The 132038-nt window shown below is 38.7% G+C and overlaps 13 protein-coding genes across 15 annotated transcripts; 4 read left to right on the forward strand and 9 right to left on the reverse strand.

Moving 5' to 3' along the window:
• Positions 1 to 823: 823 nt before the first annotated feature.
• Positions 824 to 2578, reverse strand: LOC137730265 (uncharacterized). Its single transcript, XM_068469323.2, has 2 exons — positions 2191 to 2578; positions 824 to 1444 (listed from the first exon to the last, which is right to left on the reverse strand). The coding sequence occupies exons 1-2, from the start codon at positions 2311 to 2313 to the stop codon at positions 1160 to 1162; spliced, it is 408 nt and encodes a 135-aa protein (XP_068325424.1). The 5' UTR covers positions 2314 to 2578; the 3' UTR covers positions 824 to 1159.
• A 6237-nt stretch (positions 2579 to 8815) lies between these two features.
• On the reverse strand, positions 8816 to 10200 carry LOC137727558 (EPIDERMAL PATTERNING FACTOR-like protein 9). The gene is made up of 3 exons (XM_068466402.2): positions 9905 to 10200; positions 9331 to 9413; positions 8816 to 9213 (listed from the first exon to the last, which is right to left on the reverse strand). The coding sequence occupies exons 1-3, from the start codon at positions 10164 to 10166 to the stop codon at positions 9037 to 9039; spliced, it is 522 nt and encodes a 173-aa protein (XP_068322503.2). The 5' UTR covers positions 10167 to 10200; the 3' UTR covers positions 8816 to 9036.
• A 2118-nt stretch (positions 10201 to 12318) lies between these two features.
• Positions 12319 to 15404, forward strand: LOC137730318 (asparagine--tRNA ligase, cytoplasmic 2). Its single transcript, XM_068469386.2, has 8 exons — positions 12319 to 12838; positions 13042 to 13281; positions 13499 to 14089; positions 14162 to 14347; positions 14449 to 14513; positions 14601 to 14730; positions 14856 to 14914; positions 15034 to 15404. Exons 1-8 carry the CDS (start codon positions 12419 to 12421, stop codon positions 15215 to 15217), a joined length of 1875 nt encoding a protein of 624 aa, XP_068325487.2. The 5' UTR covers positions 12319 to 12418; the 3' UTR covers positions 15218 to 15404.
• Positions 15405 to 15512: 108 nt separating this feature from the next.
• LOC137730151 (cysteine-rich repeat secretory protein 55) lies at positions 15513 to 16440 on the reverse strand. Its single transcript, XM_068469217.2, has one exon. It carries the CDS (start codon positions 16400 to 16402, stop codon positions 15602 to 15604), a length of 801 nt encoding a protein of 266 aa, XP_068325318.2. The 5' UTR covers positions 16403 to 16440; the 3' UTR covers positions 15513 to 15601.
• Positions 16441 to 36147: 19707 nt separating this feature from the next.
• On the forward strand, positions 36148 to 38775 carry LOC137728910 (ras-related protein RABA5c). Its single transcript, XM_068467710.2, has 2 exons — positions 36148 to 36600; positions 38257 to 38775. The coding sequence occupies exons 1-2, from the start codon at positions 36270 to 36272 to the stop codon at positions 38571 to 38573; spliced, it is 648 nt and encodes a 215-aa protein (XP_068323811.2). The 5' UTR covers positions 36148 to 36269; the 3' UTR covers positions 38574 to 38775.
• Positions 38776 to 43107: 4332 nt separating this feature from the next.
• On the reverse strand, positions 43108 to 48757 carry LOC137729484 (uncharacterized). 2 transcript variants are annotated; one of them, XM_088678576.1, is made up of 15 exons: positions 48403 to 48757; positions 48189 to 48298; positions 48032 to 48094; positions 47756 to 47930; positions 47557 to 47661; positions 47321 to 47454; positions 46636 to 47203; positions 46056 to 46121; positions 45819 to 45895; positions 45101 to 45382; positions 44664 to 45003; positions 44535 to 44577; positions 44367 to 44476; positions 43732 to 44268; positions 43108 to 43558 (listed from the first exon to the last, which is right to left on the reverse strand). In XM_088678576.1, exons 1-15 carry the CDS (start codon positions 48658 to 48660, stop codon positions 43376 to 43378), a joined length of 3051 nt encoding a protein of 1016 aa, XP_088534702.1. In that variant the 5' UTR covers positions 48661 to 48757; the 3' UTR covers positions 43108 to 43375. The 2 variants fall into 2 exon arrangements, with proteins under 2 accessions (XP_088534702.1, XP_088534704.1); XM_088678578.1 differs by lacking the exon at positions 48189 to 48298 and having other exon boundaries at positions 48403 to 48699.
• Positions 48758 to 55372: 6615 nt separating this feature from the next.
• LOC137728927 (cytochrome b561 and DOMON domain-containing protein At4g12980) lies at positions 55373 to 57768 on the reverse strand. Its single transcript, XM_068467734.2, has 3 exons — positions 56995 to 57768; positions 56321 to 56575; positions 55373 to 55916 (listed from the first exon to the last, which is right to left on the reverse strand). The coding sequence occupies exons 1-3, from the start codon at positions 57607 to 57609 to the stop codon at positions 55626 to 55628; spliced, it is 1161 nt and encodes a 386-aa protein (XP_068323835.2). The 5' UTR covers positions 57610 to 57768; the 3' UTR covers positions 55373 to 55625.
• Positions 57769 to 74047: 16279 nt separating this feature from the next.
• Positions 74048 to 75048, reverse strand: LOC137728928 (auxin-induced in root cultures protein 12-like). The gene has a single exon (XM_068467735.2). It carries the CDS (start codon positions 74959 to 74961, stop codon positions 74194 to 74196), a length of 768 nt encoding a protein of 255 aa, XP_068323836.2. The 5' UTR covers positions 74962 to 75048; the 3' UTR covers positions 74048 to 74193.
• A 3568-nt stretch (positions 75049 to 78616) lies between these two features.
• Positions 78617 to 84033, reverse strand: LOC137727470 (protein NRT1/ PTR FAMILY 4.2). Of its 2 annotated transcripts, none has more exons than XM_088678483.1 (6): positions 83656 to 84033; positions 81537 to 81666; positions 80925 to 81142; positions 80161 to 80565; positions 79855 to 79976; positions 78617 to 79596 (listed from the first exon to the last, which is right to left on the reverse strand). In XM_088678483.1, exons 2-6 carry the CDS (start codon positions 81655 to 81657, stop codon positions 78858 to 78860), a joined length of 1605 nt encoding a protein of 534 aa, XP_088534609.1. In that variant the 5' UTR covers positions 81658 to 81666; positions 83656 to 84033; the 3' UTR covers positions 78617 to 78857. The 2 variants fall into 2 exon arrangements, with proteins under 2 accessions (XP_088534609.1, XP_088534611.1); XM_088678485.1 differs by lacking the exon at positions 83656 to 84033 and adding an exon at positions 81875 to 82251.
• A 6375-nt stretch (positions 84034 to 90408) lies between these two features.
• On the reverse strand, positions 90409 to 93221 carry LOC137728336 (protein NRT1/ PTR FAMILY 4.2-like). The gene is made up of 6 exons (XM_088678745.1): positions 93148 to 93221; positions 92922 to 93060; positions 92161 to 92378; positions 91650 to 92057; positions 91419 to 91537; positions 90409 to 91332 (listed from the first exon to the last, which is right to left on the reverse strand). The coding sequence occupies exons 1-6, from the start codon at positions 93148 to 93150 to the stop codon at positions 90618 to 90620; spliced, it is 1602 nt and encodes a 533-aa protein (XP_088534871.1). The 5' UTR covers positions 93151 to 93221; the 3' UTR covers positions 90409 to 90617.
• Positions 93222 to 94262: 1041 nt separating this feature from the next.
• Positions 94263 to 96100, forward strand: LOC137730311 (large ribosomal subunit protein eL32z). Its single transcript, XM_088677072.1, has 4 exons — positions 94263 to 94396; positions 94543 to 94637; positions 95465 to 95646; positions 95744 to 96100. The coding sequence occupies exons 2-4, from the start codon at positions 94548 to 94550 to the stop codon at positions 95871 to 95873; spliced, it is 402 nt and encodes a 133-aa protein (XP_088533198.1). The 5' UTR covers positions 94263 to 94396; positions 94543 to 94547; the 3' UTR covers positions 95874 to 96100.
• Positions 96101 to 114217: 18117 nt separating this feature from the next.
• LOC137730203 (serine/threonine-protein kinase OXI1) lies at positions 114218 to 115938 on the reverse strand. The gene is made up of 2 exons (XM_068469274.2): positions 115469 to 115938; positions 114218 to 115373 (listed from the first exon to the last, which is right to left on the reverse strand). Exons 1-2 carry the CDS (start codon positions 115855 to 115857, stop codon positions 114455 to 114457), a joined length of 1308 nt encoding a protein of 435 aa, XP_068325375.2. The 5' UTR covers positions 115858 to 115938; the 3' UTR covers positions 114218 to 114454.
• A 1327-nt stretch (positions 115939 to 117265) lies between these two features.
• On the forward strand, positions 117266 to 125486 carry LOC148693688 (uncharacterized). Its single transcript, XM_088678092.1, has 4 exons — positions 117266 to 118278; positions 118483 to 120341; positions 123109 to 124051; positions 124109 to 125486. The coding sequence occupies exons 1-4, from the start codon at positions 117770 to 117772 to the stop codon at positions 125445 to 125447; spliced, it is 4650 nt and encodes a 1549-aa protein (XP_088534218.1). The 5' UTR covers positions 117266 to 117769; the 3' UTR covers positions 125448 to 125486.
• The last annotated feature ends 6552 nt before the right edge of the window (positions 125487 to 132038 follow it).

Consider the following 132038-nt stretch of genomic DNA (forward strand, 5'->3'; position numbering starts at 1 on the left):
TTTGACCATAACACCTTACAGAAAAGTGATTTCCGCACATTAACCATACACATTACTGTTTACCTTTCGTTTTAAATTGAATAAATCGGTGAGTCGAAGAGTGTTCACAAGGTAAAAAAGACGAATACAAAATATCATTTAATATCATAAAGTCTTGCTCATTTGAAAAGAAAGTAAAACCAATACTCAAAAACTGGATAAATAGGGCAGGCTAGCATATATTATGAAGAAAAAGAAAAGGAAATATACAAATTAGGCTAAATTGTAGCAAAGGTTCCTAATCCATTCCACGAGTTTAGTTTACGTCCTTTAACTCTACTAATAATTTATCTTGTCTTCGAATTATGTTATTTGTTGCACTAATAGTCTTTTTCGTTAACTCCGTCAACGTTTTTGTTAAATTGAGGGATAAAATAGGAATTACATCCAAAAAATAAGAAAACAAATTTTTTAAAGAGAAAAACTTGCCTCCTCAAGGATTGAGGAGATACTGTTCTTTAAAATACATCGTAACTTATTCACAGAAATTCCTGTTTATGATCGGAATTTCTTAAGAATTTAACTAAAAGATCTTAGTTTTAGTTGATTTTTTTTCAAAAATAATCTTTACATAGTAATTTATAATATAAATATTATGATTATAAAAACATAATTCTGTGAATAGGCTACGAAGTATTTTGAGTAAGAACTCCTCCTCAACCTTAAAGAGCCAAACTCTTTTTATTTTTTTATTTTATTTTATTGATGTATAAAAAGATCACTATACCCTAAATTGGACGAAAAAGAAGGCATATTTGAGGTAAGGACCATTTGCAAAATTAAGTTGAAAAAAGAGAAACTAAAATAAAAATTTAGAGACGAAAAATTAAACATGGAGTAAAATTCAAGGACTTGGCTACCTCGCAAACTGTCAGAGGGATTCCATTCAGCGAATCAGTAAAGCCAAAACAGTTAGAAAATCTCTGAGAATCATCAATGCACATAAAACAGCACCAGTTACTGGTCCTCTGACTGATGCAATGAAAAGTTGGAAACCATCCTAAAAAAGCTCTTATTCTAACAGCCCCAACCCCACACATTCCCCCCAAAACACACCAAACATAGTATTGACAGCTCAGTAAAAGTAAAACTTTTGGTTGGTGTTTGGAAACCAAGAAAATTATCCCAGCTGTGCAATTTCCTCATTGGTGGCGGTAGTTGTGGTGGTGGTTGTTTCGCTCTGCTTCTGTGAAACAGGATACTTAATGGCATTGAGTTCCACCTTGCGCAGGGCAGCTTTACCAAGATCAACACCACAAATGTCAGAAAGCCTGACCAGATACAGCAGCACATCAGAAAGCTCTTCTCCCAGGTGCTCCTTTTCCTCCTCCTTCCAATCTGGCAGTCCCTTTGGAACCTCCCCTTTCCATTGAAATATCTCAGATAGCTCCCCCACTTCTCCCACCTGTAATTTCATCAAAAAGGCCAGACCTTTGCATCAATTTGTGAACCAAAATTTAACGCCCTTCTGGCTGTTTTGAGGAAAAATCAAAAGCCAAATGCCCAAAAGCACTTGGGGGAAAAAGGAAACACAGAAAAGTGGGGTAATTGAAGATTTGATGTGACAAAAACAATAAAAAAAGAACCAACTCTTTCCAAATCGTAAATTGTAAAGCAAGTCAAATTTGACTCTGGTTAAACTATATACACTTTCACCACTCAACAAGTTCGAATCTCCCTTCTCCTCTCTCGTAGGTTAAAACAAAGAAAGTTACAAACTTCAAGAAAAACTCAATTTGGGTTTTGATACGAAGGTGAAAAGGAGTTGGAAACAAACAAAATAAGAACCTATTTGCAGTCAAGAAGCGCGTGGAAAATAGAAAAAAGCAGTCAGAAACCACAAAACCCCAATTTGTTTATAATTAAATATATGCAAAATCCAAACTACAGTGCGTCAGCTGTGTGTATATATTATTTGGTCAAATCTTACACAATCCCATGATGAAAGTGAAAGCAAAAATACGAAATAATGATAAAATCGCAAAGCAATCACATTTTTATTAATTGGGTTTCTCCCCATTTAATGGATCACACAAATTATTAAATAAAACACGTATCAAACAGTTAATGGGCATAAAAAAATGGCATGAGAGAATTATCAACCAAAAAAAAGGCAGAGAGAATATTTATGGGCTGGAAAGATGAACAAACCAGAGCTAGGAGAAGGTTTCTGGGGCTATGGAACTGATCCCAGTCTCTCTCTTTTGCAAAGTCGGCCATTTTCTTCTTGAGAAGATCAAGGGTGACATTTTCTCCTTCTGCAAAACCAGTCATCTTCTCTTTCTCTCTCTAAAAACAAAGGGAAATATTGAGAATAATTGCAATGAAATGGAGGAAATTTAAAGAGGGAGGAAGCAGGAAAGATATGACGGAGAGGCAGACAGCTAAGCTCTCTCTGCCCTGCAAGCAATTACTCCTGGTCAGGCGACTCAGGGTTTTTTAATATATATAGAGTTCATGATGACCAAATATTCAATCTTTTTTTCCCTTTTTGTTTAAAACAAAAAAAGAGACAAATAGATTTGGAAAATAAAGCGTTACTTTGGAAGGGAATCGATGACAATTTATGAGTATCTTTTTATATTTTAAGCATTTATTTGCAAAAATGATTTTACACTTTATTTAAAAAAAAATATTAATGAAAAGGATTTGAAAGTTTTGAATTTTAACGATAAGGATAAGATAAAATGTAAAATAAATAGTAGTAGGTTTGACTTTTTAGTGTAAAAATATAATTTTTCATAATCAACAGATCTATACTTCTTTTTACCGCATATTTTTCGTTAAAACTCTCTATTTTTTTAATTTTTAAACTCCTTTTTGTTTAACACCATCAGATTGAAAAATAAAATCGAATCAAGAGTTCAAATTAAACAAAGGTATTTATGAGACAAAATAGACAGTGCAAAAATCACTTTTTATTTTATTTTATTTTATTTATGATCATTAAATTAAATTAATTTAACGATAACAATAGAAATGATTACACAAAGATCTCCATGAGGTTAAAACATTTGTAGTTATTATTTTTCTTTTTTATTGGTTAATAACTTGGAAATAAATCATTTCACTTATTATTGGTTATTTACGTGTTATAACAAAAATATGTGATTGTTTAACTTTTATTGCACCTACACTAATCTATACTTAAAGAAATGGGATGATTTGAACCCTGAAAGCATTAGAAGCTTAAAAAAAAATGTCTTAACCATTAAGTAAATTCGGTACTTGCAAATAAGTGATTATAATTAAAATAAATAATAAGAGCAGGTATAATAGATGAAATATCTCACTTTTAGAATACAATTCATAATAAATAATAAGAGCAGCCATTAAATTATAATTTGGGGATTAGCTACTTAAATGTATTTAATATAACAATCAGATATAATTATGTCAACATATGTATTTAATATAATTTATGCCTGACCCCCGAAATGATGAATATATTAAATACACGTAAATATTGTAGTTAAATTCTATAATTTGAGAGGAGAATAACGCCATATAATAGTGCCTCACATAAATTGAAATGTTTCTCGAAATAGAAAAAAATGTTGTATAATGGACACTGGCTACTGTCAGTTATTTATAACGCCATATAATAGTGCCTCACATAAATTGAAATGTTTCTCGAAATAGAAAAACATGTTGTATAATGGACACTGGCTACTGTCAGTTATTTTTTGTACTGAGAATTGACACATGTTAGCTAGTTCGCATGATTTCTTGGTTGGATACGTGGTAAACCACTTGTGCTTTGTAGGGACCATGTGTTCTGCTCGTTCGATTTTTCATTAGCTAGTTTGTAAATTTATAATTTTGGGTCCTAAGAACTTGGCTCTCGTCCTTCTCACAGTGTCCAACTGTTATGACAGGAGACCTCTGAACTTGCCATGAAAGTTTTGAGTAACAATCTATAAGTACACCATAGTACCAGACACTTGTATATTCAAGGCCCGATTCTGAATTTTCTTTTGAAGGTGGAAATTTTGTACTCTAGGTTAACTAAAAGATGGTTATTGGTAGATATATATTGATAGAAGCAGTCTCTGCTTCCACACATTCTAATCCTTGAGAACTAAACCCTCTTCATATAGTTGAGGATACCATCGAGTGCTGGAAGTAGAAGACTACTTCTGAACCTCCATCAATGGCGACACATTTAGGTAGGTTTTCTTGCAGAATAATAACACTAATATCGAAGCACGCTTTGTTGGTCTGTATGATGTTGTAACCCTAATACCAGGTTGATATAATGTATATGAACTCTTACAACAGCATGACCTTATCCATGAAGATTCAACATTATATAACCTCGACTTCTTAAAGAAAAAGATTGGTAAATGATCTAGAGTTTAATTAACTTTTGATCTCAAATTTTGATAACACCAATCATTTTTAAATACTCAATCATTATGTTGCTTGAGAAGACAATGTGAAAAGTTAGTAATAAGTTGATGATTCAGCATTTGAAGAACTCTTAATTGAGTCTTTTCATGAGCAAACTTTGTTAATTTTGTCGACCTTTCATATTTGATATATACTCATTGCAAGGATAAAAAAAAAAATGCAAGTGAAGGAATACAACACGAATTTCTCTTGTACAAACACGTTAGACAAGAGACATGCCCAAAGGTTTGAATGCATTTTGCCAAGTGATGCATGTGTACATGAAGATTGAGCAAGCAATGATAGGTGCAATTGCGGTCAAAGCTGAAAAATAACAAGTTTTCTTAACCAATGAATTATTGTGTATATATGTGCCTGTGAAACTGTGTAATATGCTGATGTAACGTTGCAACTTATAAATATTACATACACATTTGTTCTTTGGTTGGATCTCTATGTAATGTTTGAGCTATTATTTGGTTGCAAAAGGAGTCAAAATCTGAAATTTACCATTACCTCTACTCCGTACAAAAATATTGTGTGTGAGAACTTTCATGACATGCCAGTATGATATTACGAACAAACAAAGACCTTTACCTAACTGCATCAATTATACAATGTTCTGTATATGACTGCAATGCACCGTACCCAGAAAACAGTAAAAAAAGGGAAAATAAAATTGAGGGACTTAATCACAAACCACTAAAACACTAATCATTGTGGTTGGTATGCATGTGGATAGTTTAGTTTATATGATGAGAGGCAGCAAAGTGCATATCTAATTTAGTGGCAACTGAATCTACAAATACGTATGCAGATCTTAATTAAAATATGTTTAGCCTCATCCTAAGAATATATAAACCCTAGCTAGAATATATTATATACGAGGGTGATATTCATATATGCACCTCACATATATATAATTTTATCTGTAAGAATATATATACATATACAACCTAGAATATATTACATGTTTGACATTCATATCTGCATGATAATGTTTTGCTTTAGAATATTATGCAGCAATTTTATAGTTTATTGCGTGTGGGGTGAGAGAGACCTGGGGGATAGGCAACGCATTAATAGCTTATATCTTACGTTATGTATTAGTTGAGGAAAAATGGGAGATAAAAAGAATAAAAATGTGCACCGACTAGTAACACGGCATATAGCCGTATGTTTTTATATTTATAACTGAGAGTCACGTGTTTGACTTAGATGAATAACATTTTGTCTTGAATTTAGTATCTAGTTATATAACTTCATTTGTGGCTTAAAACAGTCTTCCACTATTTTGAATACAAAATAGAGTCGCATTTCGAATGAGATTATATTATAATCTGATATGCTGCTTCCAATTACGATTATGCACTAAAAAAAGGTGGATAGTTGGTTTGCATGTAATCTGATCTCTTTCTATCTGTTTCTGGGGATCATAATAAAATTAAATTAATTAATCCACGCGTATTAGGCATGCTAAGCACCACTTAGAGGCAATGATCATCTTTTATTGGTAACAAAATGGAGTATGGTAATCTTTTCAGGTTGCTATACATTCATCACCTTAGAAATGAAATCACTATGATGTAGGCACGGACACATGATATAAAAATGACGTGGGCTGAACTTTTAAGCCAATTTTTCCAAACTGGAAATTTTTTGACAGTCTTATAAGTTTTTATGACATTTTCCAATTTACATTATGTGTTAAAGTACATCCTCGTCTCATAAAATAATCATATGAAAACATAAATAACCACAAAAATTCTATTAAAACACAGCAATGACAAGAAGTAGGAGGTGAAATGGTGAAGTACGGTGGTTATGGGACAACCTGATCGGGTGTGTAGAGTCTTGTCTTCAACGTTTGGTAGGTGAAAGAATTTTTAAATATACCATGCACACGCTTTTTATCATGCTTAGTATAAAAAGCTTGAAGTGTTTGAAATGCTTTTTGAAAGAAGTACTTGTTGTGTAGAAGTTCTTTTAGTGGAAGTGTTATGAGTGTAGAAGAGCTTTTATTGGAAGTGCTTTTGAACAAAACTACTTTTAAAGAAGCATTCCAAACAAGCAGAAATTTTTGTTTTCTTTTTTAATTTCCTTATTCAAGAGAACTAAGAAAGGATGAGTCGGATTCATCAATACCTTAAATATAAAAAAAAACTCTTAACCAACTAAGTCACAAATTCTTTATAATTCAGCTGGTGGTTATATACGCACAAGTTGTCATGTCGTGGTCCTAGTAGAAAGTTAATAGAAGATCCACCAAACAAATAAAGAAAGAAAGTGAATGGAGAAGAGGCCGGGGACCCAATACTTGTCTGATACTCATCCCAATTTATGTTCATAGTTTCGTGGTTTCATGGGCGGGAAGCTTCTCGGAAACCAGTGAGTGTCAAAGTGTCATATAACTTCCAAAAGCAACAGACCAATCTTACATTCATGTTAGATTTGAATACACACACACAGATAAAGGATTAATTTAGGATAAAAAAGAATATCATGGAGAGAGAAGGATAATTTACATGCTCATGAATGAAGACCAGAAGATACGTACCTCAAAAACCCTAGCTAATTATATGAACCCCTTTGACAAATTACTGCCATGAATTAAGATCATTTACATGCTCATGAATGAAGATCCGATGTAAATTCCTATTTAGGAATTCCGACCACCACTTTTGAGTACTCATTTAAAAGGAATATTTGTGTTCCTAAAGGAATATTGCCTCCAATATGAGAGTTATTATAGTAGAATCCCTCAATTTGAAGTTTTTATGATTTTATGTGATAATTTGATTAGGTGCACAATTTTTGCTTATGTGAACTTTTTTTAATTAATTAAAAGCATTAAAAACTTCAATCAAGATTGTAGGCCCTGTTTTTTAATCAAGGTTATGTCCCTATAAAGTTCCTATACGTGAGTACATACACTTTATATCTGGTGAGTCCCTAGACTTTAGGGATTCACTTTCCGATTTATTGGAGATTCATTTTGTCCCTATATTTATTTTATACCCTTTTATACAGTAATTGTCCCTATTTATAGACTCCACTAGAGATGCTCTAAGACTACTAACTAATATCGACTAGACTCTGGAGGGTCCTTGTGATCATGCAGCTAAGATTTTTTTTTTTTGTTTAACCTTTTCTTGTCCACTAATTGACATTTTTGTTTAACAAGATGGAAGGAATCGGTGCTCGAATTTTTTAAATGATTGTTAATGTTGATTGATAAGATTTCATTGTGTATTGACCAATGTTAAAAGGCTAAACATCATCGGGATATTTGCAAATTTGGGTTGTAATCTCCGGACTCCCCTTTCTTCCTCTGCCCTACTTCCTTTCTTTTCTTGTGGTTATAATGAACATTTGTACTGGATAAATCCAAAGTGAATTGATGACAAAAACAAATTAAGAAATGAGTGCAAAATGAGAAAACGAAAAATGTGAAACTACTACCCTACGAATAATTATCTTATCTTGGCCCAATCAACTGCATTGGGCTCCTCTTTATGTAAGAAGGGCCCAAGGTGCACATTTTCAAGCCTAAAGCCCAAAATGATGATTTTTCAACTGGGCTCAAAGTCGTGACGTGAAATTTCAACAAAGACTAAACCCTAAATCCTAAACCCTAGCATGTGTATCTGTTCTTTCATTTTGTACCACCTTAGGTCCATGAAGTTTGTTTGCTCATATTATAATACATGAATTAGTAATATCACGTAACCAAATGCTTTAAAATTTCCTCCGCCGTCCTTGTGCATGCGATATTTTCTCTGGAATTCACGCAAAAAAATGGAATTTCTTGGAAACATGCTAAAAAAGAAGAAACTACAGTATAAGAAAAGCTTTTACTGACTAGTGTTTCATGCTTGTTTGTACACACTGCAAAATGGGTCCTCATTTTCTGCCTTTATTGTTTTCAGTTTTTGTTATTTTGTGCAGGGGAAAAGGATTGTAACAGATTCCCCATGTGAACCTTTGTTTACTTATGACCAAATTTTAGGACCACCCCTCCACTTTCACTTTTTGTCTGCATTTTTCTGTTTTTTTTCAGAGAGTTGAGAGCCCTACTTGTTCTTAATTTGAATTTACCATGTGGCATCAACAAATGCGAAACACAAAACATGAACTATGGAATGGAAAGCAAAAATATGTATTCCTAGTCTCCTAGATACTTTTGGAATGTTGCTTGAGTACTTCTCGCGAGAATGTGAGCTTCCAACCCAAAATCAATTGGCAGTAGGTTGAGATGCCCAAGATTATGTAAATTATCATGTAAAGCTTTAATTTTCCGATGTGAGAGACACTCTCAACATTTCTGAGTTTTGAATATGGCAGATATTACAGAGAGATACACAGTGAAAAATATATGACTTGGTAAACCAAAAATTGATGCGCTGTCCTTTGTTCAAAACTCCAGAGCAGATTACAACAGCCAATTCAGGACAACCCCATTGAACTTAATTCTGCTACACCAGTAAAAATGGGACTATTTTTCCTCAAAAAGATTTGGAATTTTAGATTCTGATACATGGTTGAATCTTAAATTGAAACAAGGTCCCTACTCATCTCTCAAACTCCCAAATGTGAAGAAATATTTTACCCATGACAAACACATCTGTAGTGGTATGCACTGTTGATGGGGTCATTGCCCTCCACAGGGACTTGCTCAGCTCTGCACTTGTACTTGCACCCTCTGCATTCATTGTATGTGCATGTTGGTGCTGTGGATCCGATCATCAATCTCCTTACATAGTTCATCCTTTCCTTGCTTCTCTATATCCTCAAGAATTATGCAGAATTATTGTCAGAAAAATTATAGAAAAATATCAGAAAAATTGTGCTGATTTTATTTTGATTTAATTTTGTTATATGTTTGGCAATGTTTATCACCTGCTTAAGTTGTTCTCCTTGTGATGTAGAGAAATCGTTGACCCCTTGACTGTGTGGAAGTTCTGCTACTTGAGTTCTGGACCCTGCATCAACAATGAGACCACAAAATCAAAATGTTGAAACAAACTTGGCTAAATAATGCTATTAAAGCTGGGAAATTTGGTGGTGGGAGCACGGAGAAAAAGGAGAGTTTTAAGCAACTAACACCCGTTTAGACCAATTGGCTAGTTCAGTGTACTTGCCCCCTCAAACTAAGTTCAAATTCTCGTGTTTCCGTAGATTACAGTAGTTTAGACTATCATTTCTATATAAAAAAAAATCCAAATAAATTTGAAGATAAAATCAAGAAGCTGGAATTCAATATTGGGCAACAACCAATTTGGTGAACCTTAATTTGGAAACCAAATTGCAAAAACTTTGAAAAGGCAGATATATGTATGTACATGGATATATATGTGTGTGTGTGTATATATCATATATAATTTTTTTTATGAAAAAGGAGCATATAAATGGAAGCCAAGAATTTAGGAAACAAAAGGAGGAGGAGGAAAGGGCTTAATTATGAAGGGATAACCTTGTACAACATGAGCTGCAAAGACTAATATTATGAAGAATGGTAAGAGTAACATAGGTCTTGTGGATTTGGCCATCTTTTTTCTTTTCCCTTTGAAAGAGAGATGAAATATTTGTGACCAATGTATTGGAAGGATAAGAAATGAAGTAGAAGGAGAAGGAGAGGGAGAGGTGTGTCGCAATGAGCTGAGCTGCTCAGCCAGAGAAGAGATAGGGTGGCAAAAATCTGTGCAGTGACTCAGGAGAGGTGTGTCGCAATGCATTGACCGTAACGCCCACAGTTTATGATGTCACGGGATGACAACGCGGGACAGGACCGGGGTACCCCTCCATTCCCCACCTCGCGATTCGCTTTAAACCCCGACCGCGACCTCGACCCCAATAATTGCATCCATAACCATGTTTTTAATCCGGTGTTCCCCACCCTCGCCTCCGCATGGGAAACTACCTCCAAATCCGCACTCGTCAATTAGAGCATCTTCAAATGAGATGTCAAATTTTGAACATAAAATTTAAATTTGACAGCTTATGTGTCATTTTGACATCTTTTAAAGTTTTATTATCCGCCAAATATGTCAAATTAAATTATTATTTTATTATATTATAAAATAAATGATTAAATTAATAAAAACTTAATAAAAGGCATTTAATAATTATGAAATCCAGACCCTTCAACGTTTCTTTTTAACAAGAGGGAACCGTTCACTTAATTGAACAAAAGGGAAACGGGTCAACAACAACATTAATTGCAATGATGATTAAACCAATAAAAAGCATTAACAATTAATTTTGAAGCTGCTATCAAATTTGACAGCAACTCTCTTATTGCCAATCTATGTCATCGTCACATAGGATTTGACATTTCGGTTGGAGAATATTAGTGATCTTTTTTTACTGTTATATCTTATATAGACATTTTAACATCTTCTTTGGAAATACTCGTAGCATATCATGAAAATTTTATTTAATTAGTGGATATTTCACTCATATATACATATATAGGCTATCTCTATGCATCATAAATTAATCAACCACCTAGTAGGAGTATCAAGTATGTAAACAAGAAAAACTAATAAAATAGTTACAACATAATAAAAATTTCACACAATTGTAATAGCTTAACAACCACCAATCCGTTGAATTTTTAAAGTTTAATTTAGTAGCATAAAAATCTCCGATCGGACAAGGTTCGAGTCGTGTGATGGTAATGCCATCACTGCTCCATATCCGCCACAGAATTTGAAAACAATCCACAAACCCGCCCCATACCCGTTTGCACTCTTCCATAACCGCCCTATTAAGGTCGGGAAACCAAACCCGTGGTACTTTTTGTCGTCCCTATGTGAGACATGTTCCAGTTTTAGATTTGAAAGGGCAGGAGTGGGATTTTGAGTTGGCAAATCATTTGTCACCTGTAGAAGGGTGGCGACGAATCTATACTCCTACACAGCAATTCTGCAGCGTAGCCCCAGCTGTGTGGTTTACACACAAAAGATGTTTTCCCTACAATACCAGCATCAGGGTTTTCAGGTCTGATGCTTCTGGATTTTGCTTCTTAGCATAAACTTTTCTTCTCACAAATAAAAACGAATAATCTTTTAGAAGTGAGTATTCTGAAGTTTATTTTCGTAGATGAAGAATTTGGTACTAAATTATTATTAATTAATTGTGCAGTTTAACCCAACTTCAACATCAATCGTGTACCAAAAGCAACGTCATCTTAAATTTTTACCACCTGACAAATGAAAAATTTATTGACGTGAAAGAATTGTAAAACAGTATAATCAAAGAATACAAAGTAGATGGGTTTTTGCTAATAAAGCCCAACACTTTCGGGTTGATTTAACCAATTTTCTGTTAAAAAATAATCATGGGGAGGTAGAGATATATCTACATAACGTTTGAAGATGAGGCCTTGATTATTTCGGTTGTAAATGTTGTACCCTTGGAAAGCCTCAATAATAACAATAATCACTACTACATAATTATTTGGTCTAGCGAAATTCAATCTTCACTTAATTGAAGTAGATTTTAAGTTCAAATATCAAGACGACAATTCTTGATAAAAGCCATCAATAATGAAAATCATTTATTTTGATTGGATTAGGTTAAATCTTGCGAATATAGGAATCAGATAAACAATGTGGCTTTCAACATAGGTCTTCTTTTCCAACAAGTGACCAAAAATTTGGAAAAAAAAAGGAACGGTTTAAAGTCGGTTATACCAGGCTTGAAAATTCCCGCGAATGCCCAACTTTGAAGAATACCAAACCTTGCCTCCCACAACTCTCCAATCTCTCTGTCTTCTGAAAAAAAAAAAACTTGCCCAATTCAAATCCCAGAAACAATCCCTTTCCTTCATCCCAACATCTCCTAAAACTCAAAATCTCAGACTCTCTCCTCTCCCAAGCAAAGCATTTAAACCTCTTATATCAACCCACCAAACAATGTCCCAATCACATCTTCACCATTCTAATCTCATTTCATTCTTCAACTCTCGTTTCTCTATCTCGAAATGGAATCTGAACAAGCCGCCACAGCTGCTAGCACCACCCGATTGAGCCCTTTCAAGTACTCGAATCGGGTGCTCTTGAAAACCATCTTGGAGAGAAGGGATGGTGGTTTGGAGTTGATTGGTGAGAGGGTTGTGATTGGAGGATGGGTGAAGTCCTCCAAGGAGGTCAGGAAAGAGCGGGTGCCACATATAGCTGGGGATTATGTGTCGGGTGAACCCGAACCAAGGTCAGACGTCAGCTGCATCGAAATTCTTCAGTCTCGGATACCTTTTTTACGAACAATTGTCAACGTCTTGGGAGGAGGAAGTGGTGATCATTATCCACATACGGATAAGTTGGAAACATCGATTCATAAGTCCCCGCCGCCTTCCACTGTCTTCTTGAAAGTCGGCGATGGTTCTTGCGTTGCAAGCCTTCAGGTAAATACGAGCAATAATATTTGTACCATCTCAACTGATGATACTTTGTACCGTATCTCTAATAGAGGTGCGCGACACACACAATTTAGAGGTGGTATAAATAATTTTGCTACTTGGAGTAGTTATCCAACTTTTTTTATGAATTTTATTTGGCAATGGTGAAATTTATGTGGCACTATTTTATTATATTTGATGTTTCTCAGGTTGTTATTGAATCCTCCCTGGCTCCCCCATGCCAGCTCTTGCATACTGGAACTTGCATCATAGTGGAAGGCTTGCTGCAGAAGTCTTTGGTACTACAAGGCAAATACGTTATAGAGCTGAAAGTGGATAAAGTTCATCACATCGGAACAGTAGAATATAGCAAGTATCCATTATCGAAAAAACGCGTGCCTCTAGATAAACTAAGGGAGTTTTGCCACATTAGACCGCGGACAACTACGGTAATTTGCATCTCCCATTCTTATTTGGTTGTGTTTCTTCAATTTTTGGTATCTGTTGTCAAAGTAAGTGTTTGATATATATAATTCATTTAGATTTTTTGGTCATGACAAAGGGCGCATACAATTGATATACAGTGTTGGTTTATTTTCTAACAGCTTAAGTTTTCGACGTCTAGTGATTCCCTAATGCAATATGACATGTTCTAAATTATTTTAGGTGCAATCTGTCATGCGAATCCGCAATGCCCTGGAGTTTGCAGCTCACACATTTTGTCAAAACCATGGTTTTCTTTCGGTGCACGTACCCATTATAACAACTACAGACGGCAAAGGATCCAGTGAAAAATTCCATGTCACTAGCCATTTCGCAGCAGCAGGTGAAAAGGAGGAGCCTAAGAAAGCCGTTGTTGAAATAGACGGTGTTAGCATAGATGTTATCAAGGCTGCAGTAAAAGAGAAAAGTAATTTACTAGAGGAACTCAAGAGGACCGACAGCAATAAGGAAGCAGTAGCTGCTGCAACGCAGGACTTAAAGAAAGCAAATGAGTTAGCATCACAATTGGAAGCAGGAGAGAAATCAAAACCGAAAACTTCTCAGAAGGTTGACAATGTTAAATCTTCTGAGGGTTACTTCTCTAGCCCAACTTATCTAACCTCTTCTGGCCGGATGCATCTGGAGAGCTACGCTTGCGCCTTTGGAAATGTGTACTCATTCGGGCCACGATTTCAAGCAGGGAAAGGAGAGTCCCCTAAACATACTGCAGAAATGTGGATGATTGAAGTTGAATTGGCATTTTCAGAATTAGAGGTACAAGTTAATGTTTTTTGGCATGACTGAATTTGTGCTCATTTTTTTTAAATTTTCTTCTGGAGCTTGCAGGAAGCAATCGACTGTGCAGGTGACTTTTTCAAGTCCCTCTGCAAATGGGTAGTGGAAAATTGTTCGGAAGATATGAAATTCCTTTCTCAGCGAATCGACAAAACCAGAACTGAACGTCTTCAGTCAATGGTTTTGAGTACATTTGAAAGAGTTTCCTACACTGAAGCTTTAGATGCTTTAAAGAAGGTTTGATTGTATAATTAACATTCTCATTGAGTATAATTCTGACAACTATGTCTTTTTCCAGCAACATCATTTACGGAAGTTTATTGATTTTAACCTGCCAGGTTACAGAAAAGACAAAGGACACAAAGTTCGAGTGGGGTGCTGCACTAACTGAAGCGGATCTAAGGTATGCATACGAACATTGTGGTAAGTAATCTAAATTGGCCAATATCTCAATTGAGGTTCCTAACCTTTTCTTTTTCATGCATTACAGTTATTTGGCTGATGAGATCTACAAGAAGCCTGTAATTGTATACAATTATCCAAAAGAAACCAAGCCATTTTATGTCCGGCTTAACGATGATGGAAAAACAGTTGCAGCATTTGATATGGTTGTTCCAAAGGTAAGCTCATACTTGCACTTTAAGAAACCATGAGAAACCTTTTATCGAAGCTTCCCCATCCCTATAAAAATCCAAATTAATCAAATACTGGTTTCGATGCTGAAAAAGGCTTATTTTTTTCGCAGGCTGGGAGGTTAATTTCTGGTAGCCAAAATGAGGAGCGCATCAACATTCTAACTACAAGGTACTCATTTGCATTAATCGTCTTATATAATAGCCAAAAACTCAAAAGGTTGTTCTTGCCTTCTTTTGGACATGGAAATTAATAAATAAATCTCATATTTTGGTGTTTCTTGTTTGCAGGATTAAGGAATTGGGATTGGCAGCACAGCAGTACGAATGGTACTTGGATCTTCGCCGGCATGGAACCGTGAAGCACTCGGGATTCAATCTTGAGTTTGATCATATGGTTCTGTTTGCCACTGGCCTGAATGATGTAAGGGATGTCATCCCCTTTCCCAGAAGCCGTGGCAAAGCCAACTACTAGTTTACTTTGAGTACAAATTAGGACGTAAAGGACCCAAACGGTGAAAAATTGTATACATGCATTGATGAAAAACATATGATTTCATACATGTAAATGAATGAGGAGATTTGTAATTGGGATGCAACATGCAAGCCTTGTAAAAATTTGTGCGTTCTTTCTTTGAAATTTGAATGACTTGGCACCAAAATATGGAATTCCATTAGATTTAAAGGACAATTCAACGAAGAAAATTATGCACAAATAGATTATAGAATTGGTTATAAACTTTTAGTCATGAACATAAAAAAACAGATAATAAACTCTAAATAAAACACGGTTTAGTACCCCTTTATTGCGCAATAGTACATCTTCCTTTCGGAGTATTGTATACTAGAAGTACAAAATTTATGGATAAACTATAACCATTACATTATTTTCATCCACGGCCTGCAGGGTATTGTTTGAATCAAGAGGGAAGAAAAATGGATAGAGCTCATATCTAACATAGCAGCTACTATACAAAACTCTACATCCCTTTCTGTTGTTGCAAAAAGTTGGGAAATTTCCCACTGCAATGGACAAGCACTGAGCGCAGCCTAGCTGAGGCAAGTCCCTTGTGCACTGCACCAGGGCATATAGTGTCACAAATGGTGACAGCTTTGTCTCACCTTTCCCAAGCCCTTCACTCTTCGGCACAACAGCTTGTGCCCTAATCTTATCCGCCAGAGCTCCTAGTTCCTTGTTAAAGTTCTCGGGGTCGGTCACATTATTAACATTGTAGTAAAATATACCATAAGATGTATCAACTTCCCCAATGAAGCTGTTGTCACTGTACCTCAAGAAGCAATAATCATACCAAATTCGTGCGTCGGCTTGGTTCGGACAGCGCTGGCGAATTTGCTTTGCGGCATCTTGGATGCAAGTTGAGCAGTCTTTGGTGCCCACAACGTCACCTCTGCATTGAGCCAGGCCATAGACTTGGTCTTCGTTCATCCCATAGGAGGTAGCCAAAAAACCGGTTGAGGCAGTTTTTGGAACCAATTCAGCCAACAAGCTATCGATATTTTGTGATATTTGAGTGCCATTGCTTATTTTAGTGCTATCCTTGTTGCAAAAATCTCCCAAGGGATCTTGAGATTCTGCAATGCAAATGCACAAAACAAGCAAATAGAGAAGAATATGGTATGAAAAGCTCGTAATCTTCATATTTTGGCTCACCTAGAATGCATGGGATGAAGATAGATTTGTGAGGTGGTTGTTTATATAACAAGCAGCTTAGTGGAGATGGAAGTGGGTGTGGGGAAGCCATTGCAAATTAAGCAGACATTTTTGACTTTGATGGGACACTCCACTATATTACCAATGACTGGAAAATTAGAAGGATAAAAATGTTAGGTATTGGCTTATTTCTTCTAGAAGGAGAACAGATTTCTTGGCTCCTCTCTTTTGTTCAAAGTCAATCGACAGAGCTCAATACCTGCACATAAAGTGAGCTTAGAACCACATAATTATGGCATATTTTCTGACTGAAATGAATATTTAAATTATTTAAATTTTTAACTTTCCGTGTTTTTATTATAACATATATAATAGAAAAAAATATGTTGCTCTCACATTACAATTCGTAAACGAATACACATAAAATCAAAAAGTACTTAGGCCATCTCCAACCGACCTGGCTAAAGATTGGAGAACCGGCCAGTGGGCTGGCCAAGAGCAGCTAGCCTTATAGGCCAGCCCAAACACATGCTACCTGACGTCATGCTGACGTCAAATTACTGTTTGACATTTTTACCTTTTTTTTTAAGATGACATTTAAAAAAAAAAAATTCTAATTTTTTTCCTATAAATACCTAAGTGTTGTAAACATTTCAAGTTTAAGTGTGATTATGTAAATCCTAGATTAGATTGGATTCTAGTTATCTTTTCCTATTGTATCTTGTATTCCTTGGGGAAGAAGGAATATTTTCTCTCATTTTACTACTATAAATAAAGGCACAATGTAGGAGGGATAACAACACACATATTCCCCTACAATTCTACAAACACATCTCTCTCTCTTCTCCTTGTCGCCAGCCCTTTCTCTCCTTGTCAGATAAAATAGACCACAATACTAAGCCATTTCTACCCCATTTCTCACATCATTTTCACCATTTTATACTATCTTATCTCATTTTACTTCAATTCTTCACCAATTTTTCACATCATTCTCATTACATAAAGATAAGAAATCCAGAGGATTATTAATTTAGCGACAAGTGACACTCAAAATATGTTCGAAAATCTTATTTTAATATGATATTTTAATTCAATTAAAACAATAAATTATTGAGGGGGCTAAAAAATAGCCCCTTTCGGATGGAGATATGTTTTTTGTCAAATAGGCTATTTTTTGGCCTATGATCTTTTGGCCCTCTCGGTTGGAGATGATATAAAATATGACTTGATACTATTTATTAAAAAATAATTTCTTGCAGAGTTATAAGGCTAAACATGACCTTTTGATCCCTTTTTGATTGAAGATGACTTTAGTTGATCGATCTCATATCTATTCAGTTTATTTTATATTCATAATTTTTCTGATTCTAAATAAGTAAATCATTGTTTAGGTTCTTTTGTATAAAATCAAATACTTATATTATTATTATTATTATTATTATTATTATTATTATTATTATTATTTTCATGTAAAATAATATCTGATCATGGTCAACTTTTTGGGCTGACATTTGTGATTTGACTTCTCAACTACAAGTTGCTTGCCTTATTACAGTCTTCTCCTCGAGTCAACTGGTGAACAGCCAGAAAGGTATAAGTTGACAAAAGAAAACACTCTGCAAAGAGCTCTAGCTCGAGGGATATGTGTCAAAATTTTCAATTTGACGTGTGACATTAGACTAATAGAATGGTCCAGCTCTATAAAGTGCTTGTAAATGCAGGATATATAAATGTAGAGACTTAAAATTCGTAATTACGATTAGTTAAGAATATTATCTTTATACTCTAAAAATCTAAATTTGATTTCACCTTCTTTAATGTCGCTTATAAAATAAAAATAAACTTCCTTACATGATTATATATCAGTCGCTCTATTTAAAAAATTCAATGTTTGGTGTATCTTTACTTTCTCTTTTCTCTAATTTGACGCAACAAGACACATGTAATTTCCATTTCCCACATTATCACTTCAAATCTGTGGTTACAAGGAGTACAGCAAAAGATTGGCACCAATCACATGTATTATTAATCTACGGTTGATTTAAACGAATAAACTGAATTGATTGTGTAAGATTTGTCCTTGGGATACGCCTTAATTCCTCCTTCTAAGCATCGTAAAGCATACAATTTCTTCAAACTATATAATTATGTAGTATGTACCATAACAAATTATGAAACAAGCAAAGTATTAAGCATGGTAAGCCATACTTCTTCAATTAATTTGAATAAGACACCGTCACGTAAGTTGTAAATTTATAAACTATAAACTCATTAATCACAGTATATAAATTAGTAACACTATGTGACGGTCTTAGCGTGACATTCATCTTATGATCGACATAATAATGTTATTTGTTATCATCAAATAAGACCACATGCTATCATAATGTCCAAATATTATCCCAATAAACAATAGCAGTACCCACATAACCGACACAACCATGTCAATTAATTATAGCTTAATTTGTGTATGCATGCAAATAAAAGCCATTTATGGTCACCATTCACCCATAAAGGGTAGGATAATACTTTGTGTTTACTCTCTCTATTGTTTTATTAATATCTGTTTTTGTCCAAGAAAAAAGATATTATAGTTAAACTGTTTCATTTTTTTTCTTATAATTATTTAAAAATTTAAATCAAATTAAAGATTTTTTGTCATTCATACGTAACAAATACATTCTCACAAAAAATTTAGCTATCAAAGTCATTGATTTTGTTCAGTAAATGACTAAACAGTTTATCAAATAGATAGTTACGATTATAACTTTAGGATAATGCATGTGTCTCGCTCATGGAGAGATTTACTTGTCCACCCGAAGATCATAATCGAAATTGTTCACTCTTTGTCACCCTCTAAAGATCATATATGCAAAAGTTATTCAATTTGAAGATCTTTTAGTCATTTATATGCATAAAATAAATGAACGGGATCACTCGTGTGTCAATCTTCCAAGGAAAATGAAAAATTACATATTATATATAACAATATATATATATATATATATATATATATATATATAATTTATTTAAATATAAACAAACCAAATCCTATTTTGATAGGATCATTCCATACCGGACCAGACCGGAATAGGGTTAAATACATTCTAAGGTTCTTCATGAGGATGTTAATTGTTGCCAAAACCGTTGATTGGTTTCACATGTATGAATAACTAACCGATCTTCAAATTGAATGATTTGTTTGCAAATGTGATTTTTAGATTATGATAAAGAGAATAAATTATTCTTATTATGATTATCGGACGGTAAAGATTTGTTAATCATAAGTGGGATGACAAGTAAGTGCCACATGGGAGTAGAGATGGCAAATTAACGCATTGGCTTGTTATGGGTACCCGTTAAAACCCATTTAATTTTATATCACCATAATATAGAGGAGATATCAGTAATGGTGATGATGATGCAAGGTGAAATCAAATTAAATGGGTCATAATGAGTGTCAATTAACAATCTAATGAGTTAATTTGTTACCTCTACAAAGGAGGACACAAGCATTTCCCATGACTTTAATATACTAAAAATATGCTAATTGCAACTAAGTGGACAGGTGAACGGAAGTATTGTCTCATGGAAAAGAACTTTCAAACGCATGAGATGCTATGGTGACGACACCTAAATCTAGTATCACATTGTTAATTATATTAAGGGTAAATTATACAAATTTACCACAATTACGGATTAAATCATAATCTCATACCTCATATTTTAAAAATTACAATGTCATATGTCACTTTACAAATTTGTTGCAATGTCAGATCTTCGTTAATTTGTTTGTCCATTTCTCTATTAAATGCTAACATGAGATGATGCCTACTCCTTCGCCCAACTAGATAAAAACATTAATTAAATATTAATAAATTAAAGATTTTTATTAAAAAATTGTGGTACCCACCTTCTACAAAACCATCATCCTCACCCTTCTTCCCCAGTCCATCTGTTTCCTCCTTCTTCCTTCCTTTAGAGTAGTTCCACCGGAGGTGGACTTGCCCAGCACCCTGTCCAAAACCTTCAGCCTGCAAAACAGCCTGGCACCCAGGCCAAGCCAGGCAACAGACCAGCCCATTTTGGACAGACCCAGAAGCCGGCCTATGTGGCTGGCGCGTGCACAACACTCGCGACTGGGCGCGAGTAGGAGACAAGGTTGCAGGCAGCGGGGCCCGCTTCTCAGGCCACTTGCGTTTACCCAGATGAGGGCTACGTGGCCCTCCTCATAGTCATTGGATTTCCAACGGCTAGTTTTTGTAGGCCGTTGGATTTCCAACAGTAAAAAAAATTTAAATTTGACTTTTAAAATGGACCGTCCGATCACAGATCAACGGTCCACGTTTTTTTCACAAAAAAAAAAAAAACAAAAAAAAAAAAGGCCCAACGGTCAGAATTTTGACCGTTAGCCACGTGGCAGCTTGTTGGCTGTTCAATTTGATTATTTTTCCAATCCAACGGTCCAGATTAATTGCAACATTAAAATTTATTAAAAATTAATTAAAAATTGTGAATTTTTTTTAAAAAATACAGAAAAATTTTAAAAAATTATTATTATTTTTTCTATAAATACCTAACCCTCATCTTCCACCTTACACCACATTTCAATATTTTCTACACTTTCTACACTTTCTACATTTGAATATTTTGTACACTTTGAGAGAAAAAAATGACTTCGTGGAAGCTCATTGAAGATGTTACGTTGTGTGAATGTTGGGTTCACACTAATCATGACCCGATTACGGGTAATGAGATGGATAAGCGAGAAATGTGGAGTAAAATTACGAAATCGTTTTGCGATGTACATGGAAAAGATGCCAGATCTAGTCAAGGTCTTCAAGGTCGTTGGAAAAAACTCAACGCATCCTTTACTTGTTGGAAAATGCCATCTCTCATGCTTCTGGTAATATGCGTAGTGGGACAAATTTAGCGGATCAGGTAACAATATTTTTATTTATTTATATGCATTCCACCCACATCAATATTTTAATTTATTTAGTTTCTTATGTAATTTTTATGTAATTTCTTATGTAATTGTTATGCATTCCACGCCCATCAATATTTTAATTTATTTATTTGTGTTACACCCGTATTTTTTAATACTATCTTATCCCACATTTTTATAGACACTACAAGCACAAGCATTCTACAATGCAAAGAACCGTAACAAATCATTCAACAAATGAGAATGTTGGCAAATTGTCAAAGATTGCCCTAGATACAAAATTGTGGCAACCGGTCCAGAAGTTGTCATGCGCGATATGAGTTTACACAGTTCGACAGAAGCAGACACGGCCAAACAAGAAGCAAACACATTTGAAGACACGGAAGGGACGCCTGAAGAAGTGTCGGAGACCCAACCGATTCGTCAGTCCCTCAGGCCTCAAGGTAAAAAGGCATCAAAGAAAAAAGGTAGTTCTTCCAAAAATGACTACACTAAATATATGGAGGAACTTCGCCAAGGTGAACTGAACATGGCATGGGAAAAGGCTAGAGATGAGGAAAAAGCTATTGTTATGGCAGCAATAATAGCAGCTACTGAGGCTCGTGATGCGGCAGCTGAGAGACACAGAGAAATAGTTAATCGAGAGAACGAGATGATTAGAGAAGCATTTCATCGAGAGAATGAGATGCTTAGAGAAGAAAGGATGGCTCAAGCAGATCGTGACACTATGAATAAGTCTTTAGTAGGACTGTCTTCGAATTCAAAATATTTTTGGACATCAGAAAAAAGAGATGTCGTGCGAAGGAGACGTGCAAGAGATGCGGAAACAAGTCAAAGGGGTTCCAGCTACATAAATCCTAGCAACCAAGATCCTAGCATCACATATCCTAACTCCACAGACTTGTATAATTTCGTATTTATTTGTACTACTTTATTTAATTTGTTATGTAATTTCTTAACATTTTTAGAACTTTATTTAATTTCTTATGTAATTTCTTATTTATTTTTAGAACTTTATTTAATTTCTTATGTAATTTTTGTACTTTATTTAAATATTTGAATAAGATTACATAAACTCACCAAATAAACATTTAAAAAAAAAACACCAAAAAAAAATTACATAACCTCACCATAAAAACTTAAAAAAAAAAAAAAAAAAAAAACACACTAAATAAGATTACTTAAAAAACAATACACTTTATTCTTCAACCACAAGCCTTATTTTAATTATCTTCGCCTTCGTGCAATCCCCACTGGTGGTCAATCAAGTCATTTTGGCGGGTTATGTGCCAGTATGGCTCTTGCAATGAAGTGTACCGCTGAACGATCAATTCATTATAACGTCCATCCCGTTCCAACGGCTCGTGTTGCACGGGATCTTCGGTCTAGTCATGAGCATAGTAGATTTGTGTTCTTGAGTTGTTCATCAGATCCGGCTCGTATTCATCGACAGGATCATAATCATACTCGTCTTCAACAATCATGTTGTGGAGAATAATACACGTCATCATGATGGATTGAAGAGCCTCAACATCAAACATTCTAGCTGCAGCCCTGACAATCGCCCAACGAGCTTGCAGGATACCAAAACAACGCTCGACATCCTTCCTACACCCTTCTTGACACTTTGCGAAGTGTTTTTCTTTTTCACTCTGTGGATGTGGCACTGTTTTGACAAATGTTGACCACCTTGGGTAAATACCATCTGCAAGGTAGTATGGTCCCCAATATGTGCATCTCGGCCCATTTCCTTGTAGCAGTTCATCAAACACTGGAGATTGGGCAAGGACATTTAGGTCATTCTGAGCTCCTGGAACACCAAAAAAAACATGCCAAATCCATGTATCAAAAGAAGCCACTGATGCGAGATTTATACGCGCACAAATTAAACCCTCTTTTCGTCAAATTGTAGTATATGTATAAGTAGGGATCGTTCTAGACCGGGGATTAGGAGGGATTGTTAACCACTTGGATTTGACTCAAAAACGTAAAATAACAATATGAAACACTATACTAGACTCAAAGAATGCAAAACTAAACTTTAAAACACTAAAACAAACCAAAAGACTCAAAACAACACAAACACACTCAAATCTGCCTAAAAACCACTTTCTGGGCAGATTTGAGCACAAACACAAATTTGGACGAAATTAAGTAATAACTTGACTCAAGAACGTAAAAACACAATATAAAACACTAAACTAACTCAAAGAATGTAAAACTAAACACTTAAAACATTAAAACAAACCAAAAGACTCAAACATCACCCAAAACACTCAAAACTGCCTTAAAATCACTTTCTGGGCAGTTTTGAGCACTTTGGTGAATTTGGACGAAATTGGGAAATAAAATGAATCAAAACACTTAAAAGCACAAACTAAATTGATTTCTAACTAAATTGGACATTAAAGTAAAGGGGGATTTAGATTTATACGAAAATTGAAATAACAAAACAAGTTAATAAACTAAACAGATTGTAAAACGAATTTGATGGAATGGAATGAATGGATGATAGAATGGCTAAGGGGTTCATCTCCATACATGTTATACTTGCATAATAAAATGATTTCCAATTGCATTTCAATAAACCATGAAACTCAACACCCCGGGTTAACCGTGATGCACTAATTAACCTTCAAATCTTCCTAACGTTATTGAATTGGATGGGTTAGCGCATACAACAATTCAAAACATTCCCCACAAGTCCTCAACATGAATGCATAGAAGAGATACAAGCAAGAATCATTACGCTCTATGAAAATTATAAGTGTTGACGAGGCATTCGTTACTATGGATTGCATGAAACTTATGCCAAGAATTCGTTTAACGCGATTGTTTATAAGCAACCTCCACTACTTGTGAATATAAGTTCATAACGATTAGGTGAAACTCACTTATATTCTAGCGTCATATTCATGCATGAAAATTAAGTGTGCACTCTCAATGAACATACATAAATAAGTTATCAATCAAATAGTTAAACGAATTGAATCCACAACTTATGAAACGCAATTAGAAGTATTCAAATCAAAATGCAAGCATAAACATATATTCGAATCACCCCCTAACCAAGGGGGGTTTAGCTCCTCATGGTACAAAACAAAGAGAATCAAAGAAACACCTAAACATTCCAACAACTCAAACTTGAATTGTATGAACGTTTAGGCCCCTCTTATCTTCCATTCCTCATTCGTACAAAACAAAGAGTATTGACATTAAACCTTGAAATCAAAGAAACACCTAAACATTCCAACAACTCAAACTTGAATTGTATGAACGTTTAGGCACTCTTCTCTTCCTCTTCGTTGTAGCACAAGGTCTAGGGATAGTTTGATGGTGTGAATGGTTTGGGGAGTGGTGGAAATGGAAGGATGGTGTTTGGATTGTAAGGGAGAGCACGGCACAAGGGAGTTTGATGGTCTACATTTCTGCAATGGATGATTGTATGAATGGAATGGATGGACTTTGTGAAGGGCACGGCCCCAAGGGACCAATTTCTGTTGTGAAATGAATTGTGAATGAATGAGTGTGAATGAATGAGTATTTATAGGTGAAATGGGGGGAACATGACAGCTAGGTTGCATGTGCTAATGCTGGAATGGTATGGTGAGTGAATGTGCATGGCAATGAGTGTTGTTGGTGCTGAAAATGCATGTGTGTGCATGTGAAATCTGCCAAGATGCATGTGAAAGTGTATGAATGTGCACGGCATGGGATGTTTGTGGAGTGGATTGTGCATGTGGGTTGCTGGAACAAAGATGGAATGCATGTGATTAAAGGGTGGAATGAATGGAATGCAATCTGAAATGCATGTGAATTAAAACTAGAGTGATGATGATGAATGCATGTGCAAAGGAAGTGGATTTTCTGCAAATGCAAGGTGAATGTGCATGGCTGAAAATGCATGTGAAAGCATGTGAATTAAATGGATGTGGGTGGAAATGTGGTTGCAATGATGAAGTGAATGCATGTGGAATGGATGCAAAGGGAATTAGGCTCGGCAATGATGGTGTTTTTCTGTGGTGAATGGTAATGCAATGTGTTTGCATGTGAATTAAAGCTATGTGAATGATTAGGGTGAGTGTGCATGTGCTTTGACAGCTAGGATGAATTAATTAAAGGAAGTGCATGTGATTGCAAAATGTGAATGATTATGAGTGTATGTGAGTGAATTAAAGGATGGAATGCATGTGAAATGAATGAAATGCAATCTGAAATGGGATAGGATGTGGGTGGAAATGCATGTGGGTGAATGTGTGGCTGCATGGATTAAAGAATGAGAGTGCATGTGTTGAATGATTAAAGTGCATGTGCAATGTTTTAAAGGATGGAATGATGGAGGAACAAGTGCATGTGAATGCATGGTGATAGCATGTGCACGGTTTTGATTGGAAATGCATGTGCAATGGATAAAGGAAAGGTTTAAATGTCCTAGAACTAAAGGGAACAAGGTTCCAACACTTTGGTCTTCAATTTCGTCCAACACTTTGGCTCCAAGCATAGGCTATCCATCCTTAGCCCAAAAGTGCTCCAAAAGTCTCCAAAATGCATCTTTTTGCTCCTTTAGCCCTTTGGACCTACAAACACACGAAAATAGCTTAAAGTACTAAAATAACTAAAGAAACATAACGTAAATGCACGAGAACAAGCCATTTAAGTCGCATGAATATGCTCCTATCAAATACCCCCACACTTATCTTTTGCTAGTCCTCGAGCAAAACAAAACAAAAGAAACCAAAATCAAAACAAAACGAACAAAACACAACCTACACCTTCCAACAATCGTCTCAGGGATTTCCAATGCACATGACAAGTTAAAAATCATTATTCCCACAGATTTTAGCCATCTTTACACTTAAGTACATTCTTACTCATAGTCACCACATACTAGTTCACAATTAAGCATTTAAAACCATGTTTTGAATGTAGTAACATGCCTTAGAGAATTTGCTCAAATCCTTACAAGATATGCACTCGTTTTTCACACTCTTTTTCTGACTACACTCCCTACACTAGGTATATGTGAGAAGATTGATGTAAACATGTAGACGAACACTCACATATGTTATAACAAGGAAAGCATTTTCTGGAATTATTAACATGTATATATATGATCTCATGAATGGAATGCTACTACTTAGAACGAGAACCAGTGATTCCATAAGCTCATATCAATTCCAAACTCCACATTATTGAACACATAACGATCAAGATAGAAGTTGAAGGTTGTAACGGGGCTTGGGGAGTTGGCTAACAATGAAAGGATAGGGAAAACAAACGTTCTTTAAGCAATAGTGAGCAAAGTATTGAATTAGGCACTTAGAATTCCCTTTAGAACGCAGAAGTCAACTTTGAACACCCAAGGGGAAGTCACACAAAACTTAGGGCCATATTCAAACTTTTTGGGCCCTTTCTTCAACAATCACACTTGTGAGTCCATTCTCACTTATTTTCACTCTTTTTCTTTCTTTTCCTCTTCTTTTTCTCACATTTTTTTTTTCTTTTTCCCGTGCCTCCTTTAAGACTTAGGCACATACATACATACAAAAATCCCTTCCCCCACACTTATTTTCTGCAACATATTAATCAAAAGGAATTCATTTAAGTCATGCTCACTATACTTCAAGAACAAGGGTATAGGAAAGTCCTACTCTAGGTTAGGTAAGGGGTGATGTGGTTAGCAAAGAAAATAGGCTAAACGAGGCTCAACGGGGTTAAAACTAATATATACGAAATATGGGAAGTAAGGCTATTTGGCTATGGTGGCAACAACTTCATCTTGATATATATTATGCAATTCAATGTCATGCTTTGAATGAAACGGATATAAGTTCTAGCATTTAGTTCTATCATGATACAATTGCATTCTAAGTAGCAACCAAGCAAGGAATAATGAGATCATGCAACAACTTTAGAAAACAAAGAATCACAGAAAATAGCTCTCCAAAGAAAGTAATGGCTCGAGTCTCACAGGGATGTAGCGTTTGTTTGAGTTCCTTCCTTCAAGCATGTTACAAAAACGAATTTTTCTTTTATGATTGCATGTGAAGTCATACATTATAACCATAACCAAGCATATACCAAGACTAAATCAAACTTTTCTCTATGTTCATAACTCTTTTTAACAGTCATGCAATTACAAACCAAATCCTTATCATTGTGTTGGAAGGTACCCTAAGACACAAACACACAAAAACGACTCAAAACACTCTTTTTAGGCTTTTCAAAACAATTTTTTCAAATTTTTATGGTATTTTCGGAGTTATAAAAACAAAACATACTAAAACACTCTAAAACAACTTAAAAACACCTTAAAACAGCAAGGAACAACATTTGAAGTTATGGGTGATAAAATCCCACGAATTTGCATCAAATATACTTAGTTACCCCCCCACACTTAAATCAAACATTGTCCTCAATGTTTTAAGCATAGATTCACACAAAACATAAGTAAACACATAAAAAGCATTTAAACATACTAAACATGGCAGAATGTAAATAACAAAGAGAAGAGTTTAGAGACGCAAATCTGGTTGTGGAATGTAAATTCCATCTTCTCCTTGTTGATTGCACTGAGGCTTGATGTTGGTGATTCCACAGGGGTTCCTCCCATCGTTGATTTTCCTTTGTGCTACTCTTGAACTGGGCAACAGGATTCTTTTGGTCTCCCCCGAAGGTCTGAGCTTACTCCTTTGGTCTGTTTCTTTGTTCAATCTTTCCAATTCGTATTGAAAAGGGTTGGAGGATACCTCAGCCTATGTTTGTCTCCACATGCTTCAATGTATCATTTTCACTTGCCTTGCTTGCTCCCCTTGCAGAAGTGGTCCCTTCTCCGGAAGTGTGTCAACCGTTGAAGATGACTACTCGAGAGCAACGCTAGGTAAGCAATCAGGAATGGATTCCAGGCAGTCGGTTCCAGAACAGAAGACTGACTCCAAGTGCCTCTGATTGCTTTCGTTTACTTTGCCATGCGAGTAATAACAAGGGCAAAGGAAAAGATAGGGAAAGAGCATGATATGAGATACTTTTACTTTAGACCTTGATGATATGAGATACCTTTGCTTTTGAAGAAACGGCGAATGAAGCAGCACATGTATTTGTTGTGGTTGTCTCCACATGCTTCGATCGACCGTTTCCTTCTGCCTCATTTGTACTCCAGGTTTCTGGTATCTTCTTTGGGGGAGAAAAAATTGAGTATTTCAAGAGGCTTTGCTGGGAGTGCGCCCTCAGAGGTGAGGAAGAGTTGGACATTTTCTTCAGGTTTGCCTTGCCATAAAAGATGAAGGTCGACATATATAGAGATAATATCAAGTGGTGGTACTGTTCTTTTACCCTTGTCGACAAACGTCTCTTCAATTTCTGAGCAAACGGCTCTTCGATTTCTGAACGGACGCCCCTTCGATTTCTGCACAGGCGCCCCTTCGCTTTCTGAACGATATGTGGTAGTGCGGATGCGGCTCTGTCAGAGCTCTTTTGACAAAGTCGCACGCGTTTTCTGAAAAGCAGAGAAAGCGTCGCCGAAATTTACGCTTGTCGGCAAAAGTGTAGCTGCGATGATGACCTCCACGTGAACTTTTGACAAAGTTGAACGCGTTTTCTGAAAAGCAGAGAAAGCGTCGCCGAACTTCCGCCGGAAATTCCGGCGTTTTGAATCGGTGGACGCGTCGCCTTGGCTTCTTACAGAGCTATCGATCACCACAACAAACACACTCTGAAGAATTCCCATTCTTGAACATCGTCTCCGGCCCTTTGAAATTTAACTCCATCCACCCCTTCTCTTTGAACACTTTTGAAAAATGGCAAACCCATCGAACCTTAGCTTGGAATTGAGCCTTAGCAGTGATACGGGCGCGCCGCGTCAAGGTAACGTATGGCGCCCTTCTTTCTTATCTTCTAACGGTCCTCTTACAGGTGAAGACTCTGTGATGCAGGACGCCACAACAGCTACAATAGTAGCTAGGAACCTCCTCACTCCAAAAGATAGTAGGCTGCTGTCAGGACGGTCCGATGAGTTGGCCGTTCAAGAGTCCCTCGCACTTAGTGTTCAGTGTGCGAGCTCTGTGTCCAACATGGGCCAACGCCTGCTTGCCCGCTCCCGTCAGGTGGAATCATTGATGGCAGAGGTGGAAAGTCTCAAGCAGGAGATCAAACTGCTTAAGCACGAGAATAGAAGTTTGCACGTGCTTGCCAACAACTATTCGACGGGTATGAAGAGGAAGCTTGATGAGCTGCAAGAATCCAATGGTCGGATGCAAAGTGACCGTCAAAGTGACTGTCAAAGGCTTGCGACTTACTTCCAGAGGCACATTTTTCCTGGCTCGTCCAGCGTTTGGCCAAGTATTGAGGCCTGGAATGCTCTACCTCCGATGCCTCCTGCTCCGATGCCTCCCGCTTCTATGCCTCCTGCATCTATGCCTTCCGCTTCTATGCCTTCCGCTTCTAGAATTTTGCCCAGTAGTGGGGCTTCAAGCAAACAACCTCTGTGAAGGCTCCATCTTTCTCCATGTTTAGTATCTTTTTTATTTTTTATTTTTTATGAACATGCTTTGTTTTATTCAGTGCATTGGGTTGCCTCCCAAGAAGCGCTTTCTTTTACGTCTTGCAGCCGGACGAAGAACCCAATCACTCCAGGATATGTTCACGAATCGGATGAGAACTCCGAGTCATGAACTAGTACCTAAAACAAGAAACAAAACAAGATTAAGAATCTGGAATAAAATAAAAACAAACGAAAATAAAACAATCCAAGGGATTAGCAAATTTTCTAATCCCCGGCAACGGCGCCAAAATTTGATGCGAGATTTATACGCGCACAAATTAAACCCTCTTTTCGTCAAATTGTAGTATATGTATAAGTAGGGATCGTTCTAGACCGGGGATTAGGAGGGATTGTTAACCACTTGGATTTGACTCAAAAACGTAAAATAACAATATGAAACATTATACTAGACTCAAAGAATGCAAAACTAAACTTTAAAACACTAAGACAAACCAAAAGACTCAAAACAACACAAACACACTCAAATCTGCCTAAAAACCACTTTCTGGGCAGATTTGAGCACAAACACAAATTTGGACGAAATTAAGTAATAACTTGACTCAAGAACGTAAAAACACAATATAAAACACTAAACTAACTCAAAGAATGTAAAACTAAACACTTAAAACATTAAAACAAACCAAAAGACTCAAACATCACCCAAAACACTCAAAACTGCCTTAAAATCACTTTCTGGGCAGTTTTGAGCACTTTGGTGAATTTGGACGAAATTGGGAAATAAAATGAATCAAAACACTTAAAAGCACAAACTAAATTGATTTCTAACTAAATTGGACATTAAAGTAAAGGGGGATTTAGATTTATACGAAAATTGAAATAACAAAACAAGTTAATAAACTAAACAGATTGTAAAACGAATTTGATGGAATGGAATGAATGGATGATAGAATGGCTAAGGGGTTCATCTCCATACATGTTATACTTGCATAATAAAATGATTTCCAATTGCATTTCAATAAACCATGAAACTCAACACCCCGGGTTAACCGTGATGCACTAATTAACCTTCAAATCTTCCTAACGTTATTGAATTGGATGGGTTAGCGCATACAACAATTCAAAACATTCCCCACAAGTCCTCAACATGAATGCATAGAAGAGATACAAGCAAGAATCATTACGCTCTATGAAAATTATAAGTGTTGACGAGGCATTCGTTACTATGGATTGCATGAAACTTATGCCAAGAATTCGTTTAACGCGATTGTTTATAAGCAACCTCCACTACTTGTGAATATAAGTTCATAACGATTAGGTGAAACTCACTTATATTCTAGCGTCATATTCATGCATGAAAATTAAGTGTGCACTCTCAATGAACATACATAAATAAGTTATCAATCAAACAGTTAAACGAATTGAATCCACAACTTATGAAACGCAATTAGAAGTATTCAAATCAAAATGCAAACATAAACATATATTCGAATCACCCCCTAACCAAGGGGGGTTTAGCTCCTCATGGTACAAAACAAAGAGAATCAAAGAAACACCTAAACATTCCAACAACTCAAACTTGAATTGTATGAACGTTTAGGCCCCTCTTATCTTCCATTCCTCATTCGTACAAAACAAAGATTATTGACATTAAACCTTGAAATCAAAGAAACACCTAAACATTCCAACAACTCAAACTTGAATTGTATGAACGTTTAGGCACTCTTCTCTTCCTCTTCGTTGTAGCACAAGGTCTAGGGATAGTTTGATGGTGTGAATGGTTTGGGGAGTGGTGGAAATGGAAGGATGGTGTTTGGATTGTAAGGGAGAGCACGGCACAAGGGAGTTTGATGGTCTACATTTCTGCAATGGATGATTGTATGAATGGAATGGATGGACTTTGTGAAGGGCACGGCCCCAAGGGACCAATTTCTGTTGTGAAATGAATTGTGAATGAATGAGTGTGAATGAATGAGTATTTATAGGTGAAATGGGGGGAACATGACAGCTAGGTTGCATGTGCTAATGCTGGAATGGTATGGTGAGTGAATGTGCATGGCAATGAGTGTTGTTGGTGCTGAAAATGCATGTGTGTGCATGTGAAATCTGCCAAGATGCATGTGAAAGTGTATGAATGTGCACGGCATGGGATGTTTGTGGAGTGGATTGTGCATGTGGGTTGCTGGAACAAAGATGGAATGCATGTGATTAAAGGGTGGAATGAATGGAATGCAATCTGAAATGCATGTGAATTAAAACTAGAGTGATGATGATGAATGCATGTGCAAAGGAAGTGGATTTTCTGCAAATGCAAGGTGAATGTGCATGGCTGAAAATGCATGTGAAAGCATGTGAATTAAATGGATGTGGGTGGAAATGTGGCTGCAATGATGAAGTGAATGCATGTGGAATGGATGCAAAGGGAATTAGGCTCGGCAATGATGGTGTTTTTCTGTGGTGAATGGTAATGCAATGTGTTTGCATGTGAATTAAAGCTATGTGAATGATTAGGGTGAGTGTGCATGTGCTTTGACAGCTAGGATGAATTAATTAAAGGAAGTGCATGTGATTGCAAAATGTGAATGATTATGAGTGTATGTGAGTGAATTAAAGGATGGAATGCATGTGAAATGAATGAAATGCAATCTGAAATGGGATAGGATGTGGGTGGAAATGCATGTGGGTGAATGTGTGGCTGCATGGATTAAAGAATGGGAGTGCATGTGTTGAATGATTAAAGTGCATGTGCAATGTTTTAAAGGATGGAATGATGGAGGAACAAGTGCATGTGAATGCATGGTGATAGCATGTGCACGGTTTTGATTGGAATGATGGCAGATTGTGTGGGTGAGTGATTAGGTTGGAAATGCATGTGCAATGGATAAAGGAAAGGTTTAAATGTCCTAGAACTAAAGGGAACAAGGTTCCAACACTTTGGTCTTCAATTTCGTCCAACACTTTGGCTCCAAGCATAGGCTATCCATCCTTAGCCCAAAAGTGCTCCAAAAGTCTCCAAAATGCATCTTTTTGCTCCTTTAGCCCTTTGGACCTACAAACACACGAAAATAGCTTAAAGTACTAAAATAACTAAAGAAACATAATGTAAATGCACGAGAACAAGCCATTTAAGTCGCATGAATATGCTCCTATCAGCCACCGCTTCCAAAATGATGCTTTTGGCTCTTTTTCTATCGCCATAAGCTCCTTGCCATGCATATGGACAGTTTTTCCATGTCCAGTGCATGCAGTCGATGCTTCCAATCATGCTAGGGAAGCATCGCATCTCACCCTTCCTCAGAAGCCTTCGCATGTTCCTTGGCATGGGTTTCCGAAGGTACTTATTGGTGTAGAGGGCTTCAATTGCAGAGCAAAACCGCATTAGGGACTCCAGAACTGTTGTTTTTCCCATCCTTGCGATCTCATCCACTTGATCTGCAGATGCTCTATATGCAAGCATTCGCAAGGCAACCGTTTGCTCAGGAAGAAGACCAAGAACATGAAAAGTATCCTCTTTTTGCACAAAATATGGATCATGGTTGCAAACAACACTCATGATTTTATCGAACAAACTTCGTTGCATTCTAAAACGACGTCTAAAAACATGATCAGGGAAAACGCTGTTGGGAATAAAATAATCTTCCAAGAGATCTTTACCTCGTCTTTGCCTTCTTCTATCGATGTTTGCCGCATGTCTGGGTTTGGCTATCTGACCCACAGCTTCCATGATGTTGCGGGAATGTGAGGCCTTCCGCCTTCTATGGTGATCATCCTCATCCTCCTCCATTGCGAATGCCTCATCTCCACCTCCACATTCGTCAAGATTGACCAATTCTTCCTGTTGTGCCAACAACCTTTTCTGCTGCTCTTGCAATTGTTTATACACTCTCCTTGAAGAAGGAATTGTAAGAACTCAAGATTTGAAAACGATAAAGAAGAATTCTGAGCTAAAAAAAGGATTGAGTTTAGTGTGAGGATGGATGTAGGGATGTAGGGTTTATATGGACAAAAAAAAAAAAAAAGATAAGGTTCTGGACAATGTCACGTGGCACTACATGATTGGTTGAAAATCTTATCGAAATCTTGGCTAAATTATTGTAAACAGGAAGTGACACGTGGCGTGTTGGGATTGGTTGAAAATCTTATCAGAAATCTATCTACAAAATAGTACGTTCGGATAATAACACATGGCGTGACAAGATTGGTTGAAAATCTTATTGAAATCTTGCCTAAATTATTGTAAACAGGAAGTGACACGTGGGTTATCGGGATTGGTTGAAAATCTTAGCGGAAATCTATTCACAAAATAGTACGTTCGGATAATGACACGTGGTGTGACGAGATTGGTTAAAAATCCTATCCGAAATTAAAACTATTTTTTAATTTATTATTTTATAAAAAAATTATTTAATATTTTAAATGGACTGGGTGCCAGCGTATTTTGTAAGGGTGGAGATCGTTTGTGCCAGCGCATTTTTAGACTGGGTGCCGACACTTTTTTTTTGGGATGGAGATGCTTTGGCCTATTATTGTTCATTAGGGTATATTACTGTTCACTGAAGTGGATAAATGGGCTGGGTGCTGGCGCAAAGTCTTTAGGGGTGGAGTTGCTCTCACCACCAAAGCCACAACCCACTCGCCCACTGCCACCCTCACCCGTCAATTGCCTCATATTCGTCAACCCATGTCCAAGACTAGGCTCACCCACCGCCATCCATCCTCACCCTCTTTCCCTTCCCCCTTCCTTCACCACCAAAACCACAACCCACTCCCCCACACAGTGGTTCTCCACTCTCCTCCTCCCTCGTCGAAAAAAGATAAAATTTTGACAGAAAGAAAAATCCAAAAAAAAGGGCGTAGTGAGCTCTCCAAGTTAGGCACAAGTGGTTCACCACTCTCAATCTTCATATTCGCCATCAACGACTTAACTGACCAGATTCTACTGTCGCTTCCTCCTTCCCCCTGCACCTCAACGTTGCCTCCTAGACCCGATCCGTACGATTCTCCTTCGGCCGCCTGACCTTCCCCATCTCCGTCTCGTCATGCTGTTGTAGACATTGGAGGTGCCTTCGACTGAAAAGTCGAGAACGCCCACCACGTTCTACAAAAGTCGGGCGTGCCTGACTCAATCTCGGGCTAGGAGCAGGTCGAGTTCCACTCGGTGGCTCGAGGGAATAACACGTTTTTGAGAAAGAAAGGTGGCTGGGGGGAAAAACATGTCAATGACGACAATGTTCTCGCCTATGGAGAGGACATTGAAGGTTCAGCGTTAGGGATTAGAGTGGAATGTGGTGGAGAAGGAGGAGGGGGAGGAGCTCTATGGGAGGGAGGTGGAGATGGAGGAAGAGAATGAAGGAAATGGTGGTCTTGGAGAAGAAATGAGGCGACATCATTGGAAAGGATTGGGAGAAAGACGAGAGAGAGAATTGAATTGGGAGAGATTTTTACTTTTTTAATATTTATTAATTTTTTAATCCAATTAGGCAAGAGAAAGGGTCATGTGTCTACCATGTCAGCAGTTAATAGATAAATTGACAAATTTTTTAATGAAGGTTTAACATTGCAACAAATTTGGAAGTTAATGTGTGACATTGTAATGTTTAAAAAATAAGATATAAATTGCAGTTCGACTCATAATTGAAGTAGTTTTATGAATTTTTCCTTATAAATTTGAAACACATGACATCTTGTAATCAACTTAAAACACCATCATCGTGAATTGTTTTTGGCAGATAAGTTTCTCTCACTCAGCAAAGTCAAGGGCAAACCATGAAATTCAACGTAAAAAAAAAAGAGTAATGCTAGGGAGATTAAATTTGTAAACAAAATTTGCAAATTAAATGATATGTCTCCAATAGACATGAACGCGTTTATCAACACTTAAGTAACAGTTCAACCATCAACTTCAATGTCATTTTGTTTACAAATTTAGCCTACATAACATTACCCATTTTTTAATGGGTAATACCAGGGAGTCTACAAAATTTTGAAAACTCAATGACTTGGAACTTGATGATTGAATTAATACTTAGGATAATGCTAGAGAAACTAAATTTGTAAACAAAATTTGCAAACTAAATAACATGGAAGTTGATGGTTGGACTATTATTTAACCGTTGATAAACATGCTCATTTTTATTGATAACACATTATTTAATTTGTAAATTTTATCTATAAATTTAATTTTCTTAGTATTGCCCCTTAAGAAATATCTATCAACACCGAAAAGAGAGGGGAAAAAAAATCACCAAAGTTTTATTAACCCGCCAATTACGCAGCATTGTCCAGAGCTAATTTCAAGCACTACAAAACTAACCCGAACTTTCACGCGTAGACACAAAAAAACCCCTTTCCTTTCCAAAAAAAGGTCCAAGCAATTCAGTCCGAAGAATACTCGCAGAGAGAGAGACCCAATGGAGGAAGGGCTCGGCGGAGAGGAGTACTTGTTCAAGGTGGTGCTGATAGGCGACTCGGCGGTGGGCAAGTCGAACCTCCTCTCGCGGTTCGCCCGCAACGAGTTCGACCCCAACAACAAGGCCACAATTGGGGTCGAGTTTCTGACCCAGGAGTTGGAAATCGACGGAAAAATGATCAAGGCTCAGATCTGGGACACCGCCGGCCAAGAGCGCTTCAGGGCCGTCACCTCTGCATACTACAGAGGCGCTGTCGGCGCCCTGATTGTGTACGACATCAGTAGGAAGACCACCTTTGAGAGCGTCAAGCGCTGGCTCGATGAGCTCACTAGTAAGTTTTTGCATGACCCCTTTGTTAAACATTTTTCTGTTTGGTTGGTGAGAAACCCTTTGGTTAAAGATTGGTAATTTTATTTGGTTGATGCTATGAGTTTTCATTAGCAGAGGGTGATTGTTTTAGCTGTGTTTATCTTTACCAGTAAGTTTTTGCTTACCCCTTTTGTTATGGTTGAGTTTTTTTCTGTTTGGTTGGTGAGAAAATGTAGGAAAAGGAAGAGTTACTAGTGGGTTTTGTAAGATATGGTTGTCTACTTATCTTTGGTCAATGAAATTTTGGAGGCCATATTTGGTTTATTATATTTCCACTAATCTTTTTGCCCAATTGGTCTAGTTCTGATTATACATTGTGCTAGTAGAGTAAAGAAATGGCAATTTGTTTTTGTATAATGGGAATAGAAATCTTCTAATTACTGGGGAACATGTTCTTCTTCCCAGAAATGGGTGTACTGAGAAAAAGGGCAGACTTTTATGGGTGTGGTAGTAATAGTTTGTGTTGCGTTTTTGATTCTTCGTTTCCTGGTAATATTGTTCCTTAATTTTTGAGTTTGTGCAGCACATTTCAACAGTTTGATTGCCACTTTAAACAACTTTGTGCAGATATGAGAAACCCCAAATGAAATGCTACTGATTTTGTGGTTGGCATGTGGTGGCAGTGTGAATTGGGAATGTGTTGTATATCTATGTGGTCTTCTTAGGGAGCAAAACTTGGATATGATTGCTGTTGAACATTTATTAGGTTAGGTAAAGCATTATTGTTGCAATTCAGGGTGTTGTGATTTGTGGATTGCTGAACATGAGAGCATTTTTGCTCACCATTATTTAGTGTGGTGTATGCTCACCATTCTATTTATCACCGTTAGATGAGTTTGAATTTCGAGATTCATGTAGTAGATAAACACAAATCTCAAAATTCAAACTCATCTAACGGTGATAAATAGGATGGTGAGCATACACCACATAAATGGTGGTGAGCAAAAATGCACTCGCCGAACATGGTGGTTTGTTTATTCAAATTGAAAGCCAACTACTTCCAAGTTATTCAACATTGTTTCATTAATGTTAGAACTTTATACCTACCTTGGAACCGGGCCCCAACTTGGGCCATAAGTGTAGCTTTTGTTGCACCGGTTGCAGGCTGGCCCCAACATGGGAGTTTGTTTTTGGCTTGCTGAAGCCTGGTTGGTTCCGATTTAGGTTTTTCCTTTTGCCCTCGGGCCCTAGTGGACCCGATAAAAGAAAATAGACATACATTAGAACGCTTATGTTTCTAAGTTCTTCAAATTGTACAATGTACTTGACATGATTTAGTAAAGCATAAGGAATTGATTGAATGCATATTTTATTCTGTTCCGCAGCCTATGTTTCTTACAGAAATATTCCCCCTAACAAATATGAACCGTAGAAGTTTTGTTTGTTTACATAATCGATGTAACTTAGAGTAATTCAGTGGCTTATACTTTGGACTCATTAAGTTGCTTAAAGAACTTGTTGTTTTTACCCCTTAGTTTGCGGTTTTTGTTTAACTTTTTAGGTAGGTATTTGGTAATTTCATTAGTATTCACAATCTTCTGATCATTTTGACATTCATATTCATATTTCTTATTTTATCGAGGTCAGACTGTTAATGCTTAATTGAATGATTACGCAGCTCATTGTGAAACAACCGTAGCAAGGATGTTGGTAGGAAACAAATGTGATTTGGAGGATATTAGGGCTGTGAGCATGGAAGATGGCAAAAGCCTGGCTGAGGAAGAAGGGCTATTCTTCATGGAGACTTCTGCGCTTAATTCCACCAACGTTCAAACCGCTTTTGAGATAGTTATCCGGGAGATTTACAACAATGTCAGCAGGAAAATCCTAAATTCTGATTCCTACAAGGCCGAGTTGTCTGTAAACCGAGTAAGCCTGGTGAAAAACGGGGCAGACTCGAAAGGCAGGATGAATCTCTCTTGTTGTGGTGGATGATCTCTATTTCCTTCGGTTTTACGTTTTACTTTATAGTGTTCTTTTTACCCCACGCATGCCATTCAAAAACCTGTGATTGGGGATTAGCTATATTATGAAGACTATTTTCATAGTTTTCTTAAATTTCAAGTTCTTATTTCTGTGTTATGTTGTGAATCCTGAGATTTCATTTACAAGTATGAAAAGAAGCATGCATTACATATCCTACCATTGTGGAAAACACCAAAATAATTCTTCCACCATCTGATTTTTTGGAGCAGTTTTGGATTTTTTTTGAGGATTTTGTTTAGCTTTGGTTGGGTTGTATTATTATTTTAATTTATTGGAGGCCATCGGACCCACTGGGCCGTATCATCTTCAAATTAAACTGTTTAAATTACGAGATTGCAAAATAGAAAAAAAAATCATTAAGAAGCTTTATCTATAGAGACAAAAACAAAGTACATTTCATAAGATTCAACCAAAACTTTAAATTGATTTTAAATTAGTAAAAATGATTTTTGCAAGTTTAGTTTCGCAATTTTGCAAGACTAGTCTCAAAATTCTATGCACTTTTGCAAGACCAGTTTCAAAATTCAAATGCTTCTACAAGATTAGTTTTAAAACTTCAACAGTTCTGCATGATCGGTTTTAAAATTCCAGCACTTATGCATGATCAATTTTCAAAATTTTTTGCACTTCTCAAGTTTAGTTCAAAATTTTAACACTTCTACAAAATTAGTTTCAAAACTTGTAGCACTTATGCATGGTAAGTTTCAAAATTTTAGTATTTCTGTAAGATCAATTTCAAAATTCTTGCACTTTTGCAAGATTAGTTTCAAAATTCTTGCCTTCAATTCAATCAAAACATCAAATACAAATTGTAACATCCGACATCGCCCAGGGGACTGATCCTTAAATGTATATTCTCATCCCTACCTAGGACGAGGCCTTTTGGGAGCTCACTGGCTTCGGGTTTCGTAGGAACTCCGAAATTAAGCGAGAAGGGGGCTTGAGCAATCCCATGATGGGTGGTGACTCACTGGAAAGTTGCTCGTGAGTTCCCAAAAACAAAACCGTGAGGGAATGGTAAGCCCAAAGCGGACAATATCGTGCTACGGTGGTGGAGAGGGCCTGGGAAGTGATCCGCCCCGGGTCGGGATGTGACAAATTGATATCAGAGCCTAACTTGGCCGCGTGTGTGCCGACGAGGACGTCGGGCCCCTAAGGGGGTGGATTGTAACATCCGGCATTGCCCAGTGGAGTGATCCTTAAATGTATATTATCATCCCTACCTAGCATGAGGCCTTTTGGGAGCTCACTGGCTTCGGGTTCCGTAGGAACTCCGAAGTTAAGCGAGAAAGGGGCTAGAGCAATCTCAAGAAGGGTGACCCACTGGAACGTTGCTCGTGAGTTCCCAAAAACAAAACCGTGAGGGAATGGTAAGCCCAAAACGGACAATATCGTACTACGATGGTGGAGCGGGCTCGGAAAGTGATCCGTCCCGGACCGGAATGTGACATAAATACTATAAAAAAAATACTAAAATCAAAAACAAAAAATCGTTCTTAGAAAAGAAAAAGGACACTCATAAATCTAGGAAATAATATAAAGAAGAAGACAAGGAGGGATAAAGAGAAAAGTATGAGTAAGAAATAAAAGAGAATGGCGAAGGAGGAGAGATTGAAAGAGAGAAAGATCGGAAAAAAGAGGAGTGAGGGAGAGAAAAAAATGGACAAAGGAGGAGGAAGAGAGAGAGAGAGAAAAGAACGAAGAAGAAAAATGAGGAAATAGAAAGAAACTATACAAATGAGTTGATAGAGACTATTTTTCCATTATAGAGGAGTAAAATTGTAAATTAAAAAATAATTATGACATTACTCGCCACATGAATGAGTGTTGTCCCTATCTAAAATAAATAAAAAAGGGTAAATTACATTTTACCCCCTCAAGTTTGGGGTCGATTTCAATTTTTTACAACATCTTTAAAACATTTCAATTTCATACGTTTACCTATCATTCTATCATTTTATTTCAATTTCATACATCTGTCATAATCCATTAAGTAAACCGTTAAGTGATGACGTTGCAAATATAGGATCCACAATTATGTTAACGTGACTGCCAAATTTGTGCCACGTGGCAAAAAAATAATTTTGTATGCATTTAAAATATAATAATTTACCCTACTTAAAAAAATAAAATAAAATAAAATAAAACCCAAAAACCCATCTTCCTCTTGACCCACCTCCTTCTCCTCCACTCTCTTCACCTCCCCTCCCCTCCCCTCCCATCCAAAAACCCACCCCATCCCACCCCACCCCCACCCTACCCTACCCACCTATTTCCAATGACCTCCTCCATCTCTTTCTCTTCCTCCTCCTCTCATTCTAACCTTGAATTGGCGTCGATCAGACCCACGAGATGTAGCCAACAGTGACATCGGAAGGGAATTTTGGTATTTGACAATCCAAGGAGTGTTGTTCTCCTGCGAAAAAATATGGGTTTTTTGGGGGTTTTGGGTGGGGTGGGGTGGGGTTGGGGGGGGGGGGTTGCAGGGGAGGTTGGGGTAGGGTGGGATGGGGTGGGTTTTTGGATGGGAGGAGAGATGAAGAGAGTGGAGAAGAGGGAGGCGGGTCGGGGGAAGATGGGTTTCTAGGTTTGATTATTTTATTTAATTTTTTTTTTTTTTTGAGTAGGGTAAATTATTGTATTTTAAATGCATAAAAAATTATCCTTTTACCACGTGGCACAAATTTGGCAGCCACGTTAGTACAAATGTGGATCCCATATTTGCCACTTCATCACTTAACGGATTTTCTAATAGATGTAAGAAATTGAAATCAACCCCAAATTGGAGGGGGTAAAATGTAATTTACCTAATAAAAAAGCTTGGTTTCTCTCCAAAATAGTCTTATAATTTGGATGTATGTGTAATTGTAAGCTTTAACTGTAGAGACAAAAACACAAAATACATTTGATAGAAGTCCACTAGTTTTGAATCATTCAAGGAGAGACAAAACTACAAACTGACACCATCTATAAAAACTTCAAACTGATTTTAGATCCATAAAAATTAATTTATGCACTTCTACAAGATCAATTTCTTAATTCATGCACTTCGCCAAGACCAATTTAAAAAACTTATGCACTTTTGCAAGATCAGTTTCACAATTCATGCAGTTATGCAAGATCAGTTTCAAATTTTTCTGCACTTCTGCAAGATTAGTTTCAATATTCCAACACTTATAGAAGAATAGTTTCAAATTTTTTTAGCACTATTGCAAGATCGTTTTCAAAATTCTAGCATTTTTACAAGATCAGTTTTAAATTTCTTGCATTTCTGCAATATCAGTTAAAAAAAAAAATTCATGCATGCAAATCAATCAAAACCTCAAAATCAAGTCTTTCAAAAAATACTAAATTAGAAAACCAAAAATCTCAATTGTTCTTAGAAAGGAAAAAAAACTCATAAGTTTAGGGAACAATATGAACTGATTCTGCAATTGTTGTCCAGCTGATATCATATGGGCCACTGATAATCCTCCTATCGGTGAATTGATTCAAGCTTGCCGTTCAATGTTACTGCATGACTGAAAATGTAATATTCATCATATCTATCGTGAAAATTAATTTTGTTGCTGATGAGTTAGCCAACCTAAGCCTCTCCCATCTCTTGAGTACGGTCTATTTTGAGCAAGCTCCATCTTCTTATAAGCAATTATTATTAACCGATATTTCTGGGGTCTCTCGACCTCGCAACATTATTTTGTTGTCCTCTATTGTCGGGCTTTTAGCTCCTCTATGTAACAAAAAAAAAAAAAAATCATTATATACTTGGATGGATGCAAATATTATCCGGAGAGTAGGCGTGTTTAGGATTGGATAAAAAACAACGCTTTCAATTTCCGTTCCAAAATTTCCATATTGGATAACAATTTTCAAATTCGGAATTTTCAGCTTATTTGGAAATTTCGGAATTGGAGTAATCTCGTAAATTTCATAACATAATTTAGAAACTCATATATTTGATAAGTTTTTTAATAGGGGTGTGATATCCACACATCCCATTTTACTTCTCACACATCTCTTGATAATTTATGTCCGTTGACCTTCTTCAATTCATCCGATCTGACGGCCGAAAATTAAAAAGGTGTGTGAGAAGTAAAATGGGGTGTGGATATCACACCCCTTTTTAATATTCTCGAACTTTTCCGTACATGCAATTTATTGTTCTTTCTTAATATTTGGTATATGCTTATGCATAAATTCAATGAATAAAATGTATCCATAAACTAACAATAAAATACAAAAATTGATTACAAAATATATAATTTGAAGTAATAAATATAAAAAATCGTAAGCATTGGAATTCTCGAACTTCTAATTGCATCCCAATTTCCATTCTAATTTTTCAGAAAACATTCGGATTTGTAACCTTCGGGTTCGGATTTAGAAATTTTACCGTTGGAATCAGAAATGCCATTCCAACTTACAATTCAAACTCGGGATCTCTTATGCAAGTTTAAATCAGCTAAATTACAAACTCTTCCAATTGGTCAATGATTTTTTTGTTATATTCAGAGAAATATAGTCAACATCAGAAACAAGGTACAATCTATAAAAATAAATTTATCTGTACATGCAAAACAAGCTAAAAGAAATTAAAAAGTATTCGGGAGGACATTTCCCATCTACAAGAAGACCTATTTTGTAACCTCTAATAAATTTAAGAGCAACAGAAATGAAAAAATGGCCTGTAACTACCACTACTAACTTGAAACAACGGATTGCATCGCATAGATTACGGGGATGTGAGTTCTCTAAGGCTTCCTCAAGGCGGATGCTGCACCCATGACAACAGCCAAGACAATGCCAAGACCGGCTCCGAGGGAAGCACCCACGGCTGCAGATGTAAGAGAATTTGACTTGGCTTGAGAATCACGTCCCATGGCGATTGCACGCTCTCGTGCCACTTCCACCAAAAGCCTATCTCTTGCAAGTTCCTTCAAATTGAAAAAAAAATTAGTACTCGTGAATAAATTTAGTAGATAAAATGGTATTTACACCACTACCACACCCGTCCACAGAAGCACATATGACAGTGAAACAGTAGGCAACAAATCTTGAGAGTAGCAAAACCCCATTGCAAATTAGGAATGGTGAAAAGTTTGTTTACCTGCAATCCAGCTTCCTCGTGGCTACGAAGCACATGATGGACTACTTGATGAAGAGAGTTGACACCCTCAACTGGGAGAATGATTTCTTTCTTCTGGAAAGGCCGCTTAACAAAATTGATGGGAGCAAACAATAAGCTTTGAGCACCCATCCTTCCATCAGCATCGCCAGTGGTTGCACCCCATGACAAATTAGTGCTTGCAGCACTTGGCATGACATATGGACAGGAATTGATAACGGCAGTGGTACTTGGAGATGCTTGGTATGACTGGACAACATCATCAATTGCTGCTTTCTGCTGATGAGCACTGACAGAAAATTTGTTTGTTATGGCAAGGACCCAAGGAATTCCCAGAGATTTTGCTTCATCCAGCAGAAGTGTAAGGGCTGGCTTTTGCTGCAATCCATTTGAGAGATTTAAGTGTGGTATTCTGTGAGACAGGTTATGAACAAGAACAATCAAGTCGGTCTTCTGATTCAAATCACGAATTCCTGTCCATAGTTCATCTCTGAAACGGGTGGCCTCCAAATTCAGCTCCTGCAACCCAAATTCGAGAAGTGTGACAATAAATCATGAGAAAGTATAAAATAAACCATGCCAACGGGGAAATTCTTTATCATGGAAGGAGAAAGTACCTGTAAATTTACTCCTGCTGAATCACAGAAGTATAAACCCCGAGAAATACCTTCTTGGGCGTTAGTTTCTGGAAGCAGATTTTCAATATTGGTAATATTGGTAATTTTGCCTTGGGATAACATTTTCTGGAAGCAGATTTTCAATATTGGTAATATTGGTAATTTTGCCTTGGGATAACATTGCCTTAAAAAGGGAAGTCTTTCCGGCTCCCTACATGGGCAATAAATCATGTGAGTAACTACATGAAATAAATATATAAGACAACTTTTTTTGACCAAGAATTAAAGCATCAATACCTCAAGACCAAGTAATCGCACCCTGCGAGTTCTCACATGGACCTCTTTAGAGACTCTGGTAAAGTCACTGTTACAAAATATAAAAAATTCACTTACGCCTTCAGAACGTATGGACTTTTCCTCATCAAATGGTCCTGAAGTGTGCTCCCTATTAAGATTAGCTGTGTTGGAATCAATAGAAGAAAACACACGCATCATTGAATCTGCTTCCATCTGATATTTTGGTGGCTGTTTCAATGGAGCTCCAACTAAGACCCGCATTTTTTGTAGTTCCAGCTTTTCCCCATAATTTGAAGAATAAGTTGGGGTTGAAGGAAAGGATTCCACTGTTGTTGAACACCTAAATGATGATACAATGTTACACAAATATAAATAATTGACTGCATAGAGATTAGAGTCATCGGTGGAGGTTGTAATACAGTTGCACAGAACAGTACCAGTTACCATTCACTTGGGCATGCACAAGCGTACAAAGATGCAATCCAAAACCAGTGATATCAACTTTTAAGGGCTCTCCATTCTTCTCGCCAGGTATGCTATTCCATCCAAGAGGAGCAACTGAAGTAGCTGTCCGAATAACTGGAGACTCAACAATATGCCCAAGCTCCACAGTTCCTGCAACTGCAAGACCAAGCCACTGCTGTAGATGTGGAAACTGCTGTAGTTGCTCTATGGCTGGAAAAGGTGACGTATCGTCTTTCATGGACAGGTCATAGATTCTGCAAGGCAAAAAGGTCAAATCAAGTAAGAAATGGAAGAAAAGTTACAAGGTCTAAGTGAAGACATGAGATTGCATTTTCAAACTAGATGCCGAATCCCACATTCAATGCGGAAGAAATTCAAACTAGATGCCCTGACCAAACCACACTACACCTTGTCTCATTCCTGGATGTAAATTTACATCATTTGTTATATTCATGTGTTAAGTGCTTGGTCACTGACATAGGTCAAAATGTGATTTGCTATTTGTAAGGATTATTTCGTAAGGAAAGCAAGAAGATAAACAAAAGGCAAACATAACCTATATGTATTAGTTAAACACAATCCTTCAAACCAGTGTCACACCACCAATATGGGAAGAAAAGATATTGCAGCAGGTCGACAAAAAATCGGATAAACAAGAGATAAATTTTGTAAGGTAGAATCATTTGTTGCCTCTGGAACCGAAACCTATATGACTTCATTGAATGTGATTGAAATCGTTCCCTCAGTTCTGCAATAACAGATCCGACCTGAAAATGTCTTTGCCAGAAGAAAGCAAATACAATGAGAAATTCCACACTACTACAACTAACATCTACGTGTGAACAAGAAAAACTGTAAGCAGAAACTAATGTATAATCCAAAAAAAGACAGAGAAAGAACTGATGGTCAAGCAAAGGAAGCACCTACCGATGTCAAATTTGAGTACTCCGCATCTGATAGTGACTTCACTGACGAATTTTCCAAGAGATAAAGCTGGCACAACATAAAAGAATATCAGATGAGTTCAGTTGACAACAGTAAAGGAAGTTACAAAAGCACCAAAATAAAAAAATAAAAAAAATCATCATCATAGAGAGCAAATAACGCCTTCATGCACAACAAAATTCACCTTGAAGTACAAAAATAGTTGTTTCCCAACAAGAAAACAGAGAGATGCCAATTACTAAACATGTTTTTATCCAGGCATAAAGGTTGGGTTACAACTTAGGAGACAACATCTTTAATGATTAAAAAAGTAGCTAGTGAGGACTGCCAATTAACTACTTTAGCATACAGCTCACTGCAGACAAAGCCAATATGCACCAAAACTCAACAATTGCAAGACAAATCTAAGATTAGGGATCCAGGGAGTGGAAGACACACAAAATATATACTAATAGCAACAGACTAACACACATTGCATAGTTTGCACTACTTTACATCCTCACATGCATGCACCTCAGCTTGAAGAATATTAAATACCGGTTTCTAGTTTGTACTGTAATACCTCCCCGAATGGTACATATGAAGGTAAATAAGGCACTCTGCGCCATGTGCTGTCATCCCCATTTTTTGTGGAGCTTTTTCTAGCTGACTTCCCCCTTGGTGCCACATACGGTGGCTCTTTATCAGTGTCAGAGATAGGTTTAAGAGATATACCATCAGAACCTTCTTGTATTTCAAGAGACTGTGGTTCTACCATGTCATCATCTACTACAGTTGCTGCTACATAATCTGACTGAGAAGATGCCTCGACAGAATACACTTTCTTTCCTCTATACTTGTTGAATTGTCTTCTTATGCCTTCTAAGGGAACAAGCTTCGAGAGTCTCCACATAGAAGTCTGAACAGGTCCGAAACCCAGAACCAACCGTTCGCCATCATTCTCTTTTCCTTTTCCTACTGCTTCCTCACTTTTTAACAAGGATATGCTGGTAGTTTCGGTTTCAGCGGGCACTGAAAGAGATTGTGCACTATACTGATGAAAATAAGCAGGGGACAAGATGCGAGGTACCAGATCTTGTGGAATGCAGTAACTCTTGAAGTAATGTTGCCATCCCTCTCTACTAACATAACTACAAGAGAAAAGGATAAAAAGAACATAGATTTAGTCTAAGAGAATATAGACAAGAGTATTCTTCGCTAACTATGAAATACCAAAAAAGACAGTTGAAAAAGGGCAAGAAACCTACTCTCTTAAAGCTGCATTCCCAACAGGGGGCTGGGAAAATGTGATACATTTGACTTTAACATTTCCGTTCTCCTTTAATGAAGAAGAAGAAGCAGCAACCACCCTCAAAATAGCAAGGGTAGCTAACACTGCTACCTACATCATCCAAAGAGGGAAGATAGTATGAGGTTCCAACCAATAACAATAAAAGCAATCACTAACACTTCCGCTATTAAGAAAAGACGTTAACGAACTTACTGCTCCACCAAGTGAATGACCACATAAGACAAGGTTCCGGTTTTTCTTTTGAGCAAGCCTGTACAACTCCAAAGCAGGGATCCCTTTAGCACGAGCCAAGAACCCCTAAAGGTAAATTTGAAAAGATAGCATGTTAGAAAATCATAAGGGCCCATCATACACAAGAGCGCGTGGTTTTGTGGGTGGGATGCAATCATACCCGATGTGCGGCAGGTTTAGCTTTATTCGCTTTTGATTCGAGAGGATTCCACAAATGTTCTCCATTTCCTTTTCGGTTTTCAGGTGGATTAGTAGTTTCAGTTCCATTAGTATCCTCCGCTACATCCTCATGAAATATAGCACCTTGAAATATGTTTGCATCTGTCATCACATCCCTTCGCAATATAAAAACAAACAAACAAACAAATGAACAATCATTATCAACGTAGCGAATAGAAATTCTCAACGAATTACATCAAATTCAAACGATTCTTACTTGTACTGCTTGGTTCCAGTGAAGGAAGCAAACAATGTATCACCAGATTCCGCCAACAAATAACTGCAAACATCAAAACGCAAAGCAGCTAATCAATTGACGTCAAGACTCAAACTTTCAAATCAAACACTCCAAGTAACCAAAAAAAATCAAACACCTGTGCGGAACGTGATCCGAAGAGGGCTGAACACGCTCGAGAGAAACAATTTGTCCTCCGAAGTCGGACTTAAACTTATTCACAGCCCAAACCAAGTCCGAAGCAGGTCTCTATCCGAAGCATTTGATCACAACATTAACATTGCACACACGGTGTTTGATCAAATGCGCGAGAGAGAGATAGAAAGCTTTTCACTTTTTTTTTTTTCACTGACCTTGTAAACGCATTCCGAGAGGACCATGCAGCAGAGAATGTCCTGGAGGTCAGAGACGGAGTCGACCTTGACGGCGGCGCAGAGATCGTGGAGCTGCTTGCGGCGGCGCTCGTACTCCTGGTGGATCCTGCGGCGGTCGCCCTCCTTGCCGAGCCATGGCCACTTCATCCTCCACTGCAGTGGTCCCCAAGAGACCTTGAGGAGCTTGGCGCGCTGCTCCTTGATCCATGCCTCCACTTTGCTTTGTATCGACTCCATTCACGATTTGCGAAGACGAAGGTCACGAAGCGCAGCGACAGGGATTGTTCGTGTTCGTCTGTCTGAGTTTTTTTTTTTTTTTTTTTTTTTTTAATTTTATATTTTTAATTTTTTTTATTACAAAAATTTAGAGATTGGGATAGGAGAGAGGGAATCCTGTGCAGATGTGCAGATGTGCAGATGTGCAGGCATATGCCAATGCCAGCGAATCGGAAAACATCGAATTACTTCGTTTTCATTAACTTTTTTTAAAACGAACCGTTAATTCTACAGTAAAATAATAAATCACAACTTTCATAAATCGAGATCATCGTTTTATTCTTTAGTTCAACGTTTAATGGTTTAATGTAAATTACTCTTTTCACAAGATTAACATATTCTAATAATCAACTATTGATGATTTAAACGATCTCAAAAATAAACTGTTCGTCATCTATAACTTTGCAAAAGGGTAATTAAAAAAAAGAATGTAGAAATGAAAGGTACAAACAACAAATGGTTTGCAAACATTTCTAAACTTCACTAGATATACTTTTACTTTATGCGTTATTTAAGTATAATTCACACTTTGATCAAGTTTGTGCTTTTTTTTTTTTGGGTCAAATGGTAAAATACATTACCAACTAACAAAAAGGCCTATGGTCAGCTTGGAGCCTTGTACACTGAAAACACACAAAAATGCCTAAACTATGAAGCCTGGCACATAGAAAACATAAAACAAAAAAAGAAGCCACAGTCCCAATAGCTGCTAATGTTGCAAAGCTCCACGCCACGAACAACATGATCTGTCGCCCCCCACAAATGCCTGCGATCACACTAGCACGAACCCCATAGTTGAGTAAGAGAAAGGTCGCATCATCCTCCAAGGACAACCACAACAACAATCGTCACCACGAAAGAAAGAAAGTCCGTAGGAAGAAAGATCCCATGAGCCATAGCTCCAACAAGGGTGAACACCTAGAAGGACGAACAAGGACGAGCAAAGGTGGTGCTGCGAACATCCGAGCCAAAGTTCTACACACTGTCTCGTAAATCTGTGATAAATCGAGAAGAACACAGATGGTAGTTGGTCGAATATATGGATGGATGGAAAGATGATAGAACCAATTGATGAAAATGATAGAGTGGGATGGACTTGGGGAGATGGGGGGAAATGGGTGATTGGGATTTGGGGTCAATATGGTGAAATCAAGGGCAAAAAGAGCAACTGAGTGATTATGGCGTGATATGAGATCTGGACGAAAATGAGACGAGTAAAATTTGCATATAATGGGAAGATAAAGAAAAGAAAGAATAGAGAAGAAACATGGGATTGCCACCAACTCTGGCCACAACTAGAGTCGGCGGAAACGCAGATTGAGGAAAGTTTTACGCACTCACACAACGATGAGAAATAGTCTTAGAAGAGGATAGAGAGACTCTCACAAAGGAGACAAAGGTCATAAGACCACTTGTATTCATTCAATTTAAAATGGGCCTGCAGGTTCATTCCATATTAAACTGGACAGGATTGATAGGCCTATATTTTGAGCCTTAAATTCAACATCTCATGATCCTGTCAATAGCATTTTCGGCTTAAGTATAAAATGTTGCCTCCAAAATGCACATTCAAAACTTTTGAAGTTTTAGCTGTAATATCGATGTAACAAATTTTATTCATGAAATTGGTTGGGTTGGTAGGCTGGATACCTCAAAATAATTTTTTTTAGACAAATCCACGTTATAGCTTGCTCATTATACGCTTTAGCCCAAATCTTCCATTTCTTTAAATCATTTTTGAGGTAACGATATATCTACACTAATTTTTGATACAAAGAAATATCTACATTAAGGGATAAGAGAATAAATTGGTTGCAAACTCATTAATTTCGATATTCAAACTCAAGATCTCACTTACAAGTAAAGATGAATAACATTATACCGTAGTACTAAGTAGCAAATCTTCCACCTCTTAGTGTAAATATATCATGATGAAAGTGAATCCCACATCAAGGGAAGGAGGGACCTTACACGGGCTTATAAGTAAGTTGTGCTACTTCCCATATTGCTAATTGGTTTTATGATGGAATCTCAACTTTCTACATGGTATCAGAGCATATTGTCCCATGTGTTAAGCTCAACAGTGACATGTACTTCACGTCACCAGATTTGTGTTGTCCATGTGCTAAGTTTGAAGATTCGCCACACGTACGAGGGCATGTTGAAAGTGAATCCTACGTCGGAGAAAGAATGGATATTGCATGTACTTATAAGTAATTAGGCTACTTCTCATGTTGCCAATTGGTTTTATGGTGGAATCCTAACTTTTTTTATGGTATCAAAGCAGGTTGTCCCACATATGACACCCAACGGCCACACGTACTCCATGTCACCATATTTGTGTTGTCCACGTCTTTGACTTGAAAATTCAACATGTGTTTGGCTTGAAAATTCGCCACTCGTGAAGTGGTGTGTTGAGATTGAATATCACATTAATAAAAGAATAGATATTACATGAACTTGTAAGTAAGTTGAACTACTCTTCATGTCGCTAATTAATTTATAATAAAACCTCAACATTTTTGAGTTGTAAACTTATGAAAGTGTCTGAAGTATATTGGACTAGCTAATACATAGACATGGTTTTAGGTGGATTCGATCAACCAAGTTTGTATTAATAGTAAATTACACTTCTTACCAAAGTTTAGGTTATTACATGTCGCTCGAAATTTTAGGTGCCAGAGTTCTACAGCTCACTCCAAATTAGATTTTTTGACCAAATAGCCAAAGCTCTATCCCACTCTGCTCCCAAACTAGATGCCTCAGTCTATCTCAGTAAAGTGATTGCATCCGTGTGAAATAAACCCAATAGTTTCTCTAATTAAAGATGATTGCATATTGTAGTTGACTCAGTTGATTAGGATAATGCGTTTAGTTTTTAACACCCGAGTTCAAATCCTTGTCCACATAAATTAGAATCAAATCCTTGTCCACATAAAATAGAATAGTTTTAACCATGGTTGTGTAAAACAAAATATGACTAATCAAATTTGCGTAAACTGAGAAACTTCATGAAGGCTTCGTATGGGTTCTTTGCCAGCCGTGAAGTTAAGGGCAAAGGTTGTTTTTACATAGGAATGATGTGCCAAATTGCATGCGCTGGCTTGTGGCATGGGTTGAAAGAGATGGATACACACTCTATATCATTTAGTGGCACAACCACACCGACAAGTCCTAATCTTTTTCTTTTTTTTTTTGAACAAATACAAGTCCTAATCTTAGGAAGCCCCACCCACTAAGCAATTTGTGAAGGGACCGTTGTATCCAAAAGAATTTTTCACAAGCCTCTTCTTAAATAGATTTTTCCGAGCACTCATTTTAAAGAGAATTTGCTGTACATTTAGAGAATTTGTTCTCCGACAAAAGATATTTTCAATCACTATAGCCTGTGATAAATACAATTTTGAATAATAAAATAGCATACCTTTTTCTTAACAAAAACCTAACTCGCTCCATTAATTACACGCAACAATTTAATCAAAATATTGAGAAGAGGTTTATCAATATGGTGCTCGGAAGATTACATGCAATCATATAATTAGTGAGACATTAGATTTTCTCGTCTGCTCAAGTAACGTCATTTAACTTTTTTTCGTACATCAACTCCATTTAAATAACAATTTGAGATGGAGTACAAGTTCAACAATCCGTCATCACATATTCATATCGAAGCAAGAACCAGAATGCAAAAGGTATTTGCCTACACATACTTATTTATACTAATATTTAGATACATAAAATATATTCAATACATATTAAAAATATTGATCTTTTTCAGGTAAGCAGCTCACTGACACCTGAAGGTGAAGGAAGTTGCTTAGTTTTTCTTTTTATTTTTAAACTAAACTTTTTATTATTTATATTTATAATCATCAATGCATCACTATGACATGCCCATACACAATTAGTATTTGACCACTTTTCCATAATGCTAGATTTGAATATTAGGTGACGAGTGATGTTAGAAAGAACAACTACTTGAATTATATTTTGGAAATAATATGATATGAAGTTGATGGTTGGACTCTTTTATTAAATCATTAAATAAATAATTCAATCATTAACCGGTAATTTTCTTAAATGCATGGAAAAAAAATTGATAATTTTCTTAATCCAGGTGGTAAACAGTTTCACAATATTGTTTTCTTGTGCACTTGCTCATTGACTCTCTGTGTAAAGAATTATGAGACATGTCATGTGTGGGTTGCTGGGCACCATCAAAGGTTGCTTTTGAGAAAAGCAGGACATGCGCTTTTGCGTTGCAGTTGCTTTATTTACAAGGCAGTAGTAGTAGACACAGTTCCACCCCACTCTAAATCCCACCAACCTTTCACCTTGCGTGTCGATCTTGAATGTTAACGGCCTATTTAGTGTTAGAATTTTGATTAAGGATTTCTAAATGAGTAATACCAGGTAGATTAAAATTTTAAACTAAATTTGTAAAATATATGATGTATCATTAATAACAAATAAGCACGTTAATCAACATTTTGACGATAATTCAATCATCAACAAACATGTCATATGGTTTATAAAATTTGGTTTAAAAAGTTAGTCGCCTTAGTATTAGTATTACCTATCAAAATACAACTTATTAGTCAAAACTTCATTGGTCATGTTAATATCATTCTTAATGATTTCTTTTAATCTTCACAATTTTGTTTGCAAAACTGATGTATTAAGGGGGATATAATGTTGGGACTCTGAATCACATTTTCTTTTTGAAGTTGCAATCTGGATTAACTTATTAATTGAGCATTTATATAGTCTAACGTTTCTCCCATTCAATTAGCTTATTCCTTATTACATAGTAAACAGATAAAATTCAGTTTTATAGCCGTTATATCATTTACATTCAGCCATTATGGGATTGTTAAAGCAATATTTATGATATCATAATGTTCTAATTGAGCTCATAGTTGTAGCTTCCATTGTTCCAACCTTGGGTGCAATCTTTTGTGGTTTTTTTTTAGTACAACGATATATTTTACACTAAGATGAGAGGGAGTTCGGCTAAGGCACATAATGAGCAACTTAAGTTGGTATCGAATTCGCCATCTGCGAAATTCGAACCTAAGACCTCTCACTTACAAGTAAAGAGGAATATCACCAGACTATAGTACTGAATAACTAGTTCTTTTGTGTTATGTGTCTCATCAATCAAGTAATGAACAAGATAAATTACGTCTATTTTTTTTTAACACTTCAATTTGTAAAGTCACGGCAAAAGGCCAAGAAACTCTCACTAATCGCTTTATTAAACCCTTCCTTAATCCCCTTTTTAATTCTCTTAATAATTTCTTGTTAGTTAAGATAAGTGTCCCGGAAAAATGTAAGTATCTCGCCTCCTTTCTAAGGTAAACTCAGCATACCTTTCAGGCTTTCACCTTGCTTAGAAAAGTGATTGTATACAATTGGTTACTTCTAAAATTTTATCCACTTAAATTTGTAAAAATCCGGCGGAAACCCCCAAAACCTTTCACTATTCACTTTTTAAAAGGGCAATATTAGAGGGACAAAATTTACAAACTAAATATGTGTCACTAATAGGAAACGCTTAAGTAAATAAACTAATAATCAGTTTCCATACCTTTTAGTTTCCAAAATTTTGTCTATAAATTTAGTCACTCTAACGTTACCATTTTTTAAAACGTATTTTTAAAACCCTTTTTTAATTCTCATAATAATGTCTAGTTAGTGAGGAGACAAACTATCCCTGCAAAAGGTAGGCATCTCATCTCCTTCCGAGTACTAATTAGGGAGAGATCAAGAACCCATGCATTCACATGGGAATGAATCAAATACGCAAAGCAAAAACATGCAGTAGAGAACAAATTCAAGCAAAGATTAATAATGAAGGTGATGAAATCAGTGGGGACTGGTAGTTGGAATGCATGGGGTCGGCGACCCTAAATAAAGTCAAGTTGATAATCGATTCCCGATTGAAATTAGCTTTTGGCTTTGGTGAATAGTGCTTTAAGACTGACTTAGTGATTACTTTAATCCCTTAATTATTAGTTGTTTTTTTTCTTTTCAAAAAGGGAATCGGCTGGTGGCTTCACCACAATAATTCATCTTTTCGGGAATCGAGAAGACTCATAGAGGCATTTTAGCCTCCTCTTAGTCACCATCGTGTGATTCACCAGCGGCAGAAATCGAACCCAGGACATGCCATGTGGAAGACGGGTTTGAAATTCGTCCTCAACTACTGAGTCATCCCGTGATCATTTATTAATTGTTAAATGGAAAGATTAATCTAGCTAATCATATAGTTCCACATCTAATAGTTCCCCGACAAGACTGAGAAATTTCCAACTAATAAATTGACAATTTACCTCATTTAAGGTTCCTTCTGTGGTTTTGTTTCCATCTCAGATCTAATAAGATACACTTATCAAGCACTCTGACTACTAGTGGTTAGTCATATAAGTATGATCAACTGTCACATAATGGAAGTCGGTATCATGGAAGCTAGTAGCTGTCCGAATCTGTTCTTATGTGTCGAGCAACCTAGGTGATCGATTATTTTAAAATTAGAAACACTACGTGATAATGTGATAGTTACACGACATGAACTTTGAAAAGTGATCAGCTGCACTTGAGTAAGTTCATATTCATGAACATTACAGTCTTAGGATTCTAGAAAATGTGTAGGAGATGAATGCAATTAGGGTTTTTGGAGAAAAGTTGGAGTCTCAATTTCACTAAATTATACAGAACATAAATTAAACAAACTGGGAAACTGCACACTCTAGCACTCTGTATGTACATGCTAAACAATAATCATAAATAATTTAAACCATTATACAAGCAAGGGAGAAGGAAGAAAATGTGAGGACCGCTGATATTACAAAATCAGTATCTGCCATGGGACAGATCTGCTGTAGTTTGGTATAATCATACTTTTAGCTGCTGCGCGTGGCAGCTCAGTCTTGTCCGTTGTTGAATCCATCATACGGCTTGGTGGACTTACTTGACTTTCTCTTCAAGACTACAATCCAAGTAATTGCTTCCAATAACAATGCAATTGCGCCCAATGCAATGATCACAATTATGTAAGCGGATTTCCAATGCTTAGCAGGATTTAGTATGTCTAGGCCTTTGAACACATTTATAATGCCCAGGACGAGAATCGTGTATCCGAGACTGTGGTGGTAGATGTTCCAGTAGAACCTGAACTTGTGCTCCTTCTTCGGCCTCAAGAACAATGCGAAAATCTGTAAGATCCAGAGAAGGAATTCGGATTAAATGAAAGCAGTCCAAAATTAAGTACCACGAACAAATTAGTCAGCCTTGTTTTGACACAATGCTGCCTTCAGTAGCTATATGAAGATTGCATCAGAAAACAGAGATGATCTAAATCCAAATCTTCATTAGTAGATTTATCACTTAGCACTAAAACATCATTATAAATTATTATAAATTTGTAAACTAAGTTGTATGAACTACATTAAGTTAGTGTAGGTAAAACTAGAATGGAATTTTGTAGACATAAGCCACATTGACTAGAACGGATGTGCTCTCCTTATGAATCAGAGTTCCGATCCCCTTCTCGCAGTTTAGATTATCAGTTTAGAGTAAAATATTGTTTGTATCAAGAGAAACAACGAATGGAATTTACCTGCAGAGTTGCTAAGGCAAACAGGGAGATTCCGATGTTGCGGTGATGGGTGTAAACCACCCCTTTGGACTCACTTCCGAGCTTAATTCCTGTGGCCCAGCCGGCGACACCAATTGCATAACCAGATACCTGGCAGAATATATGAAGATAAAACCAAGCTGGATCGGCAGAAGGAAAAGCCCTTAGGTATCTTGCCACGATGATTCCAATTGGAAACAACAGTCCCCAACTCACAGCATTCAAAATTCCATGGATCTGAATCACACAAAAAAGGAATAAACTTTGTCAATTTTGATTAAAACCCAACTCAAATCTAGCTCAGATTCTCACAACTTGCACAAAATCAAAACCAAATCTTCATTAATGCACACTTTCACTTTACTCAAAGTTATAATCTTTAAGCCACTACTCAAATAAAGCAACCTTCTTTTCCTTCTAAAGATTCTCGAACTTTTTTCCTAATTGTCTGTAGTTCAAGTGGTTAAGAGTTTACTCTTACACGTGACTGATTAATAACATTTATCCATATATACAACTCGTATAATACGATGGGTTAATAACGTTTACCCCACAAGCAATATCCTGAATCTAAATCCTCTCATCCATGTCGCTTGTATAAAAAGAGGAAAAAGAAATCCCAACATTAAAAATGGAAATTTAGAGATTCAACTCACATTTCTCTTCTTCATCTTCGAACCCCCGCTGGCGGTTGTGGTGGTGGTGCCGCCGGTCAAGCTCAGAGTCCCTTTCGCGTTAAGATTCGGCGTGAGGAAGTCGTGTTTAGCCGGAAACCCATCGGTAACAGAGGGTCCCACCTGCCAAACCTGGTTCACCGTCTTCTTCTCTACCTTCAACTTCGCAAACAGCCTGTAAACGCCGCCGGACGACTCGGCGGCAGTGTCCCACACGTCGAACGACAGTTTCGACTCCACAATATCCTTGTACGAGCTGATGCTGAGGGTTTTAACGTCCATAGAGCCGTCGGACTTCTTGTAGGCGAGGAGGGTCTGGGAACCAGGCATCCCAGTAGCCTTCGGGTTGATGGCCCAGGCGATCCAGCCTTCGGTTTTAGAGGGTGGGGCGATGAAGGCGATGGAGAGGGTGGAGTTGGCGGGGTCGTAGGTCCAGTGGAGGAAGGAGCTGAGGACGGGGAGGTCCGCGCATTTCGAGTAGAGCTTGTTGTTGGTGAAGGTTTGGGAGGTGCAGGTGAGGGAAAGCGCGGGTGAGATTAGCAAAAGGAGGGTGAGTGGTAGAAATATTGGGAGAGAAGAGGAGGAGGAAGAAGCCATGGATGAGTATAACTGCTAGGTGGTGGTTGATGAACAAAGGGTTTCCACTAACTTTGGCGCAGTTTATAGAGATTGACAGTTTTGAGAATTATTTAGGACGAATAGAGTGCGGGTGGATCTACTGTATACAGATGGACTCAGCCATTTATACATTACCACGTGGGCAAAACTTAATAGACGGGGTTAAATTGCACTAATAGCTTCATTATTTTTTTTCTTGCATTTTAGTCCCTGAAGTTTCATATCATTAGCAACTCAACGTGGCCAACCCAGTCTGTCTAATCTAAAAGCATTTCTAAAGAAAATGTCAAATTTCAAACATCAAAATGATATTTGATGGCTTATGTGATAATTTGACATTTTGTAAAATATTTTGCTTCCTCCCCCTCGATATGTTAAATAATAATGTCATTTGATAATTCTTTTTTATCTTTTTGTGGGGTCCAATAATTGAGGCAACAAATCTAATACTTAAAAATACATAACAACATTTATTATATATTATATAAATCTATCAAAAATTATTTTAAAAAAATTGACATTTGCTGTCAAATTTGACAGCAAAAGACTTTGCCTTCAATTGACTAAGCGTCATGTAAGAAGCTAAAAGTTCACTTGGAGAGAGTTTGCTATCATTTTTTACTGTTGTATGTCTATATGGCAATTTTAACATCTCCTTTGGAGATTCTCTAATGAGGCAAAATTTCGTCGAAGTTGGATATTTAGGTTTTTATTTTTGTCTTTATAATTCTCTTTTTCATTTTCGTCCTTCAAATTTGTTATGTTTTCACTTTAAAACCAATTTGTCAACTAAACTCTTTGCATCTTTGTAGTTTAAGGTATGCAACAGTTTGGTCTATATCTTTCAAAAATTACACTTGAATACTTTGAAGTTACAATTTTGTTAAAATTGGGTCTATGAAAGAGTCGTCCCTCTCCTTGGCATTGAGCATACATATCAGTTTCATTCGACCTACACAAACATCAACTTCATATCAGACTTATTAAACCAAAAATAATTTGTTTTAAATGGATAATAGAGTAAAATTGGGGCAATAAATAAACCCAAAAATGAACACGACCAACTTTAGGGAGTAAATGCGAAACTGCATCTTTTAATACATTTTAGAACATTTGGATTTATTATTAGAAAAGAATCTGGTCGATTTTAATTGGGAATTTTGGGATTCTATGCCTACCCTACAGCGATTTTTAGCCTACCAGATGTGACTGGAATGAGCTGATGCAAGTTTTAGGTCACGATGATATCAAGTTTCATTCTTTTATGTTAGAGAACTGTTATTAACATTTCAAAAATCTCGTTCTACACTGTTTACAAGTGTATTTTTCTTTCTAATTATGGAAAGTTTGGAGTGTCAAATGAGATTATTAAAGTGATAATAACAAATTATTCAAGCAAATTAAAATTATTTGGCTAGTTGATCGAGAGCAAATTCCGAAACCCTCAAACTTTGTTTGGTACTTTTATTACATCTTGTTAAAACATATAAATTTCACAGAGGAGATCCAAGATTAAATATCGTTAAATTTTTGGGCGTGGTAAACATAATATGGGATGCAACAACACATGCAGCACTTCAAGCCAAAAGAATTGTTTATAATCCCGGTAAGAAAACAATTGCTGTTGAAAAGTCTGATAGCAATGAATATCCACAGTATGTTAGCAAAAGTCTTTAGCATGGGCAGAAGTTTTCAATGCCCATGCAAAGTAAAAGTTGAATACATAGAGATTGTATAGTCAGACGAAGTGTCGTAAATTTCAAAATGCATTAACTGCATCAGTTTGGAGTTACTCTATAAATAGAGCACTCCGCATGTTTTCAAGGAACAGAAAATATAAGAAGAAGCAAACGAGAGAGAAATATCAGTAACATCATCTATTTCTCTGCCTTTTATTTGTTATCCTCTTGTGCTATAGTTTTAGTGTGGCATTTTACATCTACCTTGCACCTACAATTAAAAAGGTTATTCCTCTAACTTTGACCTATTTATAACACGTTATCCGCACGAGTCTCTAAATATAATTATTCTCTCATCTCTCTTCGCCGAACAAACGAAAGAAAGAAAAAATGTTTCCTTTAAGGTTTTTACTGTTCATCTTCTTCCTTTGCCTCAACTGCGCCGTATACCCTCGCGATGAACTGTTTGCTCCATGTCTGCTCTTAGTTCTCAATCTAACGGTTACATACATCTTTGATTACTTGTTTGGTGTAGAGATTGATTACTAACCCAATATTTATTTATGTTAATTTTACTGCAATCTAAGATGGTGCTGTACAATCGCCCATCTTGAACTGCAAATTTATTCTTACTGCGATCCAAGACGGTGCGGTATCATCGCCTATCTTGGACTGCAGATTTAATTTTACTGCAAATTTTAGGTGGAGCGGTATAATCGCCCACCCTACCCTACATATATAAATTTACCTGCTGTTTAATTTCATTGCAATTTTAGGTGGTGCGGTATAATCGCCCACACTGATCTGCATATTTAATTTTCCTGTTACTTGAGTGGTGCGGAATAATCGCCCATTTTATATTACATTATTTCAATGAGAATGGTGCGGTACAATCGCCCTCCTCATTCACCCTGAAAATCTCGAGCCAGAAGTTTCGAGTGCTTATCATTTTGGCCTGAAGATCAAAATGAAAAATTTGTAAGAACCAGAAGTTCTAATATCATATTCCTCCAGGAATACATATTATTGCAAGTTCATACACATCTCATTTTCTTTCAGAAAAGAAAATGGCGAACTTGGCGAAGCTTGAATTTGTTGCCCTGGAAATTACCGGGAAGAATTACCTGACCTGAGTACTGGATACCAAGATCCATCTGGAAGCAGGGAATCTTGGAGATACCATCAGGGAAGAGAGCAACTCATCCTCTGAAGATCGGGCAAAGGCCATGATTTTCATTCGCCGCCATCTTGATGAGGCGCTAAAGAGCGAGTACTTAACGGTTGAAGATTCGTTAGCTCTCTGGAATGCCTTGAGAAACAGATACAATCACCAGACAACGGCATAATACAATTTTGCATTGTTCAAAATTACCTCTCAGATGAAGTTCTGTGGGGATATTATTACTGAGGAGCATATGCTAGAAAATACTCTCAGTACATTCATGCCTCCAACGTGCTCCTGCAGCAGCAGTATAGAACGCGAGGCTACACTGAGTACAACCAGCTGATATCTGTGCTCTTAGTAGCTGAACAGAATAATGAGCTCCTGATGAAAAACCATCATTCCCGACCTACTGGATCTGCACCATTCCCAAAAGTGAATGCTGCTTCCCTCGAAGTGAACGCCACATCCTCTGGTGGTGATAATCATAAACGAGGATGTGGCCACAAACGAGGTCGATGAAATAGGAAAGATAAGAACAATGGAGTTCAGTTTCACAACCAGGTTCCGAGGCATAATTCAGGCCCGAGCTTCAAAAATACGAATCGCCACAAAGGCAAAGCTCATATGAACAATGCTCCTAGAAACTCTAAAGGAGCCTGCCATAGGTGTGGTGGCAATGGGCATTGGGTGCGTACTTGTCGTACCCCAAAACATCTAGTGGATCTGTATCAAGCCTCCCTCAAGGAGAAGGGTGTCGAGACCAATTTTCTCGACCAGGCTAGACCAATGGATATACCTGATCCGGTGTTTGACTTATTAGGGCAGTTGAACACAACTCATCTAGATGTTCCAGACTTTATTGTGGAAAGGGGAAATGAAGTATACCGGTCCGATTAAAACATTGATGTACTTTTATTATGCTGAACTTGTAGTATTTCAGATTCAATAAAAGTGACATGTAAATTTTCTTGTTATAACTTGCTTTTAACTCTGATTCTCTTACTCAGAGAGCATGGATAAAAACTGTGGTTATTCTCAGAACATGAGAAATGGCGGAGATATTTGTCTTGAAGACAGTGCAACCACACATACAATACTTCGTGATCGAAAGTATTTCTCAAGCTTAATACCTACAAAAGTAGGGGTAACAACAATATCAGGACCTTCAAATGTAATTCAATGTTCAGGGCAAGCCCAGATTATGTTATTAAATGGAACAATATTGTCCATACAGAATGCATTGTATACCACTCGATCTACTCGAAATTTGTTAAGTTTCAAAGACATATGTTTAAATGGATACCACATTGAAACAAAAAGTGCAGAAAATGTGGAGTATCTATGCATTACCTCCAATGATACCCAAAAGCGTATATTGGAGAAGTTGCGTGGTATGTCGAGTGGATTGTATTATACATACATAAGGAAAATTGAATCACATACTGTCATAAACCAGAAGTTCATTGATTCAAAAGTTTACATGCTTTGGCATGACCGTCTGGGTCATCCAGGATCTACCATGATGCGTAGGATCATTACCAACTCTAATGGACATCCATTAGTGAGCAGACACATTGCTGCCTTAAATGATAACCCTTGCAAAGCTTTTTCTCAAAGGAAGTTGGTAATTAGACCATCACAACTAAAGGTTGATGCTGAATCCCCATCATTTCTGCAAAGAATTCAAGGGTATATTTGTGGGTCTATTCAACCATCATGTGGACCATTTCGATATTTTATGGTTTTGGTTGATGCATTTACCCGATGGTCACATGTTTGTCTCTTGTCTACTCGGAATGTAGCCTTTGCAAGATTTTTTGCTCAGATAATTAAGTTACGAGCACAGTTCCCAGATTATCCCATTAAGTCAATCTGACTTGATAATGCTGGTGAATTTACGTCTCAAACCTTTGATGATTATTGCATGACATTGGGCATTGATGTTGAACACCCTGTTCCTCATGTCCATACTCAAAATGGTTTAGTAGAAACATTGATCAAGCGACTTCAGTTAATAGCTCACACTCTGCTTATGAAAACCAAATTACTAGTCTCTGCATGGGGACATGCCATCTTATATGCTGCATCATTGGTTCGATTGAGACTTATAGCCAACCATCAATACTCTTCAGTACAACTCGTGTTTGGACATCAGCCAAACATTTCCCATTTACGAGTTTTTGGTTGTGCTGTTTATGTGCCTATTGCACCGCTGCAACGCACTAAAATGGGACCTCAGCGTAGACTGAGAATTTATGTGGGTTTTGATTCACTATCTATAATTAGATATTTGGAACCCTTGACAGGTGATATGTTTACAGCTCGTTTTGCTGATTGTCACTTTGATGAGACAATTTTCCCGTTGTTAGGGGGAGAAAAGACCGTTCCAAAAGAACGGAAAGAGCTAACATGGGTTGTTCCCACCTTGTCTCATTTTGATCTTCGCAGCATTCAATGTGAAACTGAAGTGAGAAGGATTGTTCATCTTCAAAACATTGCCAATCAAATGCCGGATGCATTTAATGATGCTATGAAAGTGACAAAATTACATATACCAGCTGCAAATGCACCTGCAAGAATTGATGTCCCTGTTGGACAAAATAAAGTGGTAGCGAATGATTCATCTGGTGCACGCCTGAAGCATGGTAGACCCCAAGGTTCAAAAGATTCAGCCCCTCGAAAGAGAAAGTCGAGGGCATAACTGAATCCAAATGAAATCATTCAGGAAGAGAAAATGAATGATACATCCACAATTCATGATTCTGGACTTCCAGAAAAAGAAAATGTCCTTGATGAGACATATGTCCCTGAAAAGACAAAAGTACATGAAAGCAAAGAAATCTCTATAAATTATGCATGTACAAATGAATTGTGGGATCAGAATGAAATAATCATTGATGATATGTTTGCATTCGCAGTAGCCACTGAAATCATCTTAAGTGATGATATTGAGCCCCGCTCTGTTGATGAATGCAAACAGAGATAGGATTGGCCTAAGTGGAAAGATGCAATCCAGGCAGAATTAAATTCCTTGGAAAGGCGTAATGTTTTTGGACCAGTAGTCCAAACCCCGCCTAGTGTAAACCCTGTGGGTTACAAATGGGTATTCACAAGGAAACGCAATGAGAAAAACGAGATCGCAAGATACAAAGCACGACTCGTTGCACAAGGTTTTTCTCAAAGACCTGGAATTGATTATGAGGAGACACACTCTCCTGTAATGGACGCAATTACGTTCAGTTACTTAATAAGTTTAGTGGTTTAAGAAAGACTTGACATGCGACTTATGGATGTCATCACTGCGTATCTATATGGAGAATTAGATACTGACATCTATATGTAAGTCCCAAAAGGACTTAAGTTTCCTGAAACAAGTAACAAAACACGAGATATACTCTCGATCAAATTAAGGCGATCATTGTATGGTCTGAAACAATCTGGACGAATGTGGTATAATCGTCTCAGTGAGTATTTGATCAAAGAAGGGTATATCAACAATGTTATTTGCCCTTATGTGTTCATAAAGAAATCCAATTCTGGATTCGCTATAGTGGCAGTATATGTTGATGATATGAATCTAGTTGGAACTCCTGAAGGGCTCAATAAAACTGCTGAATATCTGAAAAGCGAATTTGAAATGAAAGACCTTGGAAAAACAAAATATTGTCTCGGCCTGCAGATCGAGCATTGTGCTAGTGGAATTTTGGTCCACCAATCAGCTTACATTGAAAAAATTCTGAAGCGATTTGGTATGGACAAGGCTTATCCACTAAGCACGCCAATGGTCGTTCATTCTTTGGACATTAATAAAGATTCATTTCGTCCAAAAGAAGATGATGAACTGGTCCTTGGTCCAGAAGTACCATATCTGAGTGCAGTAGGTGCTTTGTTGTATTTAGCACAATGTACTACATTAGATATAGCTTTTTCAGTTAACTTGTTAGCAAGGTATAGCTCTGCTCCAACAATTCGTCATTGGAAGGGTATTAAAGATGTATTGCGATACCTTCGTGGGACAACAGACATGGGTCTCTTCTACTCAAAGAACTCCACAGATGACCAGGTCCTTATTGGATATGCAGATGCTGGCTTCCTCTCTGATCCGCATAAAACCCGCTCACAAACTGGATATGTGTTTAAGAATGATGATACAACAATCTCATGGAGCTCAACCAAGCAAACATTAGTTGCTACATCTTCAAATCATTCAGAAATACTTGCTTTACATGAAGCAAGTCGTGAATGTTCTTGGTTAAGATCAATGATCCATCATATTCGGAATTCATGCGGTCTAGCTTCGAAGACAGACAACCCAACTGTCATCCATAAAGATAATGCAGCCTGTGTTGCCCAAATGAAAGAATGATTCATCAAGGGCGATAAGACTAAACACATATCTCCAAAGTTTTTCAGTGCTCATGAGCTTCAGAAGGCTAAAGTTATTGAAGTCAAACAAATCCGTTCAAATGAAAATCTGGCAGACTTGTTCATCAAATCTCTACCAAAGTGCACATTTCAGAAGTTAGTGCAAGGCATCGGATTACGTCGACTTACCAAACAGCTAAATTTGGAGAATGCAGAATCAGGGGGAGATACATATCAAGGGGAGTATCCATGATACATGCTTGTTGTACTCTTTTTCCTTCGATTAGGGATTTTCCCACTGGATTTTTCCTATCAAGGTTTTAACGAGGCAACATAGGCATACTTGACACTATATCAACGATTCAGGAAAAGTTGTACTCTTTTTCCTTCGCTATGGTTTTTTCCCGTTGGGTTTTTCCAAGCAAGGTTTTAACGAGGCAACTCATATTGATATGTGGGCATCCAAGGGGGAGTGTTGAAAAGTCTGATGGCAATGAATGCCCACAGTATGTTAGCAAAAGTCTTCAGCATGGGCAGAAGTTTTCAATGCCCATGCAAAGTAAAAGTTGAATACATAGAGATTGTATAGTTAGACGAAGTGTCGTAAATTTCAAAATGCATTAACTGCATCAGTTTGGAGTTGATCTATTAATAGAGCACTCTACATGTTTTCAAGGAACAGAAAATATAAGAAGAAGCAAATGAGAGAGAAATATCAGTAACATCATCTATTTCTCTGCCTTTTATTTATTATCCTCTTGTGTTATAATTTTAGTGTGGCATTTTACATCTACCTTGCACCTACAATTAAAAAGGTTATTCCTCTAACTTTGAGCTATTTATAACAATTGCATATATGATTGCTACAGTAGAGGGTTGCGGGTTTGTTGTCCCTGAATGCCTGTCCTGCTGATGTCTCCCTATCTAATTTTTCGACATATGTCCTTACACTTATCAGAGAATTGACACTTTTAAGTCTTATTAAAACACAATTATAAAATAAAATAAAAAATACACTCGTCTTTTTACCCAGTTCGTTGACATAGCTACCTCCTACATACCACCAAAAACACCTTCATTCTTTGTACCCCTCTTCAACATCTCATCACACAACATGGAAAGCACCTTCGTCAATCTAAATGATGTATGTGGAGCCAAAAATAATCAAGAAGAATTTGGAGACGACATGTGGATTTTTGGGTGAATAAGACAAAATTACCCTCGAGGCATATCGGAACTTCCACGCGCAAGTAACGGACAATCACGACTCAATCAAGGTCAAAGGTGATCAAAATAGATATTTATTCAAAACCTATTTCATCCATCCTCATCAAATCCTCCCCACAAGGTAACCCTCAATTATTCATGCAAATTAGGATTAATTACCTAAATTAATTGATTAATTTCCTAATTAATTTTCTAATTGATTGCAAGATATTATTTTTGACACACCCCGATCGAGATCAGGGCATGCTGGCCGTCATGTGGAAGTGACGTAACCATGTGCACAGTGCGGAAGCTAATAAAATAATAGTGGAAATAGTAATACGAATAAATAAAAACTGATTTTACATAAAGAAATAACAAGTACGACGTTAAGTTCAGAGCATAAGCCTAAAGTAGTCCAAATGAAAATGACGCGACAACAGTACACCCGAAGGTGGCCCTACGCTGGTGATCGTCTGTCAGAAATGCCGGGAAAGTCCTCTGGGGAAAAACCACCAAACCTGCTAGTCAACTAGAACCTAGAAGGGCGCAAAACAAAAGAGTGAGTGTGCAAAAACAAAGCTTTTCGAAAACCATTTAATAAATACGTTCTAACCCCTCGCTGTAAAACCTGTATACTTCCCAGAAAATAGATATACGTATATATATAAATCATGCTCAAGAATATGCCATGCCAACATCTCAAAGTAAAATGCAAGTGCTCAGGTATAAACATATCACTGTCATATAATCTGGCAGCCGGAGTCACCTAACGTGACCTGTACGACTGAATCTAGAGCTCAAATCTCAATCTCACTAATTAGACCTGCACACGAGTCGGAACCACCTAAAGTGGTCTGTACGACAGGCCTGGGTGTAATATATATATATACGCTCAAGTGCTACGATCACGTGAAGGCTGGGCGAATAATCGCGGGTCACCTACGAGTCGGAACCACCTAGAGTGGTTTGTACGATAGGACTGTGCACCTAACTTGGATCCAAGCTGAGCGTGTGATGCGGGAGGTAAACATCACGTGAAGGACTGTGCCTAACTCTGGGCGGGAGCACTAACACCGGGGGTGCAGGTTATGAGCTCTCTAAGCATCTCCAATCACTACTGAATGTAAACATGAATAACACTTACCTGGCACTTACCTGTGCGTCCACAACACCAAATATGCATATATATATATATATATATATACACACACACACACACACACACACATATAACAACTAATAATGCAACTAACGATGCATAAACAACGGTAATATAATGTATGGCATATAACGAATAAACATTTCAATCAATTTCTGGGAAAATATATGTATATAGGTATATACAGAAAACCAAAAGCCCACTCAATGGTATGTGGAAGGGTCGTAGCCCCCCTGCCTCGAGTGACCACGCTCGTCCTCGGGATAGGTATCACTTATATGCGAAACAACTACAAAAACGTTAATTTTAATACACATAACCAACCTTTAGAAATAACTTCTCATACAATACTCAAATGGGGTGTATGAATACACCAACGTAATCTACTCAACCTCAGGAACATCCCCATATTTTTAAAATAATTTTTCACCATCGCACGCGCCCCCACGCGCCGGCCACGCGCAGGCACGTGCTTGGCACGCTGACGGCGTCAGTTGACGCCGTTAGGAATATTCCGTTATCCCTAACAGATTCCGTCAACGGCGTCAGGAATATTCCGTCAGATTTGACGGAATATTTCGTCGTCTTCTCCAGCGCCGTCGCTCGGCGCCGGAAAACTGGGAATTTTTCAAATCGTCCTATCTTCTTCGTTTTTCAACCAAATTTCACAAAATTGGTACCAAAATGAAGCTTACAACGAGAGGAACACAATCATACCACTTTCAAGGGCTAAAATCCACGAAATCTCACCTGCAAAATCACCCCAACTCGTGCCAACCTCGAAACTCGTGATCTCGACGTCCAAAACCTTCAAACGAACCACCCCGAGCCTCCTAGGGACCTCACCAAGCTTCCTACAAGCTCGAAATTCCCTAAAATGTGAGAAATCACGTGTGCATGAACAATACCAAAATCGGGCATCATGAGTTCGACGTGAAAATGAATGTATTCTTACCTGAAATGGGTATGGTTGGACTCCTACAAGCCTCACAAGCCAGAATATGTGCTTGGTTTCTTCGATCTGTGAAAGTTTGATGGATTTTGGGTGTGGTCCATACAAAGGATATGAAAAATGGGAAAGGGAAAGGCACGGGGGAGGTGCAGGGAAAGGGAGAAAACAGTGAGGGAAATGTGTGGTCCACCATTAGCCAACAACCAACCAAAAATAACCACAAAATGTAAAGAAATCGAACTAGGGGCAAAATCGTCTTTTCATGCGTACGTTTTTAAATTTCCCGGGACGGGCTGTCACAATTTTGACATAATATCTTGCAATTACACCCAAAAACCACCATAAACCGAACCCTGTTTCTCCAAATAAGGGCCAGCCACACCCTTATAAATAGTTCCCATTTCTCCCAAAAACCTAATTCCAACTCTCTTGCAAAATTCTCCAAATTTCTCTAAACACTTTTCCCTTAAATCCTAACTTTGGCATTGGAGGTGCTTCGGCCAAAGCCCCCCCATTCATTGTGGGCGCGTAAGGCTCTTGACCTTAACCTAAGGTGTTAATTGTTTTGCAGGTGCAATTTCGTCCAAGAAGAAGAAGGCGGAAATTTGCATCCACAATTTGGTGCTTTCATTGAGAGTTTGAGTCACACATTCATAGAAGACTCTCGCATTTAAGGTTTTTCGTTTTCTTGTTCATTTGTAGATTTTTCATACGTTCTTATTCTTGAAATTTTTATTTATAAAAATTCTTAGATAAAACGTAAAAGAGAAATACAATGACAAGAGATTCGGAAACCTTGACGAACGGAAATTCCGACGTTCAAGAAATATGACCACGGGGATCCACAAGACTCAACACAACGATGAATAGAGCGGCACCACCATAGCAACCACCACGGTAGCCACCCTCGGCAAGGTCCACGGCGCCACGACCACGACTCAAGTTGTGCCATTCAAGCCCACATGGGCCCAAGCCCAAGGCGAGCTGACTCGAGCCATTCAAGCCTAATGCGAGCCCAACACGTTACTGAGTCGAGCCCTAGCCTCACACCCACATGCGCCACACTCCGAGCAGCCCACCCCCGTGGCTTTCCAAGCAGCCCAAATCTGTCCAAGACCGGTTCAACCATCCCGGCTCCAAACTTTTAGGCCAACGATTGAACAAGGAACATTTTCACCTCATTTCTCAGTTGATTTAACATTTCCCAACTCAAATCTCGTTCCCGGAGTCTACCGCACTTCCACTGCTTAAGGAGATGCATTCCTTCTAAGCTCTTCCAACCCAAATAGAGAACAACACTTGTCTCAACAAGTCATAGAGTTGACGAGCGCCCTCATACAACAAACAACCTTGGTGAATCAGATTTTGTAGCGCACTGAGATGCAACGTGCCTCAAACGAGGTGTCCTGAAGTAGAATAAGGGTAGACGAAGAACCTCTCTAGCAGTGTCCAGGTAAACAGTCACTCGACTAACCACAAATTGAGCTTTCGGGCAGTGTACATTCCCGACTGGGCCCCTGAGATAGCGTGTACTCCCATCTTAGCGCGCGAATGAGCGTGCATTCTTGACTAAGCCCATAAACGAGCATACATTCACGGTTGGGGCCTCACTTCGATAGTCAACATGAGCAACCTTATAGGCGAAATGTTCATTCACGGCTAAGCCCGTAAGGAGCATCATCCACCTCACATCGAAGTAGGCAGCACAAATGATAGAGAGAGGCAATCACTCAGTACGGCTCAAGTTCAACCAACAACCTGCTATTAATCATGCCTTCCGTAGAGTTATATATACAAATGCATTTAAACGCTAATCAATTACTAACATAATGTTGTCTTTTTAGGAAAACCAGTGGATTCTCAAGAGGGGCTTCAATGTACAGAAGAATTCCAAGATCTTATTAGCTATTCATAATTTTACATAATAATTTAGATCAAATATTGATGAGAAATAATATATATATCAAATTAAAATCTCTGAAATCTCTTTGTTTTGTTTTTTCTCTGTGTAGCAGACGTCATCAGCATGGAAGATGGCTAGCTAGGATTGGAAGGGTTGCTAGAAATAAGGATCTTTATCTTGGGACATTGAGTGAGTGATTTTTCAGACTTTATTTATGTTTTTTCGTATCTAAAAAATTTCCTAATATTTTTAATATAATCAGCAAACCCACGATTTCATGTACTACTAGCTATGCTTGGTTTTTGTATGATTCCCATTATTTGAGGCATCTGGGTAAAGTTTTGTTCAAATTAGGAAAATCAATTTAAACTCAAGCTTCTTTACAAGTTTGAGTAGAGATTTTAGTCTGGTAATGATTAATAACTAAGATAGAATTAGGGTAATACATGTACTTAGACATACCAATCAGTCTACATTCTGTGAACACATATGACAACTGAGGGGTTTAACCCTCAATTGCAATCTCATTCGTAGAGCTTTTGTTGTCCCAAGACACGTGTAATTTTGTGTTTACACCATACTAAACAATATTTTTTTCATATGTTGAATCGAACTCTTATCTAATGTACATTCCCCAGAGATAAACGCACACAAATTTGATGACATCCTATAAAATTGCCAAAAAAAAGGTCCTTTACAACTCATGCAAAACCAGACTTCTTTCCCCACAGAAACACTAGGTAAACTCAATCTAATCCTTATTTTGTTCATAATATAATTTTATTGTGATACAATTTTGTTTCATGTATTTCAATCTTTTTCTTTTCCCTTGCCTAGGATACCTCCTTTAAACAACTTTTCACATTCTTCTAGAACATGGTGTTTACATCTTCTAAACATTTTTTTAGCAATTTTTAAACTCGCAGCATCGCGTGGGCTTTACTTTCTAGTATCTACTAGATCTTAAGAGTTTTCTTGTGATATTAATTTGTGAACTAATTCAAAAATCAAATATAATGAAAGATTCTTCTTTTTTTTTTTAATTAAAAATTCATAAGTGAATGTCTAATCAAAAGTCTAAAAGGTATAAATAATTTTAAAAAAAAATTAAGTTGGAGGCTGAAACGACCCAGATGGCAGAAATTCATCGTATAACAAGGCGAAGCAATGTATTTGACTCATGACATCATTCCTTTTTGAAAATGTATCACGTGCCCAAATTGAAACTCGGACACCAAATTTGCAAATTTCCACTAGGTCCTTTTGTCTTCCAACTGTCTATTCCCTCTTCGATCCATTGTGTCGTTTGTTCTACATCATAAGTGGGAGAGAGAAAGTAGAAAAGCAAAATTATGGTTCCATATGGGTGAGGGAAAGAAAAAAAAAACAACAAAAACTTGTTTATGATAAATTATTTGAACACTTTTTTTTTTCTTTTTTAATATAGTTTTATTTATGTATAAAAGAGTATAATAGTAATTTTTTAGTTTTTAACTGACAAATAAAGTTCTATTAATATATAGTTTAAATACCTTGAGTGAATTACTTCCTATATTAGTGGACACTCCTTTCTTTAAAGAAAAAGAGAAAATAAAATGTGGTTTTGGTGCGTTCCAATTGTTTATGCAAAAGGGGCCAAGAACTACTGGTAGTAGCTAGCCAACTTCCAACTAGAGGATGCCTCATTTTATTGATACGTTAAATTCGATGGGTTACGTGGGGGACACAAAAGTAAAGGCAGTGGGACTATTGGACTTACCCGGACAAATTTTTATTTATTTATTTGACAACTGTTTTTTGACGGTTTAAAATTTTAATTTTACATTATTTACAAGTGTATTTTTTATGTAAAATAAGAATTTTTAAGTACTAATAATAATTTTTATTTATTTATTAATGACCCATAATTTTTAACTATTTTATTACAAACATTGTTCTATACTAATTTACATTAAGTTGGCATAGGAAGAGTTTGAATCCTAGCATCCCCACATTACCCTTGCGACTATTTGCATGATATAGGGTTTTTATCACCATTGATTCTTAACATTGATCAAACTTATCATTTTGATCCTTTACTTTCAAAATCAATCAATGTCGTCCCGTACATTCACCACTGTACATCAATTTGGTCATTCCGTTTAGATTCCATCAATTATTTATGTTAGTTTGCATGTGGAACCCACAAATCCAATAAAATGGTGACACGTGAATTACACAAAAAAAGAGTTTTTATCACAAATGGTCTCTGAAATTGATCAAACTCCTCATATTGGTCTTTGAATTTCAAAAATCAATAAATTTGGTCCTTGACTTTCACTACCGTATATCAATTTAGTCATTCCGTTAAAATTTTGTCAATATTTTTTTGTTAGTGTGGTAATATGGTCCCACTAGTCCAATCATATGGAGTCACATGGATTAACTATAATTTTTTTTTTTTTTAGATTTAAAACTAAAAGTACCATAAGAAATTAAAAACTAAAACTAAAAGGAAAAAAAAAAAAAAAGACATCATCGTCTTCATCTAGGTATGCTCAAAAAGAAAAGGAAGGCACCATGACACCAAAGCTCCTGTCCTCCGTAAACTCACTTCTCATTCTCTCTAGTTGGTTATAATCCTATCAAATTTGAATTGAATTTGGATTTGATTTTATTGAATTTAGATTGAATTTTATTTTCCAATCGAGATTGTGAGATGCAAGAGAAATGTCAGCGCAGAATACTCGCTAATTGGTTCACTCTAAAAAAGAAATTAGTTTCTTATAATTAATCCACTTAGCACCATATGATTGGATTAGTGGGACAACATTAGCACACTAACAAAAATATTGACAAAATTTTAATGGAAGGACTCTATTGATGTGCAATAGTGAAAGTTAGGGACTAGATTTATTGATTTTTGAAACTCAGGGACTAGAATGAGGAGTTTGATCAATGTCAGAGACCATTTGCGATAAAAACCTTTCTTTTGTATAATCCACGTGTCACCATTTTATTAGATTTGTGGGTCTCACATACAAACTAACAGAATCATTGACGAAATCTAAACGGAATGACCAAATTGATGTGTAGTAGTGAATGTCATGGATGACATTGATTGATTTTGAAAGTGAGAGACCGAAATAATGAGTTGAGCCAATCTCATAGACTATTTGTAATAAAAACCCCATGATATATAAACTTAGCATCAGCCATATGATAATTGGTTATATTCTTTTCTCACTCCTCACACAAATATCTTGCTAGTTCTAGCTATCTTTATTTACTGATTGTTATTCCTCAACTGATTAACTAAAGAAAATAAGTATTATTCAATGTATATATACCTTAGGATCTTCACATTGTGACTATGTGATATGCGAACTTTGCATCGAACATGTGATATTTGGCCATGTTCCTTTCTCACTTCTCATGTGATTATCTCGTTCTAATTATTTATTTCTATTTTATAATATCATAAAAGTTACTTCAGTCTTATAATAATATAATAAAAGTTACTTGTGTTTGAACTTTTTCATTTGCTAATTATTATTAGAAAGATTAAATTTTGAAAAGTAAAGATGTGTCGTTAATAAGAATGAACAGTTTAATAAACCAATTATCAATTTTCATATTATTTAGTTTTCAAAATTTTGTCTTTAAATTTAATCTCTCTAGCATTATCCTTATCATTGTCTTATTTATTCAAAAGAAGTCAAGCCTGTAGGACCCACTAAAATTGCTCAACTATACAATCTTGAAAGAGAATTGTGAAGACAACCCTCTCGACCACCTCCCAATTTAACGTTAATCGAAAATCTCTTCCTGGGAGAGTCTCTTAGGGTTTCTCATCTTTAAAATATGGAAAACCCCAAATGGATAAACTAAAATAACAGTATAGATAAACTAAATCGAACAGCACCTCTCTACGTCCTCACATACCACCGATGTTAATTAATGACCTTCTCTCATCGATCCAAGAAAAATACAGATAAGGAGCAAATAATTAAATCAATGTGGGATTTCACACTATCATGTATAACAATAAGATATTCTTCCATCTGAAAAAAATGCTCAAATTAACCTCCATCTCCACTTCGATTGATCAACATCAATGATTTCAATCACATTAATATTCAGAACAAAATTTTAGAAAACAATGAGAGCTCCAAGAACCAAAAGCGAAATGGAAAACAAACCCATGTTTCCTCCACTCCCAATCCTCAAAGCCCCACCACTACCACTGCCACCAGTGGTGTTAGTCGTGGAGGCACCGCCCGTTGTGGAGTTGGTAGTGCCGGTAGTGGAGTTAGTGGTGCCAGTAGTGGCATTAGCAACCAAGTGCAAAGTGCCAAAGGACACGAGATTAGAGCCGACAAACTCATGCTTTTGTGGGAAACCAGTGGTTTTGTCGACGCCGGGACCCACCTGCCAGACCTGGTTGACGGACTCCGCGTTTTTCGGGACCTTGACGGTGGCGAATATCTTGTACGTTCCGTTGGAGAACTCGACGCTGACGTCCCAGACGTCGAACGAGAGCTTTCCGGGGACGATGGAGGTGTAGGTGCTGATGTTGTAGGTTTTGACAGTTGGGGTACCGTCGGTTGTTTTGTGGGCCAGTAGGGTCTGGGCCCCGGCCATTTTTTCGGACGTGGGGTTGATGGCCCAGGCGACCCAGCCATCGGGCTTGGGGGCGGCGGCGACGAAGACAACGGAGAGGGAGGAGTTGGAGGGGTCGTACGTCCAGTGGAGGTAGGAACCGAGAACGGGGAGGTCTGTGCAGTTGGAGTAGAGCTTGTTGTTTTTGAATGTCTGTGAGGTGCACGTGGCTGCTTGTGCGGCGGGTGAGATTAGCAGAGCACATAGGAGGGAAATGCATGCAATTTGGAGGAGAGAGAGAGGGAGAGAGGAAGCCATTGGAGGAGTGGGGAGATGAGGACCTTGTGGAAAGAAAAAGGGAGATAGATAGGGGGAGAGAGAGCTTGTGTGTTCTGCTGAAACTAAAGCTTGTGGGGGAATTTATATTGGAAAATGATTGTTAGATGTGTATCCGATGTATCACGTGACATGCTGACATCGCGGATCTGCACACACGATAATATATCTTTGTATGGAGTGGGAGATACTAGTTCAAAATAATATCTTTCAAGTGTAGTTGGATATATAATTATCTTCAGATACGTTATTGATCACAAAATAATAAATAAATGGAAGATAATTATATGTAATTAGTATGGTCTCTGAGAACATTTTCCACTCTTGCAAGGAGGCAAAATGGGTAATGCGAACTAAATGATGATTAAAAATTAAAAATGGAAAAGAAAATAGGAGGAGCATGTGGACTACTTGGACCATGGAAGGAGTACCGTCAGATTAAAACAATGGAGCCGTGAATGTGAGTTATATACATTGTACTCTTTTTCTTTTGGGTTGGTGAATGGGGATTGGTGCATTTGGGAATTGATCGACTTTTATTTGTTTTCTCGCTTTGTTTCCACTTTGTGTTGGAGACGACTTACATCCATGAAAATAAAATAGAAGACATGGAATTGGACGTTGATTCCTTTCCCTTCGTGAATTCTACATTGGCCACAAACATATTATGGAGTCAAAGATAATACAAAATTTTTTAGAGTTGACAAGTGAATTTTTACTCTCAAGTGACAAAATGTCCTCATTAAACTGGCAAATCCCAGATTCGTTTCACCGGCAGTTCAACTCTATTGAAGATTCAACAGTTAACTACAACCTCATCAAGCTCTGTTAGGAGAAAAGTCAAAGGTATTAAAAATATGATTATTACTAAAACCCAAGATAAATATATCTTTGGAGTTACTTAGTATTACGGTCTAGTGGTATTCCTCTTTACTTGTAAGTGAGAGGTTTTAGGTTCGATTCTCGCCCAAAGCGAATTTGAACCACATTATTGTAGCCCATTGCGAGTCTAAGCTCACCCCCTTTCCTTTAGTGTAGATAATATTGTTTATTAAAAAAAAAAATCTTCGGGATTATTCCTTCCTCATCCATCGATAACTCGTCTTGGGCAATCGAATGCCGACACGTGGCAAACCTACATGTGGTCACGGCCTAGCTGCTATAAATACCCATCTCCACCAATTTTGGTAAGATTTTACTGCGCACTTAAGCCCTAAACTCGCTCTCTTCAAACCCCTCAACCTCGTGAGCGTGTGAGGTTGTCTTTATTAAAAGTGTTTATTTGTTGTGTAAGTACAATTTCGTCAAGATTGAAAGAGGTGAAATTTTGCTACCACACATATCAATGGCGATTTTCGGTTGTCACAATCCCAACTCCTAAAGAATGGAACGGGAGGAACAAAGTTGTGGCAAATAAATATGATATGTCCCAAGTTTAATTTTTTTTTAGAAAGCTTTCTCATACTCTTACTTGTGTGAGAAATGCTTTTGCCTCTTCGTTCTTTAATTTGTTGAAAATGTGATACATACGGATATTCCAATGAATGTCATTCATGTGCAATGCTTCCATGTTTTTTTTCTTCTTTCAATTGTTTTTGCAAGTGAGAGGAATCATTTATCTCAAATGAGTGTTATATTTGGAATACTTTCTATATTATTCCAATATATTGGTGTTGAATTTACTAATACCTTACCCCATTCCAAATATCACAATTCGATAAGGTTATTAGAAAATATGACGCCTCAAATTTCTTAGCCAAATTTGATACATGAATTCCTAAAGTACTCTTCAACTACGTGTTCAAGTTAAGATTATGCTGTTGAGCGTAATGGTATAAGTTTCCCTGACTATGAAATTTACTGGTCGAACCACATGTGAGTTGTTAGGAGTCTCCTAACCTTTTTAATATTCTCCCAATGTTTTTGAACTTGATTTTTGCATTTTCAATTTTTTTGTTCCGCTTTTATGTCTTCTTTTTGTTTCATTCAAAAACTATCTTCATCTCTTCAAATTATTTATAAAAAAATTTAATGTAGAGGGATTAAAAAAATTAAAAATTTAATGTAGAGAAATTGTACGTTATGGTCCAAACGATATTATTAACCCTCACATGCACAGCAGGCCAAGAAACTTCTCTTTTAATTTTTTAAGGGAAGGACAAGCCAAAACAGATTAGATTATGAAATGTTTAGCCGTTAAATGCTCCCACTATGTCGATTCAAATAGTTTGCGTGATGATGCAAAAGCTGAAAGATTATATAATTTCTTCAGTTCAGAAAATTAGGAAAAATGTCTTCTAAATCACAAGATTCAGTGAATAGGTCTAGTTGACAGTTGAAAGCTTTGACTAGAATTCTTGTATTTGATGTTAATGCATCTTGGAAAAGAGAGCTTTCAAAGTCTTGAAGATCTTTGTAGTATAATTGAAGTGATGTATGATCCACTTCCCTTCTGATCATTTGGAATCCAACATTGGATGAGATAATCTTGACATTTTATATTGGATATATAAATTTAAGTCATATAGTAGGAAGATTAATTTTTGAGTATGTAATTTGATAATCTGATGTGAGATTTAAACTCATAACTTCTTAAGTAAACTGAGTGTCACTAGACTAAATGATTCTGTGCAAGGACGGAGCCAATGAAGACTCACTGGGGCAATATTCCCCCACTCAAGTGATTTGCTTATTAAGTCGCAGACTACAATTATATAATACACACGCATTATTTTTGAAAAAAAATATATGTACCTAGTATCCAACATAGTTTCATACTGCGTGTACTCCATATCAAATATTATATGAGCAAAAGTGCTCTTGTTTTGTCATTCAAACTGAAAAACCTCACTCTTGCGTAATTATGTATTAACATTTTTCATATCACTTTGCCACTTTCCACTACTACACTGAAATTTTTATAACATTGGAATTGTGATACATTATCATTTGAAATCATCCCTATTTTCATATTGGTTATAAGTCATACTATAATAAGGTTTTTTTAATTGATTTTCGGGTTGGCCCCTCTAAAAGAAATTTCTAGCTCCGTCCCCTGATTATGTGCATTATTAAAAAAATTTGGACTCGCGGAGCCCTTGCAATGCAGTATAATATGAATCACTCTAGCAAACAATACAACATACGAATTAATGCCATGATCCTAGAGGATTGACAACTAAAACAGGATCAAAGATCATGAGGACAACAGATAGAGCAAGAAGACAGCATATAAAAGTCTTGACACATTTTCCGTGATTATGGTGTTTAACACCTAACAACCACATCACCTTCATTTCTCTTCAACATACCCAACAGCCACTTTGATTACGACTTATATTGACACAATCACAACAGATAGAGCAAGAAGACAGCATATAAAAGTCTTGACACATTTTCCGTGATTATGGTGTTTAACACCTAACAACCACATCACCTTCATTTCTCTTCAACATACCCAACAGCCACTTTGATTACGACTTATATTGACACAATCACCCCTAAACATATTTCGACACAAGCCTGCTGTGTACCAAACTGAAACATCGTGACCCCAGAAATAAAAGTTTCATCATGAAGAGAGTGGTGGAGGCCCATTGAACTGTGGCTTCATACAGTATTAATAAAGTTAATAATGTGATGGATTATGACGGTATTATTGGTTAATTGAAATTTGTTACAACAACATACTACAGCGAAAAATATATATTTTCCTGCTTATATGTAAATAGTAAATATCATTCCTCACTGCATAGTGTCATAGTTTGACACGTACAAGAAGCTTTTTCTGTTTTAAATGCTTGCAATAAGTTACTTATGCATATGTGCCAGTATATGATTTGCAGCTGTAGCTGTAGGTAAGGAAGAGCGGCGTTCTTCTAATACTTCCTAGCCCAGTATAGGTAATTAAGAACATTGAGAGTGTTGAGAATGCAGAGAAGTGTGTAAAACAGATCCAAACGTGAATGATTCACATCAGCTCCTCCAAGCCACTCTTTACCAAATCTTCCACTCAATGAATTTGCTATGGACACCAGAACTGAGCTCAAAAAGTAACCCATTGATGTTGAGCACCATGACAATGAAGTGGACATGCTTCTCATGCTATCAGGCGCTTCCGAATAAAAGAACTCGAGCATTCCTCCAAGAGTGAGCATGTCTGAGACTCCAAGGAAGAGGTATTGCCAGCCAAGCCAGAAGAAAGACAATGTGACATTTTTATGAGCCACCTTACGTCTCTGAGATTCAACTATGGCAGCTACAGCCATTGATACAGATGCTAGTGCTAGCCCTACTCCAATCCTCCAAAGTGGTTGGAAGATGTGACTTTTTGCTGAGTTTTTGTCTCCTAAGATTCTTCGGAATCGTTCATATAAGGGAATAGAAGCAAGCATAACGGAGAGGGGGAGTACGGTTAATGACTGAACTGGGATTTCGAAATTGTGTAGTTTTCGGTTCATTGTGCTCCCTTGTACCACTGAGTATGTCTGAAGTTGGGCTAGGCAGCAATTCATCATGATTGTGCTTGCAAAGATGGGTAGAAGGCCTATAAAAGTTTTTGTTTCCTTAACTTGAGCTGCACTGACTGTGCTATCAATTAATGCTTTGTCTAAGAACCTGATAAAGTATAGCGTTTTTTAGACCAAAATTACATGAAAAGAATTGTGTACAGAGTTTAAATTGCTCTATTCTTGCCACTCAAAATTTGAGTGATCTCATATGGTAGGCCAGAACTTGTTTAGCATGCCCCACAAGTGTGCACTATAAATTAATCCCACTCTAAATTGAAAGAATCATAAATGTCCTATGTTACTATGCATATGCACTAATCACCTAATTAAGAAAGAACTGGAAGAGAGGAAAAGAAGAACTTACTTATACTTGTTATGGGATCGCGTATTAACTCCGTTCGAATTGATTGCAGATACTGCATACTGGTTCTCCAATACTCTCTCTTCGGGTGAGGCCTTCCAGTTTCGAACTGCAGAAGCAAGAACCTTTGACACCACAAAAAAACAAAATTTAATAAATTCCAAATACAATATTCTATTCGATAGTATTTTTTGAGAGTTGTTACTAGCGCATGCTATATATAGCCACTTTGCAGTCTTAAAAAGTAGTGCATGATGATTATTTTGGAATGCTAATAAAACACTGCATCTTTTCTAAATTTACATTTACCTTAAGGATTCTTGTCAATGCGCTTCCTCCAGGACGTTTGTGTCGATAAAATGGACTCCCACTGATGAAAATTGAAAGTGCCAAACTCAAGGCTATACTTGTAATAGTAAAGCTCGAATTCCAGCCCTTGTTCTCTTCCACCCAAACCATAACAGTACAGCTTAGGAGGCCCCCAAGGCACAGGGAAAAGAAAAACCAATTGAAGTAGGTAGAGATGAGTCTCTGATTGCAGTGATCAAGCTGATCAGCACCGTGTGCAGGTAAGGACGCATTGATTCCACCTACACCGGTAGCAACGACATAAAGGCCAGTGTATAGAATGGCTGCTTGAGACCGAGAAGGCGTAGCACCCGATGCTGGTCGAAATTTTGCGTGCTGAGCTTGGATTCTCAGCAAAATTAATCCCTACATGATACAAATTTTTTGTTCCATTTCCTGTCACATACTTATATGAAAATATATAGGTTCTCAATCACTTTCAATTTGGTTATGAGCCTCCCTTAAAACTTCTAAAGCGTGTCAATTTTTCTTCAACCGTCACGTGCATCACATTTTCTATTAGTTTACCCCATCAAATAGATGAAAGTAACTCTAAATTTAAAATTCTTTTTGATAGATTTGACAACAGGGACAAATTACTATACAATTCAGAAAATTACGGGCTCATAAGTAAATTAAAATCCAAAAGTGCAGATTGAAAAATGAAAAGTTTCTAATTCAGTGTTATGCTAAAATTTTCCCAAAAAGTAGGGAACAAATCATACCAGCAACTCTATGATAGAGGAGATGATTAAGGTTGTGAATCTTGTGAAGAGTGAGTCACTGATAAATCCTCCCAGGATGGAGAGCAAAAAGGAGGTTCCAATAAAATTCGTCACCATATTTGCTGCTGTAGCATGTGGGTAATGCATTGACAACAAGAAGTATCTCACAAAGTTACTGGCATTGGCTAAAAACACCATGTTTGTCAACACCTCCACGACTGCGCACACAAAAAAATTCATTCCCAAAATTATTCCAGTATCATACAACATTTGCCCATGTCAAACTTTTGCTAGATCCTAAGGGCTTGTTGGTATCCTTCTTGGATCCCATTTTTTGTATAAAAAAATAATGAATGTAATTAAATTACTTAATATTCATTCGTTTCAGAAACAAAAAATTGGACGCAAAAAAGATACCAAATCACTCCAAGTTATTAAGGGTTTTTTCTAGATCCCCATCTTGAACCTCATCTTATGATAATTAAACTAAGATCGATGCTACCTCTGTACACCAAGTTCGAATCCTCTCACAATAATATATTTCCAGTTAAATTAAAACACACTCGAATAAAAAAAAAAAAAAAAAAAAATATCCCTGCAATTGCAACATACCACATGCAAAGGCAGCAGCTCTGGTTCCACCGTGCTTTCGAGGATCTGCCTCTCTTCCTTTCCAGTCAAAATATCGGTCATCATCACTTTCTTTCTGAAAGACATCTGTTTCTATACTCATCTTTGTGCCCTATAGGTTTTAACAAATATACAATTGTAAGTGAAGATTTTGCAGTTGAAGAAGAAAATCAAGCAGCTAGAAAATATATAAATTAATAAGGAAAAAAAAAAACTTTTCTGCAGAAGGGAAGAGTTGAGTTGCATATAATTTGGGTTGTGTTAGGCCACCATGATCTGTACCATAAATTACAGGAAATATTCTGGATTCATGAACTTACCAGTATTAGGAACAATTATACCAAAACAAGAAATGTTTGGGGACAGATAGATGAGAAGAAGAACTGATAAGGCTGTACAGAGGTTTGGGGAAAAATTAAATTGATTTGCATTTGTGGGGATGAGGCTAAAGGCTATGCAGACACTTGTGTCCAAATCCTGCATGAATAATGTCACATTGCATGGAAATTAATTAAAGCTTTGTCAAAGGCGGTTAGAGTGAACCGGATTCCTGAGAATCCTGCATTCAATGCCTGCCCATTGGTTTGCATGGCACCTTGAATTTCAAAGGTTTAATCAGTAAAGAACTAGGCCATTTACAATGAAGATTGATGAGTTTTTGGGGTACTTTTTGTTACAGTTGACACATCATACTTACTTTTTGGGGCAATTTTAATGGAGAAATTCAAAAAGAATGTGTTCTTACTTTTTGTGGCAATTTTAATGGAGAAATTCAAAAGAATGTGTTTTTTCATTTTTATATAAGACTATAATTTATTCAAAATGATTCGATTTAGTGTAATGCTACAGAGTTGGAATAATCATGTACAAGGAGCTAATCGTTTGAAATCATGTACAATGAATCCTTTTTCCTGTAAGCTTTTCTTACATAAATGCAAACCATTGACTTACATTGACTTTGAATCAACCCTGATACAAATCTTATTATCTTATTTGAGACAATACTACTAGTCTTTTAACGTTTTTACAATACTAATACATCTTTTTTTTTATCACGTGTACACATACACCTATGGTTTTTTTTTCTTCCAAGCTTCTGAATTGAATAAATCAAAAGAGCATCCAAAAAAATAAAAATACATAGTAGTGGTAAGTGGTGGATTGCCTTGGTGGCTAGGGTCTTCCTCTTCAACCACTGCGTCCCAGGTTTAAACTCTACGCTCTCCCTTAGTGTAAATTTGTGTAGAATACCTCTTGTAATAAAATATGTAAACAATGGTATGCATAGAGAGAAAACAAATGCGTAAATTATTTTTGTTTTTTGAAACTGTTTTTAAAGATAAGTACAATAAGTTATGTTAGGGAGACTAAATTTGCAAACTAAACGATGTGTTGCAATAAGAACTAAGCACGTTAATCAACCCTTAAGTAATAATCTAATCATAAACTTCCATGTCATTTAGTTTACAAAATTTAATTTCTCTAACATTACCCTAAGTACAATATAACGATTTTTTGGTTTTAAGATATGATGAGAATACATTTGGCAGTATAATTCTTGAACAGTTCTCTAGTAACAAGTACATGTTTGGCACTGAAATAAAAATAAAAGGATTCACAACAATAAATATGATTAGAAGTAGGGGTTTTTTGAAATGGGTCCAAAGTAACTAAAAATTGAACCTATTTCAAAAGTCAAAAATCACTAAAAATTAAACCTATTTCAAAAAGTAGTCTATAAAATTGGACCTATTTCAAATTTTCCCTAGAAGTAATATGCAACACATTATTCTTTTCAATTTAATAGAGGAGTTTGCAGTAGAATTTCATCACCATCTTATACATACATACATACATACATATATATATATATATATTAAATCGATTTTTAAACAGGATATCAGGAATAAGCCATGTAAAAGTGATTAACAGTCTAGCGCCAAAAACAAAACTGATGATTAATAGTTCATGGTATGGGAAATTTACATATATAATTGTAAATTTGATGAACTCAAATTAAAATTCTTAATTTGATTAATAGTCCATATAAGAAGCAGTAGAAGCCATGCATGGTGATAAAAGAAAATAGTAGAAAAATTACTCAACTACAACAAGCCGGAATGCTGGATCGAGAAACTCTAGTGGATGCTCATCATCAACGTCTGAACAAGCTTGAAGGAGACGCAAATGGAAGACCTATCAGAGTAAAACTCTCCCTCGTACCGTTGTAGCTTTTCTTTAAAGACCTAGCACAGAGAGTAGATTGGATGGGTAGACGGGAGGATTATTTGTGGAGGTGAGGAAGAAGGTGGGTAATTCTTTGATCTTTTTTGCAGCTGAGTTTGTGAACTCATAAGATCCTAAGCGTTTTTTCGTTTCTGCAAAACAAAAACCGCGTGGAAAAGCAGTACATGTCGAACGGGCGGTAAGAGTTTCTTTCCTTTTAGTAGAGAAATAACTTTCCTTATTAAATGGCTGTGGTCTAGAAACTCTTATTTCTGGACAATACCAATACGTCTATGATTCACATCACATCATTTCCTCCTAGCCATTCTTTTACAAACTTTTCCACTCACTGAATTTGCTATATATACCAGTCACTGAGCTTTAGGAAGTGCCCCCATTGATATTGAGCACCATTAATTCATGGTAATTAAAGTTTATAAATTTATCAATAATTTTATATTCACAATAGGGCAATATCATTCGTTTTAATTTAATTTTCATTGACCTATCCTTAAAAACAGAATATTTTGATTGACTCAATCTTAATGTTGAAGCTTGAAAATATTATATAAGGAAATATTAGGTTTCCATCCCTATTTTTCCTACTTTATTGATTACAACCTTATTCCTTTTAATTTTGAACAAGATCCTTAGATTTTAATAAACGTCATTAATTATTTCAATAATAAAATATTTTTTTTATTTCTAAATATATTCATATAGTGTTAGAAACGTTACATTTGTTATATTTATATTCATGGCTAAATTTTTTATCATATATTTTTCTTTTTAGTTTGTACCCATTTTTAATTTGCAACTTTTTTTTTTTTTTTTTAATTTGTACCAATTTTCTTTTCAGTTTCAATTTGTACCCATATATTAATTCCTTTTTGTGCCCATATTTTTTAATTTATTTGTACCTATTTTTAATTTTGCTAAATGTACCTATACTAATTACATGTATTTATTTTATGTTCTAAATATATCAATAGTTATTTTTTAAAATATGTTAATAATTATGTGGGTACATTATTATTATGCTATAATTTTTGTGAAGAACAATATTACTCTAAAATTAATTTTTAAGTATTTATTATATTTAAAAATATTATTTGAATTTGTTTAATTTCATAATTTGTGGGACATTAAATGCATAAATGCATGAGTTAAATCTTTTAAATTAGGCTAAGAACCTCGATCAAAATATTTAAACTAATAATGTCACATCTCAGTGACACACCCCGACCCAGAAAGTCCACTTGGACCCTAAATCGAGCTGTGCTGGCCGACACCTGGAAGGTGACGAAGCCATAAAATGTGATAGTGTATAAAAAGTGAATGAATTTGAATCCAAAAGTGTCTAAATACCAGAGTGCGCTACGAGTGGGAGCGAACCCATTTCACGCGCGATGTCAGAGCATAAGTAAGGTACAGTAATGTGGGTAAGAATCATACCCTCAAAAATATCCATCAATACTAAGATTCGCCATAGATTCTTGTCGATACAAACTCAGCAGCTAAAACCTGGAGGGCACCAAACAGAAGGTGTGAGTAAGCAATAAAATCAAGCTTCCCAAAGTTACTACCTCTTTAAAAGTAATGCCCCTAAATGTAAAACCCGTATCGTTTTCCATAAGACAGTACAACATATATACATATATCCAAACCATACTCGGAAATGACCAAAACCACGGGTTGCCATCAATCCACCATACATTAATAAGTAGGCCAAATGAATTAAATCAATACAAAGTGATATATCAGTCAGAGTCATCTAACATGACATGTACAACATATCCATATCTCATCAATCATGGCTAGCATCTAAGTCGGAGTCACCTATAGTGACCTGTACGACTTATCCATATCTCATCAATCATGGCTAGCATATAAGTCGGAGTCACCTATAGTGACATGTACGACTTATCCATATCTCATCAATCCTGGCTAGCATATAAGTCGGAGTCACCTATAGTGACCTGTACGACTTATCCATATCTCATCAATCATGGCTAGCATATAAGTCGGAGTCACCTATAGTGACATGTACGACTTATCCATATCTCATCAATCATGGCTAGCATATAAGTCGGAGTCACCTATAGTAACCTGTACGACTTATCCATATCTCATCAATCCTGGCTAGCTCATAGCTCAATAAGTATACCTGCACACGAGTCGGAACCACCTAAGGTGGTCTGGACGACAAGACTGGGTGTAAATAAATACGCTCGAGTGCTACGATCACGTGAAGACTGGGCGAATAATCGCGGGTCACCTACGAGTCGGAACCACCTAAGATGGTCTGTACGACAGGACTGTGCACCTACCTTGGATCCAAGGTGAGCATAAGGTGCGGGAGGTGAACATCACGTGAAGGACTGTGCCCTGGCCACGGGCGGGAGCACGAACACCGGGGTGCAGGTTTATGAGCTCTCAATGCATCTCAATATAACATGTGCAACTCATGGCAACCAGTACGACAGTATCGAAGTTGCCTAATTCATAACTGTAGTCATGCTATAACGTAATCGATTCAACTAGTACCATAAACTCACATGAACTTACCTGGGTGTCCTGAGTTCACCTTTGCACTTGAAAGCATTCCCAATAATTATATGCAAGTAATATGCATATGGATATATCATGATGCAATCTACTACTCAACCATGTCGTAGCATTTTCAATTATAAACAATATGGTGTGAAGTGTACAATCAGTAACGCCCTACTCCCAAACTACTTATTTTCAGGGATAATTATCCATGACAACCCAATTAACTCTAATTTAACTAACTAATTCACAAAACTAAAACTTGTCTTTACCAATTTCCTTCGCATTACTCAATTTTCCAAGCAAGGCTTTTGTCTCAAATATTTTATGGCTGCATCTAACGTCTCGTTAGACTGCCTACGTACCCTAAACAGGGATCAAGCCATTCGTAGTTCATATAGGTACTTCAAGCATTCACAATAATTATATGAAGGTAATATACCTAATCAATTTAAAAGTATCGATAGAACTCTCAATAATATGCACAATAAAAAGGAAAAGATCCACTCACCTGGAGTCGACGCTATACTTCTCTAGCACGCGCATCGAGGCGTCCTGAATGATCGGTCCATGTGGCCAATTATCAAATCACATCTCAGAACTCTTATCCGTAGAATACGCAATTCACATAAAACACAACCTCAACGACATTCTGAAATAGTTTGATACCCATTGACCACAAGTCAACCGTCGATCAAAGATCGACGGTAGGGTTTACAACCCTGTATAACTTGACCCGGAAGATCCGCATATCAGATTTTCAATCCACTACTCCCAACGATCCACAATATGTTTCTAGAATAACATATTAAAATTTCATTACGATCCAACGGTCCGATCTCCGCCAATTGCCTAAAACAAGTGGCCGTGAACATTTATTTTACTAACTTACAAATCCAATTCAGGAAGATCCGTAAGTCGGATTCTCGATCTGTAAATTCATATGATCTTTAAATATTACGTATTATAATGTATCCAATTTTGGTGACGATCCAACGGTCGGATCATCGATTCACATTTTTATCAAGTAACGTATCATAACGAATTTAGGTTCCAACGATCAACCCACGTCATTCAATTGACAAAACTGAATTCAAAACATTCGACATAGCCTAAAAATAGTATTGGCGGCTCACTGGCCACGCGCCGCCGCACGCGCCGCCGCGGGTGGCGGTCGGCCGCCCCGACTCGCCGGAAAATCCAACTATTTCTAAAAATTCTCAAACTTCACAGAAATGAAGATATTAATGAGCGGAGCAACTTTCATACCTTCCACGAAGTCCAAAAGTGGACGGAAGATGGTCAATTTTGCCCACGAAGCCGACGGGTGCCTAAAACTTCCCGACGTCGATTCGTCGTCTACGGTGGTCCAACGGGGTCAAGGTTGGTTGGGTTTTGCTCCTGGGATGATGGGCTACAAAGCCCAAGTGGTGGCATCGGCCATTGCTTTGCCGATTTGCCGGAAAATCGAGAAGGGTGGCCGGAGCACCATTGATTTTCGTCAAATTTCGTGGCCTCAAACTTCCACATCCCATGGTTAATCAAGGTGGTTCTTGGGTGGGTTTTGTAGAGGGGAATGAGAGCTTCAAGATGGTGGTGGTGGCATCGAAAAACTCCACCGGAGTTGGCCGGAATCGGCCTTGGAAAATGAGCACCCGCGGTGGGTGCGGGTGGACGAAAACCCATTTCCCTTTTTTTTTTTTCTTTTCTCCCTCCATTTCTAATTGGGCTTCCCCCACAAAGTGGGGATTTAATTTAAATAAACACTAACCTTGAATAACCAATTTCGAACGTCCGTAACTATACCGTTATAATCCGGACTCGCAAACGGCTTTCGCCTATAAGTTCGTACCAATGAGTACTACGAGGATATGCTAAAAGAATAAGTCCCACATCTTTCAAGTCAATGGTCAACGGAAGTCAAAGTCCTTGCCTCTAGGGCAATTTCGTAAATTCACGCTTTTAAAATAAAATAAAAACGTAAAATTTGGAACGGGTTGTCACACTCAGTCTCAGTTCTGCCGTAGCACGATATTATCCGTTTTGGGCTTACCATTCCCTCACGGTTTTGTTTCTGGGAACTCCCGAGCAACTTCCCAATGGATCACCCATCTTGGGAGCCCAAACTCACTTAACTTTGGAGTTTCGGTGGAATCCGAAGCCAATGAGTTCCCAAAAGGCCTCGTGCTATGAGGAGGGGAGTATGTACATATAAGGCACATTACCCCATTTCCGTTGGTCGATGTGGGATCTCACAAATAATGTTTCAATCTAACAATTAGGTTGATTAGGGACCAGAACCAAAATGACCCATTATATAACCTTTTTCTTATATAACACAATATAGTTACACTTAAGAGGTGGGATATATAAATTGAGGTATGCCATGTAGAAGCTCTAATTTTCTTATATTTTGTTTGTGTTCGGTTGAAAGTTGTGGAAAAATAAGAGTTAAGGGTTGGGAAAATTTGGGTGTTGGGTTTCTATCCATACATCCCAAGTTCAAAATTTATTCTTCCTTAGATTAATATAATAATTTTGAATCCTCTTCCTCACTCCTTAATAATGATAATATTTTTATATAAAAAAGAAAAGGTTTGGGGCTTACCACTTAACAGCCATCTCTAGGGGTGGGCATGGTGCGGTTCGGTGCAGTTCCGCTTAAATTTATTACTAGAACCTACGGTTCGGTCTACCTTGGTTCCGATTCGGTTCTTACTAGTTTACGATTCTGAATACTAAGCGTAAATGGAGACAATATAACATTTGATAGTAGCCTTGGCCCTTACTCAATTATTGAAATTGAGTTGGAAGGCAGATACCAAAGAACAAATATAATAGTAAAACTGATTAAGTGGAAACAAATAAGCAGCAAAACCAAAATATGTAAAAAATCTCAAATATAAAAGTAATAGAAATTAAATAGTAGGTTTTTTTTCTGCTTCGTGAGTGGAACATGTTATTATTGCAAGAAGTCCTAAGCACGATGTACAATGTCTAACTAATAGATCACAGTAATCATGCTTATAGAACAATGGCATGTTATAAAATACATTTTCATCAAGGAAATTATTTTGGCGCAAAAACCATCTCTAAGGTGAGGACGTTTCTCCATTAACGAAGAAATCAACGGAGAGCATCAACAAGGAAGAGGGGTCGGCTGTGTAAAATGGGGGAATGGGGCTGTAAGGCTGTGAGGTGAGGGTGAGGTGAGTAAGCCCTAAATGGGATGGGATCCACTACTTTGCAACGTGGTGAAACTAATTTTTCAACTTATTATACCATGACATGTGTGTGTATATATAATTTATTTATTTATTATTAATAAAACGGTTCGGTTCGGTTCTGCCTAGTTCTTGTTCATTCAAAACCGAAATCGGAACCGATTTGAACGGTCTGGTTCGATTTTTTACTCAAAGTTGACTTTTCCGGTCAACACGGTTCTTTTCGGTTTTTTTTCATATGGTTCGATGCGATTTTGCGGTTTGGCGATTTTTATGCCCACCCCTAACCATCTCCAATAAGGCTCGAAAGTCAATGTATCCTTCCCTTAATAATAATATTTATAAAAAAATTCAAAAAATAATAATAATAAAAAAAGGCTTTGAGGCTTACCATTTAACAACCGTCCCCACTACGGCTCGAAAGTTAAATCCATTTTTAACGGTTGATATGGCAAATCGATATATTCTAAAACTCCTGCTAGAGTCAAATGAACCCAAAATTAAAGTGTGAAATATGCAAACTTTATAGCAACATGCTAAATATTGAAATGCAGGATCAAATGAATTAAATAAAACATAAAGACGTTTCTACATGGGAGCGCCGATTTTGGCAGCCAACTAGAAGTAGGTCAAACCAGCTAGACTTGGCATATCAGTAGGAAAAGAGAAAAACTTCATTTCTTGCCTTCAAAATTGTTCACGGTGGATCGGTTGGAGATGGTCTAATAATGCGGTGACTTGATTTTATAAGTTAGCACTCGAGTTGGGTTATGAACCAGAGATGGATGCCCTCAATCCTTTTTCACTTTGCTCAAATATACCCATTGAAGCTTATCCCTAAAATTTCAACCATCATTCAAAGTCTTAATGTCTTATTGAGAGCATATGAGTTTCTCCCTTGTTTATAAACAATGAACCTTTTGGATTCAAACAAAGTCTTATTGTCTTATATGACAAGATAAAGAGTTTCTCCCTTTCCTTATAAAGTGGCAACGTCTAGAACTCCAGACATTCTTATTTTTTAGACAGTACCAACCTACAAACTCTCCAATCCCTCAAGTCAATACCTCTTAGCCCAATACATGTAATTAAGAAAATTGACGGTATTAAGAATGCCAAGAAGTGTGTAAAACAAATCCAAACGCATATGATTCAAATCGTCTCCTCCAAGCCACTGTGTACCAAATTTTCCACTCACTGAATTTGCAATGGACACCAGAACTGAGCTTAAAAAGTACCCAAGAGATATTGAGCACCATGACAATGCAGCGCACATGCTCCTCATGGTACTTGGCGCCTCTGAGTAAAAGAACTCAAGCATTCCTCCAAGCGTAAGCACGTCGCAAACTCCTAACAAGAAGAATTGCCACCCTAGCCAAAACACCGACAATGTGACATCATTGTGAGCCGCCTCACGCCTCTTAGCTTCGACTAGGGCAGCTACAGCCATTGACCCCGACGCCAGTGCTATCCCCAGTCCGATCCTCCAAAGGGGTTGGAGCATGCGACTTTTGTGTTGGAACCGTTCGCACAAGGGAATCGAAGCAAGCATGATGAAGAGAGGGGGTACGTTTAAGGACTGAGTGGGGATTTCGAAGTTGTGTAGTTTTCTGTTCATTTTGCTCCCTTGTACCACTGAGAATGTCTCAACTTGGGCTAGGCAGCAATTCATCATGATTGTGCTTGCAAAGATGGGAAGAAGGCCAAGAAAAGTTCTGGTTTCCTCAACATGTGCTACACTAATTGTGTTACCAATTAATGCTTTGTCTAGAAACCTGAGAAATTATATAGGGTTTCTTAGATTAATAATAATTATGTACTAATAATCACTTAACTTAATTAGGCACAGAGAAGAAGTTACTTAAGCTTGTCATAGGATTGTCCATCCGCTCTGCTCCGATTGATTGGAGATGCTGCATACTGGTTCCCCATTCTTTCGTTCGATGAGGCTTTCCAGTTTCGAGCTGCACAAGCAAGTACCTTTCACAATTCACGCACCCAAAAAAACAAAATTAAAATCCAGTGACAGCAGTCTACTTGATAATTGATATTACTATATCATCAATAGCATTTTGTCTAATTTCAGTTTTACCGTGATGATTCGTGTTAACGAGTTCCCTGCAGTGGGTCGTTTGTGCCTATAAAATGGAGTCCCAGTGACGAAAATGACAAGCGAAAAACTCAAGGTCGTAACTGTTATCAGAAAGCTCCAATTCCAGCCAATATGATCTTCCACCCAAACCATAACAGTTGAGCTTATTAGGCCCCCTAGGCATATGGCAAAGTTAAACCAATTTAAGAAGGCAGAGATGAGCCTGGCATCGTTGTGATCAAGCTGATCAGCACCATGTGCAGGTAAGGCGACATTGAGTCCAGCTATACCAGCTGCAAATGCGTAGAGGCCAATGTATAGAATGGTTGCTTGAAACAGAGAAGGCTTCACATCCACAGCCGGTCGTAAATGTGTGAATTGAGCTTGGATAGCCAGCAAGATTACTCCCTATAATTGGTATCGAAAAGCTCATTCAATTTCGTATTACATACTTGGATGAAATCATGAAAACATGCCATGAAACATATATATAGTTGAAAGAAAAGCATACCACTAAGTTTATTGCACAGAATATGATGAAGGTTGTGAAGCTTGTGAAGAGCGAGTCACAAATAAAGCCTCCCACGATGGAGAGCAAAAAAGAGGTTCCCATGAAATTGGTCACCATGTTTGCTGACGTAGCAGGTGAGTAATGCATTGACAACCGGAAGTATGAAACGAAGTTGATGGCATTGGATAAGAAAACCATGTTGATCAGCACCGCAACAACTACAAACAAAAAAAATATATGAAGAAATTTCCTCATCATATAGAACTACTTCTTACACTGTTACAAATCAATTTTTTGTGGAATCGACGGGCACCCCAGATTGTGGTGAAAGTTGAGGTTCCACCCTAAAAATCTTAGTCATTGAAGATAGAAGTCGTAATTAAGTTCTTAAAAGATCTTGGATTGGATGTGTTAAAGAACACGAGAATCCTACATTAGAAATTTGACAAAACTAAATATGACTTATATCGAGGAGCTAGGTTTCACTAGTAATTACATTGAGACTTTTTGTAACAAACGCTCACACCTGCCTTGCTGTGCAGGTGGTAATATGCAAGTTAAGAGACAATACTATTGTGGTTAGTAATGAGTCGTTGGCTATGCTATTCACTTGTTAGGCCCAACGACGTACGTGCTTAAATGATCTATATACTCAATGTCAATTAATTTTGAGTTGGATACTCACATTCTAACATATTGCTAATGTAGTTCATAAAAATTTAAACTTAAGTAAAGGGTTAGATAGGACTGAGATAAAGTACCACATGTAAGGGCAGCAGCTCTAATTCCTCCATGCTTTTTGGGATTTGCCTCCCTTCCTCTCCAGTCAACAAACTGATCATCACTTTCTTTCTGCTGGTAGAGAACATTCCCATCTCTTTCCGTACTGATCTCCAAGGCCTATGTTGCAAACAAAGAACAAAGTTGTAAGTGAAAACTAGAAATTATAGAGACAAAAAACCAGAAACAGTTTATGGGCTTACTTACCATTAGGATTCACAGTTTGGTTTTGGTACAACTTGGAAGCAAAAAGTTACGAAAAAATGAAGCAAAAATAAGAGAGATACATAAGAGCAAGATAGATGAAACTTAAGCTCCATATGCAGACAGCCTTTTCAGGCAAACAATAATTTGATGTGGCAAAAGGTTATGCAGAAATAGACACTTATGTCCGAAGACTCCAATCCCTCAATTCATGGTGTTTAAGGTTTTTGTGTATCAGTAATTCTACATAGACTCACAAAATTAACGCATTTATTCTCTAATATGAATGAATCCCACATATACTAGTCTTGACACTTTTCCAAAGACTCCAATCCCTCAATTCATGGTGTTTAAGGTTTTTCTGTATCAGTAATTCTATATAGACTCACAAAATTAACGCATTTATTCTCTAATACGAATGAATCCCACATATACTAGTATAGACACAAAAGTGTCATTTTTATGTCTAAATAATAATATTATTTGAAGTAGATTAATTATTTGTATATCAGAAAACTTATTAATTTTTTAGGCTTATTTTTAGCTACGTCCCATGAAACTCTATTTTAATCTTACTTTACCCCTAGTAATTCAAAAGTCACAACTTTATTCCCTAAAGAAGAAAAGTTAATCTTCTAGAGGATTAGATGGGAGTATTTTATTTATGTCTAATCCTCTTCTAACTCCCTCAGAATGCAAAATCATTTTCATCTACCATCAATGTGTCTTGAATTTAGAGAGTTATCGTTTTCAATCCAATCCTTTCTACCAGACGAGCCCTACATGTTTTTAGTTTCCCTTGAACGAGAAAAAACAACATAAAATAACGCATAAAAAAATGCATCATATGATATTTTAATTTTAGTTAGAATCCAACCACCTACCACCACATCACGTGATTTATAAAATATAGTTTTAAAAAATAATTTTCCTACTCCAAACTAAAAATTAAATATTTGTCAAAAGACTCTAAAATAGTCATCATATGTGCCCTATAAATTAAGGGCCCTAAACCTCAAATTTATACGTGCTTTGGATTGGACTTTGAAGGCAATTGAGGACCAATTCCATTACTAACAAATTGAGTGGGCCTAAGCTTCTCTTACAGCCTAAAAACAACAATAATCTTACGGTGCGTACCTGATGCAGCGGATTACAACTTTTCCATATATATTCCCTCACTTAAAACCCTAGTTCTATCCGTGCCTCTCCCAGGACTCCAAAGCACCATACTACTCTTCGTCTGAGTCAGGTTCGAAACCCTAATCTTTGATCTTCCTCCGTTTCCAAAAATCCAAGATTTTCTAACCTAGTATCTGCAACAATGGTTAGATGCGTTTTTTCCCCAAATTTAATTTTACTGAACGCGTGATTTTGCTGTTGTTTTTTGAGTGACAGGAAATATGGCCGTCCCTTTGCTGAAGAAGCAAATTGTGAAGAAGCGCAAGACGCACTTCAAGAGGCCCCAGAGTGACAGGAAGCACTGCGTCAAGGTATGAATCTTTGGCTCATTTCATTTCTATTCATATTTATTTAATTTTTTGAATCATTACATTTATGTGGGGATTTCAGCTGTAATGTATTAGAAATTTTCTGTTTTGGATATGAATTTTTAATGGGTTATTTGAGTGGGATTAATAAATTCATAACCTATTAAGTTATGGGTAAATTGGGGTTAATTCACTTAATTGTGATATCTGCTAGTTAATGGTGTGAAGTACTAGTTACTAGAGTTGTATTTGTTTGTAGTGATTTGGGTCGAATAAAGTTAACATTTAAACTTAAATCTTGAATGGGAGGTGTCAAACTGTTTTTACAGTGCCCGTTCTGTATCGCTTTAATGATGTTGGGCATAGCAGTAGTCAAGTGCTCTTCACAACCTTGAATCATGGCGCGTGTTCATTGCAGTTGCCTGAAGTTGGAATGATTCGTAGTTTTGTTTGCAGTTTAAGATTTGTATATCTCAATGGCTGAAAATTGAATTAGAATGTGACAAAGATCAAAAATAACTTGCAGAGAGGCAATGAATTCATTGTGCATCTTTTCCTGATCAGCAATGAAATTGTTGCTGTCCTCTGTTTAGGGTAGATAGTATGGCCTGTTAAGCATCCATGTTTCTACCCTTGTCTCCGTGTGTCTGTATGGTCGATGCATGTAGGGTGATCATGTGGTTCAATGTCTTATTTCTGAGACATTGCTATTCTTTCATTTGTGACCTGATTAAGTAACTCGGGGATGCATACTTCTCTGTGTATCTCCGCTTCCTGGAGCCTTAGCATTAAGTTGTTCTGTTTTAATGCATGTACTTTGCTTATGGCAGGAAAGCTGGAGAAGGCCCAAGGGTATTGATTCACGTGTCAGGCGAAAGTTCAAGGGATGTGCATTGATGCCCAACATTGGCTATGGGTCAGACAAGAAGACTCGTCACTATCTGCCTAACAAGTTCAAGAAATTTGTCGTGCACAATGTCAAAGAGGTTGAACTTCTAATGATGCACAACAGGTCTGAAACAGCTCCTTTAAATTACTGATCACAACCTCCACCTATCTTGTTTGAATTAGAATTTGCTAACCCTTTTGTTTCTCTAATGTAACTGCAGGACTTACTGTGCTGAGATTGCTCACAACATTTCCACCAGGAAGAGGAAGGAGATTGTCGAGCGTGCAGCCCAGTTGGATGTTGTTGTTACCAACAAACTTGCCAGGTTGCGCAGCCAGGAGGACGAGTAAACCTTGCAACTGTTATGGTTTATTTTGCTATGTGTGTTTCCTATATGCTAGTCTTCAGAATATTGGGAGAAATTTTTCAGGATGCTACTTTTGTTTTCGATTTGGTAATTGTTGAATTTTATTCAGAATTTTACTAATCTAGTCATGTTAGACGACATGAAGTTCTACCAATTTGTTTGATTTTGCCATGTTACTGCCAGTTCCTCGAGTAAATTATCAGTTTTTATGACTCGTTTTCACTTTTACCATCTAGTGTCGCTTTTGAAGCAGCATATTCTGCCAAACGAAATGAATCGAATCGAATTTTCTATGTTTTCCATTGCTGTATCCGTGATTTATGCTATAATTTGGAACGTGTTTAACTTAGTTGTTCACCTCTCTTGGGACTGCCTTTCTAGGAAGCAATTATGCGTATGCTTGCTTCTACTAGAAATGTAGAAATGCTTATCTCATTATAAATTCTTCAGAACCGAGACTAGATTAAACGTTATTTTTTAAGAGAATTGGAGCAATTCGTTGAACTATGTCCCAATTGGAACCTGAACCAAAAATTCTTGAGTCTTGGTTCTTGAACTTGTCACAATGTGAAGTAATGATCTTTTTATTTAACAATGTTAGAAATTTCATTTAAAATAAAAGGTATTTGTCGATTTTTCCCTCCGAACTTGTAAGGAGATACTAATTTTTTTTCAGTAACTTTAAATTTAGCTGATTATTTCTTGAATTTTTATAATTAGTCAAATCTTTCTTTGCATTAGATTTTTTAATTTTTCATCATTTTTTTTTTTATCAATTTTGGTCACATGGCAAACATTTGAGGGCGATAAAATAATTTTATCCTAATGCGGACAACATAATTTTTTTCTCTTCTTCTTTTCCCCCACTAGCTAATTATGTACACATTTTGGTTGAATTAGTCATGACAGTCCAATTAGCAGCTACAATGTATTGGCTTTGCGCTCAATTTACTAAAATAGAATTACCTTGTCACCTTCATATAGTTTGTTATGTGATGTCTGTATGACTAGTATGGATGGAAAATTTCAAAATCTATCACCAGGGAGAAATTGACTATTTATTTAGGAGCTTACTGACTAAAGTTAAAGTTCATGGGAGAAATTAATATCTCTATACTAGTTCGATGGGAAAATTGACAAATAGGTCTTAAAATGAAGGGTTTAAATTAGGGGTGGGCACGGGCCGGGCCGGGCCCAAAATTAGAGGGACCGGACCGGACCGGACTCACTTGAAAATACAACGGGCCTGGCCGGGGTGGATTTTACTATATTAAAACTGAGAATCGGACCTAACTCGGCCCGTATAAAACAGGCCAGTTCTTACGGGTCCAACGGGTACCCTTTTTTTTTTTTTTTTTTTTTTTTGGGGACCCAGAACCAGATTCCCAGTCGAATTTGCACTCGACTGACTTCAGATTCGAGTTCGAATTAAATCAGGACAGGAAGAGGGTGCCACCGGAGACAAATAAGAGAACTGAAGCGATGAAATCGATCAATTTTCAGTATCCTACTCTCCTCTCCAATTACCAAAGCACATCAACATCACCCTATCCAAAGGCTCCAAGCTCCTACAAAATATGCATGCCAGTTCTCTAGCATAAAGTAATCTGTCTTCTGCTGTTGTTCCTGGCCTCTGGGATGATTTGAATTGTTAACATGTTGCTGTTCCTTTTGCTACATGGGCATTGGCAAACTGGGCAATGGCATCAGAAGTGAATAGATCACGAATACAGGAACTGGATGCCTATGGGCAAGCTATTATGGTTGCTTTAATGGCGCCTGAGAGATCAGTCAAATGGCACAGAAGTTTGGTGGCTCGGTTGCTAGTTCTCGTGTTGCACGCTCACCTCCACTACGATTTGCAACAGTGTGTTTAGGTTTGTTTGCAGTAGTGATGGTGATTGCTGCAGAAGATAGGGGAAGGAGAATATGGGTGATTGCTGCAGCGGCAGGTAGTACTTGTGCGAAGGAAATGGTTGCTGAAATGAAGAAATCAAGATCGAGGTTGAGATCGAGACAAGAGGAGTTGGAAGGATTTTGGAATTCGAGATCGAGATTGAGGTCGAGACGAGAGGAGTCAGGAGGATTCTGGAATTCAAGTCCTATGTGTTAGAAATCAACGGTGGGGATTTGATCTCCCTATAATGAACGGTTGAAACGGTTTGGGCCGGGGCCCGTTTTCTCTGAAATTTGTACCCGTCCCGTACCCGTCCCGCTCAACCCTCGGGTCCAGGACCCGTTTGCCCAACCCTAGTTTAAATGGGCAAAAAATAGATGGAACTTCCAACGGAGTTAGCCAAAATGATCATTACTCTACATTATAACAAATTCATGAACCAATACTCAAAGACTTTTGGTTCAAGAACCAATTCTCTAATTGAGCTAAAATTCATGGACCATTGATCCAATTATCTCTTCTATTTATTTTACTAGAAAATAGTTAGATAAAATGTTGCTATAAATTTTGTTGTTCAAAAGATTTTATATGTAGAGAAACTCCACCTCACCACCAAGGCAATAATTGCTCATGCAATAGGACAAAGGCTATTATTGCCTTAATGAATTGTAGTTGCGAGGTTAGGATTTGTTGACATATATTGATGTCATCAAATATGAAGTGCCATGTCATCAAATATGAAGTGCCATGTCATAGAAAAGGTTGTTAGAATCTGTTAAAATAGTTAGGATCTGTTGGGATAAGATTGGTCTAGTCAGCTAAGATTGTAGAGGTGTGGTTACTCGTGTATAAAAGAAGAGAATGTGAGACTGTGAGTTTAATCATGTAATCAAAGAATATTCAGACTTTTCTTTAAGAGTTTCATTGTATTTTCGTTCTTCTTCTTCCTTTCTTTCTCCATCTTCTTCTCTGTATTCTCTTGGTGGTTGTAATACAACCTAGACTGTTAATATGGTATCATCGCCGAGCGTCGATTCTTGGTGATTGTGTCCGCTGTGCTAATCTTGGTTAGTTGCTGGTTTGTGTTCCGTTGCTGCTTTGAAGTTGGGGGCTTGCGATTTGTCAGGTTGGCTCCTTTATCTGTCTTGGTGTTTTATGCATATATGGTGTTTGTGGAAATGTCGCTGAAGGCAAAGGGTGAGATTTCATACATGATCGATTGTGAAGGTTATTACTAAGTGTTGCAGTCTGATGAAATAGATTTTTCTTGATTGGTTGCTGAGGTATTTTGATAATTGATTGAAGATTTGTGAATTACAGTCGTGGTGTTTTTTTTGGAAGAATTCTTGAAATTGTAGTTATCTGTTTGGTTAAGGAAATTGATTGAGGTGTAGATTGTTAACGTTGAAGTTTGGAAGTTTAATCAAGATGTCGGATAAGGCTGTGAGAATTGAAAGTTTGCTTGGGATGTTGACTGTAAAACTCCAAGATGATAATTTTGTGAAATGGAGTTACCAATTTCAATCTGTGTTACGAGGATATGATTTCTTTGATTTCTTTACTGGAGAGTCTCAATGTCCACCTAAGTTTGTGATTGCTCCTGAAGTGGGTGTCACTAAAGAAATTACTGAGGCTTATAAATCATGGGTTAAACAAGATATGGCATTGTTGAGTTTGTTGATTGCCACTTTATCTGATGATGCCATGGAGTATGTCATTGGCTGTAAAACTTCTTGTGAAGCTTGGAATTGTTTACAAGAGAGGTATGCTTCTATGTCAATGGCCAGAGTTAACCAACTCAAGACGGAATTTCATACAATCCAGAAGGAGGGTGATTCTATAGACAAGTATCTGTTGCGATTGAAGGCAATTAGAGATCAGTTAATGTCTACTGGAGAAAGGGTTACAGATAATGATGTAGTTATTGCGGCTCTATCTGGTTTGCCTCCTGAGTTTGAAGTGGTCAAGACTGTCATTTTGGGCAGAGATACACCCATAAATTTGAAGGATTTGCGAGCACAGTTGCTTAGTGCTGAAGCTACTGTTGAATCCAGAATTACATCTCTGACTGCCGGTATGGCTGCAATGTATGTTCAAGGGGAAAACTCTGAGAATTCAGTTGGAAGACATAAAGGGGGATATCAAGGTGATAATTACTCACAAGGAGATAGTTCTAACAGTAGTCAAAGAAGTGGAGGTACTCAAGGATATCGAGGAGGTTCTGGTTATGGAGGAAATGGGAACAGGTCTTACAACAGGAATTTTGGGAATGCTTCCAATTTCTATCCTTCGAACAGAAATGGGAATGGCTCTTGGAACAATTCTCGGCCTTATTATAATAACAGACAAAGAGGGGGGACTTTCTTTGGACATTCTTACTCCAATAATGGTTCTCGAAATGGCTGGAATGACAATACAAATATTAGTGCTCCGGTAGTAATTGAGTGTCAGATTTGTTCCAAGAGGGGTCATACTGCTCCAAACTGTTTGAGCAGAGTTGATGTTGGCTCATTGTCGCAGACTTATCAGATTCTTATGTGTCAAATTTGTGGCAAGAAAGGTCATAGTGCACTGGAATGCAGGCACAGGAACAATTTTTCGTATCAAGGACCACCACCACCTCCTTCACTTACAGCCTTTACTGCACAGAATCAGTCAGCAGCGGAATTTGGCCAGAATGTACAAGGTGTTTCTGCAGCTGATACTTGGGTTCTTGACACAGGAGCTTCACACCATATGACATCCAATCTTGAGAATTTGAATCAGCCTGCTCCATATAATGGGGATCATAAAATTACCATTGGCAATGGTGAAGGTTTGGCGATTAAACATATTGGTTCCTCCATCATTTCTACTCCTAATCATTCATTACTTCTAAAGAATATATTACATGTTCCAACCATTACAGTCAATCTTCTATCTGTTAAACAGTTATGTAAGGATAATGGTTGCTGGTTTACTTGTGATGATCGTGTGTTTTTCATACAGGACAAGGCAACAGGGGTGATGTTGTACCACGGCATGAGTAGAGGGGAGTTATATGAGATTCCTGTGAGTGTGTTTTCTAGAAGATTTGCTGCTCAGTCATGGAATGGTGCTGCTTTTCTTGGCAAAGCTGTCAGAGTCTCCACTTGGCATAAGAGACTTGGTCACCCATCAGAGGAAGTTTTGTCTCTCATGATCAAAGGGTTCAGTAAATCTGTTAGTATTGATTCTAGTCCTTCTGTGTGTACTTCTTGTTTGTCAGGCAAAATGTGTAGACAACCCTTTGTAGTAAGAGATACTCGAGCTAGTTTCATGTTTGAAAAAGTCCATTCGGATGTATGGGGTCCCTCTCCTGTTAAGTCATTGGAAGGATATAGGTATTATGTTAGTTTCATAGATGAGTATTCCAGATTTCTCTGGTTATTTCCTGTTATGAATAAATCTGATGTTTTCCAAGTGTTCATCAAGTTCCATTCCTTTATTACAACTCAATTTAATTGTGCCATTAAATGTCTACAAACTGATGGTGGGGGTGAGTACATGAGTCACAATTTCACCAAGTTTTTGGACACTAAGGGGATTATTCATTCTATTTCCTGTCCATTTACCCCTCAGCAGAATGGTATTGCAGAGAGGAAACATAGACATTTAATAGAGACAGCTATTTCTTTATTGACAGAAGCTCATGTTCCATTGATGTTTTGGAATTATGCTTGTTTACATGCTGCCTTTCTCATTAACAGAATGCCTTGTAAGACTTTAGCCATGAAATCTCCCTATCAAGTTCTGTTTGCTCAAGAACCAACCATTCATACTTTGAAAATCTTTGGTACTGCTGTTTATCCGTTCTTGAGACCATATAATCAGCATAAATTACAATCCAGGACTAAACAGTGTGCTTTTCTGGGGTTTGCTTCTGGATATAAGGGTGTAGTATGTTATGATTTGTCCACGAGAAAGCTAGTATTGTCACGGCATGTGATTCATGATGAGCAGGTTTTTCCATTTGCGTTATCCTCATTATCTCAAGCTGGGAATTTGACTGGTTCTCGAATATCGACTGTCTCTCCAGTGGTTATTCATGTGCATGATTATAAACATCAAGGTCATCACACTTCTCAGGTCCCTGCTACAGGTCAATCTGGAAGTCCACAGGGTGTTGAAGACAGTACTGAGCATAATTTGCAGAATCTGCAAATGCCAAGTAACACTGCACAGGATCTCTTTTCTACTCCTCCAGGGTCTGTCTCCTCTACTCCAACAATGTCTCCACATACAACATCCCTGTTGCCTGTCCAGAGTCCATCACAGTTAGAGGTACATCTTCCTATCTCTCCTTCTGTAGCTGATCCCATGCCTTCTGAACCATCTAGCCATCCAATGGTTACCCGATTGAAGTCTGGTACTATTACTCAGAAGTCATATGCTGCTTTGATTGCTTCATGTCCTGAGATTAATTCTTTAATGCTGGATGATAATCACACCTTTAGTGGAGGTTTTTCTTTTGTTGCTTCTATTCATGATTCCAATGAGCCATCTAGTTTTAGAAAAGCATCTGCTATACCTCAATGGCAATCAGCAATGCAAGAAGAGTATAATGCTCTTAAATCTCAAGGAACTTGGAGATTAGTACCTCCTCCTCCTGACAGATCGATTATTGGCAGTAAATGGGTCTATAAAATCAAGAAAAATCCTGATGGCAGCGTGTCTCGGTACAAAGCTCGCCTTGTAGCTCAAGGTTTTTCTCAAGAACAGGGTATTGATTACTCAGAAACTTTTAGTCCAGTAGTGCGACACACAACTGTGAGGCTTATTTTGGCCTTGGCAGTAATTCACAAGTGGGAATTAAGGCAGTTAGACATCAAAAATGCTTTTTTACATGGGGAGTTGCAAGAGGAGGTTTATATGAAACAACCTCAGGGTTTTGTTGATCCGTCTCATCCGAATTATGTCTGTCAACTAGTCAAGTCTCTGTATGGTCTCAAGCAAGCACCAAGGGCCTGGAACTCCAAGTTCACTAGCTATTTGCCAACATTGGGATTCAGTGCTTCCTCTTCTGACACCAGTTTATTTGTGAAAACTGATGGGGTGGATGTACTTGTTTTGCTCTTATATGTGGATGATATCATCCTCACTGGATCCAATGGTACCAAACTACAAGCTGTGATTCAAGATTTGGCAGGGGTGTTTGAATTAAAGGACATGGGAAGACTTACATATTTTCTGGGTTTGCAGATTCATTACAAAGCTAATGGTGACATATTTGTTAATCAATCCAAGTATGTCAAGGATCTCATTCACAAAGCTGGTATGGAGTCTTGTAAGCCTGCCTCTACACCGTGGAAACCTCACTGTCAGATGTTACTCACTGAGGGTACCCTGTTGAAAGATGCTACATTGTATAGGAGCTTGGTTGGATCATTACAATACTTAACATTTACTAGACCCGATATAGCATTTGCTGTCAATTCATGAAAGCACCAACGGATGTTCACTTTAATTCTGTTAAGCGGATTTTGAGGTATCTTCAAGGAACTTCAGAGTGTGGCCTTACATTTACATCTGATACATCTATTCAGTTGACTGCATACTCAGACTCAGATTGGGCTGCTGATTTAAATACAAGAAGGTCAGTGACTGGGTATGTTGTATATCTAGGCAATAACCCTATATCCTGGCAGTCCAAGAAACAAACCTCAGTCTCTCGGAGTTCCACCGAAGCTGAATACAAAGCCCTGGCACATACGGCGGCTGATGTGGCCTAGATCAGGTTGTTGTTCAAAGATATTGGGGTTGAGTTACCTGGGCCACCAACCATTTATTGTGATAACATGTCCGCTATTGCTTTAAGTGCCAATCCGGTGTTTCATTCTCGAATCAAGCATCTAGATACAGATTATCACTTCATTCGGGAAAGAGTTCATAAGGGCGACTTGTTGGTTCAGTATCTGTCCACTGATGATCAAACTGCAGATGTGTTAACAAAAGGCCTTCACAGTCCTACCTTTACTCGGCATTGCTTCAATCTCAAGCTAGGTTACCCTAGTTGAGATTGAGGGGGGATGTTGACATATATTGATGTCATCAAATATGAAGTGCCATGTCATCAAATATGAAGTGCCATGTCATAGAAAAGGTTGTTAGAATCTGTTAAAATAGTTAGGATCTGTTGGGATAAGATTGGTCTAGTCAGCTAAGATTGTAGAGGTGTGGTTACTCGTGTATAAAAGAAGAGAATGTGAGACTGTGAGTTTAATCATGTAATCAAAGAATATTCAGACTTTTCTTTAAGAGTTTCATTGTATTTTCGTTCTTCTTCTTCCTTTCTTTCTCCATCTTCTTCTCTGTATTCTCTTGGTGGTTGTAATACAACCTAGACTGTTAATAGGATTATCTTTTATTATTGATAAGATTAATTATCAAAATAAACAATGATTCCCTACAATTTCTCATTCTCTCTATGAGTGAGAAATTGTACGTCTCTTCTTCTTCTTCTTTCCCTTTTCCTCTTTAAGTGAGAAATCGTATGTCTCACTCACTCTTCACTTTCTTATAGTCATCCCCTATAATTTCTCTCTTTGAGTGAGAAATCGCACGTCTCCTGTACACCTTATAGTCGTCTGGTTTACCCTCGTGAGAATTCGTATGTCTCCTCCTCACTTTCTTCTTCCGGTCATCCTTCCTTTTATAGTTTTCTTTTTATTTTATTCATCACATGTCGTCTTTTTACTTAGTGGAAGAATTATATACACCATTTTCACCTTTTGTTTTCTTTTTGGTTATTTACCTTACGCATGATCTTTGTTTTGTGTTTTCTTCAGTTTTTTTATCATGGATCATCAACCTGTGATGTAGGTTTCCTACATTTTTTTTTTCTTGTATGGAAGCCTTCTCCTAGTTACGCATGTTATTTATCTACCTATAATTTCTAATCTATCTCTATCTTAATTCCTAAACACGAAAATTTTGGAACAAATGACAAGAGAACATGTGTACGAAAAAAAATTGTATTAACGAATTTGTAGGGTTACAATCTCTTTATAACTTGATCCTCTGATTCGATCTCCAATATTTGTAGATGTGTGATGTAGAGGTTGTTGATCCAAGGGTCGCGATGACTTGATCTTGAATGAACGGATGCCGCAAGGTTTTGGCTCTTGGCAATGGAGGAACTGGCACATGTAGGGGTGCTTGGTGGTTCTTCACGGGTTTGACGAAGAACGCGGCAGGTTTTCGAGTCTTCTTGAGTGTTTAGGGGGTTTGAGTGCTTGAGAGCTTTAGAGTTTCAAAGCTTTAGCGTCTGTACATGAATGATTTTTTGGACCCTTTTCTTTGTCTTGGAGCCTCCTATTTATAGATTCTCCAAGTTTTGCCTACAAAAGAACCAAGACCTGATCTGTGTCTTGGTTAATCATTTGTGATTTTACTCATTCAATTAATATTTCATTTAATCAAATTAAAATTAAATTAAAATCAAACAAATCAATCTTCCAAATTTGGCATTTTCATTTGATTTAAATTTAAATTAATTAATTTGTTTGATTTAAATTAAAATCAAATATTACTTTTCACCAAGTGTTGACATGTGTCCTTGATGACTTATCCGCCCTCGCATGCCACGTACGCTCTTGCATGCCATGTAAGCCCTTGGATGCCGAAATTTAATGTGTTGGTAAATATTTATTTTCACCGAAATTTGCATGTCTACAATCTTATCTACGAGTTTTTGCCGGGTTTTATACCTGTGTTGTAGATTAAAGGTATTTACCTACATGTACCATATCTTCTTTTTTTTTTTTTTTTTTAACCTACCACTTTCATAGGTTATTTTTTGTTTGCCCTATAACTTGATTTACCTTCCCCTATTACAAATTGATTTATTTTCTACCTATATAAAAGGAAAATATTGAGTTTTTTGTGTATGCTTTATATACAACATAGGTACATTGTACATGCAGTATATAGGTATCATGTATGCTTTCATCATTTTTCAACCTCTGTGATGTATAAAAAGTACTAATGGTGTGGTCCTGGTTTAGGTCTTGGTCACTGTGATGAAGTTATGAACTGACCGGTGGTTCCTTTCTTTCTCGAAGTAGTATGTAGTTGGTTTTGTTGCCTCGTCCTGTAAATTGTGGTCGCATGTTTTGTGGTTGCTGGATTTGTCTTCTCTTTATGCAACTAGTATGTGGTCTTGTCTTTCAACGATGATTTATTGTGAACTCACTTGCGATGATTCTATGCAGCCTCACACTTATGCAATGACCTATGTGTTTGTCAATGTTAATTTGTTGCGTCTATCATGTTTTTGTGACAAATTTGTACTGGAGACATCTTGCAGGGTAGGGCAGTGCTTGTGGTAGCCGTTTAGAGGTTTATTGTCGTTTGTTTACTTGCGCAAATTTACTCCAGATCAATTTCTTGATCACTTGAGCTTATGTATCCGATTGGCAACCCTTGTAATTGTTTATGAAGTTTAATGAAATGCCACTCTATCATTTCTTGTCAAAAATAAAAATAGTTAAAAGAGAGATTATATTCACATACCCCAAATTACTTCTCCCACATCTTTTAATTTTTTAATTTTTTTAATTTTTTCTATACACCACTAGCACTTGATAAATAAATATTAAAAAACTAAAGGGATATGGAAGAAGTAATTTAAGGTATATGAATATAATCTCTCTATTTAAAATTCAAAATTATGTAACTGATGCACTCGTTAAAAGGAATTCAAATATCTTCCCTTTTTTACCTCAAAGGGCGAAATAGGCAAAAAAAAAAAATATAACTAAACAAAAAAAAAACTCACTTGAAAAGTGGCCTATAATTTGGACTTTGATCAATAAAAACAATGAAATTTCCCTTTTGCATTTGTTGAAATTAAGCGTTCTGTTGTAGGCATAAGTTACTGAACAATTATGGAGGTCATAGAGAGAGGGAAGGTACGACAATAGTAGAGAGAAGAGAGAGAAGTGTAATTGTGAGGTGTGTATTATTCCACCCCATTGTGTCTTTATTTATAGCAATAGGAAAGGTTAATTCCTTACCCCTTAGGATGACAACATTAATATGTAATCAACTCCTAATAAGAATATAAGAGATATTTCCATATCTACTAGGATGTATACAATTACATTCCTAATTTAATAAGACTGCAACACGTTCGAGTTTTTCTTTCTTTCGTTTTTCTAAGTTCTTTTTATTCATCTCCGTTGTCCTTATTTTTATGTTTGAGTTTGCGGTTTTTTTAATCTGCTTTTCCCCAAATTTATCTTCAAACAAAGTATAGTCAATATAATATGCAATGTATGGCCAAATATACTATGGCTGCCGAAAAGGCCAGTGTGTTGAAGCATGGGCAGTGTGACATTCGTGATTTATTTTTGGGTTAATTACACATTGTATCTTTGTATTGTGGTTTGGGATTAGTAGCAGGTTGACCTTTTTTTCTCCAAATTTGACTAAAACAATCCATAAAGTTACAAAATATTACATTACGGGCAATCGAGGAGGGTTTTTTCTTCTTTTTTTTTGTTTTTTTTTGTTTTTGCCTTGTATGAACATTGGATTCGTGCCATGTGAGCCATTTTTCATCCCTATATAGATTGTGGAAATAATGTATTTGACGGATGTCCGAGCATTAAGAAGGAATGACGCTTTCAGAGGTGAAAGGTTAATGGAAGTTATTGTGCGTAATCCATGTGAGTTATTGTGTGTAATCCATGGATATTCGGTTGGAAAAGCATACCTATGCTATGCGGCTAGTCTACAATCCTTGGACTTTAAAAAACTTATGAAACTTAAACCACACATTCGGTCGGGAAGCCATATCCATACTCCGCAGGTAGTCCGTGCTCTTTGGACTTTAAAATTTAGCGAACTAAAACCACAATAGCTCTTGTTTGGAGGAGAGAGAAAAAAAAAAAAAAAAAAAAAAAAAAAAAAAAAAAAAAGCTTTTGTTCTTATTCCTTCTCATATGTTGCTTTAGTAGCTTCTCATATGTTGCTTTAGTAGCTTCAATGACCTCTGTGGTTAGTCTTTGTGTTGCATGCGAGGTTTCTCTGGACGGACCTTGTGACCTGCGATTCCAATAACTTGTCGTAGCGATAACCTTCGTAACCGTCAATTCCCACTAGACCAAAGTAAATTAAAATTATTGTCCCCCTATTTCCCTACAAAAATGATCGATCTAACATTGAAAAATTCCGTGCGTGCGTTATCAAGGTTATGGTTTAATTAATAGATCAATGTGTTTGTTTTCAACAAACACAGATCAACGAGGAGGTTCGGTTTTCTTTGGAAAAGTTCTTATTTATTATGTATAGTGCACCAATGTAGTGTTTCTGTAATTACAAAATGTGTCCTACAACATAAGAGCCGGTAGCTCAATGAGACCGAAATGCGTGGTCCAAGAGAAGGAGATGACATTAACAGAAAATAACACATTAAGAAATAACAATTAACATGAAAGTTTAACAGACAAAGGGTCAATAGTGTAATGAAACCACGCTATTGTGAAGTTTCGTTTGGTGCGTATGATTGATTTAGTTAAATTATTATAAAGATAAGTACATTATATATATATATATATATATATATATATATATATATATATGAAAATTATAATTTTGTTGTTGTTGCGTGTGAATGGTAAAGTGTATAGAATATAAAAAGCAGAAATTATCTGTCAACGAAATACACAGGTAGATGGTTTATGTTGCAGCTTGGCTCATATGTTGCCCTTTTCCCTGCACCTCACGTGCTTTTCACGTGAACTTGCAAAGCAAGTCATTGTCTTTCTTTCAATTTTCTAAATATATGAATTTAATAAGGACTAACGGAGTCAAACAATTGCCATAAAGTCATTAGACTTTGTTTGGCCGACAAACCAGATATTTGGACACCTTTCATGCATTCGAGAGAGAATATATAGACTCAACGACTCCCACCCATTTGTACAAATCCATCTGACAACAATATATTTAAATGTTCACGAAACGAGCGGTCGACGAATGACTCATTGTAGTTCAAGTGATTATTAAGATCCTTTCAACCCTCTATTTGAACCCAAAATGCTCTCATAAGCAAATGGCCCTCTATAAGAACATTCAACAAATTTATATTTATGGAATTTTTGCTGCACCATAAGGTTCTCCAAGTTCATGCAAGAAATTTTGAACATGTTATTAGTTGATAGCTTCGTTATGGTAGTCTACTCTTTCGGGGGTCGGAAAGCTCACAGAGGCATTTCAATCTCCCCTTAGCCACTTCGATTCACCAGCGATATGAATCAAACTTAGGACGTGTCGTGTGGAATATGGATCTGAAATTCGTCTTCAACCACTAGATCACCCTGTAGTGATTTAAGATGTTTTGGATGACGCCCTTATGGCTACTAGTAATTTTGATTGATTTAAAAAAAAAAAATTAAAAACTAAAATACTGAAAGTAAAATGGTTATCAAACACTCCTCGTAGCTTAAACCTAAAGAATAGATACGTGACTAAATAATTGGGAATACTGATTTCAAAAGACTTATGAATATTTCTTTAATAAGCATGCAAAGAATCTCGCAAAAATACAACAATAATCAGATTTTTCAGATAATGTCCTTAAAACGTACCATAATACTTCCTCTCATTCCGTCATGTGCTAATAGATCTTCATTGTTTCCTTGATACTCCATTCACTCTAATAGTGAAAAATTAACTCGTACTTTAATTCTACTATCTACTTGTGGAAGTGATCGAAAAGGTGGCTAGTCAGAGAGGTTATGTTTACCTAGATAGGTGATAAGGTAAAAACAACTATGAGTTTACTGTCCTAATACAAAGCTTGCTCCTAATTTTCTGAGATTTAGTTTCTTCAGCTCCAGCAATCACTATTAATCAGTTTATTAGTCGCGCTAATTAACAGATTTATGATATTTTGATTTTGTTCGTTACCCTGAACCTGTGAACCGACATTCTGGTGTAAATGTATTACTCCCATATACTAGCACCTGTGTTCGGTATCAAAAATCTTACCGCTTGAATACTGGTTGACAGGCCCTGAGTATCGGACAATATCGTTAATTAGTAGCACCACCATATGTTGATTATAGACTAGAGCTCGCTCGGGTGGTGCTTTTGGACGACTGATAAGGAACTGGTCCTATGAGGTGGTTCCATAATTCTAGGAGAAATACTCACTACCTGAGAGATTTTATACTAATCATAAGTATAACAACTCGTATTTCGATGCCTATACTCATCGAAATGACAAGTACATCACCAAAAGAAATTCGGAAACTAGTATTGGTTAGAATGTCCCAAAGCCGGAAAGAGGAATTTGCTAATAATTTACTTTAGAACGGGCTTAAATTGAAGTCAATCTTTATCCTAAAGATCCAAAATGATAACTAGTGCATTTAAGAAGATTAGTGATATTAGGAACCAAATGTGAATGTCCCCCAAATGTTTCTTTTGTCGAGCGCTACCTCTTTAGCACCATGTTGTCGCTTAAGACAATTTTGGAACCTTGACGAAGTAACTTCAAAGGTATCCTAATAGATGATATGATAATGGGTACTGGCAAGGAATCAAAATCATTTCTGGTTTCCTATCTCGAAAAGGTTGGTTATGATGGCGTGAAAATAATGATGGGGTTGATTTATAGATCTATGATGATACACGGTTCAATAAATTAGCCTTGCTTTAAGGCCATCAGCTTGTTTCAAATTTACATTTTTCCTTGGTAGGGAAGTTCTTTGCTTTAAGTCTAAAAGTGTTCGCCAAAGTGACCTTCTAAAATGTTGACAAGTCGACAAAACTGCCCAAAACTTAGGAAAAGTTAACATATTTTTTGTATTTGACGAGGTGGCAAGATTCAAACATTAGGCTTAAGAACCAAGAATGCTTACATCACGCGTGTGATGAACGTAATACTGCCCAACTTATGCTCTAATACCAAACTGACATGCCCCGACCCGGGATGTCCACTAGGACTCCGAATCGAGTTGTGTTGGCCGACACCTAGAAGGTGACGAAGCTATAAAGTGTATGGATGTGGAAGATGTGAAATTTAAACCTAAAAGTGCTTAAATACAAGAGTGCGCATTGAGCGGGTATGAACTCATTTCACACGTGATGACAGAGCATAAGTACAGTACAGTAAAATAGGGTGAGAATTATATCATTAATGATAATTGCCTACACCAAGATTTGCCAATAATCCTCATCGGTATGAAAACTTTGCTACTAACACCTGGGGGGCGAAAAACAAGGGTGACTGAGCCTAAAAATAAAGTTTTAATAAAAACCTTTTGAAAGCGTTATAACCCTTCGCTGTAAAACCCGTATAGTTTCTAGAAAATAGTACTACTACGTAGGTATAAAAACTAATGCACAAGAGCAGCGAAAACTAAAGTATGCCATGTCATAATATCTCATCAATAATAAATGTAAGTCAGGTGTGAAACCAATATAAAATAGTATGCCAGTCGGAGTCACCTAACGTGACTTGTACGACTGGACCTATAGCTCATCAATCTAGGCTAGCACACGAGTCGGAGTCACCTAGTGTGACTTATATGATAGGCTGGGTATAAATATGTGCGCTCAAGTGCTACGATCACGCGAAAGCTGTGTGATAAATCGCCGGTCACCTATGAGTCGAAACCACCTATTGTGGTTTGTACGACAAGCTGGCACTAGACTTGGATCTAAGGTGAGTGTGCGGGCGGGAAATGTACAATCATGTGAAGGATGGCCCTAGCCCCAGGCGAGAACACTAATACCGGGGTGCAGCCATGATGAGCTCTAAATAAATGTGTGCATACCAATGCAATACAACCCATTCAATCACATAATACTCACTTGAAGCTTTACCTGAGTCTCCGCAACATCACACAATACAATTCAAAAGTGTAATAATGCAATATTTAAAATGTAACTTATTTACGACATGGCAAGCAAAACATAGTTCCATCTAAAAAATGTTTCTGGAAACCTTAAAGTTTATATATATATATAGACATACACTATAGAAAGGAAAAAAGCTCATTCACTTGAGGTCCGCGCTACAACTCCCTAGCAAGAATATCAAGGCGTCACGAACGATCGTCGCCTAGAACAAATATCAATTCACAACTCAGAATTTTTATTGATAGAACATGTAACTTACGTAAAACACATCCCCAAGGACGTTTTAGAATGATTTAAAACCATTGACCAAAAGTCAACCGTCAATCGAAGGTCGACGGTGGGGTCCACAAACCTACGTAACTCGATCTGGAAGATCCGCAACTCAGATTTCTGATCCGTAACTTCCAAAGATCCACATTATGCTTTGAAACATCATACTAAAGTTTCATTACGACCCAACGGTTGGATTTCCGCCAATTGCAAATTCAAGTGGCGGTCAACGTTTTATTTTATGAACTAACAAATCCAATTCGGGAAGATCCTTACATCGGATTCCCTATCTGTAAGTTCCTATGATCCTCATAAATTATGTACTATAATGTATTAAAATTTGGTGACTATCCAACGGTCGAATCATCGATTACTATAATAATCAAGTGGCGGACCTTAATGGAACTAGGTTCAAACGACGGAAATTCGTCAATAGGACTTCACATACAGAATTAGAGAATCAAATTTAGCCTAGAAAAGTTAGGGGATGCCTCTACCCATGCACCGTCATACACGGCGGTTGGCTTCCCCAACTAACCAAAAAAATCAACTAATTTTAAAAATTCTCAAATTTCACGCAAATGAAGATCTTATTGAGTAGAGCAAGTTTCATACATGCGGCCAAGTCCAATTTGACTGGAAAAAAAGCCTCAAATTACCACGAACCCGTCGAAAACCCTAGAAAGGAGTGGTTTTGATTCGACTCCAAACAAGCTCCAACACCCCCAACTAATGCATGGGCTTTGTTCCTAAGGTTGAGGAGAGTCTATTAATGCTGGTGGTTGACGGAATCAGCTTCATGATTGTCGAATTTCAGCCGTGGCACCCCGGAACCCACAGGTTCCATTCATCATGGAATCAAGGCTAAATTTAATGAAATTTGATTGGAAATGGAAGATGGGAGATCATGGAATGTTTTCCAAGTCGTGGATGGCGGCGATTTGACGGAAATACCGATGAAAATCACATTGGAATAGCGTAGAACGGGTTAGGTCAACAAGGAGGAACTGGGTCAAGGGTGATCTGGTGCTCCTCCACTATCTCATTTCCCTTCCTTTCTTTTCTCCCCCATTGGTCACTCTTTTCTCTCCCTTCTTTTTGATTGGGCGTCCTGCCCTTCCTTTCTCTCCTTTATATTTCATATCCACCATCCATCTTTTCTTCCCTTTAATCTGGGCCACACACGTGGCTTTTCAGATTTTGCTCCAAAAATCTGGAGCATTCCAAAAAATAATAAATTTACAATTTTTCTTTTGACTTCATTCGTTAATAACTCCTTTGTTATAACTTCAAATTACGTTCCGTTTGCGCCCATACATTCGTAACGATGAGTACTACGAGGATAAGCCAAGGAAATGGATCTTACGTGACTCGACAAGGCGGTCAACAAAAGTCAATGCATTTGCCTTGAAGGGCATTTTCGAAATTTCACATTTTAAAATTATAAAAACCGTAGTTTTTGAAGACGGGTTGTTACAGTTAGGACGGAAAAAAAAAAATTGTAACAACACAATATGGCAAAAAAAGAAAGAAGCAAACTGATGTAACTATAAAAAAACCCTTTGGGGCCAATGTGTCCAATGCCATAACATCGTCTACGACATTTGCCACATTTTCCTTTATCTTGTTTCGACACATACATCGATAGTTATGAAACTAATAACGTATCTTGCCACTTAATACTATAATCTAATAGTATTCTTTTTTACTTACTCAGATCTCGAAACAACAAATGATAAATAACAAGTTCGTAGGCTTCAGATCTTGTAATATACTTTTTCACTTTACTTGATCTCGAAATTAACAAATGACAATTCACTTGATCTTGAAATTAACAAATGACATGTTTGTAAGCTTTTCTCTTAAATCTTGTAATATTCTTTTTCACTTAAATTATCTTATAAATGGCAAATGACAAGTTTGTAAACCTTCAAGTCTCAAATCTCGAAAATGACATCTTCATAACTATTTTTGAGTCTCTGACCCTAATATCCTACCAAAAACCCCATCAGGATCCTCTGCGGATCCTTTTGGTGAAGATCTTGAGGATTCGTGAATTGTATTCATTTATCATACATCGTGCGATCAATTTTTATCAAGTATTATTTGTGTTTAATTTTAAATAAAAATATTTAAAATAATTTATGACCGCATGATGTACGATGAACTGACCAAACTGACGAACCTTAGGGATTCTCACAAAAAGGATCTGGCGAAGATCCGGATTCCAAAAAACCCTTTGTATCACAAGGATATCATTGGAAAAATATGGAACACGTAATGTTAAATTAAAAGTTTAGATAAGTTAAACAACCATCTATGTTCGATCACCTCTAAAGTACAAAATTAAGCTAATGAAAGAATAGTTTTTTTTTTTTTAGTACAATGATATATTTTACACTAAGAAAAAGAAGGGAATTCGACTAAACCATATAATAAGTAACCCTATTTGGTATCAAATTAACTATTCACGAGATTCGAAACTAAAACCTCTCAAAGAATAGTTAGAAAACCAAAAATGCATCACAACCTTCCACACAAACCCTTTTATTTACATCCTCCTCATTTCCTTCCTTCCCATTATTATTCCATTTTCTATTATTCTCCTCACTTTCCTTGCCTTTATTCTCCTCCTCCCCACCACCATCTTCACCACCGAATACTCCTTTCACCACCGTCTCCACATCAATTTTATTTTCAATTCCGTCCGTAACCACCGCCGGCGCAGTTGCGGGGATGTACGGCGGCCTCGAGATTCGCAAAACTGAGTCCCACTCAACCCCTTTAAAGAAATCGTGGCCCTTGATCTCCACCGATCCGATTCTCTGCTTCGGGTCCTTCTCAAGCAAATTTTTTATCAGATCCCTCAAAGCCGTCGTTTGGCCTGTTAGTTCAGGAGTTTTTGTCAGTATCCGATAAAACGTCTCTTTTCTGTTAGATCCCCGGAACGGCGTCGTACCGTACAGCATTTCGTAAAGAAGCACCCCGAGGGACCACCAATCGACGCCGAAGTCATGGCCATGGCCCGATACAATTTCGGGCGCCACGTACTCCTCCGTCCCAACAAACGAGTTCGACTTCTCGGACAAATCCGAACCGGAGAGGCTTTCCGAGTTGACGCGCAGTTCGGGCGGCGCCACCGTTTCGTCCGGCGAAATCCCCGAGTTGCAGAAGCGGTGGAACGGCGAGCGCCGCTTCTTTTGCACTGGGATTGATTTTGCTATGGAATTTGATCTGATCCGATCCGATTGAGCTGATCGAGGAGGAGTCCTTATCGGAGAGAGCTCCGTGGAAAGATCGAAATCGACGAGCATAATGTGACCGCTCTCTTGGATCATGATGTTCTCCGGTTTCAAATCTCTGTAAACGACTCCTAATCCGTGCAGATAATCCAATACCAGAACCAATTCCGCCGCGTAAAATCTGAAAAAAAAGGAAACGAAAATCCGAATTTAATTTTCTCGGCAGCCAAATAGAATTGAATACATTAATTCGAGAGATCTTTGAGATTGAATTACCTGATGACCTCATCGGAGAACATCCTCTCCGTCTGTCGTTTTCTGAGGCAATTGAGATCGCGGCCAGGGCAGTAATCAATGGCGTAGCCGGCGAGCTTCTCAGTGTCGAGAACGCCATGCAGCTTCGGCAAGAGCGGGTGGTCAAAACGACGTAGTACTTGCTGCTCGAAGCTGACTCTCCGGTACTCGCTGCCGTCGCTCTTCGTGTCTTTACTCCTCCGCTCGATCAAGTCCTTGGAAATTACCTTTAAGGCCATGAGCTCCTCCGCCGGCTCTTCGCCCTTCACCAGAAACACCACGCCCTTGGCTCCGCGGCCCAGCACCGAGATCACTCTCAGGCGCTGGAAATCCAAGCTGGGAACCGTGACGCCGTCGTCTTGGTTGGCCATGGTTGAAAGCTCTGTTTTGGGTGGCAGCTGTGCAGGGAGCCAGAGACCGAAATTTATAGAAGTCTTAGCGAGGAAGGGTTCAATTCAAGGGGCGGGGCCCATACATTGGCTTTTACCTTCTTTTTTTACTCTTCTTTGCATGCTGCTGTTGGTGTGTGTGGTGCGCTGTGATGCGGACACGTATGGATATTTCCTGGGTGTGTGGTGGCCTGGCGGGATCGTGCGGTGGTTTACTGTTTCGAAGCGCGGGCAAATTTCCTGCGCGTTGTTGAGGATGACGTCGTCACTGAAATATTATTGTTTGGGAGATTTTTCTCTTTTATTTTGTTGATGTCTTGGAGGGCAAGAAACCGGGGGGAAGTGAATGTGAGTCCATGACGCGGTCTTTATTCCAGAAGACGTGCGGTGCAGGGAATGTTTTGGTTCAAACTGGTGGAAACTTACGGTGCTTACGCGACTCTGGTTATTGAAAATATTGAAATAAGAGAAACAAAATTTTAAGGGTTTTTTTTGGGTTTGGGATCCGGAAAACCCTTAGGAAAAATTCGAAAATCAATCCCCAATTCTAAATTCATCCTCCAATTTGAAAATGAAAAACCCTAACCCAATCCGAAATTCAAACCCTTAGGAAAAATTCGAAAATCAATCCCCAATTCTAAATTCATCCTCCAATTTGAAAATGAAAAACCCTAACCCAATCCGAAATTCAAAACCCCTAAATCTTGAAAGAGAGGAGTGGCAGTGTTTGGGCCCAAAATATTATTGCTGGGCCGAGCAGCAGGATGTGCTCGGCCCAAGGAGATGATAAATACTATGGGCCGAATAATAAGGCCCGGGCCAGCTAACAGGGTCGGCCAAATCCTATCATTAATGGTCCAGATAAATAGAAGGGTCGAGGGAGTCCTGTTGCGACTGGGATTCTCGACCAGCAAGGAATGAAGTCCCGAAACGAAGGAAAATTCAGAATCCCAGTAGGAGTAGGTTTGTTCGAAGAAGAAGCGAAATGGGACAAGGACTCCCAATCCAAATCGGAGTCAGTTTCAAGGAATGGGGGACTATAAATACAAGAAATCATGCAAACAGAAAGGACCTTCACAATCAGCATACAATTGCCCTGCGCAAAACCTCTCAAACACCTTGAGATTTTTTCCTTTTCTTTTCCTGCCGACACACCTTCAGTTTGGATAAACAGCACTGTGGAAGCGCCCGGCGAGCACCTTCAGTTTGGATAAACAGCACTGCTGCCGCAGAATCAGCCGACCGAGAAGCACCTTCAGTTTGGATAAACAGCACTGCATCGAGGTCGACCGATTATCTATCCAAGTCTCGGTCAAGAAAGGTTTTCGAACCTTTGTTGGCAGAGGTCACCTTGCTAAGCTTTCTCGGCATAGTTAGGTGTTACGAATCACATTGCTCGTCGTACAGGACGCCGAGTGGTTTTATGATTGGATACTCGCAAGTAGGTTTCAGGGTTCGGCATTCCGACGGCCGAACTACGTTTACCATCAAGACATACATCACGTTCGAGTACCTGTGCCCATACACCTTGGTCTCGATTCGACGTGCTTATACTCTCACGAATATAATCACGGTGACCGAATCGGGATCCGACGATTATTGAACTCCGCAGAATTGGCAGCCTTGTCTTCAGGCTGTAGAACTCAGAGACCGAGAGCGTTCCTTCCTCGGTCGCAATCGCAAGATACAGAAGTCAACGACGCGCTCCAAGCGACATCAACAAATTTTACTCCTCGGCCGAGCTCGGCCGACGAGTTGGCACGCCCCGCATTCAACCGAAGGACGTAGTTAGCTTACTAGTTACTCGGCCTGCGCGCCACGTAGGTTTTGTAATTATTAGGGTCAACATTTTGGCACGCCCAGTGGGACCATTTGTGCTAAACCTTCGGAGTTCATGACCATTGAGACACGGTCTACGAAGCAGAAAACAACCATGGGAAAGTCAACGACTGACTTACCAGTGCAAGGCCTTGGGCAGGATTTGCACTCTACAAAAAATCCGATCATAATTGCGCCGCCCGAGGCCACAAGTGTAACACGCCGAGAGAATGAGGTCTGTCTCGGCGGGCAACTTCACAACCCCGCAGTCCCGAATCAAACAGCTGGAATGTTCATGGAAGGGATTGTGGAAGATTGTGATGACGATGGCGGGGAAGGTTCCGATCCACCAACTAGGACTTTCCTTCGAAGACGACTGGATGAACAATATCGTCAGGTCGAGCAGTCGATTGGTCAGAAGATGAATGATTTGCTAGACGCAATACGTAGTAACAGCGATACACAGACCAGAATGCTTGAACTACTAGTCAGTAAAGCTTTCGAAGATGGACAGGTCGGCCAACCGCGGCAGTTCCCGACAAATGTGCCCATACCAGCCGAGAGAGGGTCCGCTCGGCCGCAAAAGTGAAGTCCTATTTCAGACTCTTTGAACGGGGAGGAAGTGAAAAGAAATTTTAGAAGTTCCAATTTCGATTAGAAAAGGTTGCTTTGCTTACTCTTCTATTGTTCTGTGGTCTACTCAACGGTTGCCCTAGTCTAGCTAGATTGATGCTCAGGTGATAATACAAAGATAAATAAGAGAAGTGAAGGAGAGGAGATTGGGGCGAGGGGAAGAGGACCAGGAAATAGATCCGAGGGACCAAGCCAGGGAGATGAAGACGCTTCCATAAACGTGACAGAAATCCAGAGAATGATTGATTCGGCCCTAAAGAAAGGGCCGAAGTTTCCAAAATTCATTCACCCATACCCGGCTTATGTGGAAAGGTTTGAATACCCACGAGGATTTAAGATCCCCGATTTCAGCCTCTTCGCCGGGGAATCATCTTTATCCTCACTAGAACATGTGGCTCGGTTCACAGCGCAGTGTGGGGACGTCAATAGTGATTTCTACAAACTACGGCTGTTTAACTTTTCACTGACAGGCTCAGCCTTCGCCTGGTACATTAATCTTCCACCCAACTCCGTGCAGAGTTGGGAAGAGTTGGTCGAAAAGTTCCATGAACAATTCTATCGGCCAGGGATGGAGATGTCCGTATCATCCTTGGCCAGGATGGCTCAAGCATCTGATGAATCTCCAATGGAATACCTAACAAGGTTTAAATCGGCCAGGAATTGGTGCCGAGTGCCACTCCCCGAAGTGGAATTCATCAGGATCGCCCTCAACGGATTGGACGTGGAGTACAAGAAGAAGTTTCTGGGGGCAAATATTCGAGATATGTACGAACTTGCTCAACACGTCGAACAATATGAGTATCTGCTCCGAGAAGAAAAGATATCAAAGTCACCATCCCGGGGGACGTTGTATAAGAACCCCACGGTGAGCTATGCATCGGCCGAAAGTGAAGACCCTCAGTATGCGAGTGTGGATGCGGCCGAGATCATAATAGACAAACCCTATGTTTGCAAGGCTTTGGCGCAAGTAAATACCAAAGACGCCAAAACCCGTTTGACCGCCGAGGAAACGGGTAAGTCATCAAAAGTATACACTTTTGATATCACCAAAGCTGACGCAATTTTCGATCAGTTATTGGCAGCAAAAATCATCAAGCTTCGGCCGGGGCATACTATCCCTAAGGCCGATGAATTAAAAGGAAAGATATACTGCAAGTATCATAATTCTAATAAGCATGCAACCAATAATTGTGTTGTGTTCCGGGACACAATTCAAAGCTGGATCGAAAAAGGAAAGTTGAAATTTCCGGAAAAAATGGCGGTCGACGTTAATCCTTTCCCTTCGACAACGATTGGTATGGTGGATGCCCACCTTCCCAAGAACAAAGGGAAGGCCGAATATGTCCCGGTGCAGCATATCCGTCAACAAAATGGTCGAACAAGACTAAAGCTTGATATATTTTCAAATGCACCGCCAACGGAACAATCGGTGCGACCCGCCGAGGAGCCGATGACAAGGTCAAAATCCGACGGAACTTGTGGCTCGAAGGTTTTATGTGACCATTGTAAAACACCAGTCGAACCTGGGAAGAAATCTTCAACATCACCTACGGCCCTTACATCATCAAAGGGATTAGGTCCACGACGTCAAGTGTTTGATCGACTCGGCCCACAAGTACAGCCGAAAGACCAGACCTCGGCCAGGCGGCGTCTTGATTTCGACGCACCTTTCTATAATGAGGATTATTACTCGCGCAATGCCAACAGTTCAGGATTACCAGCCGATCGCAAAACTTTCAAACCACCGAGGACATCAGATCAACGCTGGTACAGTTACAACTCTCCAACTGGCTTGTATACGGCGCTATCTAAATCTCAAAAACGTCGCCGCCAACGGATAGATTGCATGGCTCGGCGACAAGAAGCGCAAGCTAGCCCGGCCAACCAATGGCAACCAAAAAAGGCCGTGGAAGATATTGGCGAACGGCCAACCCCGACTATCATGACCGAGTTAGTCGAAGGGAAGAAAGTAGCGGATGCTGATTTCGAAACCACTATTGAGGAGGTTGAGAAACGTATTAAGATCCTTCTCCGGCCTGGGGAAACGAGAGCTCGTCTAGAGTACTTTACACAAGAGGCCGAAAGGAAACTTTCTCCGTTACCAACGCGCGAGCCGTTTATCAAAATACGGCGCAACTTACACCCTCCATTCCTCGGTGCATCCATGGAATACATGCGAGAATTTCATAAGAAATACTCCGCAAATGATTTGTACGGACTCCCCAAGGCATGTCAGGAAGCCCTCGACTTAGCGCTAACTTGTCCTGATGCCGAGCAGATTATCCAGAAAACTTCTGATCCAGCCATTAAAGCTAGGTTCCAACATATACGGGAGGCTCGGGTCCTTGGTTTTGAGGTCGATCCTTATACAGATATCGACGCCGCCGAATTACCCTTTTCGCTCGAAGACCTTCAGCATTTATGCTATCATTTCGAAGTCTTCTCAGCTGTATCGCTCTTCGGCCTCACGGCCGACGAGGAAAAACGGATAGCACGATTGGATACCTATCTAGACACGAGGAACGCCCGTATTGCATATGAAGAACGAGCCCGTGTAACAAAGGACCAACATAAATCTTCGGCAGTCCACATCGTCGAAGGAAATGGCCCACCCACACTCGATTTGGTTCCCACGTCTCGGATACCGGCTCTTACCGAGGAACTCAAAAGTCTGATCGAGGATTTTCCGACGACTGCTACAGAGGATAGTTCTCCGGAAGACGACGACCATGACCCAATGGGCCCCTCGGTCCTCGAACATATGGAGATTAGTATGGTACACGTTCTACCCACTGAATTCCAACCGAGTACCCACCAGTCGAGTTTCTTGGACGGGGACGTAGTTGCCGAGGAAGCCACACAAGTAGACTTCGTCGCAAATGACGACGACCGAGAAAACCAAAGCGGAGATAACCTTAAGGCAGCTTTGGCCGAGCTATTTCCCCGCTCCTCCTCGGTTAATCTCCAACACCTGAAGCCGTTGTACGTCACGGCACACATCGAAGGATTTCCCATTTCTAAAGTATTTGTCGACTGTGGAGCCACGGTCAACATTATGCCAATATCCGTCATGAAGGCTTTACGCCGTTCTGATAATGAACTCATTCCGTCAGGGATCACTATGAGCAGCTTTGTTGGTGACAAATCTCAGACCAAAGGGGTGCTCCCGCTGGAAGTTAGCATTGCCGGTCGTCAACACATGACGGCATTCTTTGTCATTGATTCCAAGACGGATTATAACGCATTACTTGGCCGCGACTGGATCCACCAAACCAGTTGCATTCCTTCATCATTATACCAAGTCCTCATCTTTTGGGATGGCAAATCGGTCGTAGTTCACCCGGCCGATAACCAACCATTTGAAACCAACATGATTCAGGCTCGCTATTATGATGATCACGTCGGCTACATCACCCTCCAAGGCCTTAACGAGGATGGACGGCCGACGAGAATTTCAGTACAAAAAGTGATTGAGGTCGGCGCCGAGACTGTCCAACAGGATTCGGCGAGACTTGGCTTGGCGAACTTGGTTATCAATGCCGATGATTGAGCACACCACACAAGAACGGCGTCAGGCCGCGGTTTCATCTACAATGGAACGTCTGCTGGCCCATTGGTACGCCATTACCAAGCAACCACATTCTGGCGTCAATTTAATCGAATTTCTGGCCGAATCAGATAACGGCCCCGTTCTATCTTTCGATAAAGTTCAGGCTGCGCCGGCCGAACTCGAAGACCATCGACCTCAAGTCAAGGACCCGTTAGAGGAAGTGAACGTCGGCACGGCTGAGGATCCTCGAACATTGTTTATTAGTGCGTTACTCCCATCGTCCATGAAGGTCGAACTCCGTAAATTACTCCACGAATTTAAAGATTTCTTTGCGTGGAGTTATCATGAAATGCCAGGCCTCGACCGAAACCTTGTGGAGCACGAACTACGCATCAAGGAGGGGTGTAAGCCTTTTCGACAGCCTCCTCGCCGATTTTCAAACGAAGTACAACTCGGCATTAAGGAAGAATTAGTTCGGCTTCTAAAAGCCGGGTTTATTAGGACCGCTCGGTATGTCGAATGGTTGGCCAATATCGTCCCCGTATTAAAGAAAAACGGTGCCCTTCGCATTTGCATCGATTTCCGTAATCTAAATCTGGCTACTCCCAAGGATGAATATACGATGCCGATCTCAGATCTATTAATTGATGCCGCGGCTAATCATGAACTGCTCTCTTTTATGGACGGTCATGCGGGTTATAACCAGATTTTCATCGCCGAAGCTGACGTCCACAAGACGGCTTTCCGTTGCCCGGGGGCACTTGGTACTTACGAATGGGTAGTCATGCCTTTCGGCCTCAAGAATGCTGGCGCCACATACCAAAGAGCCATGAATATGATCTTCCACGACTTAATCGGTACAATCGTCGAAGTTTATATCGATGATGTGGTCGTAAAATCCAAACGTCGTCAAACACACCTGGACGACCTGAGGCAAGCGTTCCTTCGCATGCGCAAAAACAACCTCAAGATGAACCCGACCAAGTGTGCTTTCGGTGTTTCGGCCGGTAATTTCTTAGGATTTTTGGTGCACCATCGCGGCATCGAGGTCGACGAAAATAAAGCCCGCGCCATCATTAGCGCACCACCGCCGACGACAAAGAAGCAGCTCCAGTCGTTACTCGGGCAGATAAATTTCCTCCGTCGCTTCATCGCCAATTCGGCGGGTAAGATGAAGGCATTCTCTACGCTCTTAAAACTTAAGGATACCGACAAATTTGAATGGCGTGAAGAGCATCAAATGGCATTTACGCAAATCAAGGTGGCCCTTTCAACCCCACCCGTGCTCGTTCCACCATGTCGCAACAAACCCCTTAAATTATACATTTCGGCAGCTTCTGAATCCATTGGTTGCCTCCTCGCTCAAGACAACAATGGAGGGCGTGAACAAGCGATCTTTTATCTTAGCCGAAATCTGAATGAACCAGAGCTCAATTACTCCCCTGTCGAAAAACTGTGCTTAGCTTTGTTTTTTGCTGCATCCAAGCTTCGGCATTACATGCTCCCATCAGTAACGCAGGTCATCGCCCAAACAGACGTAATTCGATACATGCTCACTCGGCCTATTGTCAAAGGCCGAATCGGGAAATGGACGCTCGCATTATCCGAGTTCAGCCTTCAGTATGTACCCCAAAAAGCCGTCAAGGGGCAAGCTCTTGCCGATTTCTTGGCCCAACACCCTTCCCCTTATGGTTCTGAGGGAGACAACGTCGATATCGGTTTAATCACCACGCGCGATGGTCATTGGACTATGCATTTTGATGGTTCCAGCACTTCGACCTCGGCGGGTGTGGGCATTGCAATTCAATCGCCTGACCACTGCCGATGGTATTTTTCTCTCAAGTTAGATTTCAGCTGCACCAATAATCAGGCCGAATATGAAGCCCTCATTATCGGCCTCCACGTTTTACACGATCTACGGGCCTCCTGCGTTCTCGTCCTCGGTGATTCCGAACTTGTAATTAACCAGATAAACGGCCTGTTTCGTTGCATGAGTTGTACTTTAGCGCCCTATCACATGGTCGGCACCTACCTGGCCGAGTTGTTCGAACGGATCACCTTTGAACATATTTCACGCATCCACAACACAGACGCCGACGAACTCGCCCAGATCGCCTCCGGAGCACAACTCATGGGGGGCAAGCTAGGCCGAATTGCAGTCACAAGTCTGCGCTCGTACCCAGCCTTGATCAATCGGCAAACTCTCCAGCGCGCACACGTAATACGCACAAGGGTAATGTCTCTCCCATCCCTACTAGAACGAGGAGATCCCGTGGAAATATGTGCCGTCGAAGTAGAACCAGATGATTGGAGAATGACGATGTTACGATACCTCGATAACCCCAATGGGAAACATGACCGAAGAACGAAGGTCCACGCCACGAATTACGTGTCGTACCAAAATGAGTTATATCGCAAGGGCGAGGACGGGTTACTACTATTGTGCCTCGGCCCACAAGAGGCCACCCAAGTAATGGCCGAGGTACATGAAGGAATTTGTGGGGCACATCAGTCCGGACGAAAGATGCGTTGGTTGCTCCGACGACACGGTTATTTTTGGCCCAATATATTAAAAGATTGCATCGAATATGCACGGAGGTGCGTACCATGCCAAATTCATGGACCTATACAGAGAGCCCCGGCCGATTTACTACACTCGGTCACTAAACCTTGGCCATTCAGGGGTTGGGCAATGGACGTAATTGGCAAAATCACGCCATCATCAGGGGCAGCGAAACACGCGTGGATAATGGTAGCAACTGACTATTTCACTAAGTGGGTCGAGACAAGGTCATACGCCGAATTAACTGCTAAAGAGGTATGCAACTTCGTAGAGGAGAATATTGTGACCAGATTCGGCGTGCCAGAAACGATCATAACTGATAATGGTACGATATTTACGGCCGATAGGTTTAGGGAATACGCGGCAAGTTTGAATATCCGACTGGAGCAATCTACGCCGTATTACCCACAGGCAAACGGGCAGGCCGAGGCAAGCAATAAAGTGTTGATCGGCATCCTTGAAAAAATGGTAAAAGAGAAACCGGGGTTGTGGCATTTGAAGTTAAATGAAGCATTATGGGCATACCGAACTTCACCCCGGTCGGCCACTGGAACCACTCCCTACGCATTGACTTATGGACACGACGCTATGTTACCAGTCGAATTGAGTATAAGCTCGTTGCGAGTAATTGAGCAGAATGATTTGTGCAGTATTGAATATAGTCAAGCGATGCGACAAGAGTTAGAAGACTTGGAAGAAAGTCGAATCGACGCGGGTAACTTGTTGATAGCACAAAAGAAAATTGCCGAGCGAGCATATAATCAGCGTGTAAGACAAAAAACGTTCGGCGAGGGAGAACTGGTTTGGCAAACTGTGTTGCCTGTTGGAATTAAAGACCCCAGATTTGGCAAGTGGTCGCCAAATTGGGAAGGGCCATTCATCGTTCACAAAGTCCTCGGCAGGGGGGCATATCATCTAAGAGATCGGACGGGTTCAGTTCACAAATTACCGATTAATGGAAAGTTTTTAAAGAAGTACTATCCAATTACATGGGAAATGCAAGAGTAAGACCATTGTATTGAGAGCAAGACGACCATTGTATAGCAAAACGACCATTGTATTGATAACAAAAAATCATTACAAGTACAAATACAATGATGAATTCCTAAGGGGTCGAGGGGAGGTAAGTCTCAAGGGCAGCTTTCAGCTCCAGCCACTTCGCCTCGCTCAAAATTATCTCAGCCTGCCGCGTTTTCTTGTTGCACTGCAGTTGCTGGATACGCCGTGCGCCGGCAGCGAAGGCCGTCAGCCGAGCCTTGTTAGCCTCAAAATCCCTCTCAAGCTCGGAAGCAGCAGCCGACCTTTGACGTTGAAGGTCAGAAATCTGACGCTGGAGGTCAGAGATCTGGAGATCAAACTCGGTCAGCTTTGCTTTCTTTGCCTTGAAAGCCTCCATCTCTACTCGGCCAGCCTCATGCGCAACCTTGGCCACCTTCAAATCGTCCTCGGCCTGTAGGGCACGCTCAAAGATAAGAAAGTGTTGCCGAGTCCGCTCCAGGAGGTCGGTTAGGAAAGAGATGCCCTCCGGGCTCAGGTGACCACCGCTGGCGAGGTCATTAAGACACTCCCCAACAGAGTCAAGGCCCTTGCACCGGAGAGCTTGGGAAGCAGTCAGAGATAGGACTTCGTGCAGCTTCACGAAGACTTCGGCGGGCGTGGCTCCTGCCGATTCGGCCGGAGCTGCAGAGGAGCCGACCTCACCGGTCGTGCTTTGAAGCAGAGCGTCAAGTTCCACTTCCCACGATGGCTGTGCACATAATAGGAAAACTGTGAAAGAAAGTAAGACGTGATATAGTGCATAAAAAAAAAGGGGATTGTTTTAGACCTGCTGAGAAGAGACCTCGGCCATGCCCTCTGGGTCATTGCTCGAACCCAGGGAGCTTAATGGCCGAGCCCAGTGCCTTAGACCGCTACGCAATTCACGCGGCCGATGGAGGTTATCTACATTTGATGGCCACGACGGCGGCCAGGAAATATAGACAACGCCCCTCGGCGCGTAAAATTGCCGGTGAAATGAATGTTCAGGCACCTGACATTTAATATCTTTTCAAAAACATGTCACAAAAAACTCAAAACACAAAAGAAACAATACTTACAAAGGCCGAAGAGACTTCCTGTGGAGGAATGGGAGGGTCTTCGTCCTGCGGGTGGATCGGTGACTCAGCCGTGGCCTCAGGATCGACCATGGGTCTCTTGCCGCGTTCCGCCGCAGTAGGACGTGGTCGAGCGGTCACCTCGACTACAGGAGGAGGATGGACGGGAGGAGAGTTGACTAGTCGACGGCGGCGTTGCAGCGGGACTTCGTCACTCTCGCTCTCGACATCCTGAACAAAAAGAGAAAACAGTTAGCATTACGACCAGAAACCTAAAGAAGCAAGTGGAAGCAGAATTATACCTCCAAAACGACCGTTGGAGACAAGGGTGCTTCGGCAGGCGCAGCCGACTTCCCCACTTCAGGTACCACGACCGGCTCCGAAGCTGGAGCGGGTGTGACGATCGGATCGGTCGGGGAGACGGCTGGAGGATTCGGGGTTGGAGATGCCGGGGTAGCCGGCACAGTTGGAGAGCCGGCAGGAGCAGGCGTCCCAGTAGTGTCACTGGGGACGACATGAATTTCCCGGTCGCCCTTCTTCGCCAATTTCTTGACGCGTTTAGAAGGGCGAGGGGCCTTTTCCGCCGGCTCGGTCTCTTGGTGGGGGCGTTTGGTAGGGACCGACCGCTCGGTGACAAGGGTCCCCTTCTTGGGCACCAGTTTTTTCGTCCTTGTCACCGCGGTGACCACCTCGACAGTTTTCGACCCGCGACCCCCGGAAATAGCAAAGCAATTAATAAACAAAGACAAGTGAGTTTTTCTGAACCGGCAAAGCAATTAATCAACAATATACCTTGGACCGACTCCTTAGGTTGAGTCGAGGGCACTGGTCTGGGCCGGTCACCAAACACTTTGCTCACCACGTCTTCGGCCGAGGCGCCGAAGAAGTCGCCAGCGTACTCGTCCCACCAGTCCCCAAACGTGTCGGTGCCCAAGGATTCCGGAACGGTTGGCCGAAGACGGAACTTCTTGCACCGATCCTGAAACTTCTGCTCCATCGTCCGGCACTCCCTGTCGGAAGAACCAGAAAGACGTCCCCGGCTCAGGAGGGAACGAGAGACGATCAGGGGTACAGGGCAACCTTGGAGGTAGCCGAGCTGTCGAGCGACAAAGTGGGGCTGGTAGACCTCCCAACCGGCTCGGCGAGCGTCGCAACCAAGGGGAAGGTCGCGAGCCAGTACGATTGACCCCCAGGACTGACGAAGGCCCGCGTCCTCGGCCGAGGTCCAAGTTGCCGTCGGGAGCCTGATTGACGCAGGGTACTCCTGGCGCCGGCACACCAAGAACTCGTCGTCCGAAAGAACTTCGAGATTGAAAAAGTGCTTGAGGACCTCGTCAGCCCGGTGAGGAGGAGCCGGTCGAGAGGCAAGTTGGGGGCCGAGGGCGGCCGAGCGCTGGAAGGCGGGGACCTCAGGCCGAAGAGTGGAAAAATAGACCTGCAGCCAGAGTTGGAAAACCCAGAGGGGCCCATTCTGGTGCGGGTCAATCTTGTTGATGGTCGTCTCGGCCAAGCAACGAAAAAGGTTGGCAAGAATAGCCGGGCTAAGCGCCAGAGTGTGACCACTAGCCAGGGCCTGGGCCACTGGCATATTCTCGACCAAGCATTTGTTCGACCTGGTACAACAAATAAATTTGTTGTACCAATAGAAGAGGAAGGCTTCATGTTCTCCCTTCCTGAGACTTTCCTCGCCTCGGCCGGCAAAATGGAGAATCAAAGTATTGTAGTTGAAGAAGTTCTTATGAAGCTTCTGAACTTTTTCTCTTGAAGGCTCCCGACTGCCTCGGTTGAGCGTTTCGACAGCCCGCTCGTCGAAAAGCGCCTTCAGGTCGAGGAGGGAGGGGCATCCAGAAAGAGCGGCATCGATTGGGAGACCGGATGGTGGAGTCCCAAGAATGGCCGAGATGTCGAGGATCGTAGGGCCGAGGGGTCCGAATGGAAGGACCATGGTGTTGGTGGCCGAACACCATAGGGTCAAGGCCGCCATAAGCAGCTCTCTGTCCATGGTAATTTCCATGGTCGAGAGAAGGATGGCATCATAGATGCCGAGGGCTTTCCACTCCTCGCCGAAGAATGATCTCATTCGATCCACCCAGGCGGCCCAAGCTGTGGTGGTCGAGGGCCAAGCTCCTTGAGGCCGAGCCAAGCACCACTTGGACCAGTCGAACCCTTGAAGCAGGGGTGCTAGGCACTGCTCCTTGAGAAGGGTGGTGATGCACATTGGCACTGCATCTCTGAAGAGGGGGCCCAGAATCTGATGAGTCGTGGCCATGTCATTCTCGAAGCGTAGGGTTTTGATTGCGCTCCGATCGATGAAGTCTTTGCACTTGTTGATTTCGTCGGAGAGTTTTGAGATAAAGGAGGCCATTGGAAGAAGAAGGAATTGCAGAAAGGAAAACTGGGGAAGAAATCGCAGAAGGAAACACTGGAAGGGTTTTTGGCTTAAAACAAGTGTGAGCAAATTGGGATTTTGGAGTTTCTGAAAGCGTAAGATGCGAATGGCAGAAATGTGGGCATTTATAGGTTTTTCAGAATGAATATCAAACGACTGGAATTCGAAATTGGGGGAAAATTTAACCGGAAAAGTTCCCAATCATTTCGAATATTTTGGGAACCTGCGAAGAGGGGATCGAGGAGTCGAAAATCCAGGCTGCACGATTGCGTGCGGCGCCAGTTTTAAGGCATTAATGAGGATAAGACGTTCCAGTTTGCACGGTTTCGAGGCCCACGATTGAAAGTTTTGAGAACGGCGTAGAAGCGACACGTGGCCACGCTTTGGGGGCAACGAGGAAAGTGCAATCATGCCTCATAAATACGCAGGAATAACGGTCATTAAGTAGAGTTCCAAAAAACAATGAACGTTTTCGCTTCTTCAAGGTCGAGGCCCGACCAAGAGTTAATAGTCGGCGACCTCAGAAGCGAGGGGGCAATGTTTGGGCCCAAAATATTATTGCTGGGCCGAGCAGCAGGATGTGCTCGGCCCAAGGAGATGATAAATACTATGGGCCGAATAAGGCCCGGGCCAGCTAACAGGGTCGGCCAAATCCTATCATTAATGGTCCAGATAAATAGAAGGGTCGAGGGAGTCCTGTTGCGACTGGGATTCTCGACCAGCAAGGAATGAAGTCCCGAAACGAAGGAAAATTCAGAATCCCAGTAGGAGTAGGTTTGTTCGAAGAAGAAGCGAAATGGGACAAGGACTCCCAATCCAAATCGGAGTCAGTTTCAAGGAATGGGGGACTATAAATACAAGAAATCATGCAAACAGAAAGGACCTTCACAATCAGCATACAATTGCCCTGCGCAAAACCTCTCAAACACCTTGAGATTTTTTCCTTTTCTTTTCCTGCCGACACACCTTCAGTTTGGATAAACAGCACTGTGGAAGCGCCCGGCGAGCACCTTCAGTTTGGATAAACAGCACTGCTGCCGCAGAATCAGCCGACCGAGAAGCACCTTCAGTTTGGATAAACAGCACTGCGTCGAGGTCGACCGATTATCTATCCAAGTCTCGGTCGAGAAAGGTTTTCGAACCTTTGTTGGCAGAGGTCACCTTGCTAAGCTTTCTCGGCATAATTAGGTGTTACGAATCACATTGCTCGGCGTACAGGACGCCGAGTGGTTTTATGATTGGATACTTGCAAGTAGGTTTCAGGGTTCGGCATTCCGACGGCCGAACTACGTTTACCATCAAGACATACATCACGTTCGAGTACCTGTGCCCATACACCTTGGTCTCGATTCGACGTGCTTATACTCTCACGAATATAATCACGGTGACCGACTCGGGCTCCGACGATTATTGAACTCCGCAGAATTGGCAGCCTTGTCTTCAGGCTGTAGAACTCAGAGACCGAGAGCGTTCCTTCCTCGGTCGCAATCGCAAGATACAGAAGTCAACGACGCGCTCCAAGCGACATCAACAAATTTTACTCCTCGGCCGAGCTCGGCCGACGAGTTGGCACGCCCCGCATTCAACCGAAGGACGTAGTTAGCTTACTAGTTACTCGGCCTGCGCGCCACGTAGGTTTTGTAATTATTAGGGTCAACAGGCAGACACAGCGGTTGAATCGAGATATTGGTTGAGAAATGATGGAGCTTTACGTTGTAGACAGAAATGAAGGGGATTTTCATCGGGCTTTACGGTGGTCGACTACTAGGTAATAGAGGAATGAGTGGTGGAAGGTCGAGAGGGAAAGAGAGTCTGTACAAGCCGGAGGTGGAAGATAAATTTGGTGGGACTGGACGATGAATTAGGTGGGAATGGGCGATGAATTTGACGGTGCGGTGTCGTGGAAGAATATGAATTTGGAGGTATGCTACGATCTGGTGGTGTGGTGTGTGTAGTTGACGGAGAAGAAACAGAGCGAAAGAGGATCGGAGTCACGAGAAAGTGTCAGAGTCGTTGAGTAGAGGGCTTGGTTTTAAGTGAGAAATATTTATATTTTTATGAGCGATTGAGATCTAATCTCAATCAAATCAAACGCCCACATATATTTCAATTGAAAAATATAAAACTGTCTCTCTGAGAACCTTCCCAGACGTTCATAAAATCAAACGGCCAATCAAATCAACCATTTGGTATTACCGAAGAAATGGCGTCGTGGTCCCGATCCTCTTACCGAGTTCCGGTAGTTGTTTGATTCTGGGTACCCAACGGTTCAGTACTACTCGGTTCGATTTTTTTAAGGTCGGGTTCGACATTAAAGGAGTGTGGTTGGAAGTTGAAGGTGTGCTGAGTCAAACACACTACACATAAAAATGGGTGAAGTGGATTTGGTTGGTGATGGGTTTTTTTTCTTCTCTTTTGGTCTTAGGTTTGGTTTGACCTGCAAGATTTTGGGTAATTTTTTATGGGTCTTTTGGTTCAAAAAAAGTTTTATGGACAACCATGTTCTATTACGGTGCTTTATCTAGAGCTTATTTATTAGGTCGTGATAGTTTATTAAAAGTTATCTTTTTAATATAAATTTTAAATAAATTTCTTTATATTGGTGCTCCAGAATTTTAGTTGTTAACTCCAAATTTCTATATTTTAAAAAGAAAAATACTCTTATTAGAAATCGGTGAAAGATTTGGTATAAGAGTATATAAGATATAGTCATCATTCCATTTCCATTTAATCTTTTTTTATTATTTTATGAAATACGATATTTATTATATGAGAAAGAAAACGTACAAGCAAAGAGGATAGGGTGCTAACAATAGATCTGGATAAAAACCTTGCCAGGAATTTCAATAGAAACCAAGAAAAATAGAGTGTCTCGCACCTCTAAGTTAAATAGTAACACTATTCTAGAAAAGAAAATAAGATATTACAGCATAAGGTTCTTCAAACCAAGAAGCCTGAGCATCCAATGTTAAGCCCAATCTCGCAAGCCGATGTGCAATCTTGTTTGTCTCACATCAACCAAACGTGACCTTCCAATTCAGAATAGACTTCAACAATTGACTACCATCATTCAAAATATTCCCAAAGGTACCATTGCATGGAGTTGCCGCATCATTT

Source organism: Pyrus communis, chromosome 10 (genome assembly GCF_041283825.1).
Source record: "Pyrus communis isolate YQ-2024b chromosome 10, ASM4128382v1, whole genome shotgun sequence".
Lineage (NCBI taxonomy): Eukaryota > Viridiplantae > Streptophyta > Magnoliopsida > Rosales > Rosaceae > Pyrus > Pyrus communis.

Coding starts and splice junctions, on each gene's coding strand:
- LOC137730265 (XM_068469323.2), bottom strand. CDS start 2,313: ATGACTGGTTTTGCAGAAGGAGAAAATGTCACCCTTGATCTTCTCAAG. Junction 1,445..2,190: donor GAAACCTTCTCCTAGCTCTG/GTTTGTTCATCT, acceptor ATGAAATTACAG/GTGGGAGAAGTGGGGGAGCT.
- LOC137727558 (XM_068466402.2), bottom strand. CDS start 10,166: ATGCATTGCGACACACCTCTCCTGAGTCACTGCACAGATTTTTGCCAC. Junction 9,414..9,904: donor TGCAGCTCATGTTGTACAAG/GTTATCCCTTCA, acceptor TTGTTGATGCAG/GGTCCAGAACTCAAGTAGCA. Junction 9,214..9,330: donor AAGGAGAACAACTTAAGCAG/GTGATAAACATT, acceptor TTGAGGATATAG/AGAAGCAAGGAAAGGATGAA.
- LOC137730318 (XM_068469386.2), top strand. CDS start 12,419: ATGGAATCTGAACAAGCCGCCACAGCTGCTAGCACCACCCGATTGAGC. Junction 14,348..14,448: donor CTTTAGATGCTTTAAAGAAG/GTTTGATTGTAT, acceptor TTAACCTGCCAG/GTTACAGAAAAGACAAAGGA. Junction 14,731..14,855: donor TTGATATGGTTGTTCCAAAG/GTAAGCTCATAC, acceptor TTTTTTTCGCAG/GCTGGGAGGTTAATTTCTGG.
- LOC137730151 (XM_068469217.2), bottom strand. CDS start 16,402: ATGAAGATTACGAGCTTTTCATACCATATTCTTCTCTATTTGCTTGTT.
- LOC137728910 (XM_068467710.2), top strand. CDS start 36,270: ATGGAGGAAGGGCTCGGCGGAGAGGAGTACTTGTTCAAGGTGGTGCTG. Junction 36,601..38,256: donor CTGGCTCGATGAGCTCACTA/GTAAGTTTTTGC, acceptor ATGATTACGCAG/CTCATTGTGAAACAACCGTA.
- LOC137729484 (XM_088678576.1), bottom strand. CDS start 48,660: ATGGAGTCGATACAAAGCAAAGTGGAGGCATGGATCAAGGAGCAGCGC. Junction 45,896..46,055: donor AGTACTCAAATTTGACATCG/GTAGGTGCTTCC, acceptor AGACATTTTCAG/GTCGGATCTGTTATTGCAGA. Junction 43,559..43,731: donor ACGAGGAAGCTGGATTGCAG/GTAAACAAACTT, acceptor TTCAATTTGAAG/GAACTTGCAAGAGATAGGCT.
- LOC137728927 (XM_068467734.2), bottom strand. CDS start 57,609: ATGGCTTCTTCCTCCTCCTCTTCTCTCCCAATATTTCTACCACTCACC. Junction 56,576..56,994: donor CGAAGATGAAGAAGAGAAAT/GTGAGTTGAATC, acceptor TGTGTGATTCAG/ATCCATGGAATTTTGAATGC. Junction 55,917..56,320: donor TTGCCTTAGCAACTCTGCAG/GTAAATTCCATT, acceptor TGGATCTTACAG/ATTTTCGCATTGTTCTTGAG.
- LOC137728928 (XM_068467735.2), bottom strand. CDS start 74,961: ATGGCTTCCTCTCTCCCTCTCTCTCTCCTCCAAATTGCATGCATTTCC.
- LOC137727470 (XM_088678483.1), bottom strand. CDS start 81,657: ATGAGTATAGAAACAGATGTCTTTCAGAAAGAAAGTGATGATGACCGA. Junction 81,143..81,536: donor AGCTGCTGCCTTTGCATGTG/GTATGTTGCAAT, acceptor TTGTGTGCGCAG/TCGTGGAGGTGTTGACAAAC. Junction 80,566..80,924: donor CCTCTATCATAGAGTTGCTG/GTATGATTTGTT, acceptor TGTATCATGTAG/GGATTAATTTTGCTGAGAAT.
- LOC137728336 (XM_088678745.1), bottom strand. Junction 92,058..92,160: donor TCTGTGCAATAAACTTAGTG/GTATGCTTTTCT, acceptor TACCAATTATAG/GGAGTAATCTTGCTGGCTAT. Junction 91,333..91,418: donor CAATCCTATGACAAGCTTAA/GTAACTTCTTCT, acceptor ATAATTTCTCAG/GTTTCTAGACAAAGCATTAA.
- LOC137730311 (XM_088677072.1), top strand. CDS start 94,548: ATGGCCGTCCCTTTGCTGAAGAAGCAAATTGTGAAGAAGCGCAAGACG. Junction 94,638..95,464: donor ACAGGAAGCACTGCGTCAAG/GTATGAATCTTT, acceptor TGCTTATGGCAG/GAAAGCTGGAGAAGGCCCAA. Junction 95,647..95,743: donor CTTCTAATGATGCACAACAG/GTCTGAAACAGC, acceptor ATGTAACTGCAG/GACTTACTGTGCTGAGATTG.
- LOC137730203 (XM_068469274.2), bottom strand. CDS start 115,857: ATGGCCAACCAAGACGACGGCGTCACGGTTCCCAGCTTGGATTTCCAG. Junction 115,374..115,468: donor TTCTCCGATGAGGTCATCAG/GTAATTCAATCT, acceptor CTTTTTTTTCAG/ATTTTACGCGGCGGAATTGG.
- LOC148693688 (XM_088678092.1), top strand. CDS start 117,770: ATGACCATTGAGACACGGTCTACGAAGCAGAAAACAACCATGGGAAAG. Junction 120,342..123,108: donor TATTGAGGAGGTTGAGAAAC/GTATTAAGATCC, acceptor AATGGCGTGAAG/AGCATCAAATGGCATTTACG. Junction 124,052..124,108: donor GCAGTCACAAGTCTGCGCTC/GTACCCAGCCTT, acceptor AATACGCACAAG/GGTAATGTCTCTCCCATCCC.